This window comes from Psittacula echo, assembly GCF_963264785.1.
Source record: "Psittacula echo genome assembly, chromosome: 5".
Classification (NCBI taxonomy): domain Eukaryota; kingdom Metazoa; phylum Chordata; class Aves; order Psittaciformes; family Psittacidae; genus Psittacula; species Psittacula echo.
Window position 1 is genome coordinate 89,215,699 of NC_137739.1, and position 122,212 is coordinate 89,337,910.

General features: G+C 46.9%; 6 protein-coding genes across 10 annotated transcripts; 5 read left to right on the forward strand and 1 right to left on the reverse strand.

Moving 5' to 3' along the window:
* Nucleotides 1-1,523: 1,523 nt before the first annotated feature.
* Nucleotides 1,524-14,217, reverse strand: DRD4 (dopamine receptor D4; the record flags this gene model as incomplete). The annotated part of the gene is made up of 4 exons (XM_080619176.1): nt 1,524-1,726; nt 2,409-2,956; nt 3,280-3,392; nt 13,933-14,217. The coding sequence occupies 4 exons, from the start codon at nt 14,215-14,217 to the stop codon at nt 1,524-1,526; spliced, it is 1,149 nt and encodes a 382-aa protein (XP_080475302.1).
* Nucleotides 14,218-25,587: 11,370 nt separating this feature from the next.
* Nucleotides 25,588-32,264, forward strand: SCT (secretin; the record flags this gene model as incomplete). Its single annotated transcript, XM_080618389.1, has 6 exons — nt 25,588-25,621; nt 27,986-28,082; nt 29,006-29,110; nt 29,386-29,490; nt 30,562-30,660; nt 32,153-32,264. The coding sequence occupies 6 exons, from the start codon at nt 25,588-25,590 to the stop codon at nt 32,262-32,264; spliced, it is 552 nt and encodes a 183-aa protein (XP_080474515.1).
* A 2,003-nt stretch (nt 32,265-34,267) lies between these two features.
* On the forward strand, nt 34,268-44,587 carry CDHR5 (cadherin related family member 5; the record flags this gene model as incomplete). Its single annotated transcript, XM_080618390.1, has 14 exons — nt 34,268-34,346; nt 34,545-34,723; nt 35,581-35,631; nt 36,238-36,330; nt 36,448-36,546; nt 37,959-38,069; nt 38,399-38,575; nt 38,968-39,058; nt 39,904-40,001; nt 40,563-40,769; nt 41,802-41,918; nt 42,081-42,153; nt 43,113-43,264; nt 44,138-44,587. The coding sequence occupies 14 exons, from the start codon at nt 34,268-34,270 to the stop codon at nt 44,585-44,587; spliced, it is 1,977 nt and encodes a 658-aa protein (XP_080474516.1).
* Nucleotides 44,588-50,264: 5,677 nt separating this feature from the next.
* On the forward strand, nt 50,265-53,446 carry LOC308221990 (mitotic checkpoint serine/threonine-protein kinase BUB1 beta-like). Of its 2 annotated transcripts, none has more exons than XR_013957028.1 (4): nt 50,265-50,420; nt 50,792-50,942; nt 52,646-52,790; nt 53,336-53,446. XR_013957028.1 is itself a non-coding variant. In XM_080619463.1 (4 exons), exons 2-4 carry the CDS (start codon nt 50,800-50,802, stop codon nt 53,336-53,338), a joined length of 291 nt encoding a protein of 96 aa, XP_080475589.1. In that variant the 5' UTR covers nt 50,265-50,420; nt 50,789-50,799; the 3' UTR covers nt 53,339-53,446. The 2 variants fall into 2 exon arrangements, 1 of the variants encoding a protein (XP_080475589.1); XM_080619463.1 differs by having other exon boundaries at nt 50,789-50,942.
* Nucleotides 53,447-55,382: 1,936 nt separating this feature from the next.
* LOC308221989 (uncharacterized protein) lies at nt 55,383-61,905 on the forward strand. 4 transcript variants are annotated; one of them, XM_080619460.1, is made up of 5 exons: nt 55,383-56,310; nt 56,401-56,517; nt 56,680-56,752; nt 60,252-60,409; nt 61,283-61,905. In XM_080619460.1, exons 3-5 carry the CDS (start codon nt 56,740-56,742, stop codon nt 61,730-61,732), a joined length of 621 nt encoding a protein of 206 aa, XP_080475586.1. In that variant the 5' UTR covers nt 55,383-56,310; nt 56,401-56,517; nt 56,680-56,739; the 3' UTR covers nt 61,733-61,905. The 4 variants fall into 4 exon arrangements, 3 of the variants coding, with proteins under 3 accessions (XP_080475586.1, XP_080475587.1, XP_080475588.1); XM_080619461.1 differs by having other exon boundaries at nt 55,383-55,586; XM_080619462.1 differs by having other exon boundaries at nt 55,383-55,582.
* Nucleotides 61,906-67,425: 5,520 nt separating this feature from the next.
* BUB1B (BUB1 mitotic checkpoint serine/threonine kinase B) lies at nt 67,426-98,297 on the forward strand. Its single transcript, XM_080619645.1, has 23 exons — nt 67,426-67,543; nt 67,921-68,074; nt 68,916-68,975; nt 69,194-69,338; nt 70,161-70,357; nt 70,450-70,628; nt 70,734-70,927; nt 72,809-72,903; nt 79,855-80,081; nt 80,803-80,915; nt 82,259-82,356; nt 82,630-82,682; nt 83,546-83,630; nt 84,006-84,108; nt 85,102-85,388; nt 86,290-86,465; nt 89,407-89,553; nt 89,718-89,830; nt 90,107-90,268; nt 90,944-91,086; nt 93,045-93,216; nt 93,365-93,471; nt 97,960-98,297. The coding sequence occupies exons 2-23, from the start codon at nt 67,932-67,934 to the stop codon at nt 98,150-98,152; spliced, it is 3,192 nt and encodes a 1,063-aa protein (XP_080475771.1). The 5' UTR covers nt 67,426-67,543; nt 67,921-67,931; the 3' UTR covers nt 98,153-98,297.
* The last annotated feature ends 23,915 nt before the right edge of the window (nt 98,298-122,212 follow it).

Below are 122,212 nucleotides of genomic sequence, written 5' to 3' on the forward strand. Positions count from 1 at the left end.
TGGTGAGCACTGGGAAGTGATTTGCTTTGTTACCTGCAACAAAGTCAATTCATTATTAATGCTTTAGTAATTCAGGCAAATCAGGCACCGTCACTCGTGGTTGAGGATTATGCCCAGGCTGGAGGAGCCCCATGCACTGCTGGGGGGTGGGTTTTAGCCTCACGGCTGTCAGGGATCACTTCTCCTGTTAGTTGTTCACTCCTGTTTGGTACTGGTGGGTGAGGACAGTGTTCAACTCACAGTCCAGGAGGGGTCCCCCTGAAACAGAGCTGCCCAATCCAGCATCACAAATCCCATCTGCAGTCAGAGGAAAGTTAATAACAGAGAAAGATGAGATGGAAAACACCAGAGTCTTATGGCAGCGGCTTTTGATGAGACCGTGCCTTCCTGTGTGGATCTCACAGGTGTCATTACATGATGCTCCCCAGAGGATGAAGGCTGGTTTGTCTCTCCCTGTGTTCCAGGGGATGGAGGCTGGTTTGTCGCTCCCTGTGTTCCAGGGGATGGAGGCTGGTTTGTCTCTCCCTGTGTTCCAGGGGATGGAGGCTGGTTTCTTGCTCCCTGTGTCGCAGGGGATGGAGGCTGGTTTGTCTCTCCCTGTGTTCCAGGGGATGGAGGCTGGTTTCTTGCTCCCTGTGTCGCAGGGGATGGAGGCTGGTTTGTCGCTCCCTGTGTTCCAGGGGATGGAGGCTGGTTTGTCTCTCCCTGTGTTCCAGGGGATGGAGGCTGGTTTGTCGCTCCCTGTGTTCCAGGGGATGGAGGCTGGTTTGTCGCTCCCTGTGTTCCAGGGGATGGAGGCTGGTTTGTCGCTCCCTGTGTTCCAGGGGATGGAGGCTGGTTTGTCGCTCCCTGTGTTCCAGGGGATGGAGGCTGGTTTCTTGCTCCCTGTGTTCCAGGGGATGGAGGCTGGTTTGTCGCTCCCTGTGTTCCAGGGGATGGAGGCTGGTTTGTCGCTCCCTGTGTTCCAGGGGATGGAGGCTGGTTTGTCGCTCCCTGTGTTCCAGGGGATGGAGGCTGGTTTGTCGCTCCCTGTGTTCCAGGGGATGGAGGCTGGTTTCTTGCTCCCTGTGTCGCAGGGGATGGAGGCTGGTTTCTTGCTCCCTGTGTTCCAGGGGATGGAGGCTGGTTTGTTGTCCTGTGCAGGGACCCATCTGTGACTCTCCAGGTCAGAGCAGCCACCAGGATCAAAGCTCTCGCAGCTCCAGGCACCACTGTGGAACAGGGGTGAGCCACTTCCTTTAGTGCTGGCTCAGAGAAGGAGAGCGCAGCCCAAACACCTCAACTTAAAGCCAGGCCCAACCCTGCCTTCCTTCTGCTGCTTACACCAAGTACCCAGTGTTAAACAAGTATCAGAGCTGTATGCAGGAGTACTCACCTGTAACTCCTTGTTGTAAGGAGCTGAGAGCATGCAGCCTTCACCTCTCCCTCCTCCCCCCAGCAAAGACAGCAGTCCTTAGGCAGAAATAGAACTTTAATGAACTATACAAACCCTGCCCCCCCCGGCCCAGCCCTGCCCCGGGGGCTCAGCAGAAGAGGTGCAAGACCTTGCGGAAGAAGTTCCTGAACTCAGTGTTGAACACGGTGTAGATGATGGGGTTGAGGGCGCTGTTGACGTAACCCAGCCAGGTGACGGTGCTGGTGACTTGAGTGGGAACAGCACAGGACTTGCAGAGAGCCTTGGTGATGTGGACCACGAAGAAAGGAGTCCAGCAGAAGAGGAAAGCACCTGTGGAAGGGCAGTGAATGTTAAAAAGGGGTTAATTTAACGAAAAACGGACAATCTTAACAAAAAAAGTGGTTGGTTTAACACAAGCCTGGGCTAAACAAGAAGGGAGAGAGCTCAGATGGCCCTGAGCAAAAGCAGCAGATGGGCTGATGCATAGAGCTGTGCTTACACCCAGACAAGGATGTCTCTCTTGTCCTAAACCTTGGTGCAAAGTCTGAGTTACGGATGAGTTTGGATTTGCATTTAAGCTGCCAAGAGTCACAGGTTTACCTTGAACAAGAGGTTAGGTTACAAACGCTGTAGGTGCTCCTGGGGACGTGTTTGGTGGCACTACCCTGCTCAAAGGGATGCTGAGATTTTTCCCTGGATAATCATTCCCTGATGATGAGCAATGGATGTGGCAGATGCCACAACCAGGCACAGGGACAAGGGGAGGGTGGGTGTTAAAACAAGTGTATGTGAGGAAGAGGTAGGAGGACCTGGGCACTGGGGAGGTGGAACAAGGTGGCTCTTGTCTCACCAGCACCCCCTCCAGCAGGGACAAAGCCCAGTCCTCAGCATCCTGAGGCCATACGGCTCCTGCTAGGGAAAGCCAACGAGTGTGCTGGCTTCACCAGGTTCAAGCAATGTGGATGTGCAGTGCATCCCCTGCCCTGCCCAGCCATCCCCAACTGCTCCTCACCAACAACGACAGGCAGCACCCGCATGGCCTTCCGCTCCCGGCCGTTGATCTTGGCCTGCTTCCGACTGTGTCCTGGGTGTGGGTACTTGAGGTGGGGGTAGGAGACAGTCTGGATCCCATTGCTCATCCCACAGTCCCCGGGATGGCTGGGGAGGGCGTAGGGGTTGCAGTTGTCTGGCTCCAGCCTGGTCTGCTCGCTCGCAGTGAAGGTTCCGGGGTGATAGAGCTTCCTGTTGGCGCCGTAGATGCCGCCCCTGAGCTTGGCCTTCCGGGCTTCTTCCCAGCGCTTGAGTCCTTGGAACATGGCGCAGTAGAGCACCAGCATGATGGGGCACGGGATGAAGAAGGAGCAGACGGAGGAGTACACGATGTAGTTGTCATCCTCCAGCTGACACAAGCTGGGGTCCCGGTTTGGGACGTTGTTGAGGCCAAATATGACAGGGGATGCGACAGCAAAGGCGAATATCCAGGTGGTGGATATGAGGATCAACTGCCGCAGGTCGATCTGTCGCCGGTTGTAGTTCAGGGGGACTGAAACAGCAATAAACCTGCCAACACAGGCCCCGGGTGAGTCAGTCCCAGTACAGTGGAGCCACCACTGGTAACATGAGTCCCAAACCTCTTGCCACTGCCCTTCCCTTTGGTTAATTCACTTACAGAGCCCAGGCCTGGGCTACAACCAGTCACCTCCTCAGAAGAGCACCCAAAGGGGCAGCTCTGCCCTTATCATGTCATTGTGCAAGGATACTGATGGACACAAAGGTGGTGATGGCGGAGGATGGAAGGGCAGAGCATGGGGTCTGTAGGGAACCAGCTTGGTGCCAGGACACAGCACTCCCTCCTCTCGCGTGAGGAAGTGGAAGGCACTTACCGATCCACACTGATAGCACAGAGGTTGAAGATGGAGGCCGTGCACAGCATCACGTCCATGGTCATCAGAGCATCGCACAGCACCATGCTGAGGGACCACACACCTCCCTGGAACTGCAGAGATGCAAGGGATCAGCAGACGCCATGTCCCACTGTGTGAAAATGCCACGGAACAGCTCCATGCCTGGGCACCTCCACCACTCACACTCCCCTCCAGGTGAGCAGCCTGCCCTGGGGCGATCCTGCCCCTGGCATGATCATCTCTGCCCAGCAAAGCAGCAGCACACAGGATTAAACACACACAAGGGCTCACAGCTTGCCTGGGACATCGTGGTCCCGGCCTGGCTGCAGAATTGAGCCTGCAGCACACCAGTACTGCCAAGCAAGTGGGACACTAAACAGACACACTGCACACTGAAGGGTGCAGAGGCCCATTAATGAGAGCCAGCAGGCTCAAAACAAACTCCTCAAATTCCACCCCAAAATCCCCCCCAGTAATGCAGGGCTCAGCATTCCCTACACAGCACTACCAGCCACAGGTCACTGAGGAAGCAAGGAGAGGCTCCTCAACAAGGGACGGAGCAGAGCTCCTCTTTCATGTCCCAGCTGCTCCAACACCCTGGTTGCAGCTGATGTAATTGCCGTGTGCTACACAACGGGTTGGGTCTGTCACACTAAGCCCAAGGCCAGACTGTTCAAGGCAGTCAGACGCTGTCTCATGTTCTGCTCTCCAGTCACAGGCACTCAGGGTAAAGCAGAAGTGATGCCAGTGAGAGGACAGGACCAGATGCTGTTGGTCTGTATTACTCACAAGTGTTGGCTTTGCTGTATAAAAAGTTTAAAGTTAAAAATCTACGCTTCTGTGTCCCAAATAATCCTCAGAAGAACCCCAACAAAGCCAGGAAATGCCCGAGGGTTTGTGCTTTATCAATACCAGCCCATGGAACAGGAATGTTTGCCCAGCAGGGTGCTCTGAATGGAATGGCTGTTGGCAATGGGAACACAAGGATGAGCTCAAGGAGCACAGGAGAAAAGCATTAAATGTCACCTTCCTTTCCTTATACCAGGAAACTGCCTCCAGGACGAGACCATCAACAGCATTTTGATCAGAATTCTAACGTTAGTACAAGAGAAGCTGCTTTTGTCTTCCCCTGACAACAAGAGGGGCTCAAAATCCCGCTCAGCTCAAGCTCAGCCCCCTCCACCCAGTTCAGCAGCTCAGAGGAGGGAAGGCCCCCTCATTCCCGTGTCAGACTCAAAGCTCTGATCCCACGCGCTGTGTGAGGGCTGCAGCACTCACTTCCGATGAAGTTCTTGTCCAACCCACTCAGCTCCAGGCACAACAAACTGAGCCGCCTGTGCCTGCTGTAACGGGGTCCTGGGCCTGGCTGCTGCTGCTGTGAGGAGCAGGACACAAAGCAGGGGCACTGGCAAGGAACACTGAGGGGGACCTGAGCTCAGCAAGAAACACACAAGCTCCTGTGGGCAGCCTGTGCCAGCGCCTCAGCACCCTCACAGGGAAGAGCTTCTGCCTAAGAGCTCATCTCAGTTTCCCCTCTGGCAGGTTAAAGCCATTCCCCTTGGCCTGTACAAATACATATGTATATATAAAATATAATATATATATTTTATATATATAATATATATACACATAAATATACGTATTTATAAATAAGATTTAAAGTTAATGTGGTTATAATTAGAAATTAGATTGCATACAGAGAAATATAAAATGCCCCTGGAACTTTGCAAAACATCAAACACTATAGGTACTGTACATATACTCTTACTATTATAAATACATATTATAGTAGTAATAAATATTATAACAAATATATTGCTACATGCAATATATATAATTTATTATATATTTTTATGTATATGCAATGTGTTATATAAAAATATGTATGTGTATATATATATAAAAAAATGTGTGTCCCAGGGACTTTCTTCTATTTTATATACCTACATTTTAATCCTTATAATTTATCAGTTAATTAATATTATGTATTATACAGTGCATTAATATATAAATATAGAACATATATACATATAGGGATCATTGTATTATAGAACATATAACAATATAATACAGAACATATGGTGAGGTGCTGGCACAGGGGGCCCAGAGAAGCTATGGCTGCCCCATCCCTGGCAGTGTTCAAGGCCAGGTTGGACACAGGGGCTTGGAGCAAGCTGCTCCAGTGGAAGGGGTCCCTGCCCGTGGCAGGGGTTGGAGCTGGAGGAGCTTTAAGGTCCCTTCCAACCCAAACCATTCCATGGTTCTATGATATATAAATAATGTCTATATATTCATACATCCTATATTATGGTAATATGTAGTAAAGTGCATAAACCATACATAACATTATTATATACTATAAGTTCCTCTTTAGAACATCATTACTACAGCTGTGTGTGTGGAGCTGCTCTGTGGCACATGAACCTTCAGGAAGCACACGTGAAGCTGAGCACATCCCCTGGAGACAGAGCTGCCTTTCCACCACATCCCTGGGTTAGCTCTATAATACACACTTTGGGACCAACTTTGAGCATCCTGGGGAGGCTGTTGCTAAGAAATGAGAGGGAAAGCTACAAAAGCCCAATCCAGCATCTTAAGAGGGTGAGGAATAAGCCCAACACTTTGCATGGGGACAGCAGACGAGGTGCCAAGGCTGGGGAGAGTTCTACCATGTGCCAGCACCAAGTGAGGAGTGATGGGATGAAGTCAAGAAGAGAAAGAATTAATCTGTCACTGTATTTGGTTCTAAAACAGGTGAAGTAGAGGAAAGGGCTTTAGTTTAGGCTAAGGAACATGAAAGAAAGGCACCCAGAAACACAGGTGGCACCTCCCAGCACTTACACACAGGTTACATGACCGAGACTGATGTAAACTGAGAGCACATGCCCTGAGCAGCCCCACTCCCCCAGGCACACAGCCAGGGGACCCCAGAGTGAGGCAGGCACATCCACCCCTACTACACTGCTACTCCCCAGGCTCTCCCCAAAAGCAAACCTATGGTAACAGTCACCCAGTGCCCACATAGTCTAACTTTACTGATGCCATGCAATCATTGAGAGTGTGGATTTGTTCATGTAGAGATGCTAAACAGCAGGCTCTGGTTTTATCCATCCTGGCACAAGGAACACAGCCACGTAATGCTGGGCAGGAGCAGAACCCCTTGCCCCTGCCAGAACAGCTCTGCCAGGATTAATACCAGGCAGTAATGATGTCATGCACAGGATTATGATTAGTGGAGCTGCAAAGCCAAAGGAGACTCTGCAGAAACTGAATGGCTATTTTTATACAGCCATCTCCTTGAGAGGTAGCCTGAACCTCCTGGGAAAGGCTGGATTCAGACCTGAATGCGTCCTGCAGCATGGATCAGCCACCCCAAAGTGAATCTGGGAGCTGAATCAGAAAAACCAACCCCCAAGTTGTTGCCAGGCTCAACTGGGATCCTGCCAAGGCCAAATCTGATTCTGGGCTACAGTTTCCAAAACTTTGTGATTTTGGGGAACAAACTGGTTCTGAAAAGGACAAGAGCTGTTGGGCTGCAGCACCTCCAGAGGACACAGCCTTTACCGAGAGATTCACGTTGGGCTCTTGGGAAATGCTTCAAACCCTTCCCTTTCCCCACCAACCCCCAGCACTGACTGGGGGGACCATGCTGGGCGACAACTGCTGTTGTACCGTGTTTCTTGACTGCAAAATGTGCCAAGAACCTCTTGGATGGGTGAGTGACTTTGGATTAGAGGCATAGCTGGCTTTGCAGGGCCATGTGATTGAGTGGTACCTAATCACAGGAGAAGATTAGCCCATCGAGGTACACAGTGTAGGGCTTTAGGGACCATAAACGGCTCAAGCCGCCTCTAAGATGTGCTCCAGAGGGACTTCACTTCCAGTGACACTTTTGGGTTCCCTGCTTTTTCAGCACAAGGCCCCTTGTTTCCCCCCCAGTGATGCTCATCAGTGGTGCTGCTGCTCAAAGGACACGGAGCTGCAGAGCAAGACACGATCTGGAGGCAAAGGACCTCCCCTAGCAACATAGCACAGAGCTCCCAGGAGCTCCAATATAACCCCCCAAGCCAGCCTACCTGCTCCATTGCTTCTAAGGCTGGTGGTACACTCTACACAGCTGTGGCTGAGCCTCACATGGGTGAGGGTATTGGCCACCACTCTCAAAACCTCCAGGCGGGACTTCTTGGAAGAGGATGGAAAATCGTATGGGCAGGGAGGGTCACGGTCTACCTGTAGCTCAATGTTCCATGGCAGACAAGGAGGGTTTATAGGAAGGTGATAATGGTCACTGCTGCAGACACAAGCCTCTTTCCCAGAGATATTCCAGGTGCAGACTGGCTGCTTCTTCATCCAGCCGGGGTTGGCAATGCCAGTAAGTTCACATGCAGCCACTATGGTCTCTTACACAATACCAGTATCTGACTACAAACGGCGCTTAGGTTCTGGTTCAACTATGATGTGCAGAGGAGGAACCACTCCAACTGCTTCTTGCAAAGAAGTGCTCAGGGCCAGGTTTGACGGGGCTTGGAGCAAGCTGCTCTAGTGGAAGGTGTCCCTGCCAGTGGCAGGGGTTGGAAATGGATGAGCTTTAAGGTCCCTTCCAACACAAACCATTCTATAATTGCATACAAAGAGGTTATAGAAAATATTTTGTAGGATAGTGGATGGCAGGAGATGGGACTTGACTTCCCAAACACCCTTGCAGGCTTCCTTCCCAGTCAGGTCATTTTGATGTCCCTATCCCTAAACCCAGCTGATATCCAGGACAAAAATCTGCCTTCTTGCAAACTAGCCTGTTTCCTGAAGAGCTCCTACGCCACCAGTGCTCCTGAGGGCACGAACCAGGACAGGGCCAAAGGGTTTAGTCTTATTACTGATGACAACAGCTCTTGTCTCAGTCCCGTCCCATGCTTCCGCACAGCACCACAAGGCAGCTTCATACCTGCCCCTCTTGCCAGCCCTGCAAACAGGCTCACAAAGAAGCAGAGGGCACAAGGACATCCTTTAGTCTTTGGTGGTGATGATAAGATAGACATACCAGCAACAGCAGCCTCAAAGTGAATGAGGAGCTGCCCAGCTGAATTTCCAAACAAGCACCTGCCTGCCCTCAGCGAGGACATGGCTCAAACACATCGCACAGAGAGACTACAAATGCTAGCCTTAGGAGCCTAGGCCTGCTAAGAAGGTTACAACACCAGTCAGAAGAGTAATGCACCTTCCAAGGGAACAAAGTTCAGCATCAAAGAACTGTCCAAACGCCCACAAGGAGCTGATGCTGGGCCTTTGTCATGAGCTGTGATGACTTCTGCATTCTCCAGAGGACACAATGAAGCTGCAAGCGGAGAGGAAGGTGAGGGAGTGGGACACAAGACAAAGGTGGCCTCACGTCTGCTCCAACATCCTTTCTTGGCTTAAAGCATTGAGGTCAGGGGTTTTCAGAGTAAGAAGTAAGTCTGATCATCCACCTGAAACGTGAGGCCCCAAAATTCAAAGACATTTCCCCACAATTACTGGTCACTGAAAATAGAATCCTTAGCACTGGTTAGTATCACCCCCCAGTATTGTGTGCAGAGACTGTGGCTCAGGCACCAGTCAGGCCTACAGGAACAACTCTTCCCACTAAAGCTGTAAGATTTGGGAATGAGTAATCTTGAACACTGCCACAGAAAGGATGACATGCACTCACAGAGCCACAGGAAATCTGGAGGAGGGTAGAGCTCTGGTCTCTCAACAGAAGAACTGCATCACAGGCACACATACACATGAGATGTTTCAAAGATCCCTTTTGATACCAGTGGTACAAGCGACTCCCAGAAAGTTTTATGCAGAACAGCATCACCCTGACCAAGAACACAGCTTGTGTAATAGTACTGGCTGCTCTACAGCTCTAGGGATGTGTGAGATGGAGTGACTGCTGGAAAGGCCCATCCTCCCCGACCTGTGGAAGGAGCTGGGTAAGCACTGCTGAAACCATTTCCTCTTTTTCATGCTCACAGGGATCTTAGTGGCAAAGATGTTTATGTAATGCTGCCTTACCCAGCTTCTGGCACAGCTCCTGGATCAGACATGTTCCTTAGCTCAGGAAACCAGCATGGATTAAGGAGAGCGGATCAGAGGAGCAGTATGCGAGCGAGGCAGGTAGGAGGGATGTTCTACAGTGAGTACAAGAGTGGAAGTTGCTCAGCCTTACATCTGCTGGGAATGCCTCCAGTTAATGAGGACTAGATAAACTGTGCCTCTGGCTCCTGCCATTGTCAAGGAGTCTGGGCAGAGGAAGCAGTTAGATAAACACACACAAGTCTTTGGAGACATACAGCTGCCTCCTTGCAGATTTCCAGTGGCAAAGCCGCTTAGAGCCCAAGGAGCTTCTGTAGTACCTCCACAGTAATTGTGGCTCTGCTTTCTCATGTGTCCTCACTGACTCAGGGGAGTTGTAACCCCCATTGTCAGTGCTGACTCCGGTATCTTATCCTGGAATCTCTTCACACAAAGGCACGGCTTTGCTCCAGGGGAACTACTGTGCACAGCTGACAGTGCCCTAGGCCACCGCTTTCTCCCTTCCTTCCCATCATTCTTGCCTTACTGACACCGGATTGATTGCTAGGAGAGCACTACACACTCTCCTCAGAAAGACAAGGCCGCTGTAGAAAAGCAGTCTACTTTCTCCCTGGATTTTTACCTCTCCCTGTCATACTGCTAAAACTTGAGATTCCCAAGCAAGTTGGAAGAGAAGCCCCTTCTGCACATCAGGGCAGCCTGGTATGTGGTGATCAACAACTGGCGAGCACTAGAACATGTCCCTGTTCTGTGTTTGAACAAGATCAGTGGAGGGTGCTGGACACATCTGCATCACCACACTGTCAGCTGGTGTATGACTTACAGTGCATGTGCTGATAGCAGTAGCTGACATGACAAACAGCACTCATCCACCTCCATCCAAGCCAACACTCCAGACAGAGTAAGTTCATCTGGTTTTCCTTTAAGACGTGTAATTCTAGAGCGAAACTGGCTGCAAACACTGCCCTGTCAGGAGTTCACTTCCCATCAACAGGCTCAGTTTGGAAACTGATGCTTTAAGCCAGTGGAAAACTGATGCTTCTTCCTTTGCATTCATAGGGTGCTTCCTGGTTGTGAAGGATCAGAACTGACAAGTGACAGCAATATTTGGGTTTATGAAAGACCAGCTCTGTGACAGCAGTTTTAGCACTTTCTCATTAAAGCCCAAAGCATTACCTTGAGCTGCTCAGGTAGGTAAATTTGGCAGGACAAATTAATGAGGAAAGAAATACACCCTGAAGAACTCCCAACAATGCACAGGGAGCACTAGAGAGAGATTTAGGCCAGGGCAGAAATCAGGCAAAAACGTTCATCTCACATAGCAGAGGCTGGTCTGTGGGGAGGAGAGGTCTACAGGCTTTCCTGCATGCCTGGAGAGAGACTCAGAGCCCCAGGTCACTCAGTTTAGTTCCAAAGTTCTCTGAGCCAAGGACTTGTCTGTTTTCATATTGGTTGTGGGACCACGACTGGCCAGCAGTAAGAGACACCATCTCCTGCTCATCATTAGAGAACACCGCTGCACACTGTGGTGCTTCTCCCTGAGCTGCACAGGAGAGGACAGGACCAGGGGAGGTTTGCATTAGCTCACCCCATTTCCTGCCCTTCTGTCAAGCCCTGGTTCCCACTGAGGCTGCAGTGATTGTGAAATGGTACAGAAAAGAAAGAGTTGTGACCACACCAGCCAATTTCCCCCTTGTCTAGCACCTGCTTCCAGCAATCCTCCAACCCTGCAGGCACAAACAAGGGGCATCCAGGGAGAACTGACACAATTTGGCTTCCTACAGCCAGGACCTCTGAACCCTCCCCACGGACTTAGAGTTTATTTGTGACAAGAAGTTATGCTGGCTCTTTCAGAAGTACAAAAGGAGAACAGGTGACAACCACTGCAGCTAAAGCATCACAATCACCTTTTTGAGCAACTAGAAGTAACAGCCAAGATCAAGGCCTCTTACACTGTGTTCCAGCTTCTGTGAACAGCAGCAATGGATAACTCACATCTCCCAGGAAGGAATCCCATCCTCTCCGAAGCTTGTGGGAGATCTGTTGATTTGTGGGGATGTCAGATCTCACCTCAAAGGTTAAAACTCTCCAGCTGTCCTCTAAAGCCTGTCTGGGAGGGATGGCTCCAAACACCTAACACAAGAAGCCTTCTTACAGGAAGAAAGCACAAGATGAACAAGCGTCTCCTGCTGAATGAAAGAAGTGGTCAGAGTTCATTGTTCTGTTCCTGTTCAACAAAAAACCACCCTCTCAGCTGGTTTTCAAGTTTTCCAATAGCCCTCAAAGTCACCTTTACTCTGTCAGGAGCTGCACTGAAGTTAAAACCAACCACCAAGGAAAAATCCCACACCAAGAACAAAGCCTGAACTGAATGTTCAGGACTGCCCATGCTACATTGTCAGTGTCTGCATGCAGTGATACAGAATGCAAGCTGAATTCAAGCTAGTTTTAAACAGCAGCAACCACTATAGCCCCTATCAAGCATCTGATTCTGGTTTTGACTTGCCTCCAAGGAAAGAAAAACTAAACTCCACAGGAATTCCATCTCCTGGCACTGCCTCAATGGTTACTCTCACTTCCCCTTAGCATATTTCTAAGGTTCTAAGGCAGGGCTGAACACCCATTGCCTGAGCATCAGAATCTGTGGGATGTCTGTGGTACCCAAGGAAAGCCCCACAATGCTGATGCCCAAGCAGAAGTATTTTCAAAGGTACCTTGGAGCATATAAACCTGCATTTTAAGATGTCAGCAAAGCTCAAGCCTGAAGGCAAGAGGAAACCACTAGTGTGCATGTCTGCCCATAGAAACAGGAGCTGCAAGCATGGAGAGGCAACAGAAAGAGCAAGGAGAAAAAGGAGATCCAAGTTAGCAAAAGCAGCTGTGAAGAAGGATGAAGACAGAGACTTTCCAGCCACCAAAACCAGAGAGATTATGAAGGAAGAGCAAAACCACCACAATCAAAGAGCACAGAGGGGGTTCCTGTCAGTGTGGTGGAAAGAAGGGAATCTAATGCTCCTGTTCTTCAGTGGTTCTTGGTATGGTCCCCAGATGAGCCTGTTCCTCCAGAATACCTGTCTTCAGAGAGGTCACAGTGTCCTGCACAGTCCTAGGACCAGGTAGAGAGGCTAAAAGCACCCTAAACCCTAATCCTCAGCCTGCCTTGCTTAAGTAAAGCCCCACCCCTGTGAGGTGTTGAGCAGCAGCCCTGCCATGGGAGAGAAGGGAGATGCTACCAAACACTGCTGGTATGCTCTTGTGTTTGCCTTCAAGGATGGGAACACCATTTGGTCTCACTCATGGGGCCAACCCCTTTCACTCCCCAACGAAGCATTAAGCCACCACCTTGCAAGTCATGTGGCATCAGAAGATGCAAGGCTCATCAGACTAAAGCTTTCTGGGGCTGCTCACTGTGCACAAGGTTGTGTCCTGACTCACCCCACATCTGGAAAGAAGAAGACTGCTCTTTCGTCCACCTGGATAGGTACAAATCCCTGCTATTTTGGCTTGTGGTGTTTTCATCCACTGGAACAGGGAAGGAGATGATGGCTGGTGCTAATGGTCAGGCTCTAGTAAGGCTCCTCACCCCCATCCAACAAAGCCCCCCACAATCAAAAGCATCCTCCATCCCCTGGCAGTAAACATTTCTCTCCCTGTTACAGAGACACAGAGATATCCAAAACCACTCAACCTCCAGAGCTCCTGTTGTTCTTTCCCTCAGCTGTCCAGTCTTGGAGGTGAACAGAAAACTTGACCTGAAATCCTCCAAGGTGGCTCCAGCACATGCAGGGTCAGACATGTGCAAACCATAGAACCTGCCAGGAGGAGCCCTGCAGCAACCGAACCAAAAGCACCTTGATGTAGAGTGACAGATCCCACTTAGCTCCCTAAAAAGACCTCTCCCCTCTCAACTCGACACGGGAACTTGACTCCTGGCTAAAGGTGTCCCTTATGGTCCACCTTGTCTAGACTGTGCTTTTGCCATGAAAGGTTGGACCAGATGATCCTTGAGGACCCCTTCCAACCCATTCTATGATTCTATTCTATGATTACCACCAAAACCTGCTCACCTTATGCCAGACAGCACAGCACAGAAGCTTTCTCCTTTTCTAACCATTTGGTGATGTGGCAACACAAGGGCTCCCCGGAGCTGCTGACCCGGCCCGGGGAGACCCCCCCCCCAAGGGCATCTCCACTCGGGGTATTCGCAGCTCGGCAACGGTCAGACAGGACGACGGGGGAGCCCCCGAACTTGCACGGCGCTGGCTGCCGCTGCCACCGATCGCTGTTCTGCAGTGGGTTTGCGATGCTGACAGCCGAGATGCCATGAGGGACTCGGAGGAAAAAGCCGCGGCGGTTTGAAAGCGCCACCAATGTCCCTGCCGCGGAGCAGGGCTGAGGCTGTCCCGGGGGGCTGAGCAGCAGCGATGGCACCCCCGATCCAGAGGGATGGAGGTGGGGAGCAAAAGGGAGATGGGCTTTAACCTTCAGTACTCGGTCTCTTGCCGATTCCGCCCCGCAGCCCTGTAACTTTCAGGATCCCTAGTCCAACCGGTGCCCTTCCACCCCGATGCTCACCTCGGAGTAGACATAGAGGGGCAGGACGAGCAGGGCGAGCAGCAGGTCGGCGACGGCGAGGCTGACGATGAAGTAGTTGGTGGTGGTCTTCAGCGCCCGCTCCGTGCAGACGCTGAGGCAGACGAGGCCGTTGCCGCCCACGATGAGCAGGATGAGGACGATGCCCAGCACAAGGGCGGCGATGTTGTGCCCGGCGGCCGGCGGTGGCGGGGCCGGGGGCAGCGCGGTGCCGTTGCAGGGCGCGGTGCCGGTGCAGGGCGCGGCCCCGGCGCTGCCGTTGACCATGGCGCGGCCCCGGCGCGGCCCCGGCAGCCCGGCGCATGGGAGCGCCCCCGGCCGCGGGCGCCCGGCTCAGCCTCGCCGCCTCCCGCCGCGCTCAGCCCCGCGGCCGCGCTTCGCCGGCCCGCACCAAACTTTCCGCGGCGCGGGGAGGAGCCTCCGCCCCCCGCCCCACCCGGCCCCGGCCCCCGCGCTCCCAACTGGGTCACCAAGCGGCTTACGGGGCGGTGGAGCGGGGGGGTGGCTCCGGGGGTACCGGTCCCGCTCCCCCCGCCGAGCCCCGGGGGACCCCCACCCGCTCCGGCCCGGAGGTGAGGGGTGCGCTGTGGAGGTGGCGCGTCCAGCCCTTGAGGATGCTGTCCGTGGACCGATCCCCGCTTGTAGCCCGGCTCCTCCGGTGGCCCAGGTGAGTGCTGGCAGTCCGGGCTTTACCGAGAGAACCCCGGGGATTAACGCCTTGCCCTTCAATGCCCAGCTTACCCCAGCCGCCTCCTGCAGTGGAGGAGTCTCCTTCTCCCAGGATTAGGCTTTACATTGCCTCTTGAGCTGGAGGAAGAGGGCCAGCTCTGCACTCACACAGCTAAGATTTCTTCTTCGATTTGCTACCCTCCTCCAGGTACAGCAGTGGGTTGATGTTCCATATTTGGCACTTCCCACCTCAAAGCAGTGGTCAGTCACTCTGTGAGTGGTGAAAACCAGCACATTTCCCTCCATTCCTCTGAGTGGGACCAGGTATTTCTCCAAACAGCACTGGAATGCTGTTTGTGTTGGACTTAGGTGGGCACAAGCATGGCTGCACATCCCTCAGGTTGGGAAGACCGCTTCTGGAGTGTCCTCATCTGCTGTGGAGTTCAGACAAGGAAGATCTGTATTATCCAGTGCAGTGAACTGGGAATAAACTACCCTCATAGTGTTTTTTAAACCCGTATGTCATGAGAGTGTCTGAGTGTGCTCAGTGGTTTCTATCACCAGATCACAACACAGCTTTCAGGTCTGGTGGTTGGTCACTAGAACATCACTGCTGGCACTCACTGCTGTCACAGCCCTCACTCAGTGAGCTGGTACAGCAGAACCACTCTTACTAGAACCCTTTTACTCCAAGAAATCAACTCAAATTATCTAAAGAAGGTCCTGGAGTGCATTAATGAAATGGCACTGAAACCCTGTGTGGACAGAATACCCTTAGTCTATTTGTGTTTAAACTACCTGAGCAGTAAAGAGAGCAGGATGGGGCTGTGACTGCAGGCTGCCTTCCCACAGGGATTAACGCCTTGTATCTAATCCACTTTAGCAGTTAATTTCTATTCATTATCTTGATTTTCCCTGTGGGTTAGTGCAGAATGACTCTTTTAATTCTCAGTGTGGAAGCCCTTATTCCAGTCTAGCAGTGCTTTAATCCTAAACTAGTTTAATCCTGGAGTAGATTAAACTAATGTGAAATAAGGCTTTTGATGTCCAAACCACAGCAGCTATGCAAAGCAGTAATTAGGGTGGCTCTTCCACTGCACACTCACAGGCTGCACTAAGCCTTGCTCACCATCGCTGAGGCCCATGGTTCCTCCTTGTGCCTGCTGCCACTCTGCCCACAGCACATCCCTTGGCAGACACAGGGGTTGTAAACCATGTCCTGCATGGGCTGACTGGTTTGGATCTGCTGTGTCACAGGATACCCAGGGGAGCAGTGAATCCTGGAGAGCAAAGGTTAGCAGAAAAGCACCTTTTTTTCCTGTTGGCAGGTATAAGCATCAGACACAATCCTTTCTTGGGTATGAGGAACTGTCCTAGTACAGGAGAAGGAAATTCAGTGATACATCAGCATATCTGAAGGTCATATAATCAGAGTCATTGAATGGCTTGGATTGGACTTTAAGCTTATCCAGCTCCAACCCCTGCCACAGGCAGGGACACCTTCCACTAGAGCAGCTTGCTCCAAGCCCCTGTGTCCAACCTGGCCTTGAACACTGCCAGGGATGGGGCAGCCACAGCTTCTCTGGGCACCCTGTGCCAGCGCCTCAGCACCCTCACAGGGAAGAGCTTCTTCCTTGTCTCCAACCTGAACTTCTCCTATTTCAGGTTGAACCCATCAACCCTTGTCCTGTCACTCCAGTCCCTGATGAAGAGTGCCTGTCCAGCATCCTTGTAGCCCCATTCAGGCACTGGATCTTCGTGTCACTGTGAGCAAAAGCAGATGACAAATTACAGAGTTATTGGTCACCCTCACAGAAAGCAAGAAGAGTTATATGTCAAAGTGATGGACAGTGAGTGCTCACGAGCACCTTCGGAGAGTGATGTGGTCAGTGGTTTTGAACAGCCCCGTTTTGCTTGGGTGTGCAGCTTGCAGCATCCTGGTTTCCCTGTCACACTGTGACAGGCTGCTGGCTCAGAGAAGGGGGAGAGGCTGGGAAAGCCACCCATAGCTGCTCTTTTGTCAGGAAAAATTGGTTTATTCTGTCCTAAGGACGTGCTATGAAGGACACAAGGTATGAACAGCAGCACCTCAGCCTCACACAAAATGGTGCCTCAGTTTCCCCTTTATAAACCATCAGATTTGTCCCCCAGCCATCCCAGAGACAAGGCTGTCCATACACCAGCGATAGAGACTCTGTGTAATCCCATGTCACTGCTTGTCAGATAAGGGGAAATGAGACTGATACCCAATACCTCTTAGGGCCTCTGCCTTTCCTTCTGTGCTTTTGGCATGCAAAGGCTTGGCTTTTGAGCTCAATGTCACAGTCACTGCCTTCCAGCCACCTCCAAATTCAGCTGCCAGACAGCAGCCCATGGCAGCACCAGGAAAACACCCATTTCTTCACACAGCAGTGGAAGATCTGCCTTTTCAGCGGAGCTGGTCCCCAGCAGCCAGCCAAGGAGCCAGGAGTTCCACAGAGGCTCCTCAAGGATGAGTTAGTGGAGGATTCAGTCCCGAGCCAGTTCAACGGATGAGGAAGGTTGTGAATTGTGATACCTGTCAGAGTCCCAGAGATGTGGAGCTTTTATCTGTAGTTTCTCCCACTTGAGGCGCTGGATTTTTAAATAGAAAAAGGAGAACAAAATTACCTGCCAGAGTTTCAGCTTAAAGTCAACTGTTGAATAGTACCCTGATACCTGGGCAACAGATCACTGGGGCTATCTTGAGGCTCGGAACAAAGGGAGGAAAATCAAGAACTTTTAAGTCCAATCATGTTCCTTTTATTTGATATATTTAGCTGAGCAATTCTCTGTGAAAAATATCACCTGTAGCAAAGCCATCCTGCTTTACACTCTGCAATGCACTTCCCAGAGAAGAGACAGAGCAGCATCCTGCCTTTCAGGTTAACCTTTGCAGGACAGGGAGAGGATGGCAAAGCTCTCCTGGCTTTTCAGGCTCTCTTGAGCCCCCTCCAATAAGCTGCAGGGATTTATGTACTCACAGAATAGATCTTTTGACATTTAACATTCTGGCAAGTTATGATAAATCCATGTAAGATGTAAAAGCTAATGCATTTGGGATGGTGATTAGCTGTGGGAATGGAACTACAGGGAAAATGGCTGGATTTTCTGTCTCAGCTTCAAGACAACAGTAGATGTTTTTGAGGTTTCAGGCTAAGCCACATAATTGATCTCACACAGGGGTAACCTGGTGAAATCTGAGGGTTTGTGTCATAGGGCAAATCAAATTAATACACTTCAAGAGCTCCCACTGGTTTTAAAGCCTCAGTGAGCTTATTAGAGCCACTTGTTATGAGAACCCTCCTGGGGAGGAGGAGAAGGGAAAAGCAGCATGGGCAGGGAAGGGCATGCCTGTGAGCAGCAAGCACTGATGAGTGCATCTCCTTCCACCCCCATCTTCACAAAGCCTGTTCTTGCTCACCTGGAAGGGATGTTCTTTCAGGTCCTTGACAAAGTCCAAAGAGGGATGCAGCCAAAATGAAGCCCAGCAGTTGTGTAGCTGTCAGGAGCTGCTGTTTCATTGCTGGCACTGCACACCTGGAAGAGCTGGGCGAGCCTCTCAGCCTGGACACTGAGCCTGGACATGGACACAGAGCCTGGATACAGAGCCTGGACCCAGAGCCTGGATACAGAGCCTGAACACAAAGCCTGGATCTTGAGCTTGGGCACAGAGACTGAGCACTGAGCCTGGACATGAACACGGACACAGAACCTAGATACAGAGTCTGAACACAGAGCCTGGACACTGACCCTGGACACAGAGCCTGGACATGGACACAGAGCCTGGATGCAGAGTCTGAACACAGAGACTGGACACACACAGAGCCTGGACACACACAGAGCCTGAACACATACAGAGCCTGAACACAGAGCCTGGATGCACACAGAGCCTGGACATGGATACAGTGCCTGAACATACATAGTGACTGGACATACATAGAGCCTGGACACAGGCAGAGCCTGAACACAGAGCCTGAACACAGAGCCTGGACGTGAAAACAGAGCCTGGATACAGAGCCTGAACACAGAGCCTGGACACACACAGAGACTGAACGCAGAGCCTGGCCACAGGCCCTGAACACAGAGCCTGAACACGGACACAGAGCCCGAACACACATAGAAGCTGAACAGAGACTGGACACACACAGAGCCTGAACACAGCCTGGACACACACAGAGCCTGGCCACAGTCCCTGGCATTCTTATAATTAAAACTAATCCTCTGAAGTGCTTTCTCCTCTTCCCAGACCCAGCAAACAGCTGGAGGCTGAGATTACAGGCGCTGATGCCAATTAGAGCTGTGATAAGGCCACATGCATGGGGAGCAGCAGCACAGAGCTCTGCTGGGGACAGGAGGCACTTGGAGCTCTTCCATTTAAGGTACAAGGTGGTTTCTGGCTGAGCAGAAGCAATGCTGAGCCAGGAGGGCATGGGTAGCCAGAGCACTCCTGGGGAGGAAGCCTCGTGTCCTGTCCCATCATGTCCCTGCAGTGGTATCTGTTCCATCCATGCAACCTACGCTGTGGAGTCTACCTGGGAAGAGGCAGAGTGCACCACTTTGGCAGTCATAGAATCATATCACATACTCACAGAGTGCTTTCTGTTGGAAGGGACCTTAAAGCTCTTCCAGCTCCAACCCCTGCCACGGGCAGGGACACCTTCCACTGGAGCAGCTTGCTCCAAGCCCCTGTGTCCAACCTGGCCTTGAACACTGCCAGGGATGGGGCAGCCACAGCTTCTCTGGGCACCCTGTGCCAGTGCCTCAGCACCCTCATAGTCCTCAAAGGAGATTTAGAAGAAGGCGCATAGGGTGTAAAAAAGCAGCAAGTGATTGATGGCGTATCTTGGGCTGCATCAAAAGGAGTGTGACCAGCAGGTCAAAGGTGATCCTGCCCCTCTACTCTGCTCTTGTGAGACCTCACTTGGAGCATTGTGTGCAGTTCTGGTGTCCTCAACATCAAAAGGACACGGAACTGTTGGAACAAGTCCAGAGGAGGCCACGAGGATGATCAGGGACTGGAGCACCTCCTGTATGAAGACAGGCTGAGAAAGTTGGGGCTGTTCAGCCTGGAGAAGAGAAGGCTGCGTGGGGACCTCAGAGCAGCCTTCCAGTATCTGAAGGGGGCCTACAAGGATGCTGGGGATGGACTCTTCATCAGGAACTGTAGTGACAGGACAAGGGGTAACGGGTTCAAACTTAAAGAGGGGAAGTTTAGATTGGATCTAAGGAAGAAATTCTTTACTGAGAGGGTGGTGAGGCACTGGAATGGGTTGCCCAGGGAGGTTGTGAATGCTCCATCCTTGGCAGTGTTCAAGGCCAGGTTGGATGAGGCCTTGGGTGACATGGTTTAGTGTGAGGTGTCCCTGCCCATGGCAGGGGGGTTGGAACTAGAAGATCTTAAGGTCCTTTCCAACCCAAACTATTCTATGATTCTATGATGGGGGTGGCAGTTTGTTTTTTGCAGGTCTTTATAAAGCTCTTTGGGCTTCCTTGGTGACAGAGACAACCACAATACATACACATAGGCTGGAAAACCAGAATTCCCCCTTCCTCTGAAAACTAGACTGTTCTCTGCAGCTGCCTTTTGCGTTTCCAGTTGCAGAGCCAGCCATGGCAAACCCAACCCTTATTTATCCCTAGTGTCCATTCTGCAATGGGGAAGAAGATTTGCTTGCAGAAGGAAAGTGCCTCATAGCAACACTTCCACATTCAAGGCTGTCTCCTGCTTGCTGCAGGTGTGTCTGTACAGGGAGCAGCATCTTCAGGATGAGCCTGGCTCAGTTCCAGCATCTCCAGGCAGAGCATCTCTAGAGAGGTAGCCCAGCACCCTTGGGGGACCCTCTGGCCTAGCACCCGTCCTGATCCAGAACATGGGGTGAGAGATCTTCTGGCTTGCTTCCTAAGTGCCTCATTCCATCCCATGGAGAGCCAAGGCACTGCGCCAGCGCCCAAGGTACCATCCGTGCACCAATGGGGCACTTTTCTCATTTCTTAGCAAAATGTTTTAAGCTTTTTATTTTTTCAATGGGAGCCAAACACCAAATATTTTTCTTGATCTCTTCTTTAAAAAAAAGATTCTGGTGTTTACTGCAGATTTCACCCAAGGATTTGGCTGGAAGCAGATCCAACTTGGATTAGATTGGCTGAGGTCTGCTCTAGCACAGCCCAGAGCTCCTAACACAAAGGTTTGGATGTCCTTGCCCCTGGGTAGTGCTGCCAAACATGGAGCTAGCTGGCATGTCCAGCACCTTCCCTCTAGACTCCAGAGCAAGTGAAGGTGACATCTTATATTTTTGGCTCCCACATCTTAACTTTCTTTTTAAACTGGTGCAAATCCAGCAAGGTGCCATATGCTCCAGCAAAGCACAGCCTTGTTGGACTCTGCTGCCCAGCCAAGTAAAGCAGAGGAGAGACAGAGGCAATCTAAGCACATCCCCCTCAAGTGCTGCACAGGCAGATTGAGAGTGAGACACACACATCCTGGATCCAGACACCACCTTTCCTTAGAGTAGTTTGTCCCCTGCTGCATCAGATGCTGCCATGTAGCATCAAAGGGCAATGGAGCTGGTGCAGGGCCTGGAGCCCAAGTGTGATGGGGAAGGGCTGAGAGACCTGGGGGGTTCAGTCTGGAGAAGAGAAGGCTCAGGGAGGACCTGATCGTTGCCTACAAGTGCCTGACAGGAGGATGGAGCCAGGAGGGGCTGGGCTCTGCTCCCAAGGAACAAGGGATGGGACAAGAGGAACTGGCCTCAAGCTGCACCAGGGCAGGTTTAGATGGAGATTAGGAACACCATGAGGGGCTGGCATGCTTCTGTGACACTGGGTTTATTCCATAACAAGGATTGTTTCCTACCCTGTTCAGGGTTTGGGAATAGTAGCTGAGTCCACTTTGGGGCTTGGGAGCGAGCTGGGTGATTTTTTATGATCCCACAATCATATAGGACGGTGATTTTCCTTCTCCCTTCCTCTCCCAGGACCCCTACATCTGACCCACTCACCCCTTCCTCCCATCCCTCTCTTCCCTTTTGCAACCAGAATTACCAAATCAGGTGGTAAAGATTAAAACCACTCCTGAGACCATCCTGTGCAAGAAAGGAGCATTTAGAACTCTAAATCCTCCAATCCCCTTATTCCAATTAGGGTCCGTTCTCTTACAGACCTAGGAGTGATGCTAGAAAATGACTCCAATGTGCTCTCAGGAGGCAGCAGCATCATGATCAGCTCCTTGACGTGGGGAAGACTCACCTGTAAATGTACAAGAGAAAATCCCCACCACACACATGGACTCACACACACACAGGTTAAGGAACAAAAAAAAAGAATGGGGGAGGTAGAAGTTCCTGAACACTCCCTAAGCTGATTACAGGGTATTTTACGTAGGAAGGATTTAGCCATTCAGTTCCAGGCACCATCTGACCTCAATAAACTCCCATGTCATCAGCAGGGGCCACCGCTGGATGTGGTCACAGCCTGTGCCTGGGCTCCTCAAGGCTCGGTGCACCCAGACAGCTTCATCAGGACTTGTGCCACCATTGCTGGATGTGTGTGTGGTGAATGAGATGGTCCTTCCCCACCTTTTTCAGCCTGTGTTGACCCTGTGCACTTAGCTTTGAGGCCACAGACCTCAACAAGAGCAGTGCAGAGGCTGTAGGAATATTTTGGGATGTGCATTTTGGCCAACCATGGTGTCTCCATGAAGAAGAGCAGTCCCAGCAGAGCCTGAGTTGCTGCAGTAACACAGCTGGGGTCTGGACTGTGGACGAGCTGGCAAGAGATGATGCCTGGGTTGGGTTGCCCTGAATAAACAGCATCCCCAAAGGCTGGATGGGCTTTCCTGGTCCAGGCAGGAGCAACAGTGTCTACCTGACACTGTAGCAGCATTTATCCAGTACAGCTCTGTGGAGGTGAGGTCTGACTGCATCCACTCTGCTCCTACAGTCAGAGGCTTTTCTGCTGTCCTGTATTAACTTCTTTGCAGTTTGAAGGGGAATTTCTCCCCTTCAAAACCCAGAATAACCCCCCCAGGCTCTGTGTGCTGGTTTTGAGACCCTGCGTGCATGCTTCATGTGGTGTGGGGTCAGGATATCCAGCTTTATGATGAAACCTTCTCTTCTTCCAAATGCAGTTCCTTCTGTCTTTTCCTCCAACACAGGCTCATGTGCTCTCCTTAAACATTGCCAGATTTGGGGCTAATACATTTAATGTGGTTATAAGATGCTGCATTTCACACTGCAGGTTTGGTGACTCCCTCCCACTGTAAAGGGGACAAAAAAGACCTTCTCTGCCATTTTCAGCTTTGATGCCTTTGGAATGGGTCAGCTTGTGTGCACTAGCCAGTAAGTACCCTTTAATGCAAGGTCTTGCTGTCAAACTGGGGATGGCTGCTCTGTTTCATAACCTGTGCTCACTGCCATGCACAAGGGTGTTCCCAGCCAACAGTGTGGCTGCTGTGAATAGCCCTTGAACCTGGATTTACTTAATGCAGCTCCCCACAGGTCTCTCCACGTTGTGCATGTCAGTCGGTGTCAAGCCTAAGCAGAAGTGACTGCACCAAGATCCTGATGGCTTTATATCTGGCAATGCCCTCAGGGCAGCTCATGTCCTGCTCAGGAGTGGCCTCAAAGCTCACAGGCCCCTTCTCCCTTGGCTGTGTGTCCCTGTCCTCTTCAAGAAGTGTTGATGCATGGCCTCAGTGCTCCTTAGTGTCACCTCTTTGGTGCACTTTGCTATACACCCTGTAAAAAGGTGTTATGTCCCCTGAACAGGTAAGTCACTGGCCATTGGTGGCAAGGATCTGACTTTTTGCAGCTTTGGGTGTGACAACTGTGCAAGGAGCAGGGATTAGATGAGGGCAATGATGTTCTCTTGTTCTTAGAGTCAACGATGGGGAGTTTTCCTCTACAATGATGCTGCACAGAAGTGATGGGTTAGATGATAGTGATAGATGGATGATTTAATCACAATTTATTTCTGTTGCATGCAGGCTGGGGAACCTCCTCTCCCACTTTGAATGCTCACACAAATGGAGAAGGGGAAAAGCAAGGTGGAAATTCACAAGGCTCCATTCAGCTGATACTGTTAAGCAGTCCTGTTTAGCACTCCTGCTTCCATAATGTCTCCTGATGAAGGTTTAATGTTAATTCTAGTTAAAGCACAATCAGATGTTGTTTCAGGACTGGGGATTTGCTTTGGGCTCCTGTTTATTCAGGTGTAAATTTCAGCTTCCAAAAGTTTTGGGTTTCCTTTCATGGTCCATAACTTCCTCATCAGGGAGCCCAGGAGCTGCATTTAAGCTCGTGGCTGTCACCTGCATTATGCTGCAGCAGTGCTGGGCATGGCCACACAGTTTTCTACCCCATCACCTTTTCGCTCTCTGCCTGGTTGCTGCCAGGCAAACCCCGGTGTTTGGTGCATCAGGTTACTTGGTTCATGTTCTTCAAGCCCCCAGAAGCTTTTGCTGTCGCGTTACTCACCCTCTGCTGCCATCATGGGGCCAGCTCGTCATTGCAGCCTCTTCTGGATGCTCTTTCGCTATACCCGGTTAGATTCCCACAGCGAACTGAGTTTTCTCCAGGGACTGGGGGCATTTCAGACCCATTGAGGTTCTCTGCAAAGGAAAGGACATCACATGACTCGATTTTAGCTCCCTATATGTTATTTAGCCTTTTAAATAAACTTTTTTCCTCCTTGCCTTGTTCCTACATGTTTGTTCCTCCTTGTAACTTGTAGGTGTTTGGCAACACCATGAACAAGCCCAAACTGAAGCTGCCATCACTGACGCAGCCAGAAAATACAAACACAGAAAATATGAAGATTTAGATGCAAAGAACAAAGCCACAAGAATTTCAGGTGTCACCAATGTCATTGGGGGCTCCCAAAGCAGGGCCTGATCCCCAGAGAGGAATGGCAGCACAAAGGCAGCTGAGGAAACCAGTCCTTGCAGAAAGGAGAGGAAGATGGTTGGGAAATGCCTGGACTGACCTGCACTGTCTGAAGGAGGAAATGGGCTTCCCAGTCCCAGTGGTGGCCATGTCACCTCTCCATATTGCAGTCCTGGAGTGGGACCTGGAATGTCCCTGCTGTTTCTTCTCCTCCCTTTTGCAGGGGCCTGGCTGCAGCCTGCAGCCACAGGCAGTGGTGGTGAGGCTTGGTGCTAAGCAGGGTGTGGGTGACAGAGAAAATCAGATCCTTCCCAGCTTTCCAGCCATGGGGATGCCCTCTGCTTTTCTAAAGAAAACAAGGTAAGTAGACAAGAAGTGGTGTAGTATAGCTCCTGTTTCTCCAGTTAGAAGATAAGAAGATTTATTTATAATCATTAATCCTTTCATGCTACTTTATACAACATAAAGAAGGAGAGAAAGGTCATAATCCTGTTTTCTCCCTCCATTTTCATGCCACCTTTAGTATTTGAATGCAACCAGCTCCAAAGCCCTGGAAAAGCAGGGAATTTATTCCAGATGTCTCCTATGCATGCATAAATATGCTTCTTTTCTTGAAGCATAGGCTGTGATACAGCCCAGACACGGCTGTGAAACCACAGTTTGAGAAAGGGGTGTCCCTTCCTGCAGAAGTCAGCCCTTATTCCACTGGTCAGACAGCATTTGCCCTAAAATGTGACCCGTTGTTTAGGCAAATCCCAGTACACACATGCACTCACCAACAGTTCCTGGCAGCTGCAAACAAAAGGCAAGCCAGGATTAACAAGGAATGACAGATTAAGCTGTTATCAAGAGGTAATTGAAGTCAGGAGGAGAGATAATGATGACAATCATAATGAATCAATCCATACAGGGATGTTTGCCCAAGGAATTATTGTCATTAGAAACAGAAGCAGGAATTCTTGCCCATCAGCAGAGCTGGGTTATTTGCTGTTAATCACAATTATTCGTATTCATATCTTTACCCAAATAATTGCTTCTGATAAGGGCTGCACATTTATAGGGGGCCATGGAGAGGAGTGGGCCAGTGGAGCATCGTCGCAGTGAGACAGCAGAGAGCCCAGGGTGACCAAGGGGTGGTGAGTACCACGGTGCTGACATGGTCAGACTGGCCCCATGGCCTTGTCCCCTCTTTCAGTTTTCAGGTGGTGGGTTTCAGGCCCCTGTGATGCTTTGCTGAGCCATTGCCATGAGGATATCCATCTCCTGAACTGCAGTGCTGGTTATATGAAGGGTTTTCCTCCTCTGGAGCTACCAGAGGAAAGAACAGGGCCCAAAGAGCAGCTGGATCAGATGGCTTCCAGAAATACATGGTCTTTAGTGTTAGATAGAGTACAGCAGATGGGCAGGAGCAAGAGGGTGCTCAAATGGCTGTGTACCAGCCTGTTTGGAAGCTCTCCTAGCGAGATGGCTTCTGCAGGGTGATGGAACCTTGATTCAGCAAAGCCTTTGGGTGCCATCTGACATTTTAACTCTAGGATTTGTCTGCTGGGAAGATCTGAGATGCTCCCTGGTCCTGGGCTGGCTTGGTGACCACTTCTCTCTGCTAAAGGTCCGAGCTAGCTACGGAGTTTGCATTTATTGAAAGCCAGCATCACTGGGGAGAGTAATGAAAAGCTCAGAAGTAGCTTAAGAAGGTTTAAACAGCTCTACTGTGAGGACAGTGAAGATCTACCTCCTCCCTGGGGTCTGACTGATTTAAACCCCAATGCAATACATCATTATTGACACACAGGAGGAGTTCCTCCCCAGCAGCCATTACTGCTCCTAACAATTTCAGCAAGTGTGATCTGCACAAGGAGACAAAGTTATACCCAGAAAGGGAAAAGGGAAGTTGATCCACTTGATTAGCAGCTAGGAAGGTTATGAAGAGAGAGGAACCGCTGGAGTTAGGGCTGGGGTTTAAAATGGGCTCTTAAATATGGTGCTCTAAGACAAATGCCAGCCCAGGGTTGGCACAGGGAAAGCCAAACTGTTGTGGTGAGATCCTGGCTGGGGGGCAAGGCTCAGAATCCAGATTTCACCCCTGAAGGATGGTGTTCTCTCGTTTCAGTGGCTATTCTGAGCTCTTTCTCATCCTTCAGCTAGGAAGCAGAACTGTGGAGCCTGGTTTGTTTGGAATCCAATAAGAAACTTTGAAGTATCCTTCTTGTTTTACTTATTCTGTCCCCCTCAAAGCCAAATCAGGCAGAGCACACTAGAACACTAGAGTCACTAGAACATAGAGAACACAAGAGTGTCACAAGTGTGTGTGAGATAAAGCTTATGGCTCCTTAATCATGCTCCTTTCACCTGTGTGCTCTGTGACCCCTAGTAAGTATTTGTGCTGTGGCTTACAGCAAATACATTTCTGTAGAAAGCCTCTTCTCATCCCTAGAGTAGCAAACATCCCAGAAGGGTGGATAGAAACTGTTCAGGGAACAATGACAGTTCTTTAATGCTCTTTTTACTGTCTAGTTTCAGACTAAAGTAAAACCAAAGTGGGAGGAATTTGGTTTGGGGTTAGCAAGTGCTATGTGAGGGTTTCCAGGACAGGGATAGAAGGGAAGGTTTGCTTCTTTGCAGGAGGTAGGCAGGAGTATTATACCTTACAGATATGGCTCCTGAGTAATCCCTGGGGAAATGTGAGCACCCCTAAAGGCACAGCCCCATCTCTGCAGGCATAGGGCTGCAAAAAGAGCCTGGAAATAAAAGGGAAAATGATGCAATGGCTTGTGATGAACAAAATGGGCTTTTCTTTTTATTTCAGTAAGGAATCAAAATAGGAGGTTCTGCTGCTACTGTAAATGTGGTTATTTTTCTTTTCCTTCTGGAAAGATCAGAGCACAGGCAGATATTGGCACACACAGAGCTCTTCCATTCCCCTGTGTGGACATGAACTTTTAGTTGGTACATGCCATTTGTTTTGGTCTGAAAAATCCCAAATAGGTTTCTCCTGAGCATCCTCCAGGTATATTAATAACTGTGTGGGATGTGGGGGCTCTAAATCCTCTCCCTGAAGGCTCAGCTCTCAGAGACTTGTAGTAGAATGGGGTTTACTCCATGGTGGTGTGCTGCTGATGGATTAACTTACATGATACCTCCCTGTGTATTCAATACATATTATACTGACTCACAGCAAAACTCCAGCACATCTGTCATGTCACAGAGCCACCCTCAGACCTGTGCTCCAGGACTGCACAGTGGTGGGATAACAACTACAACTAACTTCCAATGAGCTGACAACATGAATGATTGGAACTGTTCTTTTTTGTATTTTAAATAATACAACCTTTCCTGGCAGGAATTTCTGCCTAATATATAGTGGTGTTATTTACAGAGCCAGGGCTTCTGTGTGGCATGTGGCCTCTGCCAGACAAAGAGCAAGGTCATTTCTGCTGCTCATAGAAGCTTCTGCTTTAATTCAGGAGAGAACACAGTTTCCCTGATGACTGGTCTGTGGCAACTGATTATTCCTATGATTGTGCTATCACACTTCTCAGAATCTCTTCCATCCCGAGAGAGGTAAGCATTCCCTGTGCCTCTTCTTCCTTTTCTCCATGGCTTGTTGTTCAAAGAGCCTGTGAGCTATAAAGTCAGTCTTTTATATTCCCTCCGCAACTTGCATCTGCTTGGATGTTGTGCATTTTCTTGCCTAAATTGATTTAGTTAAATGAGACAAATGTTGTGAATATTTTGTCTTGCTTAAGAACAGAAACACTGATTTGTTTGGGAGAGAAAATCAGGGCCCCAAACAGACCAAACTACAGTAAAAGAGACACTGTTGAGCCTGTTTTCCTGCCAGGTACTTACACAGCCTGATAAAGGTGGAAGTTTCTGCTTCAAATAGCTTAGTGCTATGAAAGCATAACTAAAAATAATCAGTCTTGTCAGCTCACCACTTCACAATCCTAGGTAGGACCTTGGCAGGGTTGTCTGTCCTCCCTCCTGTGCAGGGACAGTTAAAGCAGAGGACTAAAGGAGCTGGGCTGAAAGAGGACAGAGCTGAGGCTCCTCCCATGGCCACAACCAGGGCCTTTGAGCACTGCTTTTAATGCCTTGTCACTCAGTCATTGCGGGTGCTGGGCTTTGGTACCACCATTAGTATCTACCTGTTCCTCAATCAGGTATCTGGGTGTTTAATTTCTTACTTCTCCAGTATCCTGTCCTGCTCTTTTGTGCTGAATCAGCATTAACCTCCCATTCCCATTTCCTTATGATAAGGTGATCACATCAGAAAGAAGCAAGTGCAGGTAGCTTCTCTGTGTGATGATGAACAAAGATATGAGTTCCTATAAGATTTGCCTCTTTTTTTGTGTGAAGCTTTGCCAAATTCTTGCCAAATTCTTGGAACCCTGTTTCCTTGAGGGAACAGTTTAAATCTCATTCTTCTCTTGTCCTAAAACCATTCCTTTTCACCGTTCTTCCTCTCCTGACTTCCTCCCCAGGACTGAGAGGCATGCTGATGGGCTCTTCCACAGCGAGCTCAGCAAGATGAATGGCAATGCCTTTGTGCGGCAGCTGGTCAAGCACCTGATGGGCCTCAAGGAGAGGTAAAGACCAGCCAAAACCACCCTCCTTGGGCTTGGAAGTCTCCAGAGGGAGATGGGATCCCAGCAATGAGGGTGGTGTCCATGGGGATGAGCTGTCTCCAGCTCCAGAGCCAGTGTGAGCACTGTCCTCATCCAGATGTTCAAGATGAGACAGGAGAGGAGAAGGGGAGGGATACAGGACACCTTGATGGTGGGAAGAGAGAAACTCCTGTGTCTAGTGATGAGCCCCACATCACATGGCTGGGAGGAACAGGCGTTGTACTGCATGTTCCCAGGTCCCAGAGGCACTCAGATGGACTCTTCACCAGTGAGTACAGCAAGATGAGAGGAAATGCTCAGGTCCAGAAATTCATCCAAAACCTGATGGGCCACAAGCGCAGGTAAGAGCTCTGCTTCCTGGGAATGGAAAGAAGCTTGAGCCATGTTCCTAATCTCCACCTAAACTTGCTCTGGTGCAGCTTGAGGCCAGTTCCTCTTGTCCCATCCCTTGTTCCTTGGGAGCAGAGCCCAGCCCCTCCTGGCTCCATCCTCCTGTCAGGCACTTGTAGGCAACGATCAGGTCCTCCCTGAGCCTTCTCTTCTCCAGACTGAACCCCCGAGGTCCCTCAGCCCTTCCCCATCACATTTGTGCTCCAGGCCCTGCACCAGCTCTGTTGTGCTTCTCTGGCCCAGCACCTCAAGGTCTCTCTTGTAGTGAAGGGCCCGGAACTGAACACAGTCCCCACGTATGGATCTGACTGCCAGACTGGCCAGTATTTAGACTTACTCCTATATATATGGCAAATATGGGGCCTTTCATCCAGCTGTGATACAGGGCCACGAGTTCCCACTGAAGCCATGTATATGAACACATCACCAGTTATAATATGTGGGGCACTGTGATACAACCCACAGCTGTTGCTGCCCTTGATGCTGGTATGTTGTGAAGGGTCAATATCACCTACAGAAGTTTCTTCAAGCATGGTCTTTTCTTCAGGGCACAGACACCACATTAATTCCTTCCCATCTGTTCTGTGTGCTCTGATATTTTCTGTGGCATGCACCACTAACAAAGTCCTGGCAGATGAAGGAGAGTTTTCATTTCCAAGTGCTTGGAAAAGGTATATACATCCATGGCTCAAAGGACATGCCAGTCCTGGGTAATGAACAAGTGCATATTAAAGACTGTCCCTTTGCCAGCCAGAAACCTGATTTGAAGAGAACACTTCTTTTTCTTCCTGCACAGCTCTGGTGACAGCAGATTAATAGAGATGGGACCATCAGTGGGTTGCTGTGGGGTGAACCTGCTTTCCATAGCAGTGCTGCTTTACAGCTGTGCTGCTTACACTACATGGTCTGGTGTGAGGTGTCCCTGCCCATGGCAGGGGTTTGGAACTGGAGGTTCTTAAGGTACTTTCCAACCCAAACCATTCTGTGATTCTATGATTAATGATTTTCTTTATGTAAACCAGCCCTCCAGGCCCAATCAACATGTATGTGCAGGAGAGAGAAGAAAACAACCATGAAGAGCTTTGCTTTATGAGGTTGTACCAGAGCTTTCTAAACACCAGGTAGGTGAAACAGGTTTGTCACTTCTATGGCCCTGCTCATCACAGTATTAAGGCAAAAAGACTTCTAGTAACTTGGGAATGCCCAGGTGTTGCCCCAATCACAGAAATCTGTTGTTGATGATCCAAAGGGTTCAGCTGATATCATAGAATGGTTTGGGTTGGAAAGGACATTAAGATCATCCAGTTCCAACCCCGTGCCACAGAAGGGGACACCTTCCACTAGAGCAGGTTACTCCAAGGCCTGTCCAACCCGGCCTTGAACACTGCCAGGGATGGGGCAGCCACAGCTTCTCTGGGCACCCTGTGCCAGCACCTCAGCACCCTCACAGGGAGGAGCTTCTGCCTTATCTCCAATCTAAACTTCCCCTGTTTCAGTTTGAACCCATCACCCCTTGTCCTGTCACTACAGTCCCTGATGAAGAGTCCCTCTCCAGCATCCTTGTAGCCCCCTTCAGACACTGGAAGCTGGTCTGGGGTCTCCACGCAGCTTCTCTTCTCCAGGCTGAACAGCCCCAATGTTCTCAGCCTGGCTCCAAACAGGAGGTGCTCCAGCCCCTGATCATCCTTGTGGCCTCCTCTGGACTTGCTCCAACTGAAAAATATCTTCAAAAATATCCTCCAAAATATCTTCAAAAAGGGGAAAGGTGGAAGATTTATTAAATTGTCCGTATTTTAAAATTACTTCTGCCTCATTCCCCATCACCTTGTGAGGCACGGTCTGAAGAACTGCCATTGCTGAATTGCAGCCTTCATCACACAGTTTGGTCCCTCCTGTCACTCTACCCACAACCACACTCCCAGGAGTGGGTGGTTTGCAGAGCTAGAGAAGCAAATGCTGTAGTTGAACTGCAAGGTGACATGTGGCTCTGTGCAACCTCTATTGATTTCCATGCCTAGTTTCATGGTAACCTCTATTTCTATGTGCCAAGCACACCTGGCACTCAGTTTTGCCTTCCCTAAAGCAAAGCTGGCATTGAGAGCTACAGTGCCATGTAAAAGTCAGTTATTAAAAACAATAATCCTAGGGAAATTAAATAGTATCTTTTTCTAATCATCCTGAACTGAAACAATTGTTCATCCCATTAGGAAACCTGATCTAGCAGTTAAAATGGAAAGCCTTCCCTACCCTGACTTCATTCAGCTATTGATTCAGACACTCACTTCAGGACGGGCTGTCCCAGCATTTGGACATTGTCTCTTCCTAGTGACCAACCACTTTCAATGAGACATCTCACTGTGAAATCATTAAAATTAGGAGGAATAAGCTGGCCCTTAGTACCTCTTGTCCATGTTGCCTACAAAAATGGGGATGGGAACACCAACCTGTGCATTTGTGGGGTGTCTGGGTGCAGGCAGCCATGATCAGGGTCCCTCTATCATACACCTGCTGCTTGGAGTCACCTTTGAACATGACAAGGTGGCCTTGTCACACCTCATGCTGTCTGTGCCCCCAGAAATAACAAACTGTCACTCATCTGTTCCCTTCCAACAGCCACTCAGAGGATGATGCCAGGCAAGCTGCTGCAGTTACCAGCCAGTACATTTGCCCCATCTTTAAGCATCTGGCTGCAGACCTGAAGGAAGACACAGAGAGTTTCGACTGAAGGTGAAGGAAAAGAAACAGCCAAGGAGGCAGCTTTGCATGTATATAACCTTGAAATAAACAGGGAAGCTACTGGATTTGCTTAGGAAAAACCCTGGAGATCAGCAAGTAAATAAAGAAATAAATAATCTGGAAAGCAGCCAAATCCCAATGAAACCTCTGGTTATGAGGAGTGCAATAGATGTCAGTGTGAAGTGCTGTCAGTAGATGGAGCCTGAATGAAGCACATCGCTTGCACTCTGTGGTATCATCTGCCTGCTTCTGAAGTCAAATAAAGATTTGTCAGCTATACCTGTGCTTTGACTGCTCTTTGGGAAACAGGCACAAGGGTTCCGTGTTGGGCCATTAGGAATGTGGGATGTGAGGGAAGAGGTATTTTGCCAGGCTTTCCCCACATAAACCATGTTGGGATCAGCTGGAGTCTCTGGCGATACCTTCCATGGCTGGGAGTCAGGACTGCCCACAACTCAACCATACAAAGAGGCTAGTATCTCCATTTAGCAGAAATTAGAGTTTGCTGCAAAGAAATGTATAGAATCACAGAATGGTTTGGGTTGGAAAGGACCGTAAGATCACCCAGTTCCAACCCCCTGCCATGGGCAGAGACATCTTCCACTAGAGCAGCTTGCTCAAAGCCCCGTCTAACCTGGCCTTGAACACTGCCAGGGATGGGGCAGCCACAGCTTCTCTGGGCACCCTGTGCCAGTGCCTCAGCACCCTCACAGGGAAGAGCTTCTGCCTTATCTCCAATCTAAACTTCCCCTGTTTCAGTCAGAACCCATCACCCCTTGTCCTACTCTACAGTCCCTGATGAACAGTCCTTCTCCAGCACCCTTGTAGGCCCCCTTCAGACACTGGAAGCTGGTCTGGGGTCTCCACGCAGCTTCTCTTCTCCAGGCTGAACAGCCCCAACTTTCTCAGCCTGTCTCTGTATGGGAGGTGCTCCAGCCCCAGATCATCCTTGTGGTCTCCTCTGGTATTCTTCCAACAGCTCCATGAACTTCTTAGGTTGAGGACACCAGAACTGCACTCAGTGCTGCAAGTGGGGCCTCATGTGAGCAGAACAGAGGAGCAGGATCACCTCCCCCAATCTGCTGCTTATGGTATGGGGGTGCAGCCCAGCACACTGGGGGTTCTGAGCTCAAGCACACACTGAAGCTGAGTCATGTTCGGTTTCTCTGAACTGAGAAATGGACTGAGAACTATTCAACATAGATACACAGCGATTTTGAAGAGCAGCTCTGAAATACGGCATCTTCAGCTGCAATCATGTGTGCCTATTGCAGAACTGCTCATCTGTCCTGCACCACCATTTCTCATCATTTATGATGTACCTCACACCTCCGAAGAAGCCAGTTGCTCTCAAATGTTCATCTAAGCACCCATTCCCTTACTGTAATGCTGAAATGCTCTTCTCAAGGACCTTGACATTTATCTATTTTGGTCCATAGGAAAGAGCCCTTTCAGGAGTGTTGACAGCCTATATTTTGTTAAGCCACTGATGACCATCTGGCTAAAATGCAGCATGTGAGAACTTTCTGAAATCAATGGGGATGTTAAAAGGAGCAGTGAGAGCAGCTGCATCCTTTCTTCTCATACACCAACAGGAAGCTGAAAGCAAGGGTGTTTGTCTGCTTCCTCCCTACTGCAGGAGGCTGGAGTATACAGGGAGCTTCCTAAGAGTCAGCCCTTGTCCTCCTTCATGTTTATCTGAGGAGGCTTGGCTCTAAATTCTGGAATGCTTCAAATATATCCTGTTGCTACAAGGAGTTTAGGGTAGATAAGACCCAGGAACACAGTAGAAATAGAAATCTATGCGTCATCATGTTCCATGAGTGGTAAATGGCTCTCAATAAGTCATCCAATGAGGCAAAGGTTGAACTGCAGCAGATCACACCAGCCAGGCAATGCTTTTTTCTTCATCAAGTAGGGAACACAGCAGATAGCACTGGGAGAAGCAGGGTGAGAAGATCAGCTTCATCAGAGAGAGGGTTTTTTCTCAACATGGGTGTTTTTCACTGGCTCCTCACTTCTGTGCTCTTTCTGCTCCTCTTCATAACAGACATTTCAGCACAGCAACAAGGTAAGCTCTTGCAGGGGATCCATGACCACAAAGGAATAACCCCGTGGCAGCAGGTTGCACCATTACAGGGGGAGATTTTTACACTCCTACTCTGAGACAGCTTTGTTCAATGACCTTCTCCCCAACAGGAACCAGAGGGGCCTCAGGGCTCACCCAGCTGTGTCAAGGTAATTTTGTCTCATTTGTGTGTTTTTCCAGGGTGTTCTGTTAGCAACAGTGAACCAAGTGTTTATGAAAATAACCCTCCTGGCTATGTGCTGACTACTATCCATGTGGATTCAGGCTTCACTGTGACCATTGATCCTACTTCCCAAGATGCCAGGTTTTTCACTATACAGGGGTCTGAGCTGCAGCTGACTGAATCTGTGGACTATGAGGTAAGCCTTTAGCTAACAGGCTATAAGGATGAGATAGGTAATTCTGGGATTTAATGAGTTTCAGCGTGGGGACTTGGATATTCAGGGATTCATAACCCATTTCTAAAGGATCAGTTGAGTTTGAGCTCATTGGTTGGGAAGTCACACTTCCACAAGCAGAGTATAGGGAGCAGGGGTGTGCATGGTGTGCCTGCTGTCACCTTCCTTCAATAACTCTGTCTGAATTAAAGCAATGGGAAGTTTTAAAACCAAAAATGTGACAACTGTAGTGTTCAGAGCTCTCAAGGACTCCTATAAAATGGTCCCTGTGTGCCCATAGAAAACAGCTCTGAGCAGTGAGGTGCTCTTAAGTGAAGCATAAAGGCAGTTTAGAAAGTATTCAGATAAAGTTGCTACTAAATTATTTTACCTTTCTGGAATGCTCTGTTCACAGCCATAAGCATCTTTAAGCTGCCTTTCTCCTAATGTAAACCCCCACATGTATGTGAGTGAGCAGCAGACAGTGAACAGCTTGCAGGCAGCACTGTGCTGTGCATGGGATGGTTCTGTTTCGTTCAAGTAGAAATCTCTGGGTTTACCTGAAGTCCTAGAAAATGGCCAATAGCTCTTCTGATGCTACAGGAATCACAGGGGAGAGGCTCGAAGATAGGTTTGCTTTGACTTCATCATAAACAGGATCCCAGCACTGATGGATGGCTGTAAAGGAAAGAAAGAGGAAGTCAGATCATTCTGAGAACAAGATAAAGCCCAGCAGCATTTCTGATCCAGCAATGCATGTACTTGTCTCATTTACTTTAGAAGGAGTTAGTACATTTTGGCTTGTTTCTACACTGACTTGGTTTTGGGTTTACATACAGGAAAACCCTGTGCTGATAGTGACTCTGATTTGTTGGAACTCTGACATGCAGGTGAGTGCTCTTCCAAACACACAGCGCTGTTATGGGGTACTGCAGGGCAACACATACTTCCCTCTGCTCCTCCTAGTCCACAGGCCTGGATGAGGAGATGTCCTTTTCTTTGTGGACATACTCCTCTCAGTCAAAAGAGAGAGCACCCAAAGCTCTGTGACAAGGGGAATGGCTTTAACCTGCCAGAACAGGGGAGACTGAGATGAGCTCTTAGGCAGAAGCTCTTCCCTGGGAGGGTGCTGAGGCGCTGGCCCAGGGTGCCCAGAGAAGCTGTGGCTGCCCCATCCCTGGCAGTGTTCAAGGCCAGGTTGGACACAGGGGCTTGGAGCAAGCTGCTCCAGTGGAAGGTATCCCTGCCTGTGGCAGGGGTTGGAGCTGGATGAGCGTTAAGGTCCCTTCCAACCCAAACCATTTTATGAATGGGGAAAGGGTGGGAACAAGCCCTGTCTCCCTCTTCCCCCACTGTGGGTTGTCTGCAAACCCAAGCCCCATTCAGTCCTTCCCCAGATGTGCCCCTTACACCATTCCCTCTGGTCACTCTTCAAAGCAGTATCTGCCCCAACAGTCTTATTTTTGCCTTTGACTCTTATTTTACCCTTTCTGCAGAGTAATTCCTTGGAAATCCTGGTGACCATTCTCAATGAGAATGACAACAGCCCAGTGTTCAAGCAAACCAACCTCACCCAAGTTGTTCCTGAGGTAAGCATCGCATGGAAGTGAAGAGGGAACTCAGCACTGTGTGGCTAAGGAAGCATTAGCCGGGAGAAGTCTTCTGCCCATTTCACAGAGAGAATAACCACAGCAACTTTGTTGCAGGATACAAAAGTGAATGCAACCATTATAGCCCGTGAGGAGTTAACTGCCAGTGATGCTGACCTGGACACCATCTTCTATGAACTCACAACAACAGTGCAGGTGAACATCTGTGGGGGAAAACAGTAGCTCTAGAGAAGTCCTTGTGTTTAATTCAGAACAGCCCAACTTTGGAGGCTCAGGTCACTGTATTGCATTTAGTTCTCTGACAGCTTCTGGAAGAGTTACATCTTTTGCAACGCTAAAAAAGTTGGTTTGGTTAGCAGATGAGAGCATTCAATATTTCAGGCATTAATGTTTTACTGCTTCTACTTTTATTCCACTGTACAGAATCAGCTCTTGTCTGTGACGTTCTGACCCATATCATCCAGGGAAGTGTTGTTGGGATGTTCTGTAAACATGTTGGGTAGAGGCCTTTGTACCTCACTGGGTTGAGGGTTGTGCTGAGTTGAACAGGGAAAGGAGGAGTTCTTGTCCTGTTTGCCAACAGTGTCCATGCAGAGTGGAGATAAATAGAGCTGCCCAAGATTCTACAAAAAGTCTTCGGCAAAGCCAAAGGCAGACTGCTTTTCCCTGGTTCCAGTTCAGTGAGTTTATCTGCTCTTTAGAGGTTTGCTTGGTAATTCTCATCAAGACATAAAGGAGAACCACAAAAAGCGCAGATGGTTCTAAAGTAAAATGCAATGTATGTTATTTCAATTTGGCTTTGCGGTGGCTTCCAAAGCTCTAGGCTAAGGCAACTGATCTTGTCAGCTCTGAGGCTTGAGCCATCCTTGTCCTATCTTGTGCATGGATGTAGGATTGCTTGGCTGTCATGGACCCAAACCAAAGGCGACACGTTGAGTGCAGGAAATAAATGAGGTAAAAGATGTCATCCAGTGCCTGCTGAGCAGGAAGGCAGGCAAAGCATGGGGGCTTGGAGAAGAACACTCACAGGAGCATGAACAAACCTTTCTGACAAGACAGGCTGAGGACATTGAGGCTTTTCAGTGTGGCGAAGAGAAAATGTGGAGACTTCAGAGCAGCTTCCACTGTCTGAAGAGGCTACAAGGATGCTGGAGAGGGACTCTTCATCAGGGACTGTAGTGAGAGGACAAGGGGTGATGGGTTCAAACTGAAACAGGGGAAGTTCAGGCTGGAGATAAGGCAGAAGCTCTTCCCTGTGAGGGTGCTGAGGTGCTGGCCCAGGGTGCCCAGAGAAGCTGTGGCTGCCCCATCCCTGGCAGTGTTCAAGGCCAGGTTGGACACAGGGGCTTGGAGCAAGCTGCTCTAGTGAAAGGTGTCCCTGCCCGTGGCAGAGGCTGGAGCTGGATGATCTTAATGTCCTTTCCAATGCAAACCATCCTGTGATTCTATGACAAGTCAGGATCTGGCATTCTCACACTGCCCCTGTCCACTCACCCGGGTCCTCAGGATTACAGGTCTGACTGGGATGACAAAGACAGCAATGAGCAGTGTTTTGACCATGTCTGTGACTCAGTCTCCTAGTAAGGATTTTCCTTTCCCACCACCAGGACGCAGAAGGTTATTTTGCCATAAAAGGAGTTAATAACCCAGAAATTTATTTAAGAAGAGCATTGGACTATGACAAATGTAAACTGACAACATTGCTGCTGTATGCACGGGTAAGTTCTTCAGGAGGAACAAAGTGCCTTGTTTGCCCCAGTTGCCCGTAGCTGAAGGATAAGTCTGAATGGGAGATGTCTGGGATGACGGGGAAGGTGGATACTGGGGTGGTGAATTTGAAGTAACCTTCCACCCTCTGTAACCTCACACTTGCATTCAGTCCACCTTCATCAGCAGAATGAGATAATTCACTGCTTTAGCTAATCTTACTAAACTGCTAAACCTTAGAGTGGAGTTACAACAGCTAGAACCCCCTGGGCCACTGGCTTTTGCAGGTGGGCTCTTCTTCTTTGGGCATCTCATGAATCTGCTTTGCCTTTGGATCCAGGACAGGCCTGTGGGCAGCTCCGAAATCACCAACACAGCTACTGCAACAATAAATATACTTATTGAACAGTCGGACACCAAACCACCCTGGTTCCTACCCTGTACCTTCATTAACACGGACAACAACATCTGCATCAGCAGTCCCTACACTGGGAGGGTGAATATCTCTGAGGTGTCGGTAAGCAGGAGTGATCAAAATGTATCCTTAACACTCAAACAGTATCCAGATGCTGTTCCCAGTGGATAGTGCCTAGTAACTTCCATGGGCTTATCCTTATCTTCAGTCATCAATGCAGCCTGACAGGGAGCCCTCCTCCTGGGAAGTGGAGGTTCCCGCACCCCAAGCAGCACTGCTTGTCCCTGTCCCTGCAGCACATCACAGTGAGAGGGAAGAGCTGGAAACCGCTTTGCTCTAGGCTGTCCTCCCTTTTGCCTTGTTACAGCACTTTCCCAGCACTAGATGCCATTCTGCCCACACAAACCCACCAGAGCCATGCTGGGCTGGGAGGGTGCTGCAATGCTGCTGTGGTGCTACAGTGGGGTATGTAATGTTTTGCCGCCTTGTTGTAGACAGAACCACTCATCCTGGAGCCAGGGCCTATCTACGCTATTGATCCTGACTACACTATAAATGAAAGAATTGTGTACAGTATTGTTGGTGGTGAGTAGAAGTTGTCACCTTCCTCAAACTGCTTTGCTCATGTATCCCTTATGTTACCTGCCCAGAGGAGATCCTCTCCATGGCTGTCTAAACACACCCACAGTGTCTCAGAGTGAGGAAGAGAACTAAAAGTTTTACTTCTATTTTAACGTATCTCCAACATAAATGTTTTCATTATTCAAACACAGATTAGCATGTAGGAAGCAATTTGTACCCCTACATCAATACAAGATGGTTTCTGTGTCTAGGCTCCTTCTGTAGTCAGAAAAAAAAAAGTATTTCCAGAGTGAAATGCAGCTCACGTTGAGGCCAGTGTATGATACATCATGCACTGAGATGCTGCTTTCTCTTCACAATATATGTAACAAGTTCAGGTAGGAGATGTTTTCCCCTTAGATGCCTAGAGCTATTTGAGACTAATCGCCATCCAACTATTCTCTGTAGCTTGGTTTCTCACCTTTAAAATAGGAATAATTCTTCCCTTATCACTCCTGAAATGCATTTTGAATTCAGGTTAGGGAACTGGAGACCTTCAGTTCTCAAATTGTACCAGAGGCTCTGGGCATTTAGCACAATTGAAGCTGGTTATAGCTGGGCCTAGGCACTGGAAGGGCAAAGCTTTGCTGTTCTGCCTCATCCTGTTGGGTTTACATGCATCTCCTTAGTGCTTTTGGTCTGTTGAGTCCCTCTGAATCCCTGGCCAGCAGTCCCAGCCCTTGGAGCAGCCAGGCCAGGAATGCTGCATGGTGCCCTGTGGGTATGGTCACTAAGATGTGAAAGTCCATGAGCTCCAGGTCACTTGATGAAGGTATCTAATGACTGAATAATCTTTCCATTTTCTTTAGGGGATACAGACAAAATATTCTCAGTGGATGCAGACACAGGGAATCTGACTATGAACAAAGCAGCCACTTCCCCAGACGGGTTCCTCCTGCAGATCATGGTAAGTGTGATGGCACAGCAGCCAAGAGGACAGCATAGCTTGCTTTCCAGGAGGCAACAGTTTGATATCACAGGAGTCAATGACATTAATAATGATTCAATTACACCTTTTCCTTTGGAAGGGCCTCTAGTATTTGACCAGACTTAGATCAACTTACAAACCTCTTGCAGAAGTTAAGAGGCATTTTCACTATGTGTGGGTGTTACATCAAAGCAAATTTAACTGAACAGGGACATCCTGCTGAGCTGAAAGTATGGAGGAGCATGACTGGAAGGCTTTCTTTAGGAATGACTGGAGCTTCTGTTACTGTAGTTGACATAACCCTAGAGACAAGCTCCTCTTCTGGCTACAGCTCAGGAGGAAAGGGGTGAGCTGAAAAGAACTCTGTACACAACATACCAAACACAAGGACTCCATAAGGCCCCTTATACAGGCCTGGCTCAAAGCTCACTGAAAGTGATGGGCAGAACCCCATGGGTTGCAATGGGCTTCAGAACAAGCTTATCCTTTTATTTCTCATCGCTACTAGGAAATGGGTCGCATCTCTCTCTTTCTCTTCAGGCCACCCAGGTTAACAACATCCAGAAATACGCCGTAGCCAGTGTAGAGATTAAGGTCGTCAATAAAAGTGAGCATCCACCATACTTCAAGAACAAGATTTACAATGGGACTGTGTTTGTTGGTCTTGCCCTGAGAAGCTTTGTCTTCCAAGCTGGTGATCCTTCAAGCCCCCTGATGATAACAGCAACAGATGATGACTTCCCTGATGTAAGAAACCGAAAATGCAACACATTCATTCTCAGAGCTTCAGGGATAGGATCAGAAAACATGAGGAAGGGGAGGAGGGAGATGAAAACCCATCTTTTCCTCTCTTGTTCTGTATTACATTTCCATGGAAATTCCCCCTGGATTAGAACTGCTTCTGCTGTGATGGAATGTGGAGGACCTGCTGGAGTACTCTGTTCTAAACCCCCAGATTTATGTAGATGAGCTGATCCACTGCAAAACAGAATGCTGAGTAAAGCCTAGGATTAAGCAATGAATGGGAATGGGTCCAGGTCTGCACGAGGGCTGGGTGAAGTTTTTCCTAGGAGAGTTTGTGGCAAGATCCCAGGAGGAGGTGTCCTCCCTGGTGGGTGAAACAGAGTTTCCTGTGACCTGGCTTGGGAGGAGGAGCCAGCCCAAAGACAGAGGACTAGGAAGGACCTGCAGTCCTGGGCTGGGAATTGTAACCTTCTCCCTGTAAAGACTCCTTTGGAGAGATCCGTTCTTGAGCAGTGCACTGGGAGAAGGGAAGGGAAGAGACTTCCTGATCAGCTATTCCCACCCCACTGAGGAAAGAAAAAGTTCTGGTTTTATTTCTCCAATGGCTTTCATAACATGACTGAGGCTTAGTAAAGGACTAACAGCCTAGATACAAAGGAAGAAATTGTGCAGCACAGGTCTGTTTTCCATGTCCTTCTCCCTTTGGCACTGTTTTAAAGGCAGAACTGACCAAACTTACAATGTTCTGTGCACAGTTATGTTTTGCTTAGGCAAATGCTCAAGGTGCCGACAAAAGCAGGGTGAGATTCGGGGTTGTTTTGAAGGCAGCACTTTGAGGATACACTCTTGAACTCTGAGCAGCAGAGTGAACCCCCTTGAGTTCAGCCTTTCTCACCTCCTCAGTCCAGATTTATTTACTGCTCTGTGCCCTTCCTCATACTTCAGGTGTGTTTGACAAGTTCTGCAAAGGCCTGCTAGGCAGGTGCTCCCAAAGCATAAACTGTGGTTTAATCATTCACTCTTCTGGCTTTTCAGAAAGTCAACCCAAATATTGAGTACTACATAAAAAACAGCACGGACTTCATTGCAACCAAAGATGGATTCGTCCTGACAAATGTGGTACTGGAGTCCCCAGAAACTGTAACCATTGAGGTAGGGCAGCTTTCTTCATATCTTGCTGGGGTCATGGAAGGGAGGGTAGTGTGGTGAGGAGACAGACAAGGTATGTTGTTCACAAAGGTCCCACCGTGTACCTTGGGAGCGAGCTGGAGATCTAGGAAGTCCCTAAGCTCTCTCTTTGCCATGTTCACACAGGCTGTTGGAAAAGACACGGTGAGCCTGCAGGAGGCGAGCACTGTGATTGTGGTGGAGGTCATGCGTGCCGCAGGTAGGTTGAGTGTCTCTTTGGTTTCTGCTTTGTGGAGATAACTGGAGAGTGTTTTCTTCTTCTGTGGGCAAACTGGCAAGGACAGGTCACCCACTAAAGTCTGTGGACCTGGCCTGAGACCAACCTCCTACCTACAGGAGGTTCTACAGTGACTATGAGAGAAAATAACATCCGTACGATGCTGTCACCCCGTGCCTCAAGCAGCCTGCTGAGACTTTAAGTAGTGCTGTGTATTGTACTGTCTTGTTATTCTAAAGCTAAATCTGGGGTTACCAGTGTGCGCTCGCAGCCCAGAAAGCCAACCATATCTTGGGCTGCATCAAGAGGAGTGTGACCAGCAGGTCGAAGGAGGTGATCCTGCCCCTCTACTCTGCTCTCGTGAGACCTCACTTGGAGCATTGTGTGCAGTTCTGGTGTCCTCAACATCAAAAGGACATGGAACTGTTGGAACAAGTCCAGAGGAGGCCACGAGGATGATCAGGGACTGGAGCACCTCCTGTATGGAGACAGGCTGAGAAAGTTGAGGCTGTTCAGCCTGGAGAAGAGAAGGCTGCGTGGAGACCTCAGAGCAGCCTTTCAGTATCTGCAGGGGGCCTACAAGGATGCTGGGGAGGGACTCTTCATCAGGGACTGTAGTGAGAGGACAAGGGGTAACGGGTTCAAACTGAAACAGGGGAAGTTTAGATTGGATCTAAGGAAGAAATTCTTTACTGTGAGGGTGGTGAGGCACTGGAATGGGTTGCCCAGGGAGGTTGTGAATGCTCCATCCTTGGCAGTGTTCAAGGCCAGGTTGGATGAGGCCTTGGGTGGTAGAGTTTAGTGTGAGGTGTCCCTGCCCATGGCAGGGGGGTTGGAACTAGAAGATCTTAAAGTCCTTTCCAACCCTAACTATTCTATGATTCTAAAAAAGTGCCATTTTTAGGCTTTGTAACACTGTTTTGTTTTTCTTGTAGCTGGAGCTGTAACCTCATCTGATAAGGCATACACTGCTCAGGATATGGCTATCTTAGGTGGTACATTAGCAGCACTGCTATTCCTTGCCTTAGTCTTCCTTGGAGTGATGATATATAAACAGTACAGAAAACCAGTCAAATACCTGATAAGGAAAAAGGTAAGTGCCTTTTTGTACCTGAATTTGAGTTACAAAGTGGGATCTGAGGAGGTTTTAAGGATGGGATGGGCTGTCCACATACTACATGTCCGTGTGAAAGTGATAAATTGCTCCTGAGACACTGTTTGCAACGGTAGCATCGCTTTGGTGATGTTTGCTGTTGTTCTTTTCTGCCCCCCGAGGCTGGAGCTGCATGGTAGATGATGAGCAGACATGGGAAGGTGAGGACCACAGCTCCACGGAGCACAAAATCTAGGATGAACGTGGCACATCAGAGACAGTCTGTGAAAAACCTGTGTCTGTGGCATGAACCACTGTTCATCCTACCCCTGTGGTCAAAAGAGATAAAGGCTCCTTCATACCTTATCCTAAAACCTGGACTTAGACAGTTGTCTGTAGCTGATCTGTTTCCTTTTAGTGCTCTCAAGTCCATGGCAAGCTGTTTGCTTTGAAGTTGAGGAGATAATTCCTCTGACCAGATGCTGGTTGGTCTCTGCATTAGGATGGGAGTGTCAAGATCCTAGACCCCACCGACTACAACATGAGTCCAGAGCACATAGCTGAGGTGAATACTTCATACCTCACCCTGAGTGAGGTGAATCCCACTCCAGGGTAATACCCAAGGTGGATGGGTACAACTCAGTACACATTGCTGGTGCACAGCCCTCCTGGAAAACATGCCCGTGCTTATCTGAAAAGTAATTCAGAAATGGAGTCAGTAGAAAATAGCTGTTCTAAGGAGCTGTATCTCTCCCAGGCTTCAAATAGGTCTAACTGCAAACCAAGCAGTAGTAGCTCAGCCTTTTCAGCCACTCCCTCTTCCCCTGTGTCTTCTCCTTTCACCACAATCACAAGGTGTCTCTCTTCCTGCAGTTCTCAAAGGAAATCGCTGGGGGTTTCCAGAACCAAAGCGACAAGCAAGATTCACCCCCAGATGTGAGCACCAAACAGCATAAGACACCAGAGAACGGCAGTGTTCGGTCCATGACACATGTACTGAAGCAACCGGCATTTCCATTGCCCTCTTCCAACACAGAAGAAATTAACAGCCCCCCAAAGCCTTCTGTAGCTTCCACCATCACCTTTGACCAGGAAGAGAAAGAGGAAGAAGTGGAAGAGACGGAACCTAAGAAGGAAGTGAAGTCTATCCTGAAGACAGACAGGAGTATGGCAGATGATGGCTACAAAGCTGTGTGGTTTAAGACCAGTGTGGATCCAGAAGCTAGAGAAACAGTCGAAGTGATTGAGGACAATGCAGTAGGTAGTGATGATGAGAGTGAGCAAGATATGCAGGAGAAAGGAGGAGGAGGAAGAAGATTATGACAAGAATGATGATCACAGAGGGCTGGGAGTGTCCTCAGCCTGAGAGCTCCCTGCCAGCTGCAGAAATGATGGTCAACAAGTCTCACACAGATGCAGTGACAGATGACAGTGACCTAGGATGGAAATAGGCCTGCACCCACCCTCCTCACTCCTTCCCCCAGACAAAACAGGCAGTCTAAGCCGCTTTGCTGACATGGAGCCCATGTTTCTGCTCAGGGGAAAAGCTGGAATGCAGGAGGATGAGGTTGCCTGTCCTGCTTGTCTGAATGCAGTGCTTAAAGCCAGAAGAGATTATAGCTACTTTGACACTTTTGTGAGACCTTGAAGTATCACTTAGGATCTGGGGGATGGATGGACATGTTTCATGGGAGCAACTGAATTACGCAACCCAGTGCTCATCTGCTCTTGGTGGGTAACTAAGCCACCACTGACTGCTTGGCTGTTCCCTTTAGGGTGTTGGAGTTTGATGCCAACTGCAGGGTGTAAGGCAGGGCAAGTCACCCTGCCCCTGCTTCAGACTGCATCCAGAAGCTCGTTTCAAGGCTTGGCTCTGCTTTCCACCATGCCAGACTCTGCTCCGGCACCAGCAGCCAGTGTGTGCCACCACTGTCCTTGTCCTGCCAGCAGACAGGAATTTACATGCTGGGGAGCTGCTGTTTCCTCTATCTCTGATAAACAAAGGCTGATCACATGCTCTTTAGTGAAGGACTTTGTCATCAATTTTTCTGTGTCATAAAACCTGTAATTGTGCAGTACTTCATCTGTCAGGGAAAAGAAAGACTCCTGCCAGGACCTGCCTACAAAATCCCAGGGCTATTTTGTGCTCCCTGGGCTTTTGGCACAATGGGTATCATTCCAGAGGTGCTGAATGTGGGGTCCAGCACGTTGTTTCCCTTTTTGACCTTGTCCAGCAGGGCTCAAGGTGTTGTTTTTGTTGTTGCTGCTGAAGGTGGAGGTCAGCATTGCCTCCAAGTGCCAGATGTCACCATCAGTTCTCTGCTCCTCTCTTGGCTCAGATGCCAACCGCTTTGCGTACCACCTTTCTCCATTCAGGAGGAGCATAGCAGGCTCTTCTGCTGGTAAACCACCATCTACGGCAGGGTGGTGAATTTGGCCCCGCTAGCTGTTACTGTGATGAAGGGACAGGCACAGGTACACACAACACCCCTATACCAGCTGCCCCCTAAGTGTGTGAGAGCAGAAACACCTCCTGCTTTCCAGCAGCACTTTTTCTAGCCTTGGGATTACTTGAGGCACAACTTTCCTTTCACTTTCGCATTTGGAGGCTGTTCTCTGTGATCTGTCCTTCTCTAACTTTTCCTTCTACACGCTGGAAAAAGGAGAAATCCTTTTCTGCTTGTCCGGAAGCCTGTTTCATGATACCTGTGACCGAGGACTGAACTGAATGGTTTCCAGCAAAAGGCAGGTCGTGTGGGCTACATTTCCCTCATTGCTGTGCCCTATGTGATCTGTTCCTGTCCGTTGGCATGCTGTTGTCAGCCTGTTTTCCCTTTGCTGCTGTATTTTTTGGGTCTCACATGCATTGGGGCGCTGATTTATGAGTTCCCTCCGTTTGCACTCTGTCCGTTTGCAATCTGTTGGTGCTTCACCTTCTCCTCACTGCTGTGCTTCTCATGCTTTTGGCCTTTTGTGTTTGTGCGAATCGTGAACTGAATTTGAATGTTGAGTGCTGTTTGAGTCGAGGCAGCCTCAGTCTGCAGTTCATTAAATGGGTGCTCTGGCTTCCCACTGCTGGTGTGTGATTGAAATCCCATCAACGTGCTGCTCACCTGCTAGGTTCCCTGCTGGCAGTTCCTCCCTCTGCAGCCCCAGCTGCTCAGTCTGTTCCCCCACAAGCTTTTGTGTTCCTTTATCCTGCAAAATTCCTACTGGAATTACACGGAAGTTGGTGCTTGCCAAGAGAAAAGTTAAACCGCAGCACTAAGGAGGGTAAAAATGTGTTCAACTAGTGCCCTCACACGGACAGCCAAAGCATCTGCCTTTTATCCTACACAGCTTGAATGAGAAAGCTGAAGCACCTCCCATATGGAGAGAGGCTAAGAAGGTTGGGGCTGCTCAGCCTGAAGAAGAGAGGCTGCATGGAGACTTCAGAGCAGCTTCCAGTGTCTGAAGGGGGCCTACAAGATAGCTGGAGAGGATGCTTCATCAGGGACTGCAGTGACGGGACAAGGGGTGATGGGTTCAAACTGAAACAGGGGAAGTTCAGGTTGGATCTAAGGCAAAAGTTCTTCCCTGTGAGGGTGCTGAGGCACTGGCACAGGGTGCCCAGAGAAGCTGTGGCTGCCCCATCTTTGGCAGTGTTCAAGGCCAGGTTGGACAGGGCTTGGGAGACAAGGTCTGGTGTGAAGCATTCCCAGAACCCATGACAAGGGGTTGGACCTGGATGATCGTAAGGTCCTTTCCAAACCAAACCTTTCTCTAATTCTATGCTCAGCACAATTCTAAGGAATTAGTTCTTTCGTTAGTATAACCGTGGTTTAGCAGAGTAGGAGAATATGCTTGCTGTTGTCAACAAACAACCGTCTGCGGGGGCAGAACAGTAGTTTCAGTGTGGCGGTGGTAGATCTGGGTTTGAGATTGCAGGTGGAAGCTGAAGGGAGACTGGAAGGCATTGCAGAGGTGACAAGGCTACTAAACTGATGCTTGTGACTTTTCTGAGCTTTGAGCATCCTCTTTTGGAGTAACCCACACGTAAGACGTGACCATCTCATTCTTAGCCTCTGCAGAGAAAAGCAGCAACAGCTCTTGGATGCCAGGGCAAACTGTAAATCTGAACTGAAATCAGCAGGTGCAAGCAGGGAGTTTGAAAAGTCAAGTAAAACACACATTTTTACCCTCACGAAGTAACAGAAACAAACCAAACCAATTCCCAGGTGTCTGGAGATTAATTTCTGCTAGCCCAAGTTCTGGCCCCATTTAGAACTGAAGAACCTCATCGCGTCTTCACTGAGGTAGCTGACGTCAAGTGCATCCTTTTGTCTTTTTTTGCCTCTAGGAGAAAAATGGCCTTGGCACATGGCTGATAAATGTGCAGAGGACGTTATATGTGTCAGGGTTTAGTTTCGAAGGGGTGGAAGATGCTTGGAGACCTATTCTGTTTGTATTCAGGAGAGCAGAACCATCTAGCATTTATCTGAATCAATAGTGAACCCTGATCTCTGCAACCACGTAACCCAGATAAAATTATTCTTGATCTCAAGGAGCAAAAACCAAATGATAAATAGTCTACTGCAGAAGACTTGGTTTAACCTGATTTGCTTTGGATATGCAGCATCTTTAGCTTCAAAGGGATTCTTTTTCCTTCCAAAACAAGTCAATTCAATTTTATTCTGGTTTATACAATTTATTTTTTCATTACTTTGTTACTAAGCCCTTATAAAAGTAAAACTGACCTCAGCAGACCTGTGAATGGAAACTTAAAGAAATAGGATGAACTCTGTCATGTGGATGTTGAGCAAACTATGGCCTTTACTTTCTATAAATATATATTTTATCCAATCAATAAAAACAAAGCAGTCACCAAATAGATTCAAAGGAACAGATGTGGAACTATAATGAAAACTGAGGCTGTGGAAATGACCTGTGAGAGCAGTGACCCAGTGGTAATACCCAGATAGAAATTGTATTTCAGGGAGTATTTCAGTGGTGTTTACAGCAGCAAAGGCAGTGGCTGAAGCAGAGTGAAAACCAGCACAAGATCCGCATTCCTCAGTAGTAACAGTCTGCTGTCTCCAAACACGTTCAAAGTTTTCCTTCCCGAGCCTCCTCCCAGTGCCTTTTCCCCCCTGTTCGTGGCTCAACAAAGTCAAATTTTACATTATAAAATCAGGAAGTTGCATAAACTCACTGACCTGCGGTCAAGATTTCACAAGATTTCCTTCACCACCGTCTGCCCACACACAAATACTGTGTCCTAAGACTTTTGTGTGTGTGTGATTAAAAAAGACAACTTTGATTCAACTGAAACTTGGAGGACTCTCCTCCAAGACAGTCACTGATGCAGAAAGTCAGGATATTCATAAAATGGAAGCACTTGCTACCAGGTTTGGCTTTGGGTTATTACTCTCATCTCTGTTAGCTGGACGTGTTGCAGCATACATGTATGGCTCTGTATCTGAGCCAGGGTTCAAGAACAGAATGAAAACCAGTTATCAGAAAGGATACCTAGGCTCAGAAATCTTATTCAGGGCAATATTCAACAACAGGTGATTCACCACATAATTTCAAAGTTTTAGAAACACGTGCTGGCCACAACATCTTGATATAAAAGTTCTAACAACAATGGCAATACTCATCATAAGAAAGTGCTGCAGAATACAGTAGGTGGAAAGATTGAAATCCAGTTTTAAAGCGTTCAGTCTGAGCATATTATATCTAAATGTGTTGTACCTTGTCCCCAAGAGCAGCTCAAGATCTCTGCTTGCATTCCTTATCGTTTCCTCTTCAAACAGCTTAGAAAACTGCTCTCAGGCTTGGAAACTTGTTATTATAACATGGGTTAGCCTTGGAGAGCTCCTGTAACACATAAAACAAAAGATGTGTTGGAGAGAAAGTGATTGTCCTCTCACAGAGATCTCAGCACTACTGGGTTTCCCTGGCTCCTGAACACCGTGAAGCACCCATCTTAGGCTAAACCTTAGGTGGCCTCTTTTGCACCCAGCAGTGCCTGCTCCGTTAGCGGGTCCTTGAGTTACCGCAATGTACCACCTTTCTGAAGGGTCCCACTTTATCGCTCGTGTGTAGAACACTAATGGAGATGGATTGATGCTATCAGGCAACATGTTAAAATACTCTGTATTTCTAGAAGCAGAAAAGTTAGGAGATCACATTATGTGTGATCCTCTGTTTCTTCACAGGCTCTTGGAAGAGCCCCAAAAGAATGAGAAAGCACAAGCTTGTCTTCAGAGGAAAGTGGTTACTTGCAGCTACTTTGGGGGTCTCAAATGCTGCATTGTATTTGGCAGGGATGCCTGGAAAGTGAGGTTTTGTGTGACAACAGAGGGGAGCTAGTGGCTGGTTGCATGTGAAAAGTCAGCCTCCCCTCAGAGAAAATGAGAACCATGGAATGGTTTGGGTTGAAGGGAGAGTGAAGCTCATCCGGTTCCAGCCGCTGCCACGGGCAGGGACACCTTCCACTAGAGCAGCTTGCTCCGAGCTCCTGCCAGGGATGGGGCAGCCACAGCTTCCTTGGGCAAGTAACAGATTTATTTTCTGTCAGAGAAATAACCTGGAGAAACCAGCGAGTCGGTCATTAGCAGAGCCTCATCCAGACGAGCAGCGGAGTTGAGCTGGAAACACATGGGAGCAGGCAGAGAAGGACCCGGGAATCCTCCTTATGGTGACCATGCTTCCGTTAGACCGTTAATTAGAAGTGAATTCATGATAAAGTTAATCATGTATTTCACCTGCCTGAACCGCTCGGCGCGAGGCGCCTGAGGCAAACTCGGTTTCTCCGGATGCCCCGGCCGGCGCTGCGGGGCGGGCTCTGGGCGGAACCAATCAGGAAGGGCGTGGCGCGGGAGTTGGCCAATGGCGAGAAGGCTGGCGGCGGTTGGGGGTTTAAATTTGGAAGGGGGTGGGGACCGATTCTGACGTCACAGCGCGGGGCTCCTTGGGAGTTGCGCGCGGGGGCTGAGGGGAGAGGAGAGAAGGGGTGGAGGAGCGGCTGCGGCTTCTCGTCGCGCTCGGTGCTAACGGGCAGCCTGCACGGGGTGAGGGAAAGTCTCCGCTGCGCTCCTCATCCCCGCCGGGCATCGGCTCAGCGCAGGGTCGAGCCTCGCCCGTACTCCCAGCCCGCTGCAACTACTCGTAGGTGAGGGCCGTGACTCAGTTTGCGATGCTGCCGGGACGCCTGTCGCCAGGCTCAGAGGGGGTGGTAGCCTCGGGGAGGGAAGGGAGCACGCAGGTGAGGAGGGAAACGGTTTAATCTTAGTAGCCTTTGGTGCTAACATCAGCTGCCCGAGGTTCCTGGGTGTGAAGAAGTGGTTAGCTCTTGTTCCGTGTAGTTGACATGGAGGGGAGTTATGCATGCCCAGTTGCCTGTCAAAGCTGGGGACCTGAGCGGTGTGCTGCTGGCTGCACGGAGAGAGTGTGGTGCATCGGGTAATTAAAGCAGCTGTGCCGGATTTCGGTTGAGTACCCTACTAATGACTCACTTCTGTGGTGTTTTTGTCCCTAAAGCAGAGGCTGTGATGTCCCAGGACTGCAGCGATGAGTGGGAGCTCAGCAAGGAGAATGTGCAGCCCCTGCGGCAGGGCCGTGTCATGTCCACCTTGCAGGAAGCCCTGGCTCAGCAGGAGACCTCCATGCACACTGCTGTTCAGCTCAAAAAACAGTGAGCAGGGTTTTGACACCTTTCCTCTTATCTTCCTGCTTCCTCCTCCTGTTTTATGTCTTATTTAACTCTACTGATTTCATAGGCATTAAGAAAAGCATAAAAGATCTGAGGATAGTCTGTGCTACTGTCACACTCCAGGTCTTTTGGACTAATGCTGTGGGTGTTATACAGTAGACTACTATTTGTAGGCTTGTAACAGCATTCAAGCAGCAAACATTAGGGAGATTCAGCTGTGTACTGATTTGGAGAGTACTTTTAAATGTACTCATTAATTAAAACACTTAAAGGTTACAAGGAGGAGAGTGTTTTTTTTTGTCTTTCCTATATTATTCTTTTGCAGCAGAGTAGCTTTTAGGTGGTAATTATTTCCTACTATCAGAATGTAGACACGACACAGTTGTCTCTGCATGTTTTGTCTGGATTCCAAAGGCTGAATGGGCAAAGTCAGCTTGGATCTGGTCTGTGTTGCCCACATTATTGCATGGATACAACTGTATGACTTCAGGGGGCATCTGTGTCCCAAAGCTGTTCAGTTACAGCTGTATTGTCTGATGCTCAAATGTGCATGCCCTGTGAAGGCCAAGTTGTCTTTATGACGAGTCTGCATAGTTGTGTCTGTATGATGTCACAATTGGAAGCCCTGGTGCTTGTCATGCTGTCCCCTGTGGGTGATTTCCTGTGAAGTCAGCAGTGTCTGTGAACCCTTGTCAGCTGGATCTGGATGTATTTTTCATGGAAAGCCATGGAATTATTATTGTATAGGGATTTGCAAGAGGGTTTGTCCAACTTGATTCAAGTTTGTGAGGTGTGATGATTGAGCACAGCCTTCCGATAAGAAGGAGCTGGAGAGCTCTACAGGATCAGTTCAGAGCCAATGCTGAAGACAAACTAGTGTTCTTATCTAACTCAAAGTGCAAGGTGGTTTTTTTGTCTTAATGTGCTTCTTGAGGGAGAAGTCATCACCTTGTAGGGATAGAATGGTGCCCAGGAGTTGAAGAATGAGACAAGATGATGGCTGCTGCCAGTCTGGCCACTTAAATGTGTTTTCACTGTGTTGTCTGGTACAGTTCTACAGTTGTCTATCATCAGGCTTTTCCATCACCTCCTTCTGTACTTAAAGAAGAGATGCTTTAAGCAGAAATTGAACTTCACGATTTATCTGTCTACTACTAACACTTCATAACAGAACTTTCTGTCAAGAGAAACCCTATAAACTTTGTGATAGTAAAATTTCTTGGGAATAACCTTGGAAAGATACATACCTGCTATTGTGAAATAATGATACGTTTCCCAGCACTTTCATTTTGAAGAGGGGTGAAAATGTGCGCTTTTTTTTTTATTTTTTTTATTTTTTTTTTTTTTTAAATTATTCTAGTGTCAGTGAAAGCTCAAGTCTGAATACATGCTAACTCGGCCTTTGTTTTAGTACACCTATTAAGTGGTGTAAGTGAGAGTCAAAGTCTTACCTCTGGGACCGGTGAGTTCCCTTTTGTTTCAGAAGAAAGACTAGAAAGGTCAGATATCCTTGTAAATGTTTGGGGAAAATATTCTAGTTTAATAAGATAAGATTTTATAACAATTTTTTTATGTTGTGTTTCAGTACTATGCCTGATAGTTTTCTAAATCTCCATGTGTTGCACAGCAGCAGAAGCCTTGTATCTTACTCGGAACTGACTTCCTTTTTATATATCCTTCTGTAGGTACATCAAGTGGACAGAGCAAACCTTCCCCCAGGGTGGGAAAGAGAGCAATCTGCCTGCATTACTGGAAAGGGCCGTGAAAGCTCTAAATGAACAGAAACAGTTTTACGAAGATCCCCGTTATCTTAACCTCTGGCTCAAGTTTGTAAGTGTTTTGTTAATATCTTGGGTGCTGCTTTTTCTTGGTATTATGTCCTTTGTACACAGTTAAGCTGTTTTTTTTTTCTCAACGGAGTCAAAGTATATATGTACAACTAGTTAAACATCAGAAGTATCTGCAAACGTTGCCTAGTTCCAAATTCCACTTCTCATTGTCAATAGGATATTCAGTCCTTTTTGGAGCCCTTCAGTTTGGACAGCTAGAAAGTCCACAAATTTTGTTTTGGAAAGTTAGTGTGAATGAGTAGAGCTTGATTATTTAAGGATAAAAGTTAAAGATGTGTTTCAGATGTCATATCTGTCCTACCAGGTGTTTTAACTTGTGTCTTGTATCCACATCCTGTGTTTAAGCAAAACCAAGCTGAGTGTGATCTGGTTTTGCCCTGTCTCTCAGTTGCTGTAGTTTTTGTTTTGAAAGATCTTAACATTCTGCAAGTAGCAGTGTCAGCTTGCCTTGCCTTTTCAGTAAGTTTACTTATGTTTTATGAAGGTGTGTGAAATGCAAGCAGCAACTTTGTGTCTCTTTCACAGTGAATTCCAGAACTCTGAAGATGCTCAACTCCAGAAACCATCTCATTCTGAGGTGTCGTCGGGTCGCCGCAGTGTCGGGTCGCCGCAGTGTCGGGTCGCCGCAGTGTCGGGTCGCCGCAGTGTCGGGTCGCCGCAGTGTCGGGTCGCCGCAGTGTCGGGTCGCCGCAGTGTCGGGTCGCCGCAGTGTCGGGTCGCCGCAGTGTCGGGTCGCCGCAGTGTCGGGTCGCCGCAGTGTCGGGTCGCCGCAGTGTCGGGTCGCCGCAGTGTCGGGTCGCCGCAGTGTCGGGTCGCCGCAGTGTCGGGTCGCCGCAGTGTCGGGTCGCCGCAGTGTCGGGTCGCCGCAGTGTCGGGTCGCCGCAGTGTCGGGTCGCCGCAGTGTCGGGTCGCCGCAGTGTCGGGTCGCCGCAGTGTCGGGTCGCCGCAGTGTCGGGTCGCCGCAGTGTCGGGTCGCCGCAGTGTCGGGTCGCCGCAGTGTCGGGTCGCCGCAGTGTCGGGTCGCCGCAGTGTCGGGTCGCCGCAGTGTCGGGTCGCCGCAGTGTCGGGTCGCCGCAGTGTCGGGTCGCCGCAGTGTCGGGTCGCCGCAGTGTCGGGTCGCCGCAGTGTCGGGTCGCCGCAGTGTCGGGTCGCCGCAGTGTCGGGTCGCCGCAGTGTCGGGTCGCCGCAGTGTCGGGTCGCCGCAGTGTCGGGTCGCCGCAGTGTCGGGTCGCCGCAGTGTCGGGTCGCCGCAGTGTCGGGTCGCCGCAGTGTCGGGTCGCCGCAGTGTCGGGTCGCCGCAGTGTCGGGTCGCCGCAGTGTCGGGTCGCCGCAGTGTCGGGTCGCCGCAGTGTCGGGTCGCCGCAGTGTCGGGTCGCCGCAGTGTCGGGTCGCCGCAGTGTCGGGTCGCCGCAGTGTCGGGTCGCCGCAGTGTCGGGTCGCCGCAGTGTCGGGTCGCCGCAGTGTCGGGTCGCCGCAGTGTCGGGTCGCCGCAGTGTCGGGTCGCCGCAGTGTCGGGTCGCCGCAGTGTCGGGTCGCCGCAGTGTCGGGTCGCCGCAGTGTCGGGTCGCCGCAGTGTCGGGTCGCCGCAGTGTCGGGTCGCCGCAGTGTCGGGTCGCCGCAGTGTCGGGTCGCCGCAGTGTCGGGTCGCCGCAGTGTCGGGTCGCCGCAGTGTCGGGTCGCCGCAGTGTCGGGTCGCCGCAGTGTCGGGTCGCCGCAGTGTCGGGTCGCCGCAGTGTCGGGTCGCCGCAGTGTCGGGTCGCCGCAGTGTCGGGTCGCCGCAGTGTCGGGTCGCCGCAGTGTCGGGTCGCCGCAGTGTCGGGTCGCCGCAGTGTCGGGTCGCCGCAGTGTCGGGTCGCCGCAGTGTCGGGTCGCCGCAGTGTCGGGTCGCCGCAGTGTCGGGTCGCCGCAGTGTCGGGTCGCCGCAGTGTCGGGTCGCCGCAGTGTCGGGTCGCCGCAGTGTCGGGTCGCCGCAGTGTCGGGTCGCCGCAGTGTCGGGTCGCCGCAGTGTCGGGTCGCCGCAGTGTCGGGTCGCCGCAGTGTCGGGTCGCCGCAGTGTCGGGTCGCCGCAGTGTCGGGTCGCCGCAGTGTCGGGTCGCCGCAGTGTCGGGTCGCCGCAGTGTCGGGTCGCCGCAGTGTCGGGTCGCCGCAGTGTCGGGTCGCCGCAGTGTCGGGTCGCCGCAGTGTCGGGTCGCCGCAGTGTCGGGTCGCCGCAGTGTCGGGTCGCCGCAGTGTCGGGTCGCCGCAGTGTCGGGTCGCCGCAGTGTCGGGTCGCCGCAGTGTCGGGTCGCCGCAGTGTCGGGTCGCCGCAGTGTCGGGTCGCCGCAGTGTCGGGTCGCCGCAGTGTCGGGTCGCCGCAGTGTCGGGTCGCCGCAGTGTCGGGTCGCCGCAGTGTCGGGTCGCCGCAGTGTCGGGTCGCCGCAGTGTCGGGTCGCCGCAGTGTCGGGTCGCCGCAGTGTCGGGTCGCCGCAGTGTCGGGTCGCCGCAGTGTCGGGTCGCCGCAGTGTCGGGTCGCCGCAGTGTCGGGTCGCCGCAGTGTCGGGTCGCCGCAGTGTCGGGTCGCCGCAGTGTCGGGTCGCCGCAGTGTCGGGTCGCCGCAGTGTCGGGTCGCCGCAGTGTCGGGTCGCCGCAGTGTCGGGTCGCCGCAAACTCATCTTTTCCTCTCTTGTTCTGTATTACATTCCCATGGAAATTTCCCTTGGATTAGAGCTCTTTCTGCTGTGATGGAATGTGGAGGACCTGCTGGAGTACTGTGTTCTTAATCCACAGATTCATGTAGGTGAGCTGATCCACTGCAAAACAGAATGCTGAGTAAAGCCTAGGATTAAGCAATGAATGGGAATGGGTCCAGGTCTGCACAAGGGCTGGGTGAAGTTTTTCCTAGGAGTGTTTGTGGCAAGATCCCAGGAGGAGGTGTCCTCCCTGGTGGGTGAAACAGAGTTTCCTGTGACCTGGCTTGGGAGGAGGAGCCAGCCCAAAGACAGAGGACTAGGAAGGATCTGCAGTCCTGAGCTGGGAATTGTAACCTTCTCCCTGTAAAGACTCCTTTGGAGAGATCCGTTCTTGAGCAGTGCACTGGGAGAAGGGAAGGGAAGAGACTTCCTGATCAGCTATTCCCACCCCACTGAGGAAAGAAAAAGTTCTGGTTTTATTTCTCCAATGGCTTTCATAACATGACTGAGGCTTAGTAAAGGACTAACAGCCTAGATACAAAGGAAGAAATTGTGCAGCACAGGTCTGTTTTCCATGTCCTTCTCCCTTTGGCACTGTTTTAAAGGCAGAACTGACCAAACTTACAATGTTCTGTGCACAGTTATGTTTTGCTTAGGCAAATGCTCAAGGTGCCGACAAAAGCAGGGTGAGATTCGGGGTTGTTTTGAAGGCAGCACTTTGAGGATACACTCTTGAACTCTGAGCAGCAGAGTGAACCCCCTTGAGTTCAGCCTTTCTCACCTCCTCAGTCCAGATTTATTTACTGCTCTGTGCCCTTCCTCATACTTCAGGTGTGTTTGACAAGTTCTGCAAAGGCCTGCTAGGCAGGTGCTCCCAAAGCATAAACTGTGGTTTAATCATTCACTCTTCTGGCTTTTCAGAAAGTCAACCCAAATATTGAGTACTACATAAAAAACAGCACGGACTTCATTGCAACCAAAGATGGATTCGTCCTGACAAATGTGGTACTGGAGTCCCCAGAAACTGTAACCATTGAGGTAGGGCAGCTTTCTTCATATCTTGCTGGGGTCATGGAAGGGAGGGTAGTGTGGTGAGGAGACAGACAAGGTATGCTGTCCACAAAGGTCCCACCGTGTACCTTGGGAGCGAGCTGGAGATCTAGGAAGTCCCTTAGCTCTCTCTTTGCCATGTTCACACAGGCTGTTGGAAAAGACACGGTGAGCCTGCAGGAGGCGAGCACTGTGATTGTGGTGGAGGTCATGCGTGCCGCAGGTAGGTTGAGTGTCTCTTTGGTTTCTGCTTTGTGGAGATAACTGGAGAGTGTTTTCTTCTTCTGTGGGCAAACTGGCAAGGACAGGTCACCCACTAAAGTCTGTGGACCTGGCCTGAGACCAACCTCCTACCTACAGGAGGTTCTACAGTGACTATGAGAGAAAATAACATCCTTACGATGCTGTCACCCCGTGCCTCAAGCAGCCTGCTGAGACTTTAAGTAGTGCTGTGTATTGTACTGTCTTGTTATTCTAAAGCTAAATCTGGGGCTACCTCCTGCTGTTCCGTGGGTCAGAAAGAACCCAGGATATCTAATCATGGCAAAGGAGGGTTGTCCTGACACCGTGGTACATCATTGCTCCTTTTTAGCCAAATCCAGAGAAAACCGCAATGTTATTTCCTGATTATACAAAGCAGACAGAAGCTGGCACAACGCCACAAAGCCAGGCTTCCTCTTGATCCCAGGCTCAGGTCAAGTCAAGTTTTGTACTCCCAAGATAAAAATGTGGGTGCCTGGGTGTGCATTTGTCACTTCACACCTGAAACCACTGGCTGTGTAAAAACCACGTAAAAGCAATTTAAGGGTGCAGTCCAGCTCGCCCAGTTCAGGTGTCAGTACATGGGGATACAGCACTCCCAACAGCGGTACCAACACCTCTATGCAACTTTTAAATGTTGCCTTTGCTATTTAAATCGCACAAAATTTGATGACTATGCAAAAAAGTAGATTGAAGTTGCGCTGGAAGGCTCAGTGTCTGAGAGGAATTGTACTTTATACTATAGTCAGCATCCAGGAATAGCCTAAGCTGAGCTGAGCTAACCATTTGCGTGGCTAATCTGCAGGATATTTAAGCCTGGACACTAAGAGGCGGTGCTAAGGAATGTGCATCCAACAGGTCAGAGAGTGCTTTACTGAGTGTCCTGATATCCAGGGAGAAACTAGGGTTATTTTTATTACACTCTTCTTCTGGGAAGTGGTAACTGTACATTGGCCTCTGGTTTGCCAGAGCAAAGCTCGCGTGGATCTGGAGGTAAGTCATTCCCAAGGTGAGCCAGCTCTCACAGAGGCAGTGCGTGCTGCACAGTGCAGGAGGAGCTAAGGGTGGTGGAGCTCCACGTCAGCTCCATGGGCTGTGGCTCCCCAGGGGAGGTATGATGAAGCGTAGGTCCTAAGCTGTCACCAGCTGTATTAAGGATAAACTGAGGGTGCAGTCAGATGTGGAGGGAATACTCAAAGTCCATTCTCACAAAGAGGCCAGCATGAGAACAACACTGTGATTCATTAATCATTAAACTTCGGAGACTCGTTTACACTATAAAGTGAAGCTGGAACATGTAAATATGAAGAATCCACCACCACCAAAGCTGTTTAACCCTGAGGAGGTTACTGTCTTTCCACTGTAATGTTGATCTCTCTACAGATCTGCTTACACCGCCTGGTGGCTGAAAGCACAAGCTGCTCCTGAGAAGGCTGCTATGTATTGCTACAGCTACAAGAAGGCAGGGAAGGATTTCCTGTCCTGGGGACCTTCTAGAGCTTTTCCTGCTTTTTACACCTTTTTATTTCTTATTTTAACATGCTCATCAGTATCAGAGGTGATGCTCTGGATTAAAGGAAGTTTTGCATTTTCACATGTGTATAGGCTTCACTTTTCATTCTGGTGTACATGGGTGAGGTGGGAAAGTGAAAGATGTACCTAGCTTTACTTCATGTAACATCTGCTGACTTTATACTGTCATGTATCTATTAGGTTGGTTAAATCAGGGGGAAAAGTCATGTCCTGTGAATGGATGCTATTTCCACTTCATGTAACTTACTGGAATTTATAATGTTCTGTGGGTGGTCACTTTAAAAACAAACCCTGTGCTTTCAGAACAGCAACCAAATGGCTTTCTGTGATGTTAAGTATATCCCTGCCACGTTCAGCAGCACAGGATGCTTCTTTGCCCTTCCAAAATTGGTAGGAGTTTCTCCCACATTGGACTGTTAAAAAAGCTTCCATAAGCTTCCCTTCAAGAACGGGAAAATGGATGACCCGGGGAATTACAGACCAGTCAGTCTCACTTCTGTGCCTGGCAAACTCTGGGAGCAGATTGTCCTGCAAGGCAGGCTAAGGCATGTGAAAAACAAGGAGGTGCTTGGTGACAACCAGCATGGCTTCACTAAGGGGAAATCCTGTCTGACCAATTTGGTGGCCTTCTATGATGGGGCTACGGAACTGATGGACGGAGGCAGAGCAGTTGACGTCATCTACCTGGACTTGTGCAAAGCGTTCAACACTGTCCCACACGACATCCTTGTCTCTACATTGGAGAGACATCAATTTGATGGGTGGACCACTCGGTGGATAAAGAACTGGCTGGATGGCCACATGCAAAGAGTTGTGGTCAATGGCTTGATGTCTGGCTAGAGACCGGTAACGAGTGGTGTCCCTCAGGGATGGGTGTTGGGACCGGTCTTGTTCAACATCTTTGTCGGTGACATGGACAGTGGGATTGAGTGTGCCCTCAGCAAGTTTGCCGATGACACCAAGCTGTGTGGTTCGGTTGATAACGCTGGAGGGAAGGGATGCCATCCAGAGGGACCTCAACACGCTTGTGAGGTGGGCTGATGCCAACCTGATGAAGTTTAACCATGCCAAGTGCAAGGTCCTACACCTGGGTCGGAGCAATCCCAGGCACGGCTACAGGTTGAGCAAAGAAGAGATTCAGAGCAGCCGTGTGGAGGAGGGCTTGGGAGTGTTGGTCGATGAGAAAATGAACATGAGCCGGCTGCAGTGTGCGCTCGCAGCCCAGAAAGCAACCGTATCCTGGGGCTGCATCAAGAGGAGCGTGACCAGCAGGTCGAAGGAGGTGATCCTGCCCCTGTGCTCTGCTCTCGTGAGACCTCACTTGGAGCATTGTGTGCAGTTCTGGTGTCCTCAACATAAAAAGGACACGGAACTGTTGGAACAAGTCCAGAGGAGGCCACGAGGATGAGCAGGGGACTGGAGCACCTCCCGTATGAAAACAGGCTGAGAAAGTTGGGGCTGTTCAGCCTGGAGAAGAGAAGGCTGCGTAGAGACCTCAGAGCAGCCTTCCAGTATCTGAAGGGGGCCTACAAGGATGCTGGGGATAGACTCTTCATCAGGGACTGTAGTGAGAGGACAAGGGGTAACGGGTTCAAACTGAAACAGGGGAAGTTTAGATTGGATCTAAGGAAGAAATTCTTTACTGAGAGGGTGGTGAGGCACTGGAGTGGGTTGCCCAGGGAGGTTGTGAGTGCTCCATCCTTGGCGGTGTTCAAGGCCAGGTTGGGTGAGGCCTTGGGTGATATGGTTTAGTGTGGGGTGTCCCTGCCCATGGCAGGGGGTTTGGAACTAAAAGATCTTAAGGTCTTTTCCAACCCAAACTATTCTATGATTCTATGATCTTAAAGTCCTTTCTAGCCCTAACTATTCTATGGTTCTAAAAAAGTGCCATTTTTAGGCTTTGTAACACTGTTTTGTTTTTCTTGTAGCTGGAGCTGTAACCTCATCTGATAAGGCATACACTGCTCAGGATATGGCTATCTTAGGTGGTACATTAGCAGCACTGCTATTCCTTGCCTTAGTCTTCCTTGGAGTGATGATATATAAACAGTACAGAAAACCAGTCAAATACCTGATAAGGAAAAAGGTAAGTGCCTTTTTGTACCTGAATTTGAGTTACAAAGTGGGATCTGAGGAGGTTTTAAGAATGGGATGGGCTGTCCACATACTACATGTCCGTGTGAAAGTGATAAATTGCTCCTGAGACACTGTTTGCAACGGTAGCATCGCTTTGGTGATGTTTGCTGTTGTTCTTTTCTGCCCCCCGAGGCTGGAGCTGCATGGTAGATGATGAGCAGACATGGGAAGGTGAGGACCACAGCTCCACGGAGCACAAAATCTAGGATGAACGTGGCACATCAGAGACAGTCTGTGAAAAACCTGTGTCTGTGGCATGAACCACTGTTCATCCTACCCCTGTGGTCAAAAGAGATAAAGGCTCCTTCATACCTTATCCTAAAACCTGGACTTAGACAGTTGTCTGTAGCTGATCTGTTTCCTTTTAGTGCTCTCAAGTCCATGGCAAGCTGTTTGCTTTGAAGTTGAGGAGATAATTCCTCTGACCAGATGCTGGTTGGTCTCTGCATTAGGATGGGAGTGTCAAGATCCTAGACCCCACCGACTACAACATGAGTCCAGAGCACATAGCTGAGGTGAATACTTCATACCTCACCCTGAGTGAGGTGAATCCCACTCCAGGGTAATACCCAAGGTGGATGGGTACAACTCAGTACACATTGCTGGTGCACAGCCCTCCTGGAAAACATGCCCGTGCTTATCTGAAAAGTAATTCAGAAATGGAGTCAGTAGAAAATAGCTGTTCTAAGGAGCTGTATCTCTCCCAGGCTTCAAATAGGTCTAACTGCAAACCAAGCAGTAGTAGCTCAGCCTTTTCAGCCACTCCCTCTTCCCCTGTGTCTTCTCCTTTCACCACAATCACAAGGTGTCTCTCTTCCTGCAGTTCTCAAAGGAAATCGCTGGGGGTTTCCAGAACCAAAGCGACAAGCAAGATTCACCCCCAGATGTGAGCACCAAACAGCATAAGACACCAGAGAACGGCAGTGTTCGGTCCATGACACATGTACTGAAGCAACCGGCATTTCCATTGCCCTCTTCCAACACAGAAGAAATTAACAGCCCCCCAAAGCCTTCTGTAGCTTCCACCATCACCTTTGACCAGGAAGAGAAAGAGGAAGAAGTGGAAGAGACGGAACCTAAGAAGGAAGTGAAGTCTATCCTGAAGACAGACAGGAGTATGGCAGATGATGGCTACAAAGCTGTGTGGTTTAAGACCAGTGTGGATCCAGAAGCTAGAGAAACAGTTGAAGTGATTGAGGACAATGCAGTAGGTAGTGATGATGAGAGTGAGCAAGATATGCAGGAGAAAGGAGGAGGAGGAAGAAGATTATGACAAGAATGATGATCACAGAGGGCTGGGAGTGTCCTCAGCCTGAGAGCTCCCTGCCAGCTGCAGAAATGATGGTCAACAAGTCTCACACAGATGCAGTGACAGATGACAGTGACCTAGGATGGAAATAGGCCTGCACCCACCCTCCTCACTCCTTCCCCCAGACAAAACAGGCAGTCTAAGCCGCTTTGCTGACATGGAGCCCATGTTTCTGCTCAGGGGAAAAGCTGGAATGCAGGAGGATGAGGTTGCCTGTCCTGCTTGTCTGAATGCAGTGCTTAAAGCCAGAAGAGATTATAGCTACTTTGACACTTTTGTGAGACCTTGAAGTATCACTTAGGATCTGGGGGATGGATGGACATGTTTCATGGGAGCAACTGAATTACGCAACCCAGTGCTCATCTGCTCTTGGTGGGTAACTAAGCCACCACTGACTGCTTGGCTGTTCCCTTTAGGGTGTTGGAGTTTGATGCCAACTGCAGGGTGTAAGGCAGGGCAAGTCACCCTGCCCCTGCTTCAGACTGCATCCAGAAGCTCGTTTCAAGGCTTGGCTCTGCTTTCCACCATGCCAGACTCTGCTCCGGCACCAGCAGCCAGTGTGTGCCACCACTGTCCTTGTCCTGCCAGCAGACAGGAATTTACATGCTGGGGAGCTGCTGTTTCCTCTATCTCTGATAAACAAAGGCTGATCACATGCTCTTTAGTGAAGGACTTTGTCATCAATTTTTCTGTGTCATAAAACCTGTAATTGTGCAGTACTTCATCTGTCAGGGAAAAGAAAGACTCCTGCCAGGACCTGCCTACAAAATCCCAGGGCTATTTTGTGCTCCCTGGGCTTTTGGCACAATGGGTATCATTCCAGAGGTGCTGAATGTGGGGTCCAGCACGTTGTTTCCCTTTTTGACCTTGTCCAGCAGGGCTCAAGGTGTTGTTTTTGTTGTTGCTGCTGAAGGTGGAGGTCAGCATTGCCTCCAAGTGCCAGATGTCACCATCAGTTCTCTGCTCCTCTCTTGGCTCAGATGCCAACCGCTTTGCGTACCACCTTTCTCCATTCAGGAGGAGCATAGCAGGCTCTTCTGCTGGTAAACCACCATCTACGGCAGGGTGGTGAATTTGGCCCCGCTAGCTGTTACTGTGATGAAGGGACAGGCACAGGTACACACAACACCCCTATACCAGCTGCCCCCTAAGTGTGTGAGAGCAGAAACACCTCCTGCTTTCCAGCAGCACTTTTTCTAGCCTTGGGATTACTTGAGGCGCAACTTTCCTTTCACTTTCGCATTTGGAGGCTGTTCTCTGTGATCTGTCCTTCTCTAACTTTTCCTTCTACACGCTGGAAAAAGGAGAAATCCTTTTCTGCTTGTCCGGAAGCCTGTTTCATGATACCTGTGACCGAGGACTGAACTGAATGGTTTCCAGCAAAAGGCAGGTCGTGTGGGCTACATTTCCCTCATTGCTGTGCCCTATGTGATCTGTTCCTGTCCGTTGGCATGCTGTTGTCAGCCTGTTTTCCCTTTGCTGCTGTATTTTTTGGGTCTCACATGCATTGGGGCGCTGATTTATGAGTTCCCTCCGTTTGCACTCTGTCCGTTTGCAATCTGTTGGTGCTTCACCTTCTCCTCACTGCTGTGCTTCTCATGCTTTTGGCCTTTTGTGTTTGTGCGAATCGTGAACTGAATTTGAATGTTGAGTGCTGTTTGAGTCGAGGCAGCCTCAGTCTGCAGTTCATTAAATGGGTGCTCTGGCTTCCCACTGCTGGTGTGTGATTGAAATCCCATCAACGTGCTGCTCACCTGCTAGGTTCCCTGCTGGCAGTTCCTCCCTCTGCAGCCCCAGCTGCTCAGTCTGTTCCCCCACAAGCTTTTGTGTTCCTTTATCCTGCAAAATTCCTACTGGAATTACACGGAAGTTGGTGCTTGCCAAGAGAAAAGTTAAACCGCAGCACTAAGGAGGGTAAAAATGTGTTCAACTAGTGCCCTCACACGGACAGCCAAAGCATCTGCCTTTTATCCTACACAGCTTGAATGAGAAAGCTGAAGCACCTCCCATATGGAGAGAGGCTAAGAAGGTTGGGGCTGCTCAGCCTGAAGAAGAGAGGCTGCATGGAGACTTCAGAGCAGCTTCCAGTGTCTGAAGGGGGCCTACAAGATAGCTGGAGAGGATGCTTCATCAGGGACTGCAGTGACGGGACAAGGGGTGATGGGTTCAAACTGAAACAGGGGAAGTTCAGGTTGGATCTAAGGCAAAAGTTCTTCCCTGTGAGGGTGCTGAGGCACTGGCACAGGGTGCCCAGAGAAGCTGTGGCTGCCCCATCTTTGGCAGTGTTCAAGGCCAGGTTGGACAGGGCTTGGGAGACAAGGTCTGGTGTGAAGCATTCCCAGAACCCATGACAAGGGGTTGGACCTGGATGATCGTAAGGTCCTTTCCAAACCAAACCTTTCTCTAATTCTATGCTCAGCACAATTCTAAGGAATTAGTTCTTTCGTTAGTATAACCGTGGTTTAGCAGAGTAGGAGAATATGCTTGCTGTTGTCAACAAACAACCGTCTGCGGGGGCAGAACAGTAGTTTCAGTGTGGCGGTGGTAGATCTGGGTTTGAGATTGCAGGTGGAAGCTGAAGGGAGACTGGAAGGCATTGCAGAGGTGACAAGGCTACTAAACTGATGCTTGTGACTTTTCTGAGCTTTGAGCATCCTCTTTTGGAGTAACCCACACGTAAGACGTGACCATCTCATTCTTAGCCTCTGCAGAGAAAAGCAGCAACAGCTCTTGGATGCCAGGGCAAACTGTAAATCTGAACTGAAATCAGCAGGTGCAAGCAGGGAGTTTGAAAAGTCAAGTAAAACACACATTTTTACCCTCACGAAGTAACAGAAACAAACCAAACCAATTCCCAGGTGTCTGGAGATTAATTTCTGCTAGCCCAAGTTCTGGCCCCATTTAGAACTGAAGAACCTCATCGCGTCTTCACTGAGGTAGCTGACGTCAAGTGCATCCTTTTGTCTTTTTTTGCCTCTAGGAGAAAAATGGCCTTGGCACATGGCTGATAAATGTGCAGAGGACGTTATATGTGTCAGGGTTTAGTTTCGAAGGGGTGGAAGATGCTTGGAGACCTATTCTGTTTGTATTCAGGAGAGCAGAACCATCTAGCATTTATCTGAATCAATAGTGAACCCTGATCTCTGCAACCACGTAACCCAGATAAAATTATTCTTGATCTCAAGGAGCAAAAACCAAATGATAAATAGTCTACTGCAGAAGACTTGGTTTAACCTGATTTGCTTTGGATATGCAGCATCTTTAGCTTCAAAGGGATTCTTTTTCCTTCCAAAACAAGTCAATTCAATTTTATTCTGGTTTATACAATTTATTTTTTCATTACTTTGTTACTAAGCCCTTATAAAAGTAAAACTGACCTCAGCAGACCTGTGAATGGAAACTTAAAGAAATAGGATGAACTCTGTCATGTGGATGTTGAGCAAACTATGGCCTTTACTTTCTATAAATATATATTTTATCCAATCAATAAAAACAAAGCAGTCACCAAATAGATTCAAAGGAACAGATGTGGAACTATAATGAAAACTGAGGCTGTGGAAATGACCTGTGAGAGCAGTGACCCAGTGGTAATACCCAGATAGAAATTGTATTTCAGGGAGTATTTCAGTGGTGTTTACAGCAGCAAAGGCAGTGGCTGAAGCAGAGTGAAAACCAGCACAAGATCCGCATTCCTCAGTAGTAACAGTCTGCTGTCTCCAAACACGTTCAAAGTTTTCCTTCCCGAGCCTCCTCCCAGTGCCTTTTCCCCCCTGTTCGTGGCTCAACAAAGTCAAATTTTACATTATAAAATCAGGAAGTTGCATAAACTCACTGACCTGCGGTCAAGATTTCACAAGATTTCCTTCACCACCGTCTGCCCACACACAAATACTGTGTCCTAAGACTTTTGTGTGTGTGTGATTAAAAAAGACAACTTTGATTCAACTGAAACTTGGAGGACTCTCCTCCAAGACAGTCACTGATGCAGAAAGTCAGGATATTCATAAAATGGAAGCACTTGCTACCAGGTTTGGCTTTGGGTTATTACTCTCATCTCTGTTAGCTGGACGTGTTGCAGCATACATGTATGGCTCTGTATCTGAGCCAGGGTTCAAGAACAGAATGAAAACCAGTTATCAGAAAGGATACCTAGGCTCAGAAATCTTATTCAGGGCAATATTCAACAACAGGTGATTCACCACATAATTTCAAAGTTTTAGAAACACGTGCTGGCCACAACATCTTGATATAAAAGTTCTAACAACAATGGCAATACTCATCATAAGAAAGTGCTGCAGAATACAGTAGGTGGAAAGATTGAAATCCAGTTTTAAAGCGTTCAGTCTGAGCATATTATATCTAAATGTGTTGTACCTTGTCCCCAAGAGCAGCTCAAGATCTCTGCTTGCATTCCTTATCGTTTCCTCTTCAAACAGCTTAGAAAACTGCTCTCAGGCTTGGAAACTTGTTATTATAACATGGGTTAGCCTTGGAGAGCTCCTGTAACACATAAAACAAAAGATGTGTTGGAGAGAAAGTGATTGTCCTCTCACAGAGATCTCAGCACTACTGGGTTTCCCTGGCTCCTGAACACCGTGAAGCACCCATCTTAGGCTAAACCTTAGGTGGCCTCTTTTGCACCCAGCAGTGCCTGCTCCGTTAGCGGGTCCTTGAGTTACCGCAATGTACCACCTTTCTGAAGGGTCCCACTTTATCGCTCGTGTGTAGAACACTAATGGAGATGGATTGATGCTATCAGGCAACATGTTAAAATACTCTGTATTTCTAGAAGCAGAAAAGTTAGGAGATCACATTATGTGTGATCCTCTGTTTCTTCACAGGCTCTTGGAAGAGCCCCAAAAGAATGAGAAAGCACAAGCTTGTCTTCAGAGGAAAGTGGTTACTTGCAGCTACTTTGGGGGTCTCAAATGCTGCATTGTATTTGGCAGGGATGCCTGGAAAGTGAGGTTTTGTGTGACAACAGAGGGGAGCTAGTGGCTGGTTGCATGTGAAAAGTCAGCCTCCCCTCAGAGAAAATGAGAACCATGGAATGGTTTGGGTTGAAGGGAGAGTGAAGCTCATCCGGTTCCAGCCCCTGCCACGGGCAGGGACACCTTCCACTAGAGCAGCTTGCTCCGAGCTCCTGCCAGGGATGGGGCAGCCACAGCTTCCTTGGGCAAGTAACAGATTTATTTTCTGTCAGAGAAATAACCTGGAGAAACCAGCGAGTCGGTCATTAGCAGAGCCTCATCCAGACGAGCAGCGGAGTTGAGCTGGAAACACATGGGAGCAGGCAGAGAAGGACCCGGGAATCCTCCTTATGGTGACCATGCTTCCGTTAGACCGTTAATTAGAAGTGAATTCATGATAAAGTTAATCATGTATTTCACCTGCCTGAACCGCTCGGCGCGAGGCGCCTGAGGCAAACTCGGTTTCTCCGGATGCCCCGGCCGGCGCTGCGGGGCGGGCTCTGGGCGGAACCAATCAGGAAGGGCGTGGCGCGGGAGTTGGCCAATGGGGAGGAGGCTGGCGGCGGTTGGAGGTTTAAATTTGGAAGGGGGTGCCTTGGTGCTTCCGCGCGCGGGCTGAGGGGAGAGGAGGAAAGAGGAAGCGGCGGTGGCGGTGGGAGAGCGGCTTCTCGTCGCGCTCGGTGCTAACGGGCAGCCTGCACGGGGTGAGGGAAAGTCTCCGCTGCGCTCCTCATCCCCGCCGGGCATCGGCTCAGCGCAGGGTCGAGCCTCGCCTGTACTCCCAGCCCGCTGCAACTACTCGTAGGTGAGGAGCCAGAGGGCCGTGACTCAGTTTGCGGTGCTGCCGGGACGCCTGTCGCCAGGCTCAGAGGGGGTGGTAGCCTCGGGGAGGGAAGGGAGCACGCAGGTGAGGAGGGAAACGGTTTAATCTTAGTAGCCTTTGGTGCTAACATCAGCTGCCCGAGGTTCCTGGGTGTGAAGAAGTGGTTAGCTCTTGTTCCGTGTAGTTGACATGGAGGGGAGTTATGCATGCCCAGTTGCCTGTCAAAGCTGGGGACCTGAGCGGTGTGCTGCTGGCTGCACAGAGAGAGTGTGGTGCATCGGGTAATTAAAGCAGCTGTGCCGGATTTCGGTTGAGTACCCTACTAATGACTCACTTCTGTGGTGTTTTTGTCCCTAAAGCAGAGGCTGTGATGTCCCAGGACTGCAGCGATGAGTGGGAGCTCAGCAAGGAGAATGTGCAGCCCCTGCGGCAGGGCCGTGTCATGTCCACCTTGCAGGAAGCCCTGGCTCAGCAGGAGACCTCCATGCACACTGCTGTTCAGCTCAAAAAACAGTGAGCAGGGTTTTGACACCTTTCCTCTTATCTTCCTGCTTCCTCCTCCTGTTTTATGTCTTATTTAACTCTACTGATTTCATAGGCATTAAGAAAAGCATAAAAGATCTGAGGATAGTCTGTGCTACTTCCAATAAGATGGAGCTGGGGAGCTCTACAGGATCAGTTCAGAGCCAATGCTGAAGACAAACTAGTGTTCTTATCTAACTCAAAGTGCAAGGTGGTTTTCTGTCTTAATGTGCTTCTTGAGGGAGAAGTCATCACCTTGTAGGGATAGAATGGTGCCCAGGAGTTGAAAAATGAGACAAGATGATGGCTGCCAGTCTGGCCACTTAAATGTGTTTTCACTGTGTTGTCTGGTACAGTTCTACAGTTGTCTATCATCAGGCTTTTCCATCTGTGTGTGTGTGTTCTAGCCTCTTTCTATACTTAAAGAAGAGATGCTTTAAGCAGAAATTAACCTTCATGATGTATCTGTTTACTAGTAACAGTTCGTAACAGAACATTCTGTCAAGGGAAACCATATAAGCTTTGTGATAGTAAAAATTCTTGGGAATAACTTTTGGTAAGATACATATCTGCTATTGTTAAATAATGGTATGTTTCCCAGCACTTTCATTTTCAGGAGGGAAGAAAAATGTGCTTTTTGTGGTTTTTTTTTAATTATTATTTTTTAAAAATATTCTAGTGTCAGTGAAAGCTCAAGTCTAAACATATGCTAACTTGGCCTTTCTTTTAATACACCTATTAAGTGGTATAAGTGAGAGCGAAAGCCCTAGCTTACAGTGTAGAAAACATCTCTGCATTTATACACCTTATTTACTGGATTTGTGTTTTCTAGGGAGTTTGAATCCGAAATCCGATTTTACTCTGGAGATGATCCACTGGATGTCTGGGACCGGTGAGTTCCCTTTTGTTTCAGAAGAAAGACTAGAAAGGTCAGGTATCCTTGTAAATGTTTGGGGAAAATAGTTTAATAAGATAAGATTTTATAACAATTTTTTTATGTTGTGTTTCAGTACTATGCCTGATAGTTTTCTAAATCTCCATGTGTTGCACAGCAGCAGAAGCCTTGTATCTTACTCGGAACTGACTTCCTTTTTATATATCCTTCTGTAGGTACATCAAGTGGACAGAGCAAACCTTCCCCCAGGGTGGGAAAGAGAGCAATCTGCCTGCATTACTGGAAAGGGCCGTGAAAGCTCTAAATGAACAGAAACAGTTTTACGAAGATCCCCGTTATCTTAACCTCTGGCTCAAGTTTGTAAGTGTTTTGTTAATATCTTGGGTGCTGCTTTTTCTTGGTATTATGTCCTTTGTACACAGTTAAGCTGTTTTTTTTTTCTCAACGGAGTCAACGTATATATGTACAACTAGTTAAACATCAGAAGTATCTGCAAACGTTGCCTAGTTCCAAATTCCACTTCTCATTGTCAATAGGATATTCAGTCCTTTTTGGAGCCCTTCAGTTTGGACAGCTAGAAAGTCCACAAATTTTGTTTTGGAAAGTTAGTGTGAATGAGTAGAGCTTGATTATTTAAGGATAAAAATTAAAGATGTGTTTCAGATGCCATATCTGTCCTACCAGGTGTTTTAACTTGTGTCTTGTATCCACATCCTGTGTTTAAGCAAAACCAAGCTGAGTGTGATCTGGTTTTGCCCTGTCTCTCGGTTGCTGTAGTTTTTGTTGTCTTAAAGCAGTTTTTCTCCAGGGTTAGATTCCTGAGCTCATTTACCTTTTCTAAAACTGCTAAAAAATACCTTGTACTTTGTCTAAAGCTAAAGTAACTATTAGGAATACTGACATGATTGAGTTCAATCATAGAATTGTATCAGATAAAAAAAAAAAAACCCTAAGAAATGACTGACTTCAACTGTGTAGGTTGAAATTAATGAATTGGTGACAACATTGACAAAGGCATAGCGGCAGTCAGAGGCTTTTCTTCTTATTGTTCTCCTATTGAATCCTGTTTCTTAGCCTTATGTGCTGTGTATGTCCTGACCTTACAGCTGCTCCTGTAAGACTTGTATTGAAGTTGGAATCCCTTGCAGTCCTCCAATTACTTAAATACTTCACTTGTTTCAGGGAAATTACTGTAATGAGCCCTTGGATCTGTACAGTTACCTCCACAGCCAGGAAATTGGCACGACACTGGCACTACTGTACATCACATGGGCGGAAGTACTGGAGGCTAGAGGAAGCTTTAAGAAAGCAGATCTGATACTCCAGGAAGGCCTTCAGCGCAAGGCTGAGCCTTTGGACAGGCTCCAGTCCCATCACAGGTAAGCTTGCAGCTAAAGGGAAGAAGTTTTACCTGCTTCCATGGATCCCTGGTGCAGTGAAGTTGACGCTGACTTCTCCAATATCTTCTCAGGCAGTTTCAGACCCGTGTTTCTCGTCAAACACTCCTGGGGCTTGAGGAAACTCCTGATGAAGAAGAGACAGGTCTCCTGGTAGCTGCAGAACCTCAGAGAACCTCACTGGCAGATCTAAAAGGCAGGGGGAAGAAAAAAGTGAGAGCCCCAGTCAGCCGTGTAGGAGATGCACTTAGAGGTATATTCAGTTGCTGAAGCAACATATTATTGGGAGTGTTGTGTCTCTTTGTGGGATTTGCACTTGAGTGTGATAGTTAATTTGCATAAATCTTTTTGCTTATAGCCACAAACCAAACCAGAAGCTTCCAGACTCCAGCTTCTCAGCAGCTTTCCAGCAATCCAGGTTTTGCTGTGTTTGATGAAAATTCAGTTTCTGGACCTGAGATTGCTGTTCTGACACCACAGCCGTGGACAGCACCTCCAGCACCAAGGGCCAAGGAGAATGAGTTGAGTGCAGGACCTTGGAACTCTGGCAGGGTAAGACAAAAGTCATCTTTGTCCTTTGCCTGGGGTTTGTGTCTATTGTAAGTGCAGGTCTTCCTAGCTTTTTCCTGAAGAGTCCCTGGCTACGTGTAACCTATTCAAGCTGAGCAAGCTGATCTTGCTAGAGTAAGTTTAAAAACCTCTCTATGGTTGTTAAATCGAGAAATTATAATTCTTGCTAGCAAAATTATAATTGGTGGAGATGGTCTGCATGTCTGGAGGGAAGACACAAGAAATAAATGTAAGAGGGAAAACACTAGCCAAAGAAAGGGAGAGAAGCTACGCACTAGTTAATTCTGGAAGAAAAAAAGAGTTAAATTGGCATCTAAAATACTACCCGAAGGAAGAATTTATTGCTTCTTCATATGAAAATAAGGCATGTGGAGCATTCTACATGTCTGTTTTGAAGTGCATGCAAGCAAAACGGAAGAGTGGAGATCAAAGGAATTGAAGAACTACTGTATCAGTGGAATATTTAACTTGACAGTGGAGTGGCAGAAGGTAGGTTTCAATGGTTTAAGCTAGTGCTGGAGACATGAAAAGGAACAGCTGTGCTAGAGGTGTTTAGAAAACTATTAAGTTTACTTAAAACTGTTCCAGAGAAGTGGTCCAAGATGATATCTGAAGGAAACAAATCCTATAAAATCACTTGTTTCATAGGCTCTTAGATAACCCCCAGTGTTCCCCTGTTCTTTGTAGATTAGAGGAGAATAGTAACTAATCAGAAGATGAAAAATGTTTTAAGACTGCTCAGTATAGAAGTTGTTGTAAGTGAACCTTAGAAACAAAAACTAGGATGAAGGGAGGGAGGCGGATGGCTTGAAATTCATGGATACTCCAGGACTAATTATTGCCAGATCCAAAGCAATTTGATGAAGTGAATGGGAAAGCTCAGGAAGTCACAGGTTTAGTTTAGCTGAGAAGAATGAGGAGGAGGTATTATCAATGTGAAATTTATCAGTTGCCTGGTTGAGCTGCTTAACACATTCATTCTGGTCTCCCAGTTCTTCCATATCCTTTTAATGTCTGCCCTTAGAGTTGTCTCCATTCCCCCTGTAATGAAATTTATTAGATTTCAATTAAAAATAAAATAGGTCTGTAACTAGCAGACAGCTGAGGATGTTCAATGCCCCTTCACTGAAGTGTGGTGCTCATTCTGGCTTTTATTACTGTCAAAGAATAACCTTATCTGAAGGCTTTGAGATACTGAAAGCTGCACAGAGGGAAGAGGCTTCACTTGGCCACCTTTACACTGGCAGTAAAAGAGAACAGTTTGAAAACTGTTGGAGAAAAGTCAGTTTATGAAATATTCTCAGCATGTGACTTCTGCTTTTAAGAGTCTAGGGGAATTTTAAATAGGCAGGTGAGAGCAGCATGTTCTCAGACTAAATTCCATCTGTCTTCTCTCAAATAATGGACCACAGAAGTTAAAGGGGGTTTGTGATGTTGGAATGGCCTCTTGAGAGAAAAATTGAGAAGTCTGGAGGTTCTTGGTGGCCAGCAGAAGGAATGGTGTCACAGAACTGGGGCAGTCTTGGCTGAAAAGTGAGTACTACATCTGGAAAAGAGAGAAGAGGAGCAACCAAGATTCCCAGCTTGACCAGCATTCCCTCAGAAACAGCAACTAGGTACCGATGAGGACATACAGGAGGCCTGTGTCTTGCTACATTAGGTGTTAGTGTTCAGCTGGTGGTCTGTAACTGTTTCTGTATCAGCAGAATTAACCCTGGAAAAGTCTATCAGGTCTAATTTTTTTAAATAACTATAATCTATGAATGAGCCAAACCCTGGGAAAAGGGAGATTCAGAGTACAGAGGAATGTAGTGTCTAAAGATAAATCTTTTAAGCTGTTAACATTGACTTTTCCTTCCCCAGCGTCCTCGCAGCAGTGTGAATTCTGGTCCAGAAGTGTCCTACCCACTGCTCAGTTTCACCCCGTATGTGGAAGAGTCAGCTCAGCTACAAGCCATGTGAGTCTTTGCTTCAGTTTGCAATGGGGATTGCATTTGAGATGATTAAAGCTGCTTTGAAAACTTCTGACTCATTTTGCCAAGTAGTCAAGCCTCTAAATCTGCAAGAACTTAAAGATCTGTCAACCCGGAAGCTTTGTGCTTTAGCAGGTGGCAGAGGCTTCAGTAGAGGATGCATAAGAACATGGGAAGCTCCCAATGACCTGGCAATGTGAGCTTGTAGCCCAGAATCCCCCATGAGTAGCAGGTCAAGGGAGGGGATTCTCCCCCTCTGCTGCACTCTGGAGAGACCCCTCCTGAAGTCCTGTGTCCAGCTCTGGGGCAAAAGTACAAGAGAGACGTGGAGCTGGTGGAGTGAGTCCAGAGGAGGCCATGGAGATGCTGTGAGGGCTGGAGCAGCTCTGCTCTGGAGCCAGGCTGAGAGAGCTGGGCTGGTTCAGCCTGGAGAAGAGAAGGCTCCTGAAGGGGAGACCTGAGAGCAGCGCCAGTGCCTAAAAGGGGCTGCAGGAAACCTGGAGAGGGGCTTGGGACAAGGGCCTGTAGGGACAGGACAAGGGCCTTTAACCTGCCAGAGGAGAGACTGAGATGAGCTCTTAGGCAGAAGCTCTTCCCTGTGAGGGTGCTGAGGCGCTGGCACAGGGTGCTCAGTGAAGGTGTGGCTGCCCCATCCCTGGCAGTGTTCAAGGCCAGGTTGAGTGGGTTTGGGGCAAGCTGCTCTAGTGGAAGGTGTCTCTGCCCATGACAGAGAGTTGAGATTAGATGAGCTTTAAGTTCCCTTCTGAGCCAAACCCTTCTGTGACTCTGTGATTCTATGATTTGACTATTGCTGCTCATTATGTGGAAGCCTATATCATATTTATATATGCTAATTATTTTAATAGCTTAACTCAATGTGTTTACATGAAAACACAGTTACCTCTCTTAGGATGCTGTTTGCTATGAAAGCAGCCCCAAAGTGAGAGAGGCTTACTGCTGTTTTTTCTGTACTTTGCTCTCGCAAAGTTTTAGTCTGAAACAAGCTTTCCAGGTTTCCATGACAACAGTGTTGCTTAGGTCATGGACAAGTTTGCTGGTTTGCCTGAAATTCCCTTCCTGCTAGTGCAGTGCTCACTGAAATGCTGATAAATCCCAGGAGATGCTCTGTGTTAGAGCAGATGAAAAAACATTATCTTGCAAAGCTGCTCCCCTTTTTCTGTGGTTGCTGATGGCTGTAGGATACACAGGTTCTTCGTTAGACAGAAATGGAAAAGAATGTTTGCTGTTAGAGCCAGCTTTCAGGGCTCTGCCTTGCATGTAATCAAAGAACAGTGCTAGGTAGCTAACAGTGTGGATTTTTTCCTGTGGGTTTTGCATGCTGCATGTGGACTACAGAATAGCCCTGGCCAAGAACATGCCATAATGCAGTTTAAGAATATGCAAAACAAGTTTCTGTCTAAGCTATAACACTTTGTTACTCCTGAAAGTCAATGATACCATAGAGTTGAGTCTCTTGACATGCTGGTCTCCCAGTTGAAAAATTATTACTTACAGAAGGCAGCACCCTAAGACCAGGGAAAAGAAAGGAGTGGGTGGGAACTGTGAGCATGGTTCTAAATTAGCTGGAAGCAACTTGAGCAGAGAGTTTCCATGTAGTTTTATCCATGTAGCTGAAAATTTAAAAGCAGCTTATTTTTCTGCCTTTGATTGCACTTCCTCATGATGCTCTGTGGTCACCAAATCAAATCTGAAAGTGTTGAATTGAAGCTGTAAATATGATGCAGCCATGCTGTCAGTTGTCGTGAGAGATTTGGGTAGAAGGACACCCTGGAGTGATCTTGGTAATAAACCCTCACACAAGAAAAGCTTTAAAACATAGCCACCCATTAGCCTCATAATCTCCCCAGTAATTTAAGGTTGTGAGTCCCTTCAGATGCAAAACAAACCAGATGTCTTGGAAGTGTGCACTGTTTTCTTCTGAACTAAGTATTTACCCAAACCACATTTAATGCATATTTTTAAGGTCAGTTGTTTAGATCATCTTTTATTGAGGTACAGATGGTTGGTGGAGCCATCTGGATTACTGGTATGTATAAAACCACAAATTCTGGTTCTCTCTCCTGAGATAGGCTGTAACAATTTTGAAAGCACCTTCAAGCTAAGAATCATAGAACCACAGAATAGTTAGGGTTGGAAAGGACCTTAAGATCATCTAGTTCCAACCCCCCTGCCATGGGCAGGGACACACCACACTAAACCATGCCACCCAAGGCTTCATCCAACCTGGCCTTGAACACTGCCAGGGATGGAGCATTCACAACCTCCCTGGGCAACCCATTCCAGTGCCTCACCACCCTCTCAGAAAAGAATTTCTTCCTCAGATCCAATCTAAACTTCCCCTGTTTCAGTTTGAACCCGTTACCCCTTGTCCTCTCACTACAGTCCCTGATGAAGAGTCCATCCCCAGCATCCTTGTAGGCCCCCTTCAGATACTGGAAGGCTGCTCTGAGGTCTCCACGCAGCCTTCTCTTCTCCAGGCTGAACAGCCCCAACTTTCTCAGCCTGTTTTCATACGGAAGGTGCTCCAGTCCCTGATCATCCTCGTGGCCCTCCTCTGGACTTGTTCCCCAACAGTTCCATGTCCTTTTTATGTTGAGGACACCAGAACTGCACACAATGTTTCAAGTGAGGTCTCCCGAGAGCAGAGCACAGGGGCAGGATCACCTCCTTCGACCTGCTGGTCACACTCCTCTTGATGCAGCCCAGGATACGGTTGCTTTCTGGGCTGCGAGCGCACACTGCAGCCGGCTCATGTTCATTTTCTCATCGACCAACACTCCCAAGTCCTTCTCTGCAGGGCTGCTCTGAATCTCTTCTTTGCCCAACCTGTAGCCGTGCCTGGGATTGCTCTGATCCAGGTGTAGGACCTTGCACTTGGCATGGTTAAACTTCATCAGGTTGGCATCAGCCCACCTCACAAGCGTGTTGAGGTCCCTCTGGATGGCATCCCTTCCCTCCAGCGTTATCAACCGAACCACACAGCTTGGTGTCATCGGCAAACTTGCTGAGGGTGCACTCAATCCCACTGTCCATGTCACCGACAAAGATGTTGAACAAGACCGGTCCCAACACCCATCCCTGAGGGACACAACTTGTTACCGGTCTCCAGCCAGACATCGAGCCATTGACCACAACTCTTTGCATGTGGCCATCCAGCCAGTTCTTTATCCACCGAGTGGTCCACCCATCAAATTGATGTCTCTCCAATGTAGAGACAAGGATGTCGTGTGGGACAGTGTTGAACGCTTTGCACAAGTCCAGGTAGATGATGTCAACTGCTCTGCCCCCGTCCATCAGTTCCGTAGCCCCATCATAGAAGGCCACCAAATTGGTCAGACAGGATTTCCCCTTAGTGAAGCCATGCTGGCTGTCACCAACCACCTCCTTGTTTTTCACGTGCCTTAGCCTGCCTTCCAGGAGAATCTGCTCCAAGATTTTGCCAGGCACAGAGGTGAGACTGACTGGTCTGTAATTCCCCAGGTCATCCATTTTCTCCTGCTTGAAGATGGGGGTTATATTTCCCTTTTTCCAGTCGTCAGCAACTTCACCTGACTGCTATGATTTTTCAAATATGATGGCCAGTGGCTTAGCAACTTCATTCGCCAGCTCCTTCAGGACCCACGGATGGATGTCGTCAGGTCCCATGGACTTGTGTACATTTAGGTTTTTAAGATGGTCTCGAACCAGATCCTCTCCTACAGTGGGCCTAGGGTCTTCATTCTTACAGTCCCTGCGTTCGCCTTCCAAGACTTGGGTGGTGCAGTCAGAGCCTTTGCCAGTGAAGACTGAGGCAAAGAAGTCATTAAGAACCTCAGCCTTCTCCAAATCCCGGGTAACCAGTTCTCCCGATAGCTTCCGGAGGGGGCCTACTTTGTCCCTAGTCTGTCTTTTATTTGCTACGTACCTATAGAATCCCTTCCTGGTATCCTTCACATCCCTAGCCAAGTTTAATTCTAACTGGGCCTTAGCTTCCCAGACAACATCCCTGTATTCTTCCCAGGCCGCCTGTCCCTGCTTCCACCTTTTATAAGCTTCTTTTTTCCTTTGAGTGTTCCTGAGCAGCTCCTTATCCATCCAAGGAGGTCTCCTGGTCCTCCTGCTGCACTTCCTTCTAGTTGGGATGCAACACTCCTGAGCTTGGAGCAGGTGATCCTTGAATAACAACCAAGAGTCTTGGGCCCCCCTGCCCTCTAGGGCTGTATCCCATGGAACCTTACTCAGCAGGTTCCTGAAGAGGCCAAAGTCTGCTCTCTTGAAGTCCAGGACAGTGAGCTTGCTGCACACTCTTCTCACTGTCCTGAGGATCTCAAATTCGACCATCTCGTGATCACTGCAGCCAAGGCTGCCCTGGAGCATCACATTTCCAACCAGCCCTTCCCTGTTGGTGAGCACAAGGTCAAGCATGGCACCTCTCCTTGTCGGCTCCTCTATTACTTGCAGAAGGAAGTTACCTTCCACACAATTGAGGAACCTCCTGGATTGCTTGTGCTGGGCCGTACTGCCACTCCAACAGATGTCAGGGTGGTTGAAGTCCCCCATGAGAACAAGGGCCTGCGAGCGTGAGGCTGTTCCTATCTGCCTATAGAGCGCTTCATCCACAGATTCCTCTTGATATGTAACAAGATCTGTAACCCTTCTTCCTCTGGGATCTGTAACAGATCCCCACAATAATGTCCCCCATCGCTGTTCTCCCTTTAACCCTGACCCACAAACTCTCTGTCGACTGCTCACCCGTCCCCAGACAGAGTTCCATACTTTCCAGCCTATCCGTAACATAAATAGCAACTCCCCCTCCCTGCCTGCCAGGCCTGTCTTTTCTAAAGAGCCTGTAACCTTCCATTCCAACACTCCAGTAGTAGGAGCCATCCCACCATGTTTCTGTGATGCCTACTGTATCCTACTCCTGTAGTTGTGCATGCATCTCTAATTCCTCATGTTTGTTCTCCATGCTACGGGCGTTTGTATAGAGGCATCTGAGCCGAGCTCCCAATGAACCCAGGTCATTGGCTGGAGCAGCTGGAATATCTCTGCATCGCTCCAAGCATTTATTGTAGGTGCTGGCAACTGACTGGGTGTGATGGGATGAAACAATGCCCCCCTTCCCCAGCACATCTGGTTTAAAGAAAACTTGGCCAGCCTGGCAAGCCTCCTACCAGAACCACTCTTCCTCTTCTTTGCCAGATCAGCTCCACCAGCCCCCAGTAGACCTGGCCTACTAACTTGGGCCCCATGTTCAAGACACCCAAACCCCTGACTATGACACCATCCTTTTAAGTATTTATTAACCTGGCCAATCCTCCTAGCTTTTTTAAGGTCCTCCCCTGTATCCTGGAGAATTGACGAAAAGACAATCTGAGCTCCAGAGCCCCTAACCACCTCTCCCAGGGCTCCGTAGTCCTTCTTTATGTTCTCCAGGCTACTTCTATCAATATCGCTAGCACCCACATGGATCACCAGAAGTGGGTAATAGTCCGTGGGTCTCACTAGAGCAGGCAGCCTCTCTGCAACATCCCTGATCCGTGCCCCAGGTAGGCAACACCTCCCTTGAGATGGGGTCAGGCCGACAGATGAGTGCTTCTGTCCTTTTCAAAGTTGAGTCCCCTACCACTATGACCCGCCTCTTCTTCCTGGCAGCACCAGTAGTGACCTTCTTTACTGGTGCACCAGCCGGTTGTTTCTGGTGCAAGTGCCCTTCCTTCTTAGCACCCTGCAGGACAGCAAAGCTGTTCTGGGTGGGGACAACAGCTTTAGGAGGAAGCCCCTTGCTTTTAATTGTCCTTTTCCTCTTTTTTTTGTTGTTACTATTTCCCAGCTTCCTGGGTTGACAGCCTCCTCCACTCCCCCATGAGCTTCAGGGGACGCTTGAGGGCCCTGCACAGTTTGGGCCTGGAGGAGGCAGTCCTGATTCCTCTCAGCATCCCTGACATCTTGCAGCCTATTAACAGCATCCCACAGCTCAGCCACCTGCTGCAGGAGGACCTGCACCAGGGAGCACCGAGTGCAGCCCTACCCGTTGGGCATCGTTCCCTCAGGAGATCAGTGCAGGCACTCTCTACAGTCCGAGCTCTGCACTGCAGCCTCCCCTCTCATCGGCTCTGTCTGGGTGCCTCTATGCTGGCCACCGCTGTGGCAGCCAGAGCAGAGCTCCCAGATCGGGCCCTGATCACACGGTGAGCGCCCACCATCCCGCTCGCCTGCCCGCGCGAACTGCCTCCACCCACCCTGTTCGCCGCGCCCCCAGGGGCAGGTTTTTAACCAGTCAGAGCTGGTGCCGTTCGTCCTGGCTCCGCCCCCTTCGCGTCAGCTGAGCTGCCGGCTCCTGGGCAAGTCCTGTTGAGGACCGGGGGCTCGCTCGGTAGCTCTGTCCGCTCTGAGTTGAGGCTCCTGGACGCTGATCTCCTCCCCGCTCCGGTGTTGAAGGCGTCCTTTCTCGAGCTACTCACCTCAGCAATTGACCCAGCAATTAGAAGTTGAATGCTAATGATTCCTTCCACTGTACAGTGATGGGCTTTTAGTGTGTGTTTGTTTTTTGCAATGGGGCACTTAATTTCTGTTGCTCAGCATGCAAAACATTCTGATTGAGCAAATTCCTCCCCATTATTGCATCTTAAATCTTCTCCTTTTTATTTTCTTAACCTAAAATGCCAGGCTTAATCTAGTCCAAGATCTTAATTCTTTTAAGTCAAAGAATCACAGAATCATGTAATGGTTTGTGTTGGAAGGGAGCTTAAAGCTCCTCCAGTTCTAACCCCCTGCCGCAGGCAGGGACACCTTCCACTAGAGCAGGTTGCTGCAAGCCCTGTCCAGCCTGGCCTTGAACACTGCCACTATCCTGCAACTAGCTTCTGAGATTAGCTGTGTTCTCTCCTATGCTTGCTTTTCTATCTTACAGTGATAATAACTGTGTGTTTTCAGGACTCCCTGCAAAATTGAACCCAGCATAAATCGGGTTTTAAGTGCTCGCAAACCTGAGAAAGAGGAGGACCCACTGCAGCGAGTACAAAACTATCAGCAGGATACTCAAGAGAAAAAAGAGATGATGATGTACTGTAAAGATAAAGTTTACGCTGGAGTTGAAGAGTTTTCTTTGGAGGAGATCCGAGCTGAAATCTACAGAAAGAAAGCAAAAAAGAAAGCTGAAGGTATGCTTCAAAATGGGATGACATAAAACTTCCTGGGGTGGAATCATCAAGTTGTACTTACTGCTATCAGCATAAAGCTGTTGTAGGCTTAATTTGTAGGTTTAAACCAACAATAGTGCATGTGGGTCTTTTTAAACTAACGTGGTAGAATACAGCAAACTATTTGAACTTGCTAACATGTAGAGAGAAAGGGATGTTTGGCTCAGCACTAGGACCTTGCAAGCATGCACAAGCACTGAGATTATTCAGTAAACGCAGTGAAGAAGACTGTTGGTGACCACCAGAGACCCTCACTCAGCTAGAAAGTGCATGTATAATTAGAATGCAAATATTATCATTAGTTCTTGGAAAAGCTATGAATATGCATGGTATGCTAAATATGTGGCTGCTGTCAGCAAGTAATGGGTGTGCTCACCTTTGTGAAATGATTCATTTGTGTGCCCAGAGCTGCAGTAAGGAATGCTGCTTTCTAAAACTCCAGTTGAGTCTTAGAGTTTCTCTGACTGACTTCTATGGGAACACTGTCTCTTACTGCAGCTGCTTTTCTTTCTCTACTGGGATGGTTAGTTAACTCTCTGAGGTGTAACATGTCTGGCAGCTTTACATGTAAATGTGAAACGGGGAAAGAAACCGGAGGGTTTAGCACCTTTAAATATAATTTAGGCTTTAGGCACAGATGGCATGTGAAATGTGTTGTGCCATATAAGCTTTTCTTCCACAGAGGAGATGCAGGCCATAGCACAGGAGATGGATAAAATACAAAGGAAAATTGAGGAGCTGGAGAAGAAATTAAAGAAGAAAGAAGATGATGAGCAGCAGCAACCATGTGAACAGGTATTGCCCTCATTTAATTGTTCTTTTCCAAATAGCTACTCTTAAGTAAAAGTACGGAAGGAGGAATAATATCTGATACAGTTCTCTTTGGCTCACACTTGTTAAACTTTTGAAAAGATGCTTCGATGTGCTGTACACATACACCACCTAGTAAATGAATGCTCAGAGAAGTAATTCTTTTTTTGTCCCCCCCCTTGTCCCCAAGTCCTATCCTTTCACCATAGGAATGTAAACTAAAGACTTTCAGTTTTGCACTGTTACTTTACAAGTATTGTTGAGTTCTTTAACAACTGGACAGGATACCTTATGCTAAGGTATAAAGTTCTGAATTTTGGTAGTAAAGTTATGCCAAGTGCTTAAGGGCAAATTGCTCTTTCTTAAGCTCTCTTCATGGGTGGCCTCCTTTAATCCAGAGAATCTGTAGTGCAAAAGATGACTGGAGGGAAGCTGGAACTAAGGAAAGAAGTGAAGGGTTGTAAAGTGGTGTGGGATAACCCCAGCAGGCAATTAAGCACCACCCAGCCACTTGCTCAGTACCCCTCAGTGGGGTGGGAGGGAGAATTGGAAGGGTAAAAGTGAGAAAACTCATGCATTGAGATGAGGACAGTTCAGTAGATAAACTAAAAGCTGTGCGTGCAAGCAAAGCAGAATAAGAAGTTCATTCACTACTTCCCACTGCAGCCATGTGTTTAGCCATTTCTGGGAAAAAAAGCAGGGCTTCATCATGGGTAATGGTTACTTGGGAAGCCAAATGCCCTAATTCTGAACATCCCCTGCTTCCTCTGGATTTTATTGCTGAGCATGATATAGTACAGTGTGGAATATTCCTTTGGTCACTTGGGCTCAGCTGTCCAAGCTGTGTCCCCTCCCAGCTTGTGCAACAACAGTTTTCTTATAGCTTGCAAATAACAAGTGAAAGTTAATTATTTAAAGCTTTTCCTTTTTCCCAACTTCATCAGTTGGGCTAATAAAGCATGTTCTCCTTCTCTCTCTCTCTTCCTTCCCCACTTCCAAAACAATGCCTTTCATTTTAAATAATGAAATACAAAGCATGAATTTAATAAAAGTTATGTAACTGCTTACATATGTCTTAGTTGCAGTATAATTAAATTCTCCTATGAAAGTTTTATATGGCAAAGAGTAAAATTATGCATTTTAACTACACTAAGCAGAAGAATTGATTTTTTTTTTTTTCATGCAAGTGAAGTAAGTACAAATAAAAATGGTTGAAGATCACGAAGGCTTTAACAACCTACAGAGAGCTATCACAATGTTCTTAGAACCTTGTTGCATGGCTTGGGATTCCATCATGCTGGAACCAAAATACAGTTTTGTTTCTACAGCCACCAGAGACAACTGAGCCTTCACCTCCTTTGGGACTGCAAGGTTTTACTTCTTCCAGTGTAACAGAAGTTGGGGAGAAACAGCCTCAGTTGCAAAGGTAATACAGGATTTTCTTAGCCAGCAATGAGAATTTGTGGTTATGAGTAACATGGATCATGAGCAGCCCATATCTGTGGACAGAATGGAATACACCCCTCAGCATCAGCCTGTAACCAGGATCAGTAATGTGTCTCGATGTATTTTTCTATTATTTGTGTGAAGGATCTTCTTCCAAGTAGCAGTGTCAGCTTGCCTTGCCTTTTTACGAAGTTTACTTATGCTTTATGAAGGTGTGTGAAATACAAGCAGCAACTTTGTGTCTCTTTCACAGTGAATTCCAGGTCTCTGAAGATGCTCAACTCCAGAAACCATCTCGTTCTGAGGGTAAATATTAACATTTTTTACTATTAAGGAGAAGGCCATGGTAAAGGAATTGCTCTTTCATATGAACAGCAAGATTGGAACAAACTAAACCCAAAAGTCAAGGTGGATTAGAAGAATGAAAATGAGAATGTGCTAGTGGTGCGTTTAACTGTATCTGTCAAAAGACTGAGCATCTGAGGTCACTTTGCAAGGACTTTGAAGCAGAAGAGCTTTTTTCTTTTAATAGGTGAAGAGCTTTCTTAACACTTGAATATATGCAGCCTCACTAAAATCTGTGAAAGAGTTCAACATTAAGCTTGGTATTATCTTAAGTCCTCCTTTTATCTCTGAAGACTTGGTAGAGGAGTACAATCAGAAATTACATGTTCAGTTTTGTTGGGAAGGGTGTGTGCTGAAGAAGTTTTGCTTTTAGCCTTACTTGACTAGTGTTACTGTTGACAGAGGTTATCCAGCCTCCTGATGTATGCCCAGACACACGAAAGGGAAGGGTCTCTTTTTTAGGCTCTGAGGATGAACAGGAGCTGCAGAAGGATAAAGCCAAACTTGGGAAGAGAGAGAACATAACGTACCGTAACTCCAGTTCATTGGCACAACAAAACCCACCCTTTTTAACCACGCTTTTTTAACGTCAATTCTGCAACATCCTGCTAGGACTGGTATTTATAGGACTGTGTATTAAATGTTGATAGTACCGTTAGTTGCATGTGGAAACCTTGCTGGTTTGGTCTAGTGTGAAGAGTCCCTGCCCATGGCAGGGGGTTAGAACTGGATGATCTTAAAGTCCTTTCCAATCCAAACCATTCCATACTTCTATGATTTTATGATTCTGTGATTAAATAGAGACTCTCGGTTTTCCTTTTCAGATGTTGGTCTCCTTCTCCCACAGGATCCTCCTACATTTTTCACCATATTTGATGAATCCTCTACTTTGGCAAATCAGAATATAAGGTAAAATTATTCAAAGTTTAGATTTCAAAGGGAGGGAAACTGAAGTATCAAATCACTTTGTGTGGCAGCTGAAATACTGTGCAGTTTCTTATACGGATGTGGGGTGGCTTTTTTATTTATTGCTTTATTTCATTACTCTGCTTAGGAAGTCCATGATGAGGAAATACTCTCCTGTTGTTTCTACACACTTAAAACTATTTAAGCTGCTATGTAAACTCTCTTCATTCTGGGGAGATGTATGCATTGCACATTACTGATGGTTCTGTAGCAGAAGGTGATAGATTGAAACTGTTGGTAGACTTAAATCTTGAGAATCTCTGTTGAAGATCAGAAGCTCCTACTGTAAGTATTTAATGGAATGTCACTTTATCTTAGTTGTTCAGCAGATCATGCACAGAAAAGTGCCCGGCGCCCTCTCGCTGTTCAGAAACCTTCCAATTCTCCACCTGCAAATGAAAATGTGTCGCCAGAAGCCTGTGTAAGGAAACAGTTTCTCCTATAGCAGATTTCCTATCACAGAGAAAACCAGCATAGAATGTTCTACTGTTGAACTGAGTGAGATTGGCTGGACTGACATGATGTGCCACAATCAAGGATGTGCAATTTCTGTCTGCCATGGCAATTCTTGAATTGGGTGATGTTCAGGTTATGCTGTAAGCTTCATGGTTTTGTTAGGGCTTAAGGTGGCCAATACAGCAATTTTGTATAGTTCTGCTTTACATGTTCTGTGTCTTTGATGCCCAGCATTTTAGTAAATACTTTAATGGTTGGACTTGATCTTAAAGGTCTTTTCCAACCTAGCTGATTCTATAATTCTATATATTCTATGATTCTAATAATGAGCTTGTAACTGAACTGAAATAGACTTCTGCAGTGTTAAATACTAAGTAGCCTTTAGCAGTTCAAAGCAGCTCTGCAGAGTTCTAGAGGGTAACAAAGCTACTCTTCCTAGTTGGGGAAAAAAATGTGGTATTACGGTGAGGGTTTAATGACTCAATTTTAATGAGCAATGAAAGTAGAGTATGTGAAGACTGAGTGTCAGATCCATGTTGAAAGGTGCTGGGGTGGAAGAAAAGGGAGAGAATTGTTCAACTTTTAAATGGAAAGAAGAGTATCTGAAGGAGGCCTACAAGGATGCTGGGGATGGACTCTTCATCAGGGACTGTAGTGACAGGACAAGGGGTAACGGGTTAAAACTGAAACAGGAGAAGTTTAGATTGGATCTGAGGAAGAAATTCTTTTCTGAGAGGGTGGTGAGGCACTGGAATGGGTTGCCCAGGGAGGTTGTGAATGCTCCATCCCTGGCGGTGTTCAAGGCCAGGTTGGATGAGGCCTTGGGTGACATGGTTTAGTGTGAGGTGTCCCTGCCCATGGCAGGGGGGTTGAAACTGGATGATCTTAAGGTCCTTTCCAACCCAAACTATTCTATGATTTGACAGAATTTTTTCACTGTCTTTCTGCTTTCTTTCAGGATGAGCTGAATGGAATTGAACCTTTGGCTGAAGATGCAATTGTGACAGGTTCCTACAAGAACCAAACCATTTGTGCCATCCCAGAAGACACGTGTGACTTCGTTACGGCTGCCCATCTGGCTTCAACACCCTTCCATGGGGTGGTAGCTCAGAGAATCCCAGATCCTGGTTTCTCCCAGAGTGTCCTGAAGGAAAACTGTCCAGAAGCGAAGAGCACACCCCCAAATCAAGAAATGCTGGTGCGTGAGGGAGTGTACAGTGAAGCTCTGTGTGTAAATAAGCTGAGGTAAGTAACAGCAAAGTATCTTAAGCCCCTTTTCTGTCTTTGGTTGTGCTTTTACTATTCTGTTGTTGAAGAAACAATTTCCTGAAGAGATCAGGATATACTGAGGACAGTCATTTCCCTAGCTCAGGGTCCATTTTGCCTCAAGCGGATTTAGGAGGCAACAGCAAGCCTATTTGGTTTTCCTGCATTACTGCTGCAGGACTTAACTCCATGCTTTTCCTACCAAATGAATTGCAAAGAAAGTAACGAACACATTCTGTCTTTGGAACCAGAGGTTAAAAGCAGACTTATCAGTTCCTTTTCTACTTGAGTGCTGCTGTAATTATTTTAGTATATAAAATGCGTCTGGTGATAATGGCTTAACTTCTACAGAGGAGAAAAGCTGGAGAGAAGGAAAAAAACCTGTCAAACAACCTCCTGTTTCTTGCTGTAAAGAAAAAAGCATCCATTCGGTGGGTTTTTCTCAATTTAGAACAGTTTGATTTGCGAGCTCTTGCTATGAACACACATAGACCATGCTGAAGGTGTTTGCTTACTTGGCAAGATTCCTGATTATAACTGGAAAGAAAGAGCAAGAGTTATTTCCCACCCAGCTCTCCACTGCTTTAAAAGCACTGTAGGTCTGAATTTTGGCAGTGGAGTAAGAAACAGTATTTCTTTTGTTGTAGCAGTTGTATTTAATGGGAAAGAAGATAAAATTCATCTGTAGACTAAGATTCTGAGTGTAAGCCATCAGCTAAAATGAAGCTCTGGCATAACTATTGGTTTTCCACTAGGACAGGAAAGGACTTTGTGCTGAAAAGGAGTCATGAAGTGCACTGTATCCTTTCAAAATCATGAGGCTAGTGTTGTCTGGACATTGTATCTTCTGCAAATCTGACTAACTTGCCTTCATTTACAGCCCAATCATGGAAGCAAGCCTGGAAGATACTCACTCGTCAGGTGGTTCTGTCTCCTCAGGATCGTCTCTTTCCTCTGTTACACAAATATCTACTATGAAATACCTGCATATTCCTCAGAAACTGGAACTTGCAAACAGCTTGCCTGCTGAAACGGCTCCTGATTCTGGAGGGATCAGTGAAAACACTAGTGGTTAGTACTAAACTGAGTTGAACTCACAACGAAGACCTGTTGCTAAACTATGGTGCTTTTTCTGTATTTAGTGTATTCTACTCTGCTTTCTGTGTATTTCCTGTTACTTTGGCTTGTGACTATACTTGTGTCTCTGTTGTCAGAGCAGCAGTGAGGCATACAGTGAGCAAAAGTTATGAAATATTTACATAGAAAAATTACACCCAAAAGATGTCAATATTAAGGAGATGGAGAAGTTACTTCAGGTATTCAAGCAGGGGGTGTGTAGGTGTAATGAGGTTGAATTCTGAAGTAAAAAAATTGGACTGGAGAAGAGAAGGCTCGGGGGGGAACCTTATTGCTCTCTAGATCCTCTGACAGGAGGATCTAGTGAGGTGGGGTTGGTCTCTTCTCCCAAGGAACCAAGGGATAGGACAAGAGGAAATGGCCTCAAGCTGCACCAGGAGAGGTTTAGGTGGAGATGAGGAACAATTTCTTCCCCAAAAGTGTTGTCAAGCACTGGAACAGGCTGCCCAGGGCAGTGGTGGCGTCACCTTCTCTGGGGAAGGTATTAAAAGATACCACAGAATCACAGAATCCCGAGGGTCGGAAGGGACCTCAAAAGATCATCTAGTCCAACCCCCCTGCAAGAGCAGGGTAACCTAGAGTACATCACACAGGAACTTGTCCAGCTGGGCCTGGAATATCTCCAATGTAGGAGACTCTACAACCCCCCTGGGCAACCTGTTCCAGTGCTCTGTCACTCTCACAGTAAAGAAGTTTTTCCTGATGTTCACGTGGAACCTCTTATGCTCCAGTTTACACCCATTACCCCTTGTTCTATCACTGGACATCACTGAGAAAAACCTACCTCCGTCATCCTGACACTCACCCTTTACATATTTGTAAACATTGATGAGGTCACCCCTCAGTCTCCTCTTCTCCAAGCTTAAGAGACCCAGCTCCCGCAGCCTCTCCTCATAAGGGAGATGTTCCACTCCCTTAATCATCTTTGTGGCTCTGTGCTGGACTCTTTCAAGCATTCCCTGTCCTCCTTGAACTGAGGGGCCCAGAACTGGACACAATATTCCAGATGCGGATATGTGGATGTGGCTTTCTGGGATATGGTTTAGTGGTGGCCTTGGCAGTGCTGGGTTTATGGTTGAACACGGTGATCTTAAAGATCTTTTTAACCTAAACAATTCTATGACTGGACATTAGTGAGCTTCTAAGACAGCTTTGTTTTGTCTTGGTTGTTTTCTCTGTAATCGCATTGTGTGTTCTGATAAATGCCATGCTGAAACAGGTGAATATGAATTTATAGAACTTATAGTGAAAGTTGCATGTTTGGCTTTACATTTGCATTCTTAACTTTGCTGTAAACTATCGTGCTACTTCACAGTATGTTTCTTTTTCCTATTGAAGGAAAACAATACTGGTATTTAAATAGTTGCTGTCCTCTTTTTTCCCTTCTTTCTAGCCAAAGATACTTGTTTCTCTCTCTTACAAAACTTTATATTACAGTTAGAACAGGAACAGTCACAGAAAGCCTTCAAAATCTGGCCTGTAGAATTAGGTTTGCATTGAATGATGGTTTTCAAGGTGTTTCACCTGCTTTAACTCCTTTGATTTTTGGCTTATGATATTTTGATTAGAATTGTGCATCTGATGAAGCGTGCTTGAGACCTGGAATGAAAATATGATTAAGAGAAGAGTCTTGTCACTGATACAGCTGAAGTAATTTGGATAGATCTTACACTCACTCTCTTTATCATATGCTCTAATCTTTAGGGAAAAATGAAGAATCTTTACAGATTCTTTTCAGGAAAAGGCATTTCTTCAGATGTTTTAATGGTCTTTTTCTTAAGCTTTTGATCGTTCCTGTTGCTTTTGTACCTTGCTTTCTGCACAACTCCCTTGAACTGCAGTTCTCAGTCTGGAGGTAGTGATTCTACTGAGGACTCCTTAATGCTGCATAGAGCAGGGAAGTTACTTCAGATGTCTGTCAGTATATTCCTGTACAATAAGCTGTTAATTTCAAAGGTTTGGGATGATAAATTATTGGAACACCTATTTAGCCTTTAACCTACAGTGTTTTCTGGATATACTTTCATGGAATTACTTCCCGAGCAATATCTTATTGCAGTGCTCTTCAAATAAATAAAGGAGTAGGTAATGACACTCTGATTCTCACCTTTGTACTGCGAAAGCTTGAAATGCTGTCACCCATTGCTGGTCATCGTCTTTGGGAGAGGAGGGCAGTAGAAGCCATCTAGTTCTGCTGTGGTTTACTCTGCCTGATCATTTGAGAGAAACACCTTTCTGGCCACCTTGTACAGACAAACTCACCTACTGAAGGATCTTCTCTGTTCTGGCTATTACGCAGAAAGACAAACCCAGATCTACATGTAATTATTTTATGTGTCTTCCAGGAGGTAAAAGCCATTAGACTGTTAACATTTCAGTGAGCAGCAGAGTTGGAGCCCTACTTTGTTTTCCTTTTCTAATGTAAATTCCCTGCTGTATTCAAAAGAGTAAGTTTTTTTTAAATTTCATTTAAAAATCACAAACTGATCGCTTACTCTGGACATAGTGTTCATTTGCCAAATGAGTTTGAATTCTGCTGTGGCTGAGCAGACCTGCCTAATAGAAATCAGAGCTTTCTCTTGTGAAAAATAACATTTTGCATGACACCAGAGTAGAACCATTGAGACCTCAGAGAAGATGGTGTGTAAGGTTGTTCCAGAGATGAGCATTATGTTCACTTCACAAAACAAGAAGCTATTGGAAAGAAATGAATTGACTTGCTGGAAGGTGAGGCAGTAAATCAGTATGCAAATAGAAAGGTTCCAGTACTTGAGTTATTTTTTTTCTTGACAGATATAATCACTACAGAGACTCAACACCTGGTTTCAGCTCATCTCTTTCTATTACTTGTCTTTAGTAGGTGATGATGCAACTCAGGCCCTGTGGAGCGCTGAACAGCGTAAGAAGCTTTTAGATCCTATGCCAGAATCATTGACTGCTTCTCCCTATTTCCATATGGAGACTGACCCTCTGCCTGTCATGGAGCTTGAGAAAGATGTTGAGCTAGGTGGGTATGGCAGGACCACAGTGCAGGGGATCTATTTGTGTTCTACTTGCTTTGAAATATACTTCACCCTCACTCATTTTGTGTGGTGTAGATAGGGAATAACTTGAGCATCCTGGGTACGTGTGTCTACTGTGACAACTCATGAATGTAAACTTTCATAACAGGGAATGACACATACTGCATCAAGTGGGAATATTGGACCAAGGAAGAAAACAAGATGTTTTTTGCCATTCCAGCTAACATTCCCCAGTTGGATGCAAAGGGATTTGCAATAAAGGTAACACATGATGGTGTTATACAAGGAGTGTGAAATGTTAAAATCTCCTCAGCCAATAGAAAGTAAAATGTAGCAAGTTTTATCTTGATTTCTGAATTCCATGCATGAAACTTGTTACTTCAAGTCCTCTTTCTCATTGTTCATGTAGATTAAAAATTTCTGACTGTGGAAAATGTCATCTTTAGTAAAGTGAGGAGGAAAAAAAGAAGAATATGAAGATGAGCAATTTTCACTTTATTCCAAAAATAACTGTTCTTCTTCTGTGCCTTCCTCTAGGTGTATTCTCAGCCCATACCTTGGGATTTTTATATCACCCTTCAGTTACAGGAGCGTTTGAATGCTGACTTTGACCAGAACTTCAGTGAGAACTGCTGCTGTTACCTCTTCCAGGATGGCTGTGCTGTTTTGCACGGGGATATCAATCGCTTCACACTTGGGGTCAGTACAGCCAAAGAAAGTGTAGCTGTAGATGATGTGAACTCTTGCATAGGTACCATTAGTGAGTTGTTAGTCATTATGCTTATTGCTGAAGATGGGTTTAATACTGCAGTCTAGATCCTCTGGCTTGCGCTTTATATACAAATTAGGAGTGTCCGTTATAGCCTTAGTTGGAGCTGGTTTTGCATTCATGGATCCTGTGCTTCCGACACAAACCTGAACCAATTTTTCATGTTTTCTTTATTCATGAGTGATAAATAACCTGAGCCAAGAACCACATGTTGTTTCACAACAGTAGTTGCGCCTAAAACTCTTGTTTAACTTGACATTTATCAGTGACTTACTATAGTCTGCTATAGTAAGGTCATAGTGTCTTGCTGAAGGATTTACATTTTAAATAAAGCAGGGATATTTTGAGTTGTTGCATATAAGTAGGATACAAATTAAATAGTGAATTCAGCCTCCTCTTGATCTTTTGTCCACTTCTGAATGATAGTGAGCTCATTCTGCTTCTAATTCTGGCTGGGCTGATCATAGGCGAAATCTGATTATATTGAATTCAGGATAGGACTGTTATCTCTGTACAGATGAGTAAGAGGAAAAAAGGTGAGCTATAAATATTTCATTTCATTTCATCTAAGGCATAATGGATACATGTTTATTCCTTCCTTTCAGGATGTTATCCGTGGCTCTAAGACCATCACAGAGGAAGTTATCCTACTGGTTGTTTATAATCTTCTTGGTGTGGTAGAGAAGCTCCACAATGCAGAGGTTGTCCATGGAGATCTGAATCCAGATGTGTTCTTTCTGGGAGACAGGTTTGTCTCTTTGAATGAATATGGGAGGAGATATAATACTTTTGCTACTTACTGCTCTTGTGCTTTTGTAACTTCCCCTATTTAGCTGGAGAACTGGTATTGCAGACCAGGGGTTTTAGGCTACAGTGTGTCCTGAAGACAGTGAAAACACTTTGCTTAGGAATTAACCTTTCTTGTTTATTTCTGTGGAAATAGTACACAGTGATGCTGGAAAACTTACCCTAAGAAAATGGTTTTGCTGTTGCCTCTGTTCTCAAGTCTCTACTTTAGCAATGTACTGGATATTGGTAAATAACTTCCCTTCTGGGTTTATGTAGCTGAAACCCAGGAGATTAGAAGACAAAAGGCAGGTGGGCCTGGAATATCCAGGCACTCTCTGCAGCAGATCACTCACCCTCCACTACAGTGCAGCTTGTGACATGATGCACAGATCTAGCTTTCTTCTCCAATGAATTTCCCATAGTATGTTGTTGAAGTCACACATCCCTTGGAATGTGATCTGTGAACTGAGTGTGGGAAGACAGGAACTTTCAATGTCTAATGATTCAAATAGAATTTCATTAGAAGAAATTCATTGTTCTTAGCCTTCACTGATAGATTAAAAATAGCTATTAACTTGAAATTACAGTCATCTAACATGTATTGCCAATATATTCTATTATAATGTATTTTATTTATATAATTCATTATATATATGAAATATATATACTATATATAAAATTAATTTATAAATTACACACATGTACTATTGAAGTTCTAATACTTTCTTCCCACACCCCGATGGACTGTCTTGCACACCCCTCAGGGTCCTCTTTTGGAAGTCACTGATCTAACAGTGGCTGATGGGCTTGGATACTTCCTGCTGGATTTCTGTGGTGAATACAAACCAAACTAAACTGCAAAAAGGGAGGATAATGCATAAGCTATCCTGGGACAAGTGCATAGTGTAAGTGCAGCGCACTGTCATCATACAGATCACACAATACCATACAGATACTCCTCGCTGCCCTTCCTGTTTGTCCTTAGAGTGGGGACTAACGAAGGTTTATAAAAGTATTATGAAGCTTAGTTCTTTCTCGTATAAGTATTCTGAGATCTTGAAGGAGAGGGAGAGATGCTAAAGTTATGCTATTCTGTTCTGCCAACCAAGTTTTGGATAACTGACATGTCAAAACAGCATTATCCTTAACCTTTTAATGCTTCCCCATTGCTTACTCTGTGTCCTGGGTTCAGCAGTAGCAGTCATTTTTTCTCCTCCCTAGTAGCTGGTGCAGCGCTGTGGTTTTGACTTTCAGCCTGGGAACAGCGCTGATAACACCAATGGTTTTTGTTACTGCTCAAATATTTAGTCTGACCAAGGACTTTGTGAGTCTCATGCTCTGCCAGGGAGGAGGGGAGCCGGGAGGAAGCAGAGATAGGACACCTGACCCAAACTAACCAAAGAGGTATTCCATACCACAGCACATCATGCCCAGGATGTAACTGAGAGTTACTCGGAAGGGCTGGTTCACTGCTCGGTTTGGCTGGTTATCGATGGGTGGTATTGTATTGTCTTCCCTTGTTATTTCCCTTATTATTGGTGGTAGCAGCAGTGGTTTGTGTTATACCTTAGTTATGGGACTGTTCTTATCTCAACCACTTGGGAGTTACATTCTTTCGATTGTCCTCCCCATCCCTCTGGGAGCAGGGGGGTAAGAAGGGGGGCAGTGAGCGAGCGGGCTGCATGGATCTGAGTTACTGACTGCACTTAAACCATGACAGAGATACTGGTATGATCTCTAAGCTTCAGGCTGCCAGCTGGTTCTTCCCCATCCAGGGGTAGTCCCTTCAGCAGTAGTTCTTAAGCTAACCATCAGAGGGGAGCATTGACATGGCTAAGCCTCACCTGCACTACATTCACATTTCATTTCATAAACTTTGTTAGGTTGTCTTAAGCTTCATTTGCTCCCTCTGCTCAGGATCTGTGATCCATTTGCTAATGAAGAGATGATGAGAGCTCTGAAGATAGTGGATTTCTCTCACAGTCTGGATTTGAGATTGCAGTCTCAAGTAAGCTTGCCCAACAGCTTTCCCGTATCCCAGACTCCTCATGGACAACAGCTTCTGGCAAAATGTCCATCTCTATACCAGGTGAGTTTGTACTTAGCAGGACTTCTTAGTTTCTGTGTTTCCTTTACAAAATCTCTTTATTTTCTTAAGTTATATTTTGCAAGTGCTGTGGAAAGCTCTGACCAATAAATATTGAATAAAGAAAAATGCTTGTTTGTTGTGATTGCAGGTAGACTTGGTTGCCATTGCAGATATAGTCCATTTGATGCTGTTTGGGGATCATATCCAGGTCTATCAAGAGGATTCCATCTGGAAAATCAGCCAAAATGTATCCAAGTAAGTCCTTTATCAGAGGAGGCTGCTGGTAAAGAGACTTCAAACTTCTTTCGCTTCCTTTACAAAGCTTAGAACTCTGAACTTAGTGCTGTTGTTACCAAAAGCATTAGTTTTGTGGGGAGTGAAAATTTGAAGCTAATGGATGTGTTCGTTGTATAGTAGCTTTAGTGCTGTGTGGGAGACAATTTTAAGCTGACTCTGGCCTAACAGTCTAGGTAATACTACTTTGCTTTTTCTATCCTTTCAGACCAGACTGCTCTAGTCTGGTTTCACTTGTTAGACCAAGCTTGGAGAAGTTTCTAAGTGGGTGGATGGTGAGGAGGAAAAAATTACATGAGCATGTTGCTTTAGAAATGGAGATTACTTTGTGTTCCTGCTTTTTTCAGTCTAGGCTATGTTGAAGGCCTACTAAGACTGATGCTATGGTTCAGTCTGTAACACTTGCAGGAACAGCATACATGCACAAGAAGGAAAATAATTTAAATACTTGTGTAATTTAAGATGCATGTGCAAGAAACTTCTTTTTGGAAGCTGCTCTTTAGCCTCGGGTATTAATTTCTGCTGCTCTCTCTTAGCCACATGTTTTGGCTCTAAGGCTACTCTGTCTTCATCTTACCTTTGTTTGTTCTTAGATGAAACACTTGTTCATTTTGTTAGTCACATCCTGCAGAATTTTCTGCCTTTAGGTTTCATAAGGATTTTCCAGAACACTCTCTTCATTCCAGAAGCTACTTGATGCATATCTGCATTTAGGTATATTCACATACCATGGTACCTCAGCTACACTCACTGTGTGGATGTACTTCTATAACCATTGCTTGAAGAAAGCCTACAGTCAGGGGGTTATCTGGTTCCCCACCAACCTGCACTGCTTCCACCTCCTAGTTTGTTGCATTCAACCTCTGAAGAAATATCTCATCTTCTTAAACTGTGCACAGGGGGAAAATGCTTTCTTCTTTACTGGCCATGTATTTTTCTACTACAACCAGTAGTTACAAGGGTCTAGTAGGCTTCTGCTGCGTACTAACTACACGTGCTGTACTGTACCTGGTAGCTTTTGGTTTTAATTCCATTCAACTTACAGAACTAAACTGTGAAGAACAACATCACCAAGAGATGAATGTCAATGATGTAGAGGTTGGCAGTAAATATGTATTTTATGCCACCTTTGTTTTAGAAATACTAAAGAAAAGGCAACTAAACCATTGATGGAGACTAATGGATCATGGTAGTAGGTGACTCTTTGAAAGGCACTTTGAAAGGCTTTTGTTCTCTATTGACAGATAAACATTCTATATCTCTGAGCTATGTAAATCTGACCTGCACTGAAAAATAAGACTCCTGTTTATTAATTTTCATCAGAACATGATCTGATGTTAATTATACTTGGGTTAGAGGGGCAGGTTTCTGTTAAGAGTTGCCTTTTATTTTAAATACTATTTATTTAATTCTACAAGTGATTACATTGAGCTGCTGCAGATCAAGCCACACAGGGCCTGAATTGAGAAGGAGCAGGCTGTAAGGGGACCTGATCAGGATGTGGGTATGGGAAAAATAGCCTGGATAACTGGAGCAGGAAGAGCTGAGTAGCATGTATAGTAAGTCTGAGTTTGGAAGGACAGGGGAGGGGTCAGTTGGAAAGGAATTCCAATCCAAGCTGGTGACACTGGATTGAAAGGAGTAGGAGTCTGGGTATGGGTAGAACTTCGATGGAGACTTGGGTAGAAGGGGAGTAAGACCTGAGAAGGGCTTTGGAAGCCTAAGGAGGAAGAAAGCAGAGCCTGGGCATGGGTTCTGTGTGGCTGGAACCAGGCTCTAATGGCTTGTTGCTTCTTTCAGTACATCAGTGGGGACTGGAGTACCTCCCATATGAAGATAGGCTGAGAAAGTTGGGGCTGTTCAGCCTGGAGAAGAGAAGGCTGCGTGGAGACCTCATAGCAGCCTTCCAGTATCTGAAGGGGGGGCTATGAGGAGGGGGGGGCTATGAGGATGCTGGGGATGGACTATTCATTAGGGACTGGAATGACAGGACAAGGGGTAACGGGTTCAAACTTTAACAGGGGACGTTTAGATTGGATCTAAGGAAGAAATTCTTTACTGAGAGGGTGGTGAGGCACTGGAATGGGTTGCCCAGGGAGGTTGTGAATGCTCCATCCCTGGCGCGGTGTTCAAGGCCAGGTTGGACAGAGCCTTGGGTGGCATGGTTTAGTGTGGGGTGTCCCTGCCCATGGCAGGGGGGTTGGAACTGGATGATCTTAAGGTCCTTTCCAACCCTAACTATTCTGATTCTATGATAAGTGTGTAACATTGCTTTGGAGTTGAGAGTACAAATCAGGAATTTCCATTTTCCATCCTGTCGTCTTCTTCACTTCTGAAGGCATGATAGGCTTAATATTCATCTTCTGTACTTCTTTTTCAATATCAGGAAATCCAAGACCTGCTTATACAGGTGCTTTAATTACATGTTGTACTGAAGTATTATATCAGTATAAAAGGGGCATTTCTTTACATGAGAGTAAGTTATTTGCACTGAATCCTTTTTCCCTTCACACACAGATCTTTCAGTGTGTGTGTCTCTTATTAAATTACATTTCCTCCAGTCAATTTGAAGCTTTCAATAAACTCTCAACCTCTGACAAGCAAGTTCCCTGCTGCAGGAATCTTCATCCCCCAAAAGGGGCTGCACAATGAAGCACTACCCTGTGAGAAGAGCCAGCTGATGGATAATACTCTTGTGCTTTGTCCTTTCTGTAGAGTGACACTTGCAACACCTGCAGAGACACAGGACACTTTCCTGTTGCTTCTAGTAATTCTACTTCTGTCTGTAAAGCTCATGATACTAATATCCCTTTTGCTAAAAGTGTTCTCCAAGTGGCTTGTAAAGTGGTTTGGGGTATTTTTTGTTTCTTTAGGAGTTGGTTTGGGTTTGTTGAGGGTTGCATTGACGAGATAACTCTCTTAAAAGAATGGTATGAGAGTTTAGGCAGTGACAAGCAGGAAGAAGGCTTCTTGCTAGAAGGTTGACTGGTGTCAAATGTCACAACCACAACCACCTTATGTTAGGAAAGCTTTACAAAAGAGCCTTAATTATTTTTAAGCATTAAGCACATTTAAAGATGGAAGAATGACTGGTAGAGCCACTAATTTTACCACCAGTTCAACAGAATCCCAAAACAGTGGAAATTGCAAGGCAAAACAGGGAATAGTTCTTTTAAAGGCACTCAATAAAGCAGAATCCATTGATGGAATGAATGCAAACACTTACGCACTGTAGTAAGTACTCCTGGAAAGGCAGAATGTGAATTATGATCAAGTTTCTCTTTTCATCTTTAAGCATTACTGTAAGGTTGACACCCTGTTTTTCAAGGGAGGAGGTTTTAGCATGTTGCCATTATTAAAGAAAGCATTTGGAGGTTTTTCAGCTCCAGAAGTGTTTTTATTTTCACTATAGTATTTAGGGAAACTTCATCTGTGGAGTACTATATAGAAGCTGTGTTTGAAGTTTTAGGACTCCTTTTGTCACTCATAACTCCTAAAGCATCTTTACCTACCTTTAACTTCCTCTGCTGTGCCTCTTACTTGTCTAAGTCCATGAGGAAAAATGGCCTCAAGTCCTGTATATTCTTAGTTTCTTGGTTAGGTTCTATATGACTTCATCATTCTCTAAAACATGAGAGTTTAATAGTCCAGGCCAGATTCCTTCTGAGACTGTGGCTGCTGCTGTGTCTGTGAGTCACACAGCAGAGGCAGATAACTTCTTCAGAAGCCACTGTGACTCCTAGCTTGAGGGAGGAAAGTGCTACAGTAGTCAGCAGCAGTGTGGTCTATGGACTTCAGTGTGAGACTGAAGAACAAAGGGTTAGCTCTGATATCACTTTTCTGATACTTTTCATACTGTAATGAGTCACTTAACCTTTTTATTCCTGTTGTGTGGGTATATGGGAGAGGGGATTTATTACTGTTAATTGCCTTTGAAATGTTATCTCTATGAGAGCTCTGGCAGATGGAAGGCAGGGAATAAAGACAGTAAAACTGGATGTAAACCCCTTTTCTTTCTTGTTTTCTCTCACAGCTTTCCTTTAATATTGACCTATGAACTTAGCTTGCAAATGGGGGAATAAGAGGTACCTCTATGCCTTATTCATGAAAGGAGTCTCCCAACTTTGTTGGTTCAAAAAGTGCTCTTGATAACTCCTCTTAATTTAAAGTATGGAAGATAATGGTCAGGTACACTAGAAGAGGCAACCAAAACCACATGTTTTGATATCCCTGTGGCACAACCCACCTTGTTACTATCCAGAATCCTACTGGAGAAAGAGAAAGGGGCCTACATGTATAAACTTACCAACACATTCCTGGTTTTCCTTTACATTTACTCATGTGAGTGAAATTATTATTTCAGCTTTCCTTCTCCCAGGGTATTTAGCTCTGAATATAAATGGAAACCTTGACATGTGTCATCCTGTTTCACTGCTCTGTTTGTTTTAGGACTTTTGACAGTGATTTCTGGAGTAAACTTTTGGGAAGAATTGTGAATGCAGATGGTAAGTCCACAGTGCCTCTTCTGAGGGCGTTAAGAGAGGAAATAAGTGACATGTTTGACAGTAGCTTCCAAGGACGACTTTGTGAATCCTTAGCTGAACTGGGAGAAACTCTTGGAGAACTTCCTGGGATTTCCTAGAGGTCAAATCCATTTTGTGTTAGAGAGGAATTTGTTGTTAACTTCTTATTTATTTTCTTCCAAGCATGAACAGTGATTGTAGCTGGCTCTGCAATGCTTCACATTGAACATGCTATAGACTGTTGATGTTGCATTAGTGCACAGATAACCTCCTAAGCCTGCTATGTGAACTGGTCCATGTCTGACCAGTTTGCCAGAGAAAACTGGTTGTCACAACTGCCCCCTCCCCTTTCTGTATAGTGTAAGAATGTGTTTAATACCTGTTCACACCCCAATCTCTGAAATGTCTTTGCCTATGTTTAGTTGGTCTTTTAATTTGTGTTTTTATAAATAAAATTGTATTGTAATTGTAACTCTGTCATATTAAATGTTCCTGTGAGTTGATCTCAAAGTTTTAATGTCTATGCTGGAGTGCTTCTGCCTGACTGGGAATTGGTTGTGGCTGCTGGATACAAATTTGGTGGCTGCTTTCCAAACCACACAGGACTTCCTGGACACTTGAAGACAACTTGAGTGATTCTACTTGGGATATGCTCTCATGGATGATTAAAAGTAGATTGTCATGAGTGAAAAGGATGTATACTGAAATATTTGCTTCTCAGTGCAAGTATTCTATTTACTTTTGCACAGGCTGCCCTTCCTGACTGGATTGAGCATCTTTCACAGATCTCAAGTCTAAATCTGTTTGCAGGTTTTGTGGATAGATCTTTGTGTTAACCTTTTAGGCACTGTATTATTGAAATCAAAACAAAAGCTCCATGTTATTCAAGAGAACAGAATTTACAGGATCCAAACCCAAGATGCTACATACCTTGAGTGTAGAAGAACTTCTTGGACTTGGGATTTACTTCCTCACAACTTCTCCCATGCATCAAAATGAGAGTAGAAAAGTTCATCACTAGTAACGTCTTGTGCCTATGAAACTAAACTGGCTGTAAGTGTGTTTTCTTTGGTCAAGTTCTCCAGATATGGTTCTGTTTGATTCTTCCCTGTTTGTGTTAGCTGTAAATTCTGCTCTAGAACTTCATTCTTTTTGTGAGTTGCTACAACCCATCTTCTTTCCTGTTCTTTCTGCATATGTCCCTCTTGTTTTGACTTGTGGTTTTTTTCCTCTTCCAGATACCCTGTGCCTTCTTTATAGTCCCTTCATGAAGGTTATATACTCTTGTCATTCAGGAGCAGGACCTGAATGCACTGATTAGATATTAAAGCATGCTTATGTAAACTGCTGCTGAAGAGGTTTTGTCTGTTACTGCCTCAAATAATGCTTCCTGTAATACAAGGCATTAGTCATCTGTTGAGCAAGCAGATGAAATAATGATCTATCTCTAGCCAGAGTGGAAAGCGAAGATCACTGGTACATTACAGCTTCTTTAGCTCTAAAATGACTTGGGAGTCTGTTAGTGCTTTCCTTTAGCTGAAATTTGTTTTCTTTTGCTGATCTTCTACCTTCCTTTAGCCAAAGTCTGGGGGATTTCACTTACTGTCCTCTTGCTTTCAGCTGCTTCAGTTTATATCCTGCAACACTGATGTGAAAACCAGGTAGCTTAGGAAGAAGATGCTCATAACGAAGTATTGGTCATCCCAAGGACTTCTCAGGCAAGACATGTTTCCAGCCAACACAGAAAAACACTACCTCTTCACCTGTTTCATAAACCTCATTCAGACAGAAAGCTTTTGAGAACAGTATGAACACCCAGATGAGAGCTCTCAGCAGAAGTTCAGTGAAGGGAATTTGTTCTTCAGGTCTTAAACATCAGTAAGTTAATCTATTTCTCTTTAATGAAGTCTACTTTAAAGCCAAAATACTCCATTATTACTCTTACGTTGACCTGGCATCTGTGTTCTTGCTGAGCAAAATATGTGCTACTCCTCCCCAGTACTGTGAAATAACAAACACTTAGCAATGGCAGTACACCCTTCTCCATAGACCCAAACACACAAATAAAGAAGAGCAACTAGCAGCTATAAAAAGAAAGAGCAGCATCTCTTGTGCTGCTTGTTCCCAGTTCTACTCTGATGGAGCTCCACATCTCTTCCACACAGGTTAATCTGTACCTACCCTATCCTATGAGCTGGTTGCACCAATATGTAGAAAGAAGTCAGGGCCATCCTTTAGGGGCCTCCCTGTTTTACCTCTGTTTAAGTTTTGTTTTCCACATAACTGGGTGCAACTATGATCTATTACATTCCTTGGACTTTCTTTCTTACACTCTTATTAATATAATAAACAGCATATTGACATTTGCAATAGCTCAAGATTCCATCACCATATATTTTAATGATAACCTCATCAGGTTTGTAGGCCTGGGCATCAGACATGGTTTCACCTTACCCTCTACCACTTGTATTCCTTGTCATCTCAGCATCTATATATGCCTCTTCCTCTGAAGACAGGACAATTTTGATCTCTAAGCATCTTGTGGGCAAGGTTGGTCTTCTGTTTCATGACTGGTCTATTACAGTGCTGGCCTGTGAGGTCTTGAAGCACAAGTGTCTTTTATATGATGATTCAAAACATGATGCTTAGGAAAAGCTTGTCTAAAGTTGGAGGCAGATGCTTACTTTAAAAGGTTAAAGCAACCCACAACATGGCTTCATGCCTGCAAATATGTGCTTAATAACAGAGGGTAAATAGGTTTGATCATGTTCAGTTACCAGAAAGTAATACCATTGGCATCTGGAGAAGAAGGTGCCAACTTGACTAATGTTTCCTGGGGGAAATGCAACATGGTTGTAATCTTACACATCCCTTCTGCTTGTCTTTGGTGCTTTGGTATCTGAGGAGCAAACATCAGACTCTTACTAAAATCAAAGTTGCTTTGCCTAAGTAAATGGCTTTAAAAGCTTTGAACAGAAGGATGTTTCCTTCATTATACACCTGGGGGGTGCAACCAAAGTTGTGTGATGCTTGTCAATATGAGGAATGGGTTAGAGACCAGTTGAGCAATCTGGACATCCATAAATCCATGGGTCCAGATGGGATGCACCCACGGGTGCTGAGGGAACTGGCGGAAGTCATTGCTAGACCACTCTCCATCATCTTTACCAAGTCTTGGGAAACGGGAGAGGTGCCTGAGGACTGGAGGAAAGCAAATGTCACTCCAGTCTTCAAAAAGGGCAAGAAGGAGGACCCGGGTAACTATAGACCAGTCAGCCTCACCTCCATCCCTGGGAAAGTGATGGAACACCTTATCCTTGATGCCATCTTAAGGCATGTCAAGGATAAGAGGGTTATGAGGGGCAGTCAACATGGCTTTACCAAGGGGAAGTCATGCTTGACCAACCTCGTAGGCTTTTATGAGGAAATAACATTGTGGATGGATGGTGGCAGAGCGGTGGATGTGGTCTACCTTGACTTCAGCAAAGCATTTGACACAGTCTCCCACAGCATCCTCATAGCTAAATTGAGGAAGTGTGGTCTGGATGATCAGGTAGTGAGGTGGACTGCGAACTGGCTGAAGGACAGAAGCCAGAGAGTTGTAGTCTATGGGGTGGAGTCTAGTTGGAGGCCTGTATCTAGTGGAGTGCCTCAAGGGTCAGTACTGGGACCAGTATTATTTAATATATTCATCAATTATTTAGATGAGGGAATTGAGTGTACTATCAGCAAGTTTGCTGATGACCCTAACCTGGGAGGAGTGGCTGACACGCCAGAAGGCTGTGCTGCCATCCAGCGAGACCTGGACAGGCTGGAGAGTTGGGCAGGGAGAAACTTGATGAAATATAACAAGGGAAAGTGTAGAGTCCTGCATCTGGGCAGGAACAACCCCAGGTTCCAGTATAGGTTGAGGAACGACCTGTTAGAGAGCTGTGTAGGGGAGAGGGACCTGGGGGTCCTAGTGGATGGCAGGATGACCATGAGCCAACACTGTGCCCTTGTGGCCAAGAAGGCCAATGGCATCCTGGGGTGTATTAGAAGGGGGGTGGTCAGTAGGTCGAGAGAGGTCCTCCTTCCCCTCTACTCTGCCCTGGTGAGACCGCATCTGGAATATTGTGTCCAGTTCTGGGCCCCTCAGTTCAAGAAGGACAGGGACCTGCTGGAGAGAGTCCAGCGCAGGGCAACTAAGATGATTAAAGGAGTGGAGCATCTCCCTTATGAGGAAAGGCTGAGGGAGCTGGGTCTCTATAGTTTGGAGAAGAGGAGACTGAGGGGTGACCTTATTAGTGTATATAAATATATAAAGGGGGAGTGTCACGAGGATGGAGCCAGGCTCTTCTCAGTGGCAAACAATGATAGGACAAGGGGTAATGGGTACAAACTGGAACACAAGAGGTTCCACTTAAACTTGAGAAGAAACTTCTCAGTGAGGGTGACGGAACACTGGAACAGGCTGCCCAGGGGGGTTGTGGAGTCTCCTTCTCTGGAGACATTCAAAACCCGCCTGGACACATTCCTGTGTAACCTTATCTAGGTGTTCCTGCTCTGGCAGGGGGATTGGACTAGATGATCTTTTGAGGTCCCTTCCAATCTCTAACATACTGTGATACTGTGAATGTTAGTCAAACAAAATGCCTACTGAATCTGGCAACTCTCTGGTTAAATTTCAGAGTTGGAAGAGCTCTATTGTGAGTGTAGGAGATGACAGGCAGGATTCCAGCAGATGCGCTATTTCAGTGTGCTAGAAAATCAATTATTCTTATAAAAGGGACTTTCTAATACATTTTTTAAATTGGAAAATGGAATATACTTCATATAGCTGAAAGAAAGAAAAAATTCTGTCTGTGATGCCTGAGATGCTGCCATTCTTCCTCAGTCTGCTTTCCATTTGAACACAAAGATGGGTTTGCATCTATATTACCTGGCGATACAGGAACAATATCCTGTTCTTTGGCTACTGTGGCAGTAGTGAAGTTTCTCCACTGGAATTACTAATTTGATGCAATTTAAGTACAGTCTAATAATATGCATGGTACTCCACTTGGAATAATATTATTGTCCAGATGATGCTGTTTCTGTTACCTGGGTAACCTGTAGTAGGAAAGTGGGTTTTTTCGTTTAGGCACAGCTTATTTCCCTGCTCCTGAAATGCTTCAGTAGCATCACGGCTGTTTGACAAGGAAGGTCAGAAGAATGGAGGTGATTTGTAATGTTGGAAACTGCTGGATCCTGCTTCTAAAGCCTGAGAATTTGAGGCTTTGCTACTGATCCATGTGCCAGCAGCAGCAGTCTCAGCTTTAGATCTGTCCCTGGAGTTGTGATTGGGAAGAGCACAGGAGTCAAAACCTGACTCTAGTTGTTTTTTATTCCTTGCTAGGATCATGCTATAATAAAAGGTTCTTCAAAGGCTACAGGAAAGGGTAATGGTATAGAAGAGCTGGGCTTCTAACTCGTTCAGACATTAAGAGCAACTTGGCTGATGCTCTGAATGCCTTGAACTGCACAGAACAGCCCTGCGTGCACTAACCCAACCAAACCCCCTGATACTTTCACATGAGACCATGGAGCAGTTGGCTGCTGCTGTGGCTGTGAAATGGTTGTGCTTTGAAACAATTTGTTGGTATTCATAGGACACCCCCTTGCCTTTGTGTTCATATAAACTGTCTGCTTTGCTTCAGAGATGAAGAGTTAAGTGCTATAACGTTGTCCACTCTTATACGGGGCCTACAAGGATGATGGAGAGGGACTCTTCATCAGGGACTGTAGGGACAGGACAAGGGGTGATGGGTTCAAACTGAAACAGGGGAAGTTCAGGTTAGATGTAAGGAAGAAGCTCTTCCCTGTAAGGGTGTTAAGGCCCTGGCACAGGGTGCCCAGAGAGGCTGTGGCTGCCCCATCCCTGGCAGTGTTCAAGGCCAGGTTGGACAGAGACTTGGGCAACATTGATCTAGTGTGAGATGTCCCTGTCCGTGGCAGGGGATTGGAATGAGATGATCTTAAGGTCCTTTCCAGCCTATTCTATGATTCTATATTAAGTGGAGAAGGATTTACAAATAATGGTAGAAAGTCATTGAGCTCCAACAAATGCTACAGGTAAAAAATCTACACTGATCTAATGTGCATGAGATGTACATAGGCTGTGAGTGGGGTGAACCCCATAGGCCATGAGTGGGTTTCACCCAGAGGTGAACCACAGGTCATGAGCCATTTTCTGCTCATTAAGCTCTGGTGGCTGCATCTGAGTTCAAAGGAGTTGTTTGCATTGATTCTAGGGCTGGTCAGGATCAGTGTCTACACCTGGGAAACACAGATGACACAGGTTATCTCATTAGTACTTACGTATTATAATGACCAACAAGGTTGTGTAACTTTAGTACTTCCACTTGGGTTCAAACTTGAACAGGGGAGACTTAGGTTAGGTACAAGGAAGTAATTCTTTACTATGAGGGTGCTGAGGCGCTGGCACAGGGTGCCCAGAGAAGCTGTGGCTGCCCCATCCCTGGCAGTGTTCAAGGCCAGGTTGGACACAGGGGCTTGGAGCAAGCTGCTCTAGTGGAAGGTGTCCCTGCCCGTGGCAGGGGTTGGAGCTAGAGGAGCTTTAAGGTCCTTTCCAATACAAACCAGCCTGGGATTCTGTGATACTTGACTATGTCAGCGCAAGTGATAAGAAAAAGCAGCTCTTGATAGCAAAGAACAGAAAAGTTATTAACAGAAGCTATAGAAGCAAAAAGGAAGACTCAGAGTTCTAAAACAATAACACTAAACCAGAACTTTTCAAAGTGAATCTACAGATAAATACAAAAAGTGCTGCAAACTCTGAAACTAACTTGCTAATGTCACATCTTAAGAGATCACTTTAAGGAACTGTGTCAGCTCGTTGTACTCATCCCCTGCGGTCCTCAAAAGGCATTTCATTTGTAGGGGCTTCAAACTCCTAAAACTAAGCTAACTGGTAAGAGTATTTATCAGCTCAGATAGATGTATTCCAAATGCATTTATATCTGAGACTTCTCCTTGCCTGGGGACTGTATTAAATAGATTATGAAACCCACAGAGCAGAAGTATGCAGCTCTGATTGATATGTGATCAGAGGTGGAAGCTTGGGCTTGTGTAAGCAGGTGCTGTTACTTAAAAGAAGATTGCCAGAATGAGCTAGAAGGGGTAGCAGCTCAGGAGGACAACAAGGGTATTGTGAGGTTGTGCAGGGAGAGAATCAGAAGGGCCAAAACCCAACTAGAACTTAAATCTTGCTACTGCTGTAGAAGGTAATGAAAAAGGTTTCCATAAATACACTGGCAACAAAAGAATGGCTAAAGAGAACCATAATGACAAAGGATGAGGATAAGATTGAGGTACTCAATGCTTTCTTTGCCCCAGTCTTTAATAATAAGACCAGATGTTCTCCAGGTACCGAGTCCCTGAGCAGAACGAAGCCGCCCTAATCCAAGGGGAATGGTAAGCAACCTGCTACACCACTTAGACCCACACAAGTCTATGGGGCCAGATGGGACCCACCCATGGGTACTGAGGGAGCTGGTGGAAGTGCTCCCCAAGCCATTTCCTATCATTTATCAGCAGAGAGCTACAGGCCTGTCAGCCTGACCTCAGTCCCAGGGAAGCTCATGGAGGCAGATCATCTTGAGTGCCATCACACAGCACATATGGGACAACCAGGTGATCAGGCCCAGTCAGCATGTGTTTATCAGGTCCTGCTTGACTTGATCTCCTTCTATGACAACAGCATCCTGGCCTGTATCGGAAACAGTGTGGTCAGTAGGACTAGGGCAGACATTGTCCCTCGGTACTGGGCACTAGCGAGGCTGTACCTTGAATCCTGTGGTTCAATTCCGGGCCCCTCACTACAAGAGAGACCTTGAGGTGCTGGAGCTGGGCCAGAGAAGGGCAGCAGAGCTGGTGCAGGGCCTGGAGCATAGTGTGATGGGGAAGGGCTGAGGGACCTGGGGGGTTCAGTCTGGAGAAGAGAAGGCTCGAGGGACCTGATGGCTCCCTACAACTGCCTGACAGGAGGATGGAGCCAGGAGGGGCTGGGCTCTGCTCCCAAGGAACAAGGGATGGGATAAGAGGAAACTGCCTCAAGCTGCACCAGGGATATCATTTAGATTGGACATTTGGAACAACTCCTTCCCTAAAAGTGTTGTCAGGCACTGGAACAGGCTGCTCAGGGCAGTGGTGGAGCCACCATCCCTGGCGGGGGTTAAAAGATGTGTGGATGTGGCTCTTGGGGCATGGTTTAGTGGTGGCCTTGGCAATGCTGGGTTTATGGTTGAACACGGTGATCTTAAAGGTCTTTTTGAACCTAAACAATTCTCTGATTCTACGCAGACAAATTACACCTCCTGCATGTGCATCAGCAAATAATTCTAAACCTTTCCTCTGTACTGCTGCTGATTTCCCAAAGAATAAATATTCCAAAATGGCTTTGGGCTAAACTGTAACTTCTGAGGTGTTGTGCTTCTGCTTTGTATTAGTGATTTCCTCAGGAATGCTTCAGTGTACAAAAGCTCAGTGTTCTTATTCTAAGTGAGCTATTTGTGGTCTTGAGAACCAGTGGTTAGAGGCTCTGGTTCAGCCCTGGGCTATGGGCACTGCAGTTAATGTGCTTGAGCTTAACTAGATTGTCCTTAAAGCTTGTTGAAGGAAGACTGAAGCTCCTTTAACAGTTCCATTCTCTCAGTTCTTACTGTTTTACACTCACTGCCCCTCTGCTTGGTTATTCCAGCAGAATGCCATTAGAGGCTTCAAAACAAGGAGGTTTCATTTCCATTTGTTCTTTATCTGCTAGCATCTTTTGAATTATTGAACAAGCGAGTGAACATTGAGGTCAGTCAGAGCAGGGAGGAACCTGGCCCTTTCTGTTGGATCTGGAAATACGTGTTCCCAGCTCTCCTCTTGTATTAAGTAGCATCCCAAGCTATTTAATTATCGATCCTATGGCTCCAGCTGTTGTGGAAGTGTGATTTAGAGAGCAGGATCAGCAGCTAAGTGACACCATGCTGATGAAAGACAAACATCACTCTTCAATTCAGTGTCTGTGCCTGAGCTTATGTTTGTTTTTCCAGTGCTTTGGATTCTGTTGATGCACAGCTCTTCAGTGTCTCTTGAATTGCATAGTTCCTTTCTTGAAGCTGAGCTCCTAATGTGTTTTCATGTAGTGTAACACTTGAAATAATCATTCACTCAGGAATCATTTCGTAGGGAGAAAAAGTGCTGGAGTATTGCAAAATTCAGTGGATATGGTTCGTTGGTGCATTTCCTCGATATCCGGTCAGAACAGACCCAGTAAAAAGGCAGTTTGCACCATTCTGCCACACCTTTAGCTCTGCATTTACCCCTCAGGAGCCAGCGTGGATGAGTCCTTCACCTGCACTGTGAACTGAACTGGCTACAACTTGTCCTTTCATTAGTCTGTTCCCATGGCTCCACAGTCCAGATCTGCTGATATCCTGCTTGAAGAGATAAGGATGTCAGGGATTATATCCAACTGTAAGCAGGCACCTATTGTTTAGTGGCACGTCGCCTGCTCCTACTATGTTTGTAGGGGAACCTTGGAAGACTTCCCTTCATACAGCTTTAGTGGAGAGTGCCATATTATTATATCATGGAAATTATCCCCTAGCTCCCATGCAGCTAAAAGCAGCAGTTTTTATATCAAGATGTAAAACCTAAGAGTCAGCTGAAAGTCTTGCTTAGCCTGAAACAGAAAACATTACTGGCAACTAGTGTGGGCAGCTGGAAAGATAGGCTCTCATTTGCTTCACACATGGGGAATATGTAACAGGAACAGGCCATTTTGATGCAATTATAAAAGTTATTATTCCTCCTCATCTCCTGGGAAAGGGTATTTTTCAGCTGGAGAGCCAGACAACACTGAAAAACTCACTGGGATCCTTTTCTCAGTTCTTTCAGCAGGTAATTCCCACACAGCTGAACATTGGAGCCATCTTCATCGCTGCTTCTTTATGAACATTCACTTCTGCTACACATGCTCCATGCACCAAGACCAAAATGTGGGTTTGCTTCCCAGCAGCTAAACTGAGGACGGTTTTATCTACATATGCAATATATCCATCTACTTTTAGGCTGTCCACAAATCACTTTCTGACTTTCTCAATTACAAGCTTAAGTGTCTGTGCCCTGTCGCTATATGGTGTATTCTTCACTTTCTTTAACTTTATTGTGGTTTCCATAGTCATCTTTCCTCATATCCTTTCCAGAAATGGATGTGTAACAGTATGGATAGAGGGAAGGGGCAGAACAACTGCCATGTGCTTAGGAACACGCTGTTGCATCGGATAAGGAAAAGAGCCACAGTTTCCCTTGCTTCCTTAGGAAATTCACACTGGTCCTTCTTAAAATGGGAGACAGCAAATTCCAAAATGGCATTTGAGTAATTGGACTTGTAAAGGAGAGGTAAGCAAACTGCTTCTCCTGAATCTGCTTGCAATTTCATTATGGTAAAAGCCAAGCTGCTGGGGCTTGTGCTGCAGAAGCTGTGGATGCGTTGGCAAAGGCCTGTGAATGCTTCTGGCATCTGCAGTTTTGTTAAACTCCTCTCACTGAGACAAAGAGGGCTCCAGACTGAAGACCTGGCATTGCATGGGATTCTGGGCAAATCATTTAATTCCTGGAGTTTTCCTGTTTATAAAACAGGTGTTATACCTTTATGTATATTTTCATATCTAAAGATACATATTTATGAATGTTTCACTTCTGTGGAAGATAAATGGTTGATAAAACCAAGGTAACACTTTGATACATGTAGTTGCTGGTTCCCCTACCTGCGCTGGGATTAGTAATTTCTGTTGCACTCTATTGCTGTAGGGCTTCTGGGCAGTTGTAAGGTACAATTCAACCAGTAACATTCCACCAAAACAGGTTTTGGTTTTGATATTAGTGTCCAGAGAGTAAAATGTGGGAACCATCACTCTGATGCTGTTGTTTAAGTCAGGCTGTAGTTATTCTATCAGCTGTTATGATCTAAGCTGTTGTCTTTGAAAACTAAGCTATTTTTTAAACTCAGAACTGAATTTTGGACCTTGACCTGCATCTTGAGCTAAGTCTTTTTAGCAGCCAGCTTTTAGCCTTGTCAGATTTTGGTGTGATAGATGGTTGCATGTTTAGTTTACTGCCATACCCAGAACACTCTTGACATCTCTGATAGTTTCCCTGTCATGTCCTTAAATCATCCTTTATTCCTCTCAATCTATTCCCAATGCATTCTAAAATGATGGGGTTTGTTCATGTTTGAATTTGTCATCTCCCTTTTTCTTTCTCTTCTGTTTCACAGTTTTTATGTGCACCACATGGTTCATTATATGAAGGCGGCATTAATGTGCAGTGGCACCCCACAAAGTTAAGGCAAAGCCAACAGTCATAGTTGTTACTCAAAGTGATTATAAGCAGGGTGAAGCCTTTACATAAAGCAGGGCATCTGTCCCCTCTCTTTTGGTGACATGCTACTGTCTTTCCTCTCAGGAGTGGCTGTATTTTGGTGATGCTGCAGAGATTTTTCAGCCTACAAGTTCCTACACAAACATGAGTGTTAGATGACCTCAAAAATAGCTATAAGCTGGAAAGCAGACTCCAGCTCTAATGAATGAAGTCCGAAAGCTGACAGTATTCAGCAATTTCACAGGCTCAGGAGCTTTTCTATTACAAAAATACATTGCTGAGACTTGTTGACAGAAACATCAAGAGCGGAACTGCTGCCTTTGCCTCCACCCACCCCAGCAAAGAGTGGGGGGAGAAAAGCAGCTCTTTATAAATAGCTGTTCCTGTTGTATTTGTAAATTCAGTGCTTTTTGTGTCAATGACATCACCTTCTTCTCCATGGTAACTCCCTACGATGTCAAAACTGCAGGGCACCAGCACTGAAACTTAAACCTGCAGATGAACAGGTTAATTCAAGATGATTTAATTGAGAAATAGTGCAGGGGGTGAGAAACGTGAGCAAACAGGCTTCTGTCAGCTCTACTTCTCTGGAAAGCTTGCATCTGTAATGACTGCTCCTAAAACTCTGCCCCATCTCTTTCTATAAGGCCCTGTCAGGAGGAGGAGGAGGTGGTGGGTGGGAGGAAGGCATCTTATTCTTCATCTCCGGTGTGTCTGGAGAGCAGCAAGGACTACAGGTGACTAAGCAGGAGGAGCAGGACTGACTCACTCCTGAGTTATTTTCTCCCTCCCCTTTTCTCCCCCCTTCCAGCTTTTCTGTTTGTTTTTGAGCTTTCACCCAGCAGCTTGTATTTTTCCCCAGGCCCTGCTGAGAAAGAATTAGCAGCAGGTTTTCTTGTTACCTAATGCTCACAAACCCGTGCTTGTGGTTATCCAGGTGAGGAAACGAAAGCCAAGTCTAAAAGCAAGAGAAACGAATTGTCTCTTGGATACATCACCTTTATCTTCAAAAAGAGGAGAAGGAAAAAGTGCTTCTCCTTTCTGAATATTGTCCAGGAAATACTAAGGTGACTGACATGCCAGGAAGCTGTAAATAACTGGCTGCTTTATCAGACTACCTATGGAAAATACCTAATTGCTCACTGGCAGCCCTGCTGGGTTTGACTTGATTTCTCAACCAACTGCAGTGGGGGGAAGCTATTGCACTTGCTGTCTTGATTACAGGATTAGATTCTGCTGGGTTCTATTTGGGAGTCCAGTAGCAGGAACATAATGGTTACATCTGCAGAGTTTCAGCCAGCCTGAACTGTCACTGCTTCAATCAGCTTAATAAATCTGTCCTAATTTACATCCCTGTGAAGTCTGAAGCCTTAGAACAGGTTTCCTCCCTCCTTCTGCAGGGATCTGTTGCTGAAATTCAGCCTGCCGAAGTGTCAACTTGATATTATATTGTGCATGATTGGAATTGTGTGCCATGGACTCAGGCAAGTTACACAAGATCAGCACAACCCCCGCAGAGTTCTGACATCCAGAAGGGGCCACGGCACCAGATTGATAAGGAACACTTTGGTTTGCCTGAGCAATGCTGTATTTGCTGCTCTTGGTCTGCAGTTTATACCTGTGTGGGGCAAAGAGCCTATGATTCTCAAAGTGTGAGCATTATGTCTGTGGACTCCCTCCATGCCCCAGAGTACAGCCTAAGTCAGCTCTGCTGTGATTTCAGTGCTCACTTGAAGGGAAATGTATCATCTTTATACAGTAGGATCTTGATTAGTATCTTGCTCTTGCCTTTTGTGCAAATGTCACTCCACACACAGTCCCATCCTCTTTGCTGAGCTCACAGCCAGCGATAATAAAGGTCCCCGAAAACATTGATTCACCGCATTACAGCGTGTGGCTACAGTGAGATCTCAGCAGTTTGAATGGAATTTAACACTGTGCTTCCCTCTGTCCTCCAAGTGTGAGGACACCTTACCCCAGTGAATCCCAGTACCCTGCTGAGCGGCAGGAGGAGGAGTGTGTGCCACTGGTACACTCCTCCACGGCAGCTGGCACTGGGTAGTGCTGGTGAGTAAGCGGCTGAGCTTGGTGTGTTTGCATGTGTGTGAGACTGAAGCAGGAGCTTTCAGAAGAAGCTTGAAGATGAAATTGCTGAGAATTTTTGCCTGAAGCAAGGGATGTTTCCCGTGTTTAAGACAAGCCCCAACCTGCTCTCACAAGGAAGAAGAGACTCAATTCACTCCGCAAGTATTTCTTGGAGACCTTTTTTTCCAGGTAAGTCCTTTACTGTGGGTGGTGGATGGGGCAAGGGGTCCAGCACTGTGAGCTTTAAAACTGAGATGACTTCTGCGATGCCTTTTTACCTTCCCAAGCTGTAGCACTGAGATAAATCTGATGTTCCTGGCATTCCCTCTTTAGGCTACACATTTAAAACAGCCAATAAAAACTAATTTTGTGAGGTCTGAAGCTGTAAAAAAGAGGTGAGGGGGAATGCTTTTAACTCTGCCTTTTGCCTGCCTGTGTTCTAGTGGTGAATAAATGCTATTGCCTGTGCTTTTAAATCGGGTACTTAATAGCAGAATGATGGGTGTTGTAAAGAACAGAGGGTGAACGAAAGGAAAATTGAGTAAATAGGCATGAGCTTGTGGTTTATTAATTTCATGCAGTGCTTTCAAACATTGATAGAGTATTTGCTGTTCTGTAGGAGGCAAAAGAGAGATGGTTCCTGCCTTTGGAACTTGAACTCAAAGGTTTTTAATAGGCTTGGTTTCAAGAAATGCGGTTGAAACGAGCAAGGAGATAGGATATTTTTAAAGCATCTATTTGAAATACAGCTGAACAACCAGCTTATCACTGTTGAAAACTGTTTGTGGAGAGGCCAGAAAGTCGTAGAGAGCTCCTTGTCCCAGCTGCAGGCAACTTGTTTGCAGAGCCTCATTTAAGGTGGAAAAAGTACCTTGAATGTCCAGAGATGGCTCTAGAAAAACCTCCTATGATCAGTGTTACCTCCTCCCCAGAATAACCCCAAACCTGAAACTCCTCCTAGTTGGGCACTGCATGCTTAGGTTGTGGTGTATAAATTATAGTCCCTGATGGAAGTCCGGCAGAGCAGGGCTTTTGCAAAGGTGCTGAACCAGGAAGGAATGCACTTGCTGAGCCTGGAAGTGCAGTGCAGGGTGTAGGCATGAGTCTTTGCTGTCTCTTTGCACACTGATTGATCTAATACTCGTATTCAGTTTCATTTTGCTCTTGGGAAAGGAATAAAATGTGCTCATAAAAGCAAAATGATGTTATATTTAAGGAAGTAAAGTGTAGCTGGAAAACTTCTGCACCTAGAGCTGAGAAAGAGGTAAAAGCTTGTCGAGTCTGAGAAGTGGAATCAAGATGATCTCTGACTTGTTGCCTCCCTTTCCCTGCACAAGGTAAGGAATGGAGTGGTACCTAGAGGGGAAGCTGTGCTCTGGGAAGGTTGCAGAGTGGTTGGGTGAGATCACCCAGGGAAGGGTACTTGTGCCCAGTGCTCAGACAGGGAATGGTGGCCAGGAGGGTGCTTGGTGCCAGCAGTCAGTGCGTAGCTTTGCTGCTGGCTTTGCCAGGTGCTTCAGCAGTTAATGCACTTGGATGCTGTTGCTGCAGTTTGATTCCACTTTGTAGAAATAGTTGAGATGAGGATGTTCCTGCCAGCTTCCCAGTCAGGAGTCATCAGTTCTGCCTCTGACACTTGGGGAGCATGAATGAATAACTTTCAAAACATTAATCTAGGGCAGCTTCCAAGAATCCTCTGTACTGAAGTCTGGAATACACTGTGCTTTGATTCATTATCCAGGGACACCAAAGACTTTGAAGAGGTGTTTACCCAGCGTGTGGACACATTGAACTTCAAACTCTCAAAGAAAACCTGCCCTGGCAACTTTCAATAGGACATTTGGAGAGGATAGACACAGCATCAGAGGGTAGGAGAGCAAGGGATGTGTAAGCAGGACTACAGAGGAGCAGGGAAACCAAAGAGTAGTAGCAGTGTGCTGTCTGCTGGTGCACAGCCAGAAGTATGGCTTTGGGGGGTATGGAAGGAGCTGTTGCTTTTGGCAGTGTCACTTGACATCAATTTAAAATGGAATTTTGCATAACCAGTCTTAAGCACCATATTATCTTCCACGTGATGGTTCTTGTATTTCGTCTTGCTGCTAGGGTTTGGTGGGGAAGAGGCTTTTTGCCTTTCCTAGGAGAACTGTGGAAGAAGGGATCCATTGGAGGAAGCAAGTGGTACTGCTGGAGAATACAAAGCACAGCAAGCTAGCTAAAGGTGATCCTAATTGAGGAGGAGGAGGATTGGTATTTAATTAAAACTGCTGCTAAAACCCAGGCTCTTAGTAGTAAAATAAATAATAGCAGGACATGAATAATTCCTCTCGGGGGAATGTCAGAGACAAAATTACACTAATGTAATAATAAAAGGGGCCTGGATGCTATTGCTCAGAGGAATAGTAACAGGATAGAATGATTTTGCCCTGCTAAGAAGTTCAAATGTGGTTCAAGTCAAAAGGGACTGAAACCTGTTAAAGCTCCTCAGGGCTCTCAGGCCAGTTCAGGAGGCTGAGTTGTCTGAGTTACTGAACCCGGGGCTGATGCTTTCCTTGGCAATCCCAGCAAATGCAGGAGGTTGAACTCCTGTGCTTTAATAAATGACAGCAAGTTAAGTGTGTCACACTCCTGCTGCTCAGTCAATGTGCTTTCAGTGAATTAAAAATGAGTATTTCAGGCCCAGACTTAGGAGAACTGAGCCATGTGTCATGCATCTGGAGGCAAGAAAGGACATTCAACTATCTTCTGCTTCCTCATTTCCCTCCCACTCCTCATTTCAAATTGTGAAATCATTTCAGAGCTCTGTCTGCGTTCCTCAAGCTGTGGTGCCCATTCTGGTAAGGTGCTTAAATAGCATCACTAACCATTGTCAACTGAGTAATATACAGTGACATGATTTTTTTCCATAGCTGGCTTGCATAATGATGCACTTTGATTTTTGTTACTCTTTCCGCTTCATCCCTTTCATTTCCATGACGTCCATCTGTTTACCAGACAAGCTATAGGAAAAAATGGGAGAAACCTCCCAGAATGCAAAAAGAAAAACCCACACAAGTGACTGTAATGGGCTTTAACAAGAACAGAGGTACTGGGACACTGGAATGAGAACTGCTGTTGCCCAAGGTAGGAAAGTGAGAGAAGATCCTGCTGCTTGAGGACCAGAAAAGCAGGTAGTAGAACCTGTTTCTTTTTATTTGCTTTCTCTTTTCTTTCCCCCTTATCCCAAACTGGAAAAAGAACCCAACCACCCAAGCAGTCATCCAATCCCCAAAACCCTCAAACAACCCACCAACCAACCTGAAACATCTGGCATTCTGGCTGTCTGAAAGCTGTCTGGTTTACGAAAACTGGCATGTGCTGCTCTAGTCAGTTATTGGTGACAAGATGTGCTTAAAAAAGCAGCATTTACCAAGAATTCATGTTCCTCTGGACTTGCTTAAAGTCAAGCAGGAATAATGCTGCTTCAACCAGAGAGTACTGTGGAAACCGTTGAGGGATGTATTTTTGTTCCTGCTGGTTGCCAAGGAGAAGTACGGAATCTCTGAGACATGCAGGGTACCATTTGCACCAGCAGTTCTCTGCAGGGAACAAGCACAACCCGAAAACCCCCAAGTTTCGTCAAAGGATAGAGTAAGGTAACAGTGGTTTGTGGCAGATAATGGAAGGTAGCTCATAGATTGCTCCAAATAATCAGTGTAGCCAAACTACAGCCCTGAGTGTCATTTCTACTCGGCTGAGGCCCTGCAGTCAGCATCCACTGGCCAGGAGCAGGTACAGTGCCAATACATGTAGAGATACTTAACACACCACTGTCTAAAAAAAGTGCTTTCATTCTTAAACTGAAACATGCTGTTTCAAACTGGAATGCAAACACACTCAGCAGTTCAGCAGAGATAAGTGATAATGTCAGCTTGATGGCTCTCAGCTCAGTCGTTTTTCTCCTGTGAATCTGGTTTATTTGGGCTGTCTGTAGTGGCAGTGTTATCTTCCTGATGGCTCTCTAGTTTTCCTACTTTCCTCCCTATGCCTAATGACTTACAAACAACTATATTGTGGTTTTCTGATTCTCTGATGAAAATTTTCACAGATCACACTTACTAATCTCTTCTAAATTTGATCATATTCATGTTACTGTGTCCAGAAGGCTGCAGAGCTTTGGTTGTGTTACTGAAAGACTGTGGATCAGGTCACTGTCCTCTCTGCTGTGTTGTAGGTATATTTTATTCTCACCTGTATCAACCTTTGAGTCTTCTTTCAAAGCTGAGACTTTTTCAGTCATTGCAGGAGCTGAAGAGCTGTGTTTAGATGGGGAGCACTGGTAGGAAAGTCTTGCCTTAATCTGGCCCAAGAACAGATGGGTTAATATGTATAGTGGCCAGAAGGCACTACACAGAGCTTAAAATAACCAAGATGGGGATAATTTTGCTTTAAAAACCATCTGGGTCTTGATTCAGTGCTCATTAACATTCATAGTAGCCTTATGATTGGCTTCTGGAAGAATTAAGCAGGGTGTTACAGTCCATAATGAGTACTTTGGGCCTTGTCCAAAGAAAGTACAGAAATGCCTACAATAATGTTAGAAATTAACTCCTTTCCTGTAGCTGGGAATAAGAATCTTTCCAGGACTTGTGGAAGTCAGTGAAAAACCTCTGGTTTCAAGAGACTTTGGATTGGATATGAAGAATAGATGTTATAGGAAAGAAGTCTCTCTGGGCAAGTCGCCTTTGAGCTGTTCATGCTAGAGCGAGCTGTCCAGTTTGGGTACACACATGATTCATTTGTGGAAATCAGAGCTCCTGGGTGTGTAATGAAAGGTATGGAAAATCAGGCTGCAAACCTAGATGCTGTAGTGGACTATTTGGGCCATAAAATGAAAACGCATGCTGTGTTTATTTCATTAGAAACCTAACTGGATAAAACAATGTCACAAGGAGTTTAGATCTTGGACTACCTCTTCAACCACAGATGATGTTAGTAACAAGACGCTCCTGTTTGTGACTGCTACTGAGGAAGCGCCCTGATTTCTGACACTTATAAAATCTGCCCTGTTGGGTGTTAACAGGAAGAAAATACTAATTCTGCTGCTTACTCCCAAATCAGGAATTTGCAAAGCTCTTGGGTCTTTTGTGTTCTCTTGCAAGTTCTAAATATGTTCTCCTGAAGCGTCTGCAAAATAGCAGCCGGAGTGACGTAAAGCTGAGCCAGGAACTTATTTAAAGAACAACACTGCCATTTATTTCTGTGTCAGTTAAAGGCATGGGTTTAAACTCTCTCTTAGAACTTAGGGTCACCTGAATCATCCGGCTACTTCTCATTTGTGGTCACCGTCATACTGGGTGGTGGCTGCTCTTGGGCTGAGATTGCTCTTTATTGAAAGAAGAATATAGAAGAATATTCCAGATAACTATCCAAGTCTTTCTGTAGGAATCTGTAGGAAGCCTTTGCTTGAGCACAACTGCTAACCAGGCTCCCAGTGCGCATCAACGTTCTGAAGAACAAAGCAAGCAAATGCTCATTCTGAGTCTGAACAAGACTTGAATTTGTTTTTGAAGGTCACACATGGAAATGAGCTAAGTTAATACTTTTTTGATTCAAACACATTTCTCTGAATTCATTTATTTATAGACTTTCTTTGGCACTGCAGAGAGCAGATGAGCAAGAAATGTGGTTTTGAATTAGTAGTTTGATGAATGATGATTAAGTAGAAGGTTAAGTGATATTTTTCACTTATTTTTATGATGCCATCTTCAGCATCTCTAGATCTGCAGAATAGGAGACATAAGACTTTATTAACAGCTTGAATGGCTGTGTCTTATGTTGCTCCTTTATAAAGTTATTTCATTATTATTATTCAGAATCTATTTCCTTTAATTAATTACTCATTTATATATATAGATGTACTGACAAGACAAGGGGGAATGGCTTTAACCTGCCAGAGGGAAGACTGAGATGAGCTCTTAGGCAGAAGCTCTTCCCTGTGAGGGTACTGAGGCGCTGGCACAGAGTGCCCAGAGAAGCTGTGGCTGCCCCATCCCTGGCAGTGCTCAAGGCCAGGTTGGACACAGGGGCTTGGAGCAAGCTGCTCTAGTGGAAGGGGTCCCTGCCTGTAGCAGGGGTTGGGACTGGAGGAGTTTTAAGGTCCTTTCCAACCCAAACCATCCTGTGATTCTATGATATAAAGTGGATTACTTTCTGGATTACCTTGAAGAGGATTCCGGTTCAGTCATTCCTCTATGCTTTCACCCACACAGCAGCCAGCAGGACCTAGAATTGCTCCAAAGGAAGGACATTTGTTCTGACTGCAGCCAAATGCCAGCAGGCCCATGTGGTCAGGTAGGCTGTATGACTGTGTTCAACTTGGACTCCATTAATCATGCAGTAAGGTTTTGGTGTAAAAATGTTCTTGCAACACCAGAAACAGTGGCGTGTTTCAGTCCTTTGTAATGTGCATTGCCTGCCTGTGGGCATGTTGTAGTTTCTTATTGTGGACTGACAGCATCTGGACAGGGACCTTTTCTCACAAGGCCTGTAGGGAGAGGCCAAGGGGAACGGCTTTAACCTGCCAGAGGGGAGACTGAGATGAGCTCTTAGGCAGAAGCTCTTCCCTGTGATGGTGCTGAGGCGCTGGCACAGGGTGCCCAGAGAAGCTGTGGCTGCCCCATCCCTGGCAGTGTTCAAGGCCAGGTTGGACACAGGGGCTTGGAGCAAGCTGCTCCAGTGGAAGGTGTCCCTGCCTGCGGCAGGGGTTGGAGCTGGATGAGCTTTAAGGTCTCTTTCAACCCAAACCAGGCTGGGATTCTATGATTCTATAATAGCGGCACAAATGTTCTGGGTAGTTTACAGGGGTTTTTTTTTTTGATGGAGAAAATGGTGGTTGGAAGCTTTATCACTTGCCTGTGTTCTGCTGAAACTGTGCTCTGTCTTGTGCTAGTATTTAGGCTATTTTAACCTGCAGCCTGAATGAAGACTGGAGAACAGGGCTGAGGATAAAGTAGATAAAACGCTTCTCTGACTCCTAGCAGGAAAGAGCAGAAATTACTCTTAGGGGAGGGGGCTGAGATACACTTCGGATACTCATCCCCATTGCAATGGTCCATCCTTCCCCTCTTCCTCACCTTCCATTCAAATAGCTGCTCTCTACCTCTACCAGCCTTCCCCCAAAATAAGCTTCCCATACACTGCCATAGTACAAAGCACCCTCCTGCACTTGCTGTAGGTTGGCTGCTGCTGGCAGGGTGGCTGTGCCACCCATTCCCTAGCTCTCAGAGATGAGCTCCATGTACTCAGCTGCTTAAAGCTGTGTCATCTATGAGGGCAGTTGCTTCCTGCCTCCAGCAAGTGGGATGGGAGCTCTTGTGCTGCACAGAGCCACGCGCCTGGTGTTTGACAAGCATAAGCTTCAGCCCTCAAATTATTCTAGGCTCTTGAGAGTTGTGTTTGAATGTCCTCAGATGTAGAGGGTGACTAATAACAGTAAACGGCGTTAGACTTTTGCTACCATTATTTTAGCCACTAGAAATACTCTGAATTCTGGTTAATACTTTTGCAATAGCTGACTGACCTAGTTCTTCAGAACAAAAGCTGGAATCTCTATTCCTCTTATGTCAGCCAGGGATTTCAATCTGCATTTCTATAGCATCTTTAAGGATTGCAGCATGCCTGAAAAACCAACAGATTAAGCCGCCTCTGTTCTGTGGGAGTTAAGTGTTGTCACAGTCATTTTGCCAGTGTGCAGAATGCCTTTCCCAAGGTGACCTGGCTACTGCAAAAGGTAGGATACACTGAATTCCTGCTCTCATGCTGCCATTGATGGACTGATAGTCCTGACTTTATGGGAAGCAGCAGATATACCTCTTACAGAGGGTGGCACAGACTTGTCTGATGGAGCATGACGTTACTTCTATTATAACCTAATATGTCTGTGAATTTTTGCAAGTAAAAGATCTGGAAGGAGCAGGAGGTGGCTGTGAGCCAAGCTCTATTGATATTATCTGCAGGGAATGTCTACCAAGCCACAGGAATTCAACTAGTAGCAAAATAGCGTGTGCTGTGTTCAGGTGATCCTCTCGAGCATTAATTTCAACTCCTCATCGCAGTGGGAGTGAAGATTTTCAGAGAGTTTGCTGTTTTCTTGCTCTCTTTAAGCTTAATCTGTTTTCTCGCCTGTGTTCTCAGCTCTCTGCTCCAGCCCAGGGGCCTCAGCCTGGCAGAATCTGCAGGTCCCAGCACTGGCTCTACTTTGCTCCACCATTGGAGTTGCCTGGTCTAGCAGAGCCTGGCTGTGATTCTGCCTTAGTGCCCACAAGAGCCTGAAGCAGCACAAACTTTCTTCTCTCATGTGACCCAGTGTGGGTTGTATTGGGTGATGATGTGCATATGGTGAAGAGGGACTCTGAGCACTCCACTGCCCTGCCAGGTTTGAGTACGGAAATGTGTCTTCATCTAGAAGAGCCTGCAGTGCCCTGGCAGAGGTGATGGACTTGATAAAGCAACTTCCAGGTCTTCATGTTTGGTGCATTTGTTTCTTGTTTTGAATTGGGCCAAAAAAAAATGGGAATTGGATCAGACTGTAAACCTTGGAGCCACTTCCCAGAACACTGAAGGAGCTCATGCAGTGGGAGTGCAGATGCTGCTTTGTCACAAAAATCATAGAATCCCAGCCTGGTTTGGGTTGAAAGAGACCTTAAAGCTCATCCAGCTCCAACCCCTGCCACGGGCAGGGACCCCTTCCACTAGAGCAGCTTGCTCCAAGCCCCTGTGTCCAACCTGGCCTTGAACACTGCCAGGGATGGGGCAGCCACAGCTTCTCTGGGCACCCTGGGCCAGCGCCTCAGCACCCTCACAGGGAAGAGCTTCTGCCTAAGAGCTCATCTCAGTCTCCCCTCTGGCAGGTTAAAGCCATTCCCCTTGGCCTGTCCCTACAGGCCCTTGTCCAAAGCCCCTCTTCCAAGTTTCTTGTAGCCTCTTTAGGCACTGAAGCTGTTCTAAGGTCCTCCCTTCATGCAGCAGAGGGGGAGAATCCCCTTCCTGACCTGCTGCTCACGCTCTGGGACTGTAGCCCTACAGACAGGGTTTCTGGGCTGCTGCTGGCTCCTGGTGAGCTTCCCATCAATCAGGACCTAGTGGGCCCTGCTGGGATCTCCAGGACACTGCCTCTGTATTGTCAGCAATGCACAGTAAGCAGGAGGATAACCTGAACATTATAGCTAGCAATCCAAATACTACTCTCAAAATGCTCTGCCCACTTCTGGATGCAGTAGCCTTGGGGAAGGTAGTGGAGCTGTAAGCACTTATTTAAAGTGAAATTGCCTCTGGATTGCTCCCTCCTTATCTCCAGTCCTGGCTAATGTCATGTGTTGATTAGGAGACTTGCAGACTTGATTCCTATCTTGTGCTTCTTCCCACCAGTTGATGCTGATGCTTTGGGAATTTGCAACACAGCCTTTCTCCTCATAACCCCTTTGTCCCAGTTGTTGGTGTATTTTTTCCCTTCCCTGGCCAGCTTACTCCGGACTTCAGGAGTTCTGAAAGAGAAGAAGGACCACACTTCTTTGCTTGAAGTGCATTTGTGCTTCCTAGCAAATCCCAGGGCTCAGAGGAGCCCGGTTAGAAGGTCTGGCTATGAACCACAGCCTATCTCCAATGGATGAAATTGCCTTAGATCTTACTGGGACTTCCTGAATGCATCACATTTGCTGTGCTTTGGTATTAGGCTTCTCTGGAAGCTTTGTTGAAGCAGGATATGTTTTTCCTAGCAGTTTGCCCAGGTCTCACAAGCTCCAAAAGGTGCCCAAAGTACAGTTCTCCTGACTGAGGTAGGAGAAAGGCTTTGTATATGGTAGAATTGGCCATCTGAAGATTGGAAGTGCCTGTTGGCATATTAAAATGTTGAAAAGGGTTTCCTTTTCTCTCACAAAATTCTGTTCCAATAGAGATGAAATGGGTTTAAATGGAATCAATTACAGCAACAGCACAGGATGTGAGGTCCTGGTGCCTTCCTGGTGCAGTGACATGAATGGGCAGGGTGAGGAAAGAGGTTAGGTTTGCAGTTCTGATCTGAATTTGCTATGCTTTGTGTCTGGGGAGGGGACATGGAGTATGGCATAGCCTTTACTGTGCATATAGATAAATCAGGCAGTCTGCATTGCAAGCAGTTAGTCAATGTACCCTGCAGCACTTCTTGCTTGCCAGTTCTGGCTGCCATAGCCAAGGCAGCAAGGACCTGAATGAGCAGCACGGAGTAGAGCAGCCGTAGGAGGAGCGGGGTGTGTGTGTGTGTGTGTTTATAGAGATGTGTGAGTATCATTACTTATATTATCTTGTGCAACTCCCGAGGTAAGAAGGGAGCAGTGGGCAGGGGAAGGAGCAGAGAAATGTTTATTATTGGACAGTTGCTAAAGAGGAAGATTAGAAATGCATCACTTTTGACTGGGAAATTTTTCTTCAAAGAGTGTAGGATTGCTGGGACCAAACTTGTGATTAGAAACACTGGGAAGTGTCCTCATTTTTCATTAAGACTGTAGGCAGCAGAGCTTCACACCAACTCAAAGCTGCCTTGGTTTCATCTAAACTTACGTCTTGACAAGTAAAATCAGGCTCTTCCATTTATAAAGAGCTCGTGTCTTGTTCTAGAAGACTGTCTTAGCATGTAAGCCCATGAAATATAATCCTTATGCAAATCTGAA

Coding starts and splice junctions, on each gene's coding strand:
- LOC308221989 (XM_080619460.1), top strand. Junction 60,410..61,282: donor AATACCTGATAAGGAAAAAG/GTAAGTGCCTTT, acceptor CTCTTCCTGCAG/TTCTCAAAGGAAATCGCTGG.
- LOC308221990 (XM_080619463.1), top strand. CDS start 50,800: ATGTCCCAGGACTGCAGCGATGAGTGGGAGCTCAGCAAGGAGAATGTG. Junction 50,943..52,645: donor GCTGTTCAGCTCAAAAAACA/GTGAGCAGGGTT, acceptor ATCCTTCTGTAG/GTACATCAAGTGGACAGAGC.
- BUB1B (XM_080619645.1), top strand. CDS start 67,932: ATGTCCCAGGACTGCAGCGATGAGTGGGAGCTCAGCAAGGAGAATGTG. Junction 70,629..70,733: donor TGTAGGAGATGCACTTAGAG/GTATATTCAGTT, acceptor TTTTGCTTATAG/CCACAAACCAAACCAGAAGC. Junction 89,831..90,106: donor CAAAGGGATTTGCAATAAAG/GTAACACATGAT, acceptor GCCTTCCTCTAG/GTGTATTCTCAGCCCATACC.